Source organism: Drosophila mojavensis, unplaced genomic scaffold (genome assembly GCF_018153725.1).
Source record: "Drosophila mojavensis isolate 15081-1352.22 unplaced genomic scaffold, ASM1815372v1 contig_16, whole genome shotgun sequence".
NCBI lineage: Eukaryota > Metazoa > Arthropoda > Insecta > Diptera > Drosophilidae > Drosophila > Drosophila mojavensis.
Genome location: NW_025318693.1, coordinates 4,869,298 through 4,983,134, shown reverse-complemented (window position 1 = coordinate 4,983,134; position 113,837 = coordinate 4,869,298). Strand labels below are relative to the sequence as shown.

The 113,837-nt window shown below is 43.0% G+C and overlaps 9 protein-coding genes across 12 annotated transcripts; 7 read left to right on the top strand and 2 right to left on the bottom strand.

Annotated features, from left to right (window-relative positions):
• Positions 1 to 6,975: 6,975 nt before the first annotated feature.
• LOC6573396 (lachesin) lies at positions 6,976 to 55,834 on the top strand. Its single transcript, XM_015166908.3, has 11 exons — positions 6,976 to 7,762; positions 51,954 to 52,360; positions 52,456 to 52,574; positions 52,669 to 52,769; positions 53,940 to 54,046; positions 54,116 to 54,289; positions 54,351 to 54,479; positions 54,554 to 54,752; positions 54,826 to 54,974; positions 55,059 to 55,118; positions 55,207 to 55,834. Exons 2-11 carry the CDS (start codon positions 52,027 to 52,029, stop codon positions 55,317 to 55,319), a joined length of 1,485 nt encoding a protein of 494 aa, XP_015022394.1. The 5' UTR covers positions 6,976 to 7,762; positions 51,954 to 52,026; the 3' UTR covers positions 55,320 to 55,834.
• On the bottom strand, positions 55,809 to 59,908 carry LOC6573397 (prolyl 4-hydroxylase subunit alpha-2). The gene is made up of 8 exons (XM_001999442.4): positions 59,709 to 59,908; positions 59,490 to 59,641; positions 59,283 to 59,430; positions 59,020 to 59,213; positions 58,428 to 58,954; positions 57,355 to 57,408; positions 57,094 to 57,259; positions 55,809 to 55,964 (listed from the first exon to the last, which is right to left on the bottom strand). The coding sequence occupies exons 1-8, from the start codon at positions 59,870 to 59,872 to the stop codon at positions 55,894 to 55,896; spliced, it is 1,476 nt and encodes a 491-aa protein (XP_001999478.1). The 5' UTR covers positions 59,873 to 59,908; the 3' UTR covers positions 55,809 to 55,893.
• Positions 59,909 to 60,943: 1,035 nt separating this feature from the next.
• LOC6573398 (bromodomain-containing protein 4) lies at positions 60,944 to 62,443 on the top strand. The gene has a single exon (XM_001999443.4). The coding sequence runs from the start codon at positions 61,041 to 61,043 to the stop codon at positions 62,217 to 62,219; it is 1,179 nt and encodes a 392-aa protein (XP_001999479.1). The 5' UTR covers positions 60,944 to 61,040; the 3' UTR covers positions 62,220 to 62,443.
• A 271-nt stretch (positions 62,444 to 62,714) lies between these two features.
• LOC6573399 (histone-lysine N-methyltransferase trithorax) lies at positions 62,715 to 84,921 on the top strand. Of its 3 annotated transcripts, none has more exons than XM_032727941.2 (10): positions 62,715 to 63,347; positions 68,943 to 69,377; positions 70,488 to 71,601; positions 72,332 to 72,882; positions 73,038 to 73,615; positions 73,683 to 73,865; positions 73,926 to 82,605; positions 82,665 to 82,798; positions 82,863 to 83,038; positions 83,104 to 84,921. In XM_032727941.2, exons 3-10 carry the CDS (start codon positions 70,615 to 70,617, stop codon positions 83,275 to 83,277), a joined length of 11,463 nt encoding a protein of 3,820 aa, XP_032583832.1. In that variant the 5' UTR covers positions 62,715 to 63,347; positions 68,943 to 69,377; positions 70,488 to 70,614; the 3' UTR covers positions 83,278 to 84,921. The 3 variants fall into 3 exon arrangements, with proteins under 3 accessions (XP_032583832.1, XP_032583833.1, XP_032583834.1); XM_032727942.2 differs by having other exon boundaries at positions 70,485 to 71,601; XM_032727943.2 differs by lacking the exons at positions 68,943 to 69,377; positions 70,488 to 71,601.
• A 66-nt stretch (positions 84,922 to 84,987) lies between these two features.
• LOC6573400 lies at positions 84,988 to 85,915 on the bottom strand. Its single transcript, XM_001999445.4, has one exon. It carries the CDS (start codon positions 85,913 to 85,915, stop codon positions 85,106 to 85,108), a length of 810 nt encoding a protein of 269 aa, XP_001999481.1. The 3' UTR covers positions 84,988 to 85,105.
• A 91-nt stretch (positions 85,916 to 86,006) lies between these two features.
• LOC6573401 lies at positions 86,007 to 86,928 on the top strand. Its single transcript, XM_001999446.4, has 2 exons — positions 86,007 to 86,091; positions 86,143 to 86,928. Exons 1-2 carry the CDS (start codon positions 86,014 to 86,016, stop codon positions 86,875 to 86,877), a joined length of 813 nt encoding a protein of 270 aa, XP_001999482.1. The 5' UTR covers positions 86,007 to 86,013; the 3' UTR covers positions 86,878 to 86,928.
• A 350-nt stretch (positions 86,929 to 87,278) lies between these two features.
• On the top strand, positions 87,279 to 88,359 carry LOC6573402 (uncharacterized protein CG45076). The gene is made up of 2 exons (XM_001999447.4): positions 87,279 to 87,464; positions 87,517 to 88,359. Exons 1-2 carry the CDS (start codon positions 87,387 to 87,389, stop codon positions 88,237 to 88,239), a joined length of 801 nt encoding a protein of 266 aa, XP_001999483.1. The 5' UTR covers positions 87,279 to 87,386; the 3' UTR covers positions 88,240 to 88,359.
• A 164-nt stretch (positions 88,360 to 88,523) lies between these two features.
• Positions 88,524 to 89,550, top strand: LOC6573403 (tol-Pal system protein TolA). The gene has a single exon (XM_001999448.4). It carries the CDS (start codon positions 88,612 to 88,614, stop codon positions 89,410 to 89,412), a length of 801 nt encoding a protein of 266 aa, XP_001999484.1. The 5' UTR covers positions 88,524 to 88,611; the 3' UTR covers positions 89,413 to 89,550.
• A 171-nt stretch (positions 89,551 to 89,721) lies between these two features.
• Positions 89,722 to 99,196, top strand: LOC6573404 (methionine--tRNA ligase, mitochondrial). 2 transcript variants are annotated; one of them, XM_001999449.4, is made up of 6 exons: positions 89,722 to 89,917; positions 89,985 to 90,265; positions 90,324 to 90,746; positions 90,814 to 91,078; positions 98,260 to 98,457; positions 98,654 to 99,196. In XM_001999449.4, the coding sequence occupies exons 1-6, from the start codon at positions 89,824 to 89,826 to the stop codon at positions 99,130 to 99,132; spliced, it is 1,740 nt and encodes a 579-aa protein (XP_001999485.1). In that variant the 5' UTR covers positions 89,722 to 89,823; the 3' UTR covers positions 99,133 to 99,196. The 2 variants fall into 2 exon arrangements, with proteins under 2 accessions (XP_001999485.1, XP_015022396.1); XM_015166910.3 differs by having other exon boundaries at positions 89,825 to 89,917; positions 90,329 to 90,746.
• Positions 99,197 to 113,837: the final 14,641 nt, after the last annotated feature.

Here is a 113,837-nt window from a genome sequence, read left to right as displayed (position 1 = left end):
CAGGTCGATGTGGGATGTGACAGATTCCTGTCAGTTTAGAGATGGCTTATGCAGTTAAGCCACTGTTATATCAAGCTGAAGCAGTTGACTTCCACAAATTCTCACTCTCAGCGTATTACGTATACGCCGGAGACGCAAACAATGCAAATTAACTTCCAGTCATAATGACTCGAATCCATCACGTAATCAAGTTTCAAAATAAAAACATGGCCTACATTTTGGGGCAGGGCCGGGGCGGTGGCAACGGTAAAATAGTTAATCAATGCCAGCCGCCCCAGTTAGCCCCAGGCGTTAAATTTGTTACGCCGGCTTATCAAAATGCCAGAATCGTCATGTGCTAGACGAGGTCGACGCAGCGCCAACGCCAACGCCAACGCCAACGCCAATGCCAATGCCAATGCCAATGGCAATGGCATCCATTCCACATAAGCCATTCGATGCGAGCACTTTGGCTAGAGACAGGGGCCTTGACGTAACCATAGACCGAGCCTAATGGCTTCAGCCATTTCCGGCGCCCGAAAACGTTACCCGCAAATTAGTTTTGGGCCGCGCTGCCGTGCGAACAATTGAAAAGCCAAAATCGAATCTTTTCAAAGCCGGACGAACATCCTTCAACGGCGCCGTCGCCGTTGCCGTCGCCGTCGGCGTTAGCGTCTACTGCGCTGCTATCCTTGGCAGCGTTGTCGTTGGCAGCACTTTAGAATTCATTAAACGGCCGCCTCTTAATGGAAATGGCCGATAACGTTTGTGCCATGCTTCGATAAGCGTCGACGCCGACGTGAATGTTGCTGTTGTTGTTGTTGTTGTTGCTGGAATCCAAATGCATGGTGCGTAATGGCTGGCAGCGCATTGTTTGGCCGGCTCTGATTCTGGGGCCAATATCAAAAACGCTCCATAATTCAAAAACAAGAACAAAGCAGGCAAGACTGTAGTGGCTGTGTGAGCAACAAGAAGTCGACGCAGCCGACAATAACTTCAAAGACCGCAAGTAAATTAATGTTAATTTTATGCTAAAATCGACAACGGGGAAAATGTAACCAAGAAAATGGCAGCGCCGCCCAACCGCAGCGGCTACGGCGCTGCCCAATACCAATCAACATCAACATCAACATTAACATCAACGGGATCATCATCAGCACAGTCATCATTATCAACATCAGCATCAGGGGCTCGACGCTCGACGCTCGACGCTCGATTGGCATTTTGACACGACAGCGCCCTGGTCACTGCCTGACGATGCCTTGAGCCGGTCTGGATTAACAGCATCAGCAGCGGAAAATTTAAATTTATGCCGACTGCGGCACATAATTTAAAAATATCAATCAACTCGATAACGCAGATTGTGTGTAGGACGGCAGGACGGCAGGACGGCAGGGTGGGAGGGCGGTAGGGCGGGCAGAGTGCGGCCAGGCAGCCAAGCGCCGAATCACTCGGGTACCAGGCAGGCAAACAAACAAACAAACCCGAAAACCGTCCCGACTCCAAACCAGGCGAACTGAGGCATTGCGCCGCGTCTCTAGTCCAGGGCCGTAGCAAAGCAGCAAAGCGGCAAAGGCAAAGAAAGAACTTGGTAAACAACAGCAGCAGGCGAAAGCAGAGGCAACAAAAGTTGCTATGGCGTCAGCAGCAGCAGCAGCAGCAGCAGCAGCAGTGGCAGCAGCAGCAGAAACAGTGGCAGCAGCAGAAGCAGTAGAAGTCGATGCAGCTCACTTCAATCCGTATTTATCCTTTGCCTTCCAAAAGCCGCTCACTTGCGTCCATTGGCGCACACTGTGGTTGTGGCTGTAGCTGTGGCTGTGGCTCAAGCTTTGCCTGCTGTATGAGGATGCGGCTGAGAGCGCTTGGCCCCAACTAAGCCCAACTGCTAAGCTCGCCAGCTCGAAACTTTGCGGATGCCTGCCCTCAAGCGGAGTGAGCCCTAAGAAGTTTAAATGTATTACAGTTGCATTGTGAGCTCTGTGTGTGTGTGTGTGTGTGTGTGTGTGTGTATTGGATATTTGTATATGCTGTGTCGGTGTGCGTGTGTATGTGTGTGTGTGTGTGTGGGTACGCATTATGCCCATAATGCTGCAAATAGTCTAGGATATGCAGCAACAAAACAAAACAATAACACCAACTATGGCAAAAAGCAAAGCCAGAGGCGGCAGCAATAGAAACTGGTAAACAAGTTTTCATCTTTGCTTTTTACAGCATTTCACGGTACAGCGCAAATGAGCGTGACCAGCTCTGCAAACAGCAGCAACAACAGCAACAGCAACAGCAACAACTACAGCAAAAGCTACAGCAACTACAACAACAACAGCTACATGAACAATAAGGCGTTGTTAGTCGCAGTCAAAGCGATCGCTCAAAGGCTGCCGACATCGCCAGCAATGACGAGTGCAACTAGCGTAAACAACAAGCACAGGACAACAGAGCAGCGTCAACTGCGACGTCGGCAGCAGCAGCAGAGGCAGCGACTGCAGCGGGAAATAACATTTCTCTTCCATTTGCCACGCGAAGCTAGTTTTTATTGGAGTCACGGCAACACGCGGCAACTTGCAGCCTTCGCTTCAGATAACGCTCAGACCCGCGAAACGCTTTATGTAAAAGGCTGCAGCTGCAACATGTCTGGGTCTAAAGGGCACATCGTTTACAATTATGGCGACTGTCAATGCAGTGTCGCAGCAGCAGCAGCAGCAGCAGCTTTGCTCACCTCAATTTCTTAACTAGAAGTTGTCGAGTCGCGGCCAGAGCTCTGCGTAGCTTAACTACTAGGCAACCCTTGCATTGACGGCATTCGCTTATACACTGGAGCTCACCATGCACTGATCCCCTTAATGAGCGAGACTCGGAATCATTATGGCAGGCTTTAGCTGTAGTCACTTTTCTGCTATTTATTACAGAGAAAAAGAGCTAGGAGATAATGGATTCTATTATTTACATTCAATATTCTTTCAATTAAACACTGCAATGCTCGTCTGCTATAGCATAATAGGTTTTATTTTTCAGATACAGCTGAGAGAATATAATTTCGAATAAGTGATTATACATTATAAATATTTCAAAAAGATAATAATTAATTCCATTGCCAGTAAAGGCAAACTATAATATAGTCTAGGCTGAAAATTCACAATTAACAACAATATTTCTTAAAATATATCTATATTATGACTGGCTACTATTATAATTATTATTACTATTATAATTATTATTGATAATAATTTATTGATAGCCAATTTACTACTATCATTATTTTAGATTTATTTAGAAATTATTAAAGACATCATTTACCAAACTGATGAAGCATACAATTTTCTGAATTATTTTAAATTATTCATATTAAAATAAAATAGTAAGAAATATATTTACGTATTTATAAGTAAATATTTATCTTTATTTTTATATTTTTCTTATATATATATATGGTCTTAATTTTAATATATAATATATTATCTATATTAGCTTCATAGGATTTTCTAAACTATGTATATATTCTTTTTATCAGAACGGCAAGTCGAGTCGTATAAATAGTAAATACGCCATAACTCTTTACTTATTCATATAATCCATGTAGAACAATAATTTCTTTTCGCCTTTCAAGTATTAATTAAATAAATTTTCTGAAATGAATATGGAAATTTTTATAATCAATAATATATATGCATTTTAGCTTAGCCTACTAAAAAGATTTCAACAAAGTCCCGATTTCCTAATTATAATGGAATCAGGTTATAAAGATACAAAAAAAAAAAAAAAAAAAAAAAAAAATGGAAATTGTGCAAGAAATTCCAGCAGTACAACTATTAAATGAAATATGTAAATATAATAATATGCATGAATTGCATATGTGAAACTTAATCAAAAACATGCAAAACTTTATTCCGATGTTTTTTGCATGCAATGTAATCCGATGAAATTAACTTTGCAATCAAACTGCATAATTAGATTACACTCTCATAATCAGTTTACTTGTTTCAGCCGCGAGGCATAGCGTTGATTGGGCAGATTAATCGAATTACTCAGAAGCTTTGGGTTTGCGTACATTTGAAGCGAATATCATCTTATTGTTCTGGCTGCTGCTACTTTGAATGAATGAATTAAAGAAATTTGTGCCTCAAAATGTTTTATAGATTAACAGTTTCAATATCAATATACAATTCAAATAATATTGATAGGTTTGGCATAGCAGCAATTGGCTTCAAAAAGTATTTCATTTGAAAATTAGATAAATTTAGGGAGAATCCAAATACAATTTCCCAATTACTTAAATTGAGACAGCAAATATTGGCAGCAAACTTGAATTTATAGACAGATTTGCACACAGACTCCGTGGGCGAGTGGGCGAGTGGCAGGGGTGTGGCAGGCATACAACTTAATTACTTTATTGCATAGCTTATAACATATAACTAAGACTGAGAGCTGAGAGCTGAGCGCTGAGAGCTGAGAGTCGAAAGGAAGAGTCCTTAAATATTTTGTCAATGGAAATATCATGTGCGGCGAGCAATGCAGCATCCAACATAAATGTGTAAAAAGCAACACCTCAACTTGAGCAAAAGCAATCGCCCCAGACAACTAGACCAGGCGACCAGTCGACTAGTCGACCAGTCGACCCGTTGCCCAGCTGGCTCTGGGCAGACCATTGCCATTGAAACGGACAATTTTAAATCGAAAAATCAAAACCCAAAACAAATTCAATGTCCTGTTTGTGTGCGCTTGTGTTTGTGTATGTGGGGCTGTGGCTGTGGTTGTGGCGATGTTCGTGCTAGTCCTGGCTTGGGGCCACTCCGAGCGGAGCCAGCAGTGCACCATGGGCCAGAACTGCAATATGCGGCTGTAAAAAGCGGAAGTCTTCTCGATTGAAGAACTTTGATATTTGTGAATAAGAAAGCGGTCCGACAAAACCAGACCAGACCAGACCAGACCAGAGACCGGAAGGCGTTAAGTTTGCGAAAGCCTTTGAAATTTCCAAGTCGGAAGCTGATTATGAGCAGCGCGCGTGGGTCGAGGAAATGGAGTAGTGGGGCCAAGACTTTTATTAGAAAACCTAGAGTATCACTCAGCTGCACCGGGCTGACGGGTAATTAATAATGCCAGGTGAATCGTAGCCTAATTATGAGCTGCATGAGTGAAGCGAATGAAGTAGAGCCAGGACTTTTATTAGAAAGGCAGCGGCAATAATTAATAATGTCAGATGTAAAAATGAGTCTCAATTAAAAGTCATGCATAGCTCTTTATGGCATGAAAAGATAATCTCAGTGAAGTCAGTTGCATTAGCCAAATGCGCAGCCTCTATCCACGGTGAGATCATTTTGAGCTGTCACTAAAAGGAAATGACAACAACAACCAACAGCCAATTAATGACAGCGAACAACTACAATATCTGTCCACACGGCCAAAGGGCAGTCAATGAAAATCAACTAAGCAATTGCCAATCCCCCATTCCACTCCAGTTCAACCTGCTCACTCATCGCTCACACCCATTCTCGGAATGAGCTGCACACAAAAACACTGGCTATAGCAGCTGCAGCGTATGGCAAGTGTTTCTAATTAGTTGCTGGTGCCTGTATGTGTGTGTCCGTGTGTGTGTGTGTGTCTGTGTGTGGGCAAAGGACGACTGCAATTGCAGAAACTAACAAAAACAGACAACACAAAAACAACAACTGCTCAGAGAAGAGACGAACACGAGAGGAAGAAATGGGACAGCGAGCAGTGAGAACGGAAAACTAAAAACTGAAATATTGTGCGAGGCTGCAGCCAAAGGACTAACGAGCCAAACGCTCTACCTCTAGCAGGGTAAACAAGCAGGAGGCAGACGACAGACGGCAGACGGCAGACGGCAGGAGGCTGTGTTTGGCCAACATAAATGTAATGCCATTATTAGTTATCGATATAGAGAAACAGGCGCACCTGCATGTGTCTATGGGTGCAAGGATGTGCTGCCGTGTTTGGCTCTGTCGAAGACACCGTTAGTATCCGGCGCAAAAAAGATTTGCTCTGCATCCGGTTGAAAATTTGTTCTATATGTCCACGTTGTTGTTGTTGTTGTTGTTGTTGTTGTTGCTGTTGTAAAGATTGTTGGCAATGCGATTGCGGCAAATCAGAAAATACTCGCACAAGTGCGAATGTGAATATTGATGCCGCACGCCCAGACCAGCCACTCCAGCCCGCCCACTCTCTAACTACCACCCGACCCCATGCCCCCCTCTCTGCCATGGCCCATGCTTCTTCGCGTGCCCCGCAGCCGACGGCCACTCGACTAGAGGCAGCTACTTCGCGTTACTTCGCCTACTTTCTGATTGCACACCAGCAGCTTCAGCATCAGCTTCAGCTTCAGCTTCAGCTTCAACTTGAGCTACAGCATCATCTATAGCATCAGCCCACCCTCCCATGGCGCTCGTTCGTTCGCTCGCTTACTTGCTACTTCCGCTTCCGAATCCGTTTTGTGTGCTGTCGCCGCAGAAATTTAACGAAGTCGCACGTTAGTCACTGCCGTCGCCAACTGTGGAGAGCGCCAGCATCCCAACAGCTGCTTTCTGGCGCTCACGCTCGCTTGCCCTCTCTTTTGGTCGCTTTGTCACTCTCTTACGGCCAGCAGCAGCAGCAGCAGCAGCAGCAGCATCTACCAGCATCGTTTGGTTCGGCAATAGCATCGGGTTTTGTTGTCGTCGTCGGCCTCGCTTGGCGCTTTGTTCAGCATCCTTTGAGGCTTGCAGGACTCTGCTTGTGTTTCAGTTTCGAAGCGTTCGTCGTTGCAGTCGGTCGCATCAGCGGAACAACCAAGCCAACCTATAGGCAGCAGCCAGTTGACCGCAGCGACAACGTGTCTCGATTTCGCGCCTCTGTTTATATCAGACGTTTTTTTTATGCGAATTGCGTAAATTTGAAAGCCCTACGACTGACTCATTCGCTTTCAATATATATGTTTCGACTTGACTCTAATTCAGTTTATGTGAATTGCAGTGTCTGTGTGTGCCACTGTATTGGTGAGTGAGTGCTTGTGTCTGTGTGTGTGTGTGTGTGTGTGTGTGTGTGTGCCTATTTGCCGGCATCATTGTTGTTGCAGGCGCCCATTGTGGTGACAGTCGTGCTCGTCCTACTAGACGACCCGGTCGTGGCATTCAGAATACTTGACATTTGCGCCGCCAAATTGTGCGATTTCTTCAGGCTGTGGCTGTGACATTGCCATGAACGTGGCGCACTTTGCCGCTGCTGTCTCTGCAGGCCGTCCCTTTCCCCCCCTCAAGTAGACAAACTCTATCTGCTCCGCCGCCGATTGACTGGCAAACAAATTTTGCAATTCAATTTCCATTGTACATGTACCAAAAGAGTGTGTGTGTGTGTGTGTGTGTGTGTGTGTGTGTGTGCGCGCGTCGTTTGCTGTCAATTCAAAGTATTTGGCATAAAAATTGAAAATTGCATGCAAATTAAATAAATAGACAGACGCCACAGCAAATGCTCCACAGTTGCACAAGGACAATAACAACAGCGGCAACAACACGACAAGTAGATGAAATAACTCTCAGCCAGTGAAAATGACAGTTTGAAGTTCTGGTCGCAATCAAAGCAAATGTCATTAGCACACGACACAGCCAGCGTCAACGTCGCTGTTCTCGATTGATAGCACCACCAACACCGCCAACACCACCAGCACCACCAACAGCAACATCAGCAAATGCAACAACAAACAGCAGCAGCAGCAGCAGCAGCAGTGAATTGGTGGCAACTGAGGACATTTGCATAACTTGCTGCAAGTTGAACTAACGCTGGCTCCCACAGTCAGGTAAGGGCCAAAGCTCGATTTCCGTTTGCGGACGATCGCATGATGCGCCCGCATAGCCTCTTTAACTTCGCTTTGACTTCCTAACTCAGCTCCAGCTGGATATCTCGGCTATCATTCCTATTTTGCTTTTCTTTTTTTTTTTTCTGTCCGCCCCTTTTTACGCCGGTATCAAGCTTAGTGCTGCTCCATCATGCCACGTTAGCCCAACTTTTAGTTATGGCTTTCGCTTTTCGCATAATGTCAGTTTTATTTGGTTTTGGTTTTCACTGGCGGCACTCGGTCGCAGCTCTATTCCAGCATTGGCTTCGACATCGTACCGTGCTTGGTCCCGTGCCCGGACCCGGGCATTCGGCACCCTTGTAAGATTTATTGTGCCACACATAGCCACGTTGCTACATGCTCACACTCACACACACACACGTAGCGACTTACTGTAAACACCTACTGAAGCTCGCACGCTGCCCAAGCAGCGAATAGAAACTCATCCAACACCAGTACGGCGGCTGCCTTGCTCTTGTTCTTATTCATCTGCAGCAGCGGCAGCCCCATAATCTCTACTATTTGCATCGCAGACTTTGCCTCGGATTTGGGTATGGCAATGGATTTAGTTATGGTATTTCTTCTTCCGTTTCTGTTTTCTACATTTGCTGCCGTCTCGCACGCCAGCGCTGCGCTTTTTGCCACTCGAAGATGCACGTTTGTTTCATCTTGGCGCTCGCCTCGCACACTGAGCAAAAACAGCACCACATTTACATTCTGCACTCGATTATGGCAGAGCTGAGCGATTATGGCGTTGCCAAGGCTTCCATTTGATGTTGATTACAACTATGAGTCCACAATGTTGCAAATGAGCAGTCGTTATAATCCCATGCGGAAACTGACAAATAAGCTCTGCAGCAACTGAAGAAATAACTATGAATAATCATATATTTCTCCCTACATTTTTTGCTTCAATTTTAAATACTTTCAATCAATTTTACACACAATTTGTTTTCGATAAAATGAAAAGTTCATATAGACAGCATTTCTGAGTTTATTCCATTCAGGATTACTGAAAATAGTTCAAATAAATACTAGTATTATATATCATTTATATGGAATTATTCTCTTTGAAAAGCTGCTAATATGTCATATTTCAACTATACAAATCAATGCGATAAATTATAATAATATTTCAACTCATTATACACAATTAAACGAACTATGCCTGTTTATTTACTATAAGCATTCATTTATTTCATAAATCATTTTATGTAAATAGTTTTGCCAACATTAATTACAATTTATTATTTTTACAAAAATTATGCATTGCATTCAATTATTGAATAATTAAAATAGAAATTAAGTTAAATGCAAAATTTTAACGAAATGTTTAATTTAAAAATATATACATATATATATATATATATATATATATATATATATATATATATATATATATATATATATATATTATTTTGCCACTTTAATTTTTACTGATTTTATATAATTAAATTTCAGCAATAGAAAAAACGCTTAAAATTCCTATTGAAAAATATAAATAAAAGTAAATTTTAGATACCTCTCATAAATAACTCATTTATTTTAAATAAATAAATTTGATCGAGTTTATTATCCCGTTAATATAGACTTTGATAAGAAAAAGTAACTGTGTTTTCAAAAATTTTTTCAGAATATCATAATTATAAATGTTCATATTTACAAATTGTAAACAACAATAAAAGTAACGGTAATAGTTGTTTTTCCAATTTGGTATGCTTTGATATAGCTATAATCTGCTCTCTTTATCAACATCATCATCATCATCATCGTCACATCATCATCACCATCTGCTCTTGCTGTTGCTATTTTAAAAGTTTTTATTTAGCGGCATGCAGTCTAGGCTCCTCAATGGTGTCTATTGCGCCTAACCTGAACGGGCGGGCGAATCCATAAAAACTGGCCCCATCCATTTAACCATCCATCCGCATTCCAAAAGTGCCATAACGAAAAAAAGTTTTTCGACCGTACTCCTATTTCGGCACTGTGTAGCGAACCCATTGGCCAAGGCCGAGGGAAAGCGCACACCTTCGAGCTGAAGCCCCACACACACACACACACACACACACACACACATGTGAGCGAGTTGTGGGCGCAGGGGGCGACAGATATGCGAATATGCGGACACGGACTACTGAGAGAGGATTTCACATAAAACGGAAATGGCATTATCCTCGCACATATTGTTGTGCGGATTTTAGTTTTTATTACGGCCGGAACGCGGCTGATGCCCATAAGAAGCGAATCTTGCAGACAGCTCCACGCCCCCCATCCCACAGCATAAATACATTTGTGTCTGTTTGTGTGATACATCAAGGCGCCTGACACACCTACACCCCTACACACCTATCACACCTGTACACCCACACACCTGTAAACAGTGTGGCAGCATTGCTCACCTGGCGGTTGCAATTTATGTGCGTGCTCCTTAAAAATTCGCACACATCTTGCAAGCTGCTGGCGGATAGGGGTTCGGGACGAGGCCTCAAAGTCGAAGGCTCTTCACTAATAGTTTCGGGTGTTGCCGACAGACGACGACTCGTCCGGCATTGTCTTTAGCGCCATTTATTGGGGCAGCTGGGCGGAGCATCGCTCTGAGGTGGCATATCGCTAACTCTGGTGCGAGCCTTTGTTTGGCAAGACAAGATTTATGTAGCCAGTGGCCAAAAACAACAAGACAGCAAATGGTCATGGCGAATGCTCCACTACCACCTCAATGCGGTCCGACTTTTGGCAGCCTAAACAAACACTTGAGGTGTGTAAAGTTGGCCTTGTCCAGACATCGACTCGGCTGCGTTTTTCAGTTTGTTTTGGTTTCACATTTTGTGCTCTTCAAATTGTGGTTAGATTTCGGTTTAGGTTTAGGTTTCAGATTGGGTTTGGGTTTGGGATTGGGTTTTCGGTTTAGGTTAAGCAAAGACTTGTCTGTCTGTCCCTCTCATCCTCTCTCTCTTTCCCTTTTTCTGTCTGTCTGTCTGTCTGTCTGTTTGTGTGTCTATGTTTTCTTGGCTAGGTTTGATCAGGTCCATTGTGCTTAATCACAGCACGCACATTTACATATTGGTTACCAAAAACTTGAGCAATCCTTTAAGACGCAACCAGGCAGACGTTGCTCAACGGCAAACCCTTTTTTGTCCGTTCGCTGTTTTATCTGGCTGCCATTGTTGTGCGGTTTAAGCTTAAGGTGGTGCCAGGGGCGGGGCGAGACTTACGCTTAAGCAAGCACACACCAAGACACACAGATCAACACACCCTCGCACACACACACACACACAAACACACACACACACTGAAACACTTTTGGGCTCTCTGACGGTCGCTTCCCTGGGCAACCATTCACAGCCATTTGCGAGCTGGCTGTTTCGGCATTGTTTTCACTTTTTTCCCCAATCCGACTAGCTGATTGACTGACTGACTGCCTCACTGCCTGACTGACTGAGTGACTGAGTGAATGAGTGAGGAATTGAATGGCGTGGCCTCTTCTTCAGCTACTACATAAAACATACAGCAAAATCTGAAATTGATGATGGGCAGTGATTGTGAAAGTTGGCAGTCAGTTAAATTGAGTTCTGCTTAGGCGTCGCCCTTGGCCCACGCTGTTGCCCGCAGACCCTTGGCGGCGTCCTTGCCGCTGGCGTTGCTTCCTTGGGGCGCGTTAATTGCTTTGTGAATGGTGTCCGGCTCGGCCGGAAAGTTAACATTTAACTTTACTCTATTTTGGACTTTAATCTATTTATAATTGAGGAATGCATAAAGCATGTTAAATAGGAACTTACACAAATTCTGCTTTGTTATGCGCCCTAATCGGGCTGAGGATTGAGTTTTGAGTTTAGGGCCACATTCGGGTGGCGGATGGAAAGATGGGTAGATGGAAAGATGGACAGAGTCTTCATTGTTTTAAATACGGATTTCTAACAGACACCGTCAAAGTTGTTGTTGTTATTCTTGTTGTTGTTGCCGCCATTGTTGTTGTTGTAACTGGCGGTTGACTGCTGCCGCTGAGGTAAAGGCGACTCACATAATTTGCATAACTAATTTGTGGAAACTTTGAGCATAGGAAGTTGTTGAAAGTTCTGCTAAGGGCGACCTGCAGACCAGGAGCTGCAGCTGAAACTGGTTTTTGGAGCTGCGGTATTTTCTTAGCAGCTGCGCCCCACAAAAGTGCTTAATTCTTTCAAAATGAACGAGGACAGCCCCATTTGAAATCTGTCCTAATTGAATACATGAGAGCATAAGTTAGCAGTTTGGTACTTTGATATCAACTTTGATTACTTTATGGCTTTATGGCACTTGAGCGTACAATTTGGCTTAGTTAGCAGTTGGGCACTTCAACAGCGACCATTTTCATTCTCATTCTCATTCTCATTCCCCCTCCCCATCATCTTCTCCATCCCTTACACAATCGTCAGGTCGACTGCAGATGCTGCTGCTCCACTGGGCATCCAGCGGTCCCTTACCAGGTCTTTTGTAATTTAGCTAATTCACGGCCACAAATGATAATGTCAAAGCTGTTTAATAGGCTCTCAAATATGTTCAACTAAAGCACTGAGGCGAACAATAGTATAGATGTCATTTTAATCTGAAGTACTGCAATGTGATATTGTAGTAAATCCTATTAGTTGCATAGTTTACGCAAAACTTGCTACAATTGAAATCTGAGCTAATGAGGAGCTCTATTGAATTATCTATTGTTTCGTTTAGTCAACCACTGTTGATTTTTCGGGATTAAAAAGTTTGCAAACTTAGTTTTGATATTATGAATAGTTCATTGCCGCAAAGTTGATTGAAGGCTGTTTACGAAACTGTTTAATTGTTTGTAATACAGCTATACAGTTGATTGTCTGTGAGCTAATCAGTGAACCAAAATGCTAATGAAGTAATTCACCTCAACTGAATACAATAGCGAATACATCTATTGTACTCTTAGTAAACTCAATCTGAATGCTTAACTAAGAAACATTAATTGTAGTAGTATTAATAAATGATGTACGAATCGAATAATAAATAATGTAGAGTATGAGATTTAGAGAATACAAATTTGTTAATTAGCTAGAAGAGGTGATATGCTTTGAGGAGTACATTGAAGTTGGTTCGAGTCCAGATATGCTTATATCGAGCTTTCTTCTGTTCACCTTGATTTTCTTCAATTTATTTTAATTTAACTTATTATTTATTTTTAAATTTATTTTGAATTTATTTCTTTACCTGTTGTTTGATTGCTTAGGAACGACTCGAAAAGTATAAAATATTTGTAAAATAATCAATTCTGGAATATTGAATAATTATGAGAATCTCTTATTCTTTTTAAATTCTTTGTACAAATATTAAGGTGCTTTATATATTATATGTCCTATATACTATACTACCATGTTCGATATATTATATATCCTATATATACAGTGGAATCCGGTTATAATCGGATGACGCTATACCTATATAAGTTTACTCATATAAGTTTGTCTGGGGACCTGAATTTACGTGTCATTATCCGTACGGACGTTATAATCGGATTCTACTATACTTGTATAAATAACAACATTACATTAATCACCTGATTAGCCTATCACATTGCACATTGCACATCAATACAGACAGTCGATGTTCCCATTTTCAACTGGTTTGACGTGCACATTTGAATCTGTCTGTAGCTCCGAGTAACAAAAAGCCAATTAGAATTGAAGTAATAAAAAGGGAGCAAGAACAAACTAGTCAGTTATGAGATGTTCTGCACAAATCACTTTTCATAATTTGTGAGCGATTGAAAGCAGCAGCAGCAGCAGCTTGCTCGATATCCTGTCGGCCAATTAGGACTTGTTAAGGTTGGCTTTACTATTTGTAAATCTTGTGTACATTGGGCTACGCCAATTAACATGGATATTTCGGGTATAAATGTCATGCTCTATTGATGGGCTGTAAATGAAATTTACCGAGAGTGCAGGAGAGGCAATGGCATGGCTGGAGGTACTCTGTGGTACTGTGACTCGGCAGCAATTTCAATTCCAATTCCAATTCCAAGACCAAGACCAAGTCGATGCGATGCCATACCAAATGGCCAGCTAGTTTGACCCAAGGCTAGACTTGCCCATTTAATGGAGAGTGGGCACATTTTATGGGCGGAAGGGCCGCACCGCATGGCATTTGGGGCAGCATTTTAACAAAGTGTTAAACTGAGAATTTTATCTGCGATTCGGTAATTCAGGGCCAGCTCCAAGGAATACACTGACCAGGCAAAACAGAAAAAAAAAATAAAATAAAATAAAAAAGAGGGAAAAAATACACACACAAAAACCGAGTAGCTGGCAGAAAAAAAAGTGTTAATTTCAGCGTTGCGCTGTGCGCTTAGTTAGCATTATGTAGGAGTACGTTGCAAAGTACTCGCCGACTGCTGCTGCTCACTGACCTCAGCAATTACTCCACGCCTTTATTTTAATTACACGGCAACAAGAGCAATGAAAAGTAAAACCGGCAACGAGAAGACAGACAGACAGACAGCAAGACAGTCTGACAGTCTGACAGGCAAACAGGCAGGAAGCCAGGAGTAGGTATTATGCAGCGTGGAAGGGGCGTGCCATAAATGAAGAGCCAAACGCACAACGCCAAAAATTAGGCTATAGTCCCGGGGGCATAGTTTTAATTCCCAATACAAATATCACTACACGAATGTACAGCGCGCATAAATTTCAATGACGGTGCTGGTGGGTTTTCTCTTAGGCGATTGCCGTTTCCGGCTGCTGCCTCGACGCTTCTTGTACCATTACAATTACACGCACAGTCACACATACACCAACACACACACAGACACACACATATATATAAATACACTTAGCAGCACTCGAACAGAGCGAAGCGACAGTTGCATGGGGAGCGGCAGAGACTGATAACACGCTCATTTAGCTGTACGCTGCTCAGTCAGAGAGTGAGTTAGTCCGTCACAGCCAGCGACTCAGTCAATTGAAGTTGTTCACTGGCTGCTGGTTGGCTGGTTGGCTGGCTGCCCAACAACCGCAGACACAAATATGAAGTCAAATACAGACATTCGCGGGGCAGACACAGTGGCATCTCAGTGGCTGCTCATTTAAATAAATAAAGAAATCTCTAGTAACTTCTTGAAATTCCAACACATTCCATATCATTACTGAAGCAACCCACAAAAATTTACTCAATCCTTGAATACGACATGCCCATGCATCTACTACTACTACTCTTCCCTCATCTCTACTCCCTTCATTCCCCTCTCCGGCACACATACATACTTACGCATACTTAGGGCAGCCATAGAGCAACCACAAAGCATCTCAGTGGCTGCTGCTGCCGCCGCTGCCGCCGCCAAAAGCATCAACATCAACGTCAGCACCAGCGCCAGACAGAGTCGCAGTCGTAAAAAATTGTAACGGATGTTGCGGCCGTGTATGTGTGCTGTACTCAAGCACACACAAATACACACACATACACAAATACACACATACGCACGCCGACTGAAACAAGTGGAAACGAACAACTGAGCGCCGAGCGTTAAGCAAAGGCAAAGGCAAAGACGAAGGCAAAAACGAAAGAGAAACAGCAACGCCAGTATAAAAAGCTTTTTCTCTGTTGTGCTCTCTTGTAACGGGAAACTGCATTTAAGTCTGTTGCGTGTGTAGTGACTGTGCCTGGCTGGCGTATGCGAGTGCGAGTGCGAGTGGGAGTGAGTGAGAGCGCACGGAGCTGCTGTTTGGGTCTCGTGCTGTGCTGCAGGTTGGGTTTAATGCAGCATCATTGTCTGTTGCGCTAGCAGGAGTGTAGCCTTTGCCGCTGCTACCGCCTCTGCCGCTGTCGCCGCCGCTGCTGCTGCTGCTGCTGCTGCTGCTGTTGCGGTTTTGGTTGCTTATTCTGCCGCCAGCAACGACATTAGCTGCGGAAAGACTGAGTCGCAGGCAAATCGTCATCGTGGCCCTGGTTGTCCTGCCCACAATGGACCTTTCGGCGTCTTGTAGCGCTATGGCGGTCTAGGGCTATTTTATTAGAAAGTTTTAAAGTTAGTTTGAGAGTGTTGCACAACCAAAGTTGCGAACAAAATTCTGAAATGCTGCAAGCCTAATGATGCCGCTCTGTCTGACAACAGACAAGCGACAAGGGAAATAGCGCAAGTTATATTGCCAACGGAATGATTGATTGTTATAGATGGCTGTAAATTACAGTGTATATTACTCGATTCTGTTCGCAGCTTGCGATTTTCATTGAGTGTATAGTTTAATTGAATTTTCAAAGACCCTTAAGCCGGTCAGTAATATGGAATTGAAGGGTAAAAATAGTTTTCAGTATTCTTCTCTCACCCTTCTATCTTTTCCACTTTTTTCATATATTAAATGATTAGGATCTTTCGCTTGCTCTTTTATTTCTTCATTTCGATTTCTTTCTGTTCTTTTTCTAACCCTCTCTGTGACGTTTTTCCTCTATATCTCATCTTAACTCCCTATGGTCAGGATCTCTCTCTACTCACGTCTTTATAAGTACTCTTACTATTTTTCTTTCACTCTACCTATCTTCCTCTCTCTCCTCTTTCTCTTTACTATCCCTCTCTTTCTAATGTTTTCTCGCACTCTATCGTTGGCTTTCTAGCTCCCTTCTCTATCTCGTTTTCTCTCTCTTCATCTCGATCCTCTTTGTTTATTTCATTTTATTTTGAATTTTATCTGTCCTCTGTCTCCTTATATGTTTATCTCTATGTCTCCCGCTGTCTCCCTTTCTCTCTCTCTCATCATTCTTCCCTCCCTCGTTTAAACTTCTTCATCTCCTTCTCTCCTTCTCTATTCTCCCTCTCTTATCATCTCATTTTTTCTATCACATTTAACTTGTATTTAATTCATTTTCTTCTTCTTCATTTTCTTGTTTAGTCTCTCGTTTAACGAACGATACCTAAAATTGCTAACACATTAAATTCTATAATTTAAAACACATCTAGGCAATCGCCTATTATTATTATTATTATCACTTTACTATCAAGTAGAGGTGAAGTGCTAAACATACCTAAGGCACCAACGAGCTTAAAATGTCAAAATGATTATCTTGCCTAACTATTTATAGAGTAGCTTAAGGCAAATTCTAAATTTCAATATTTCAATATGATAAGCAGATAAGACGTCTTTCGAAAGCTTAGGTCGAGTCAATCCTCCCAGTCTAATCCTCCACCTGCCCATTTGGAATTACTTCCAAGTTGCTGACTTTGGAAATATTTCACCTCTTGGATTTGGCGCACTTTTAATAAAAATGATAATAATAATAATAATAATAATAGTAATAATACTAATAATAATATGAACGCTGCCGGAGGCAATTTTCCATATAGTCATAAAAATAAAAATCCAAAAAAAAAAAAATCCAGCTTATGCCTCTGGCAAATGCCTCGATTAGCCAAACTAGCCAATTTCGTGGGGACGTGTGTGGAGAGAGGGGTGTAGAGGGGCGCGGAGGGGGCCAGAGAGCAAACACATTCCTGTATGGAAATAAGCAGCTCCACATATTCACATATGCCCATATCCACATTCACATTCTCATACGCATTCACATCCACAGGCAGAGCCACAGCCGCAGTCAAATCCACATGCCTTGGCTCCCCAGCCTTGGATTGGCCATAAAGTGAGCAGGAGCCGCAAAAAACGCAAGAAAAATGAAATCAAAAACAATAACTTGTCTCCTGACAGCATTCCACAAGCGCCAGCACACACTACGCACGTTTTTGCCACGACTTGGCTGCCTTGTCCTGGCTCGTCCTGGCTCGGCCTGGCTCGGCCTGGCTTCGGCTTCGGCTTCAGCATCAGCTTTGGATTCGCTTGACGTCTGCGTCTTCATCTGTGTCGCCATCCTGGCAGGCGAGTGTAACGGTCTTCTTTTCTTTATTTTCCCTCGGTTTTTCTTTTTCTTTTGCTTTCTTTAGAAAAATGTTATTACGTGCCGCTTTCGCCGGCGCTGAGACTGTCGCTGTTGCTGGCGTTGGCAGTGCCAAGTTATGCAGTGCCGCTTATGCCCGGACACGCTTCCCGCTCCTGCACGTCCTGGCTATGGCGCGCGCCTCGCTTGATTGTGTTGTTATTCTGCTTTTGTGTCCTTGTCGCCGTTGCCGTTGCCGTTGCCTCTGCCGTTGCCTCAGCTTCTTTTTGTATGCCACTACACATTTTTTCGATACTTCGTCTTAATGTTATCGTCGTGCCCGATGCAGCTTCTCTGGCTGCTGCTCCTTCAACTGCCGCGCCTGCTGTCGCTGTCGATGTAGCTGTTGCTGTTGTTGTTGTTGTTGTTGTTTGAGCCTTTGTCGCAACAATTTTATTTGAAGCTGCCACTTTTTTTGCTGCTTCATTTTTATACACAATTCCAGTTTTTTATGGCCATGGACTTGGGCATGGGCATGGGCATGGGCAAGAGCGTGGGCAGGGGCATGGGCATGGGCATGTGTGTGCAGCAGCAGCTCCCGTCTTTGGCTACGTCTTGGTCCTAGTCTCAATGGCATTAGGGGCTAATATTTGTAGACTTTTTCAGAGTTGATTGAGTGGCACGCACTGCCACACATCACACACACACACACACATATATATATACACTAAGATCCATACATATATGATTGGGATAGGCAAGCGGGCGGAGGAGCTTGTTGGGCGGGTGAGGCGCGTGAGGCGTAACGCGGAGTGGCAAAGTGTCTGGGGAGTGGTAGGAGGGGGAGGAGGGGGGGTGGTAGTGGGTCTACGTGCGCATTGCTGACATGCTTGTGGCCATACGCTGCCATGTTTGTGGCCATGTGTTCAGCATCCTGGCAGCGCGAGCGAGCGAGCGAGCGAGCGAGCGACGACGTTGTTTTCACAGCATTTGCTGTTTTTAGTTTTGCTGGATTTTTGAATTGATTACGATATCAATTATGTTTGCTTTGGCCTTCGATGATGTTGGCACTGGACGCAGGACGCAGGACGCAGGACACAGAGCACAAAACGCACAGCGCAACGTTTGGCCCACTTGTTTGCTTTTGTGCGTATAATTTGGATTGCTAGCTCCCTCTGTAATTTGTGTGTGTAAATTGGAATGTGTGTGTGTGTGTGTGTGTGTGTGTGTGTGTTTGTGTATGCCCTAATAGAATAGCCGCAGTTCCGAGCTCGATATCCGGCGTGGGATGCTGGCTCAGTTGCTGGTGTTCTCGCTTGTTTCGTTGTTCCGCCTGTTATTTGCGCTCGAAAGTATGCTTTGTCTTACACGTACTGCGAGTTGTGACTCGCGAGAGTCCGCGCTTGAATGTGTGTGTATGTGTGTGTGTGACTCCGTCGATTTGAATTTAGATGCCACACCGCTGCAGTTCGTGCGCCGTATTGTTGAAACTACTACCGGAAAGCAATGCGTTGCGTACATGAGCCAAGCGGAAGGATTACGCCACTGTTCGCCGTTACTAAGGTTGCCAAGGGGGCGTGGCGGCAAAGGGACAATTACGCAGCACAGTCTGTTGATATTAAAGTTGTTGTTATTACTCACTCTCTAGTTGCTTTAATTGTTGTTGCCGCTGCAGTTGTTAGTGTCGTTGTTGTTGCCATGGTGGCTGCAAACACAGCCGCTGCACCAAAATTTCAACTTTATTTTGAGCTATCTGCTGTCTGCAGCTATGCAAATATGAGAAATTGCATTTGACGCAACCAAAACGCTCAAATGCAGGACAATGGAGGCGAAGCAACAAAGGCATAGTATATTGAAAGCTCCCGGTTGGCTGCTTCCTAGTGCAACTGGAACACCCGGTCCACGCCCCCCTTAATAACATAGGCGAAAAGTTTTCGCATTATTTGAAAATACAGCGCACAAATTTCGCAGCGAATTGTGCAAAACACTTTCATCGTGTTTGTGCATTGGCTCTGGCTCCGGCTCTGGCTCTGGCTCATTGCTGCCAGCGTTTGTCTCGATGCTTTTTATTCGTGCTGCACTCACTCCGCCATTCGGGCTATTCGCATTCGCATTCGCACTCGGATTCGTATCCGTTTGAGTGTGCTCGTTCGGCATTATATTGCAATGGCTGCTGCTGCTCCTGCTGCTGCTGCTGTTGCTGCTGCTGCTGGCCGAGCATTCGCACATATTTTTCACAGTTTAAAATAAACGAGAAGTAATTTAACTGCTGGTCACTATTGCCACCATTACAAGGACACTTTACAAATTCGAAAGTTCCACTTGCCACGGGCTGGCAATACTTCTCCTCGACTAAGCCTAGGCAAAATGTGTACAATCAGCAATTTGTCATTCCCTCGTCTATTGGGTTAATTGCTCAAAAATACCAGCAATGTGTGCAAAAGGGTACGAATGCTCTAAGCCCTGGTTGTATCATTCCAATCATTATAGCTATGTGAAATAAAAAAATTTAATAAATAAATATAAATATTTAAAATGTACCCACAAACTATTTTCTCTGAATTTTCTAGAATATACATAAAATTAATAGATAGATAGTCCATAAAAGAAAATGAAGTGCTTGAAATGTTTTCACAAAATCCTAAAACTGTTGAATTAATTTCGTTCACATGCGATACTCAAGAATTCAACACAATTTTCAAATATCAAAAAGGAAGAATTTAGAGTATTGTCTTCTAGAATAACTAAAATTTCGAACAGAAACGAAAACAAAACAAACAAATGCTAAACGTTTTCAATATAATTCTATTATAATGCAATTTTAATTGCATTGAAGAATATTTTTACAATTTGATTGACTGACTGAATTGAATTTCATTGCTTAAATTGGTTCATTATTACTGAAAAGCATTCGCCGATGTGTGCAGTCAATCTGACTTGCTTAACTTTACCTGAATAAATGAGCGAATGTCGGTAGAGTGCTGATTTTGCAATTCTGTAAGTATTATTTTGCACATTCGCTGCATTTGTTAGAAACTGACGCTGTTTCCAATCACAACACCGAAAATTAAGCGCAAAGTAACGAATGAGTTTATAGAACAGCGAATGCAGCATTTCGGTATTATCAAATTAGGCTTCAATTACAGTTTGGGCATAAAGCCCTTCATGCATGTCCAATAAATTCAATTGGCAGCATATCAAACTTTTACTCAAAGCCTGTGAAAATATTGTATTGTATTGAATTTACTTTCGACTTCTGTAATTAATTTATACACATTTATATATATATATATATATATATATATATATGTATATATATATATATATGCAGAATTTCTGTTGAAAATCTGTGCAAAAATATTCTTTGATAATCAAATCTCTTTACTTTGATGGCACAGCGTCATAAATGGGAATACATAATTAATTATACTCCGAATTATTATGTACGATATAAAAACAAAATAAAATTTCAAAATGACAAGCAGTTAAATACTAAAGAGCATGAAAAAAAAAAAAAAAAAAAAAAAAAGAAGAAGAAATTGCGTCAATTTGTTAAAGTAAAAAGCGATAAAGTAAATGACGTAGATTAATGCTTGTATTTTTAAACAATATATAAGAATCAAATCAATTCTGCGCAATAGCGGATATGCGATTTTAATGTAATTAGTTGACAGAACAACAATTTGTACTTAGAAAATTATAAATAAATGATGCCCTCATTTACATTGCTTTGGAACAGTAATTAAGTCTCGCGAGCCAGAAATGTTTTACGCACTCATTTTCAAATTATTTTCGATTCCATTGCAATTGTGCGCCATATATGCATATACAAATTAATGTTGTTAAGATATTAGCTATTGAAATAATAAATTTCAATTAACTTGGCCAAAGTAATCATCAGGCCTGCAGCTGTTGAGCATTGGGTATCATCTGCGCTAAAAGTAAATCATTTAATTTATATGTACACACATATACACTAACACATATATATGTATGGCATTATTGATTAGCAATGAAGGCATTGGAATGCTAAGCTATTTGGATTGCTCCAGTCTGTGCTTGCCACATTTCGATTATCATTCCTCTTAATCATCGAAAATACGGTTACAGCAGCGCCAACTTAATTTCTAATTACGCGTGCTATTTGTCAGCAATTTTTCTTCTTCTCTCTGGTCTCTGGTTTCTGGATTTTTTCTGTGCTGCTGCAGAAATGAGAAGCAGTTTTGGTCTCTTGTTGAGTGGCGGAAATATTTTGCGCATCAAATAGTCCGAGCATGCCTCATTTCCAATTAACAATAAATCCGTTGCAGTCTCGAGTGCAGGCGTTGCCGTTGCTGCTGCTGCTGCTGCTGCTGACCAACTGAGCGAATGAGTAATTTAATTTTGTTGCAGCTTGGCCTTTGGCGTTGCAGACACAGCACAGACGGCGAAAATCGTAGTGTACGGAATGACAGTAGAGAGAGCAGATAGAGAGGGAGAGTGAGAGTGAGAGAGATAGATAGAGAGAGAGAGCGAGCGCATAGCAGTTTGGGGCGTTGCGAAGTGTGCGAGGAGAATGCACACTTTACGCAATTAAAATTGTTGCCAGCGATTTTTTCGCTGTTGCTGCAGCTAAAAGGCATTTAAGTGTGTCTGTTACAGCGTTTTCGTGTCTTGCCTGCATCCACTTCCTTCGCCAGGACACGGATGCGGACGCGGACACGGATGGGGATGCGGATGGGGATGCGGCCGTGCTGTTGTCGACGTCGTCTCATTGCTGTCGTCTTGGCAGCCCTTTTACTTTTCATTCGCAGGTAACTTGCGCTATAATTAAAAAACAAGAAAGAACAAGAGCAAAAGAAGAAGATAGAGCAAAAAAAAAAAAATTGCAAAGCGCATTAGGCAACAAAAGCTGCCTGCGGCAGCCGTTCAAGTTTCCACTGTCTGGCCAACTGGCAGTGCATCGCCGTCGAGCCAATGGGCGTGCCCAAGTAAAAGGAGCCACATAAAATGCTTTGGCTAATAGCCATTTTTACTTACTTGAGCGAGAGCAAGTCTCACCTGAAACGGCGGGGCCAAAAAGCCAAGTAAGTGCCCTGGGCAAAAAGTTACGCTTGTCCACTTTTCGGCCAGAACGGGGCGCGGGGAGCGGGGCGCGTGGAGGAGACGCACATTATGGGCAGTCTGTGCTGATGTGCGGACGGGAGGCAGGGGCTCCGCATTGTGGGCAGTCTGGCGCGTTGGAATTGTGCCGTGCGTGCAATTAAATGCGCCGTTACATTAACTTTTACAGAGTGTCTACCTTAACGTCTATATGTGTTGCGTGTCTCTGTGTCTGTGTGTGTCTGTGTGTGTGTGCTGCTGATTGTTGACTTGATTTGTTTTGCTGCCTTTCGGCCCATCGGGCCACCCACACATCCCACTCAAAACAAATTGCCGCACTGGACGCACCAAACAGAAGGCAACAAAAGTGTGCAAAGTAGAAGTCAAGGTGGAAAGCAGCAGTAAAGAAAAAATATAAAAAAAGGAAAAAGTGCAAAAATAGAAGAAAAACAACAACAACAAAAAACAAACAGCAAATTGTTTTGCTTACTTTTTGTTGTGCGCCAAGTTGCTCATTTGCTGCCCGTTGCCGGAGCCCGTTCCTTTATGCGCCTGTGTTTGTTGGCCAAGTTTGGCCAATAAATGACTCGAGCTAGCCGTGCCAACTTTTGGCCACACCTACCTGCCTCTGCCCCTGCCCCTGCCCCTGCCCCTGCTCCTGCCCCTGCCGCCGCCACATACCGTTGGCTAATCTTAGTTTCAGGCGCGGCCGTCCAAGAACCACGTAAACAAATGTTAACTTTCTCGTTTGCTCCGTTTCATTTTGTGCTGTGTTTTTGGGAATTTTTTGATTTAGTGACTTTAATTTACGCTCTCCTCAGGTGCACCGACTGTTGCCCCCCACCCCCGATATATCGAAGCTGCCCAAGCAGCTGTGACCGCCTGGCAGCCGGCTCAATCCACGACTCATCCCTAGCGAAATTTTACTTACCCAACGCCACCCCCACCCCACTAGCACGCACACGCACACACACACAGACACACAAACACTTCAGTCGATAGGAAGCGTCAGCTTCAGCTTCAATTCGTTTTTCGTTTTCATTTTTAGTGGTGCGGAAAATTGATTTATTACTTGGAAAATAAAATGTGCTACGTGTCGCACACACAAACGCAAAAGCAAACATACACACACACACACACATGCGTATACACAAATACAAATACAATCACCGCATCATAGGCACATACCTAACGCACACTGACACAATGCGTAGGCTGCCTGAGCAGGTGCGGGCGGTACATAGAGGCAGAGGGGGGCGTGGCTGTGGCTGGGCAGCGCAGGGTAGGGTACGACAGGGCAGGGCGGGGCATGGCAGGGAATTGCGCGAATACATAAACGGCGACAGTCAGTCACAGGTCGCTACTTGTCTGTGGCCCGTTTGTCTGGCACTGCCCGCGGCATCGCCCTCAGCCCGCGTCTTGCTGCTGTCAGTTTGTCTGTCAAAACACAAAGGCGAGGCGTGCGTCGTGCCGCTAGAGGCACAGATACTCGCAGTGGAGTGCCGCAGGACTTGTGCTCCTCCTCCTCCCTACTCACGCGCCCTGAGCCGCACATTCGCACGCACAAAGCCAAATAAATATATGTATATGTGTATATATATACTTTTGATAGATCAATCAATCAATTCGATTTTTTTTTTTGCTACCCCCGTTGTGTATTTTTATTATTTTTTTTTTATAATCTTAATTTGTCTTTCACTCGCGCGACTGGCGCCGACTGAACCGCGATTGCCATTCATTTTGTTTTGTCGTTTTCATTTTCATTCTCGTTGTTGTTGTTGTTGCTGTTGTTACTCTCCCTGTTGTTGTTGTTGTTATTGTTATTGTTGTTGATTTTGTTTCTTGGCTGCTGTGATTTTTCTTGTGCTCTACCATGCACGCCAATTGGAATTTCCCAGTCAGCTGAGACATCTTCAGGTTATATCTCTTCTCTATCTGTCCGTCTGTCCAATAACCGACTGAACACCTGATAAATTGTTGCCCACTTTTGTGTGTTGTCAAACTGTAATGGATCCTTTTCGTTTCTTGCTGCTGTGCACATCTTCATCCCGTTTGTTTTTCTTGTGCAATTTTAACCCTACCCTGGATTTTGACACTCCTATTTCAATCTTATTATTAAGATTGAATACGCGGGCCGTCCCAGAAGTACGCGAGCTAACAAACAAAACACCACACATTTTGTCTTTATTTCTTGACATTATCTTGTGGTGTTGTAGGTTTATAGTATAAACTGTTTGGCTTCTTCGAGCCTTCTTTTAGCACTATAGCTTCAATACTCCGTTTATAGTATGAACCATCTGCATTCTTTTACTCTTTATGCTCTATTCTATAGCTTCAATACTCAGTTTATAATATGAGCTGTCTAGCTTCTTCTATTCTTTTTTTAGGTATAGAGATATTCTATAGCTTCAATGCTCAGTTTATAGTATAAACTGTCAGGCTCATTGACTCAGCCTTCTACTTCCGACTTTTTGTCTACCTCTTTATTCTTTGCAGTTGTCTTGCAAACAGTTTTTCATCTCAAATTTTTCAGTCAATATATGCTGCATAGCACTTTCTGCTTTTATTGCTTTCAATTTTACCTCTTCTTTACCCCACACACCTTCGAGCTTTAAAGTCTGTTAACAAATATTTTGTGCTTCTAAACGAAGCAACAGACGCTATCAGAATAGAATCAAGTTCGGCTTTAATATTCGTTTATTTACATTGGTGAACAGTGGTGATTGAGCTAAGATCTTAAACAATGTATAAAAATGGATAAATCAGTTAAAATAAGTAATTAAAATTTTTTAATAATTTGTCCACATTTATAAATTTTGTAATATCTTAACTCAATGCCCACTACTTACCAATTTAATTTTTGTCCATATATACGTTAGTTTGGGTAATTATGGAACCACCCTCGCACAATCCGTTGGCATTATGTGAAAGTAAAGTTCATGGACATGGCTTTGTAGGCTTATAAAAAATGAACGTGTTTTTAAGAATTCAATTTAAATATTACCATATCATTAAGCTGAGAACGCTGAAATTGTTTTTGATAACTTTCATACATATTCAATCAGTATGACAAACACGAAAACAGTTTTTGTTGTTGTTGTAGTTGTTGTTCTGCTGACGATGTCGATTTGCCTAGAACTGTGAAAGAGCCATCACATTTCAATTAACTACATTAAACTTGCAACGTTTTATGCACTCGACGAATCATTTTTGATAAATTGCATATGAATTTTTTCAAATTTTGTCAGCCGCCTGCGATCATTCGCATTAGTTTTGAGCTAACGCAAAATGAATAAAACTACAAATTTTTGGTTTTCATTCGAGAAATCCCCACAAAATCCCGTTGTAAAGTGTAAACAAAGCCGCCGCAACTGAATTGTGGCGCCAGAGCTGGCATTCAAAAAGCAACCACCGCACCACCGCCAGCCATATCAGGCCCAGGCTAGGCTGTTGTTATTGGAAGTGGCGTTGACTTTGGTTTGTTTTTATGCTATAATATATTTGATTTGTTGTTGGAATTTGTCGTTTTGTTTGTTTTCATATATTTTTTTTTTTGTTGCCTGCATATATGGGTGATTCAGATATACATATATATGTGTATATATATAAACATATATTTTTTGTTTGATTTATTTTGTTTTTTTTTCTGACGGCCTATTTATTTGGCTTGACTTTTTGTGGGCCATGTCGATCAGTGCCACGCATCACATCTATACTTTATTGTAATTGGCAACTGTTTTTGTTATTGCCTATTTTGTTTGTTTTTTGTGTTTCTTCATTTTGTTGTTGTTGTTGTTGTTGTATATATTTGGGCTGTTTTTGCCAATAGCATGCTTGTTGTTTGGCTTTGGCCTTATGTTTTGGCATTTTTGCAATTATTTCTCGCACAAAATGTGGTTTTAGCAGTTTAATTGCTTTTGGCAAGTGTATGTCTGTAGTTATTTTGGCAAATTTTCACAGCATCAGCATCGATTTATATGCAGCACACAAGCCGCCGTCGACCCCCGGCCCAGTGCGCCGCCACTTTGCCGCGTCCACGCTCCCACAACATATAACAAGCGGGAGTAGCAGCTGCTGCTGGTTGCCAACACGCACTAATTGTTGTGACTGTTGTTGTTGCTGTTGGTGTTGTTGTTGTTGTTGCTACTGTTGTTTGTGGCTCAGCAATAAAACCTGAGCTATGTTGCCCGCTTTTCCGCAATTCCTGTACCATTTCACTTGAGCGCAACAGCGTGGGAGACGGAGCGAGAGAATGCGTGCTATACGCGGCGTATGCGTGACATTAATTTAATTGCAATTTCACATCTCGTGTGCCTTACAGTTCTCTAGGCGTGTGTATGTGTGTGTATGTGTATGTGTTTGTACGTGTGCGTGTGTACTCGCGTTAAATGCGTATTTGTATGTGGCACAAGGAAAAGTTATAAAAACCCGATTTACAAAATGTTTACTTTGATTTCATTTCTTATTTACGAGTATGTGTGGCTTACGCTTGGTTAGCTCTCACCTTTTGCGACTATTAGCAGCTGTTGCTCAGCTGCCGCCGCCGTTGCCGTTGCCGTCGCCGTTGCTGTCACTGTAACCGCCGTTGTCGATATCGCCGTCATCTGAAGAGTAGGATTACATGTGCGCTTTGATGGTTTGCCTTCTGTTAGCGTTGCCACATCCTGCGGCTGACGTTTCAGTTTAATGAGTTAATTATAACCGAAAGGCGTCGGTTATGCTCAGTTATGCGAACACGAACTGTTGCCGCCATATCGCGTGCTTCACTTAACCTGAATCGCTAAAGGTGTCTGTGTGCATATCTTACTGTATGCATATATGTATAAAAGTGTGTGTGTGTGTGTGTGTGTGTGTATGCCTCGCTGGATGTCTGCATCGTCATCGATGTCGACTTTGGCTGTCACACTCCTTCGGCATCTTTGCGTCGCATTATGATAATGGCTTGTTTCGTTTGTGTATAGTCACAATCGCTGGCAATTGCCTCGCCTGGCGACAGGTGTGCCGGGCTTTAAGACCTCGGCGCGCAGTGCTCAGTTCACAGTTGCTTGACAGCCAGCACAAATGATGCCGTTTATTGAGTGCTTTAACTGTGCGGTTTCTCCTTGACTTCCTGCGTGCGTGTGGGCGTGCGTGAGTGATTGGAGGCTAGGGGCGTGGACTGGCTGTGCAGTTAGCAGTGGGTGTTTGCTTTCGATTATGTTGTAAATGCCAAGTGTTTGGCTCGGCCTGTTCCGTTTTTAATTGGCTATTCGATTTTCCTTCTGCTTGGCGTACGTGTCGTATGCATAATGTGCGGGCTTAGCGGCCGTTGATTAGGATTAGGACAATTGGGTGTGCGCATTGGTCTGTGCGCGCTGTCATTTGCGTTTGCGTTTGCGTTTGCGTTTGGGGCATGATTAATTGATGCTCATCAATGCGATTAAACTCCATTAAGCGCCAACACTCGCGCCTCGCCAGCTGCTCAAAACTTTTCCCACAGATCCCAACGACAAGCAACAGCATTAGCGATACTAACGCGTTGTCTTTATCGCTGTCAATGCGACAGACGATAGCGACGGCGATGTCGTTGCGAATGCCGATGCCGATGTTGATGCCGATGCCATAGTCGCTGCCGTCGAACGTAAATTGTGCAAATTTTAATTAATTTTGTATAATCCTTTTGTAATATTCACAAATGAATACAAATTGATATTAATTCTCAAGTGCCTGGCATTGACGGAAATCCGCTTCTGTCGCGCGTTTGCGGTGTGGGTAAGTGAAAAGGATTTGCATTCCACTCCTAGCTATATGTCCCGATACTTTATCACTAACACAAACACAAACACACTAATGGCATCCATGAATTATGCAAATAACATATTTGTCTCTGTGTGCGTGGATAATTATTTGCCATACCGCATAATGAGACGCAACCGACAAGGCATTCTGCTCACCTGCGCCACTCACATGGTTCATTTTTAAAATGATTGTTATTATTATTATTATTATTATTGTCGTATGCATAAATCAATGAATCATAAATTTTGATAAGTTCTGCAAAAACTAATAAATTATTGCGTTCTGCTTCCTTTGAATTGTTTTAGCTTCTGGTTCATTTGCATGGCAATGCACTCAAATTATTCCGCTCTTGATGCTCAAGCGAGAGCCTCACAGAATGATGATTTTTTACGATAGGCAGACTCATTCTATTTATTTATATTTATATAATTGGGCTTCGGTGTGGGCTGGAACGTGACATCTATTATTTTATCTATTTGTGTATTTGTAGCAATCAAATAGTTTTTAAATTGCTTAAGGCTAAGCCATAAAATTTAAAAGTCTTCAAATTAATGAGTAGCAAATAACTAAGGCGATATATTGCACTCTAAACACCCATATTAGCCAGATGTAAAGTTAAACGGTCAATTTCCAATTCTGTAGAAATCTTTACATCTGAGCTGATTATATTTTGCATAGCTATTTACGGCTGAAGGTTTTAGTAGCTAGTGCTTAATTTAATAGATAAATATTTATTTAAATATATAATACGTTGATTGGATTTGTTTTAAAATGTTTTTGAATAGGAATATTGGATAGGTATTTTTGATAGAAATATGGATAGTATAGAACAGTTTATTTGATTACAATTTTGATATTTTTCAGCTGTGAAACAAATTTAACTTTATAACGAAAAAAAATATATATATAACGAGAAAATGTATTACAATTGTATCTCCAACTGGTAGGAGTTACTTCAAACTCAATACACCTCCGAATGCCCGAATGCTTAGGGATATTATTTATCAGATTTAAGTGGGTTAACAGCAGCTTTAGTCGAATGAATTTTAAGCATGATACAATCAAAGCGTTTATAAAAATAAAGATTTAAAAGTAATTATAATAAATAAAAGTTTTGAATGTAAAGAAATGCTTGACAAGACACTGAAATATATCTTGCATTGAAATAAGTCAGACATTTCCTTAGCTTTCTGTTGATAAACAACTATATTCAGGCCAGAACTATATTCAGGCCAAGGTTGTTTGCTTGGCTCCTTAAGTCAATTTAATCAATTCCTAATTTGGATTGGCAACCGCAAATATAGGATGAGTATTAAAAAAAATTTTTTTTTATAATTTATTCATTCATTTTTGTATGCAACTCATTGTCCAAGAATTTACATATATGTATTAATTATATTATAAATTCCAAAGTAATTTATTTTTGAGCATATAAATAGAACACAAATTCTTGATCTTTATGTGTATATATTTGTAATCGCCAAATTAAAGAAATATTATTAATTTTATATAATTAAGTTTTTCAATGCTGAGCATCTTAGTTCATGAAAATCATTCAATGATGTCTTTATGAAAATAATTTGTTATTTAAAGAGCTGTAATTATAATGAAATCATATACAAAGGTAAGAGTAAATAAGCAAATTAAATAAATTAGGACAAATATAGTGCGAATTCCATATTTGTTTTTGGCCAACGTTTGTAAATACTTTGCAGCCAATGAAGATAGAAATTCTACGCCAATGGTATTTGAAGCGTGCGCAGGGCAATCGAATAATTTAATTTCATTTGATTTAGTACTGTCCACAGAGATGGAGAGATAGCTGCAATATTTTAAGTCACATGCGGTAATCAAGCAGACTATTTGGGCAATGAATGCTGCAAATTTGTAATGCGCATTAACCAAAATGAAATCAGCTAATAAAAGTCAACTGATATCTCTATATAAATTTAATTAACAGTCGTCCGTGCGTCCATTGCCTCTAATTCAATCTGCCGCTGTGGCTGGCTGCAGTCCAAAATATTTTCATATTAAATTCCAATTTGTATACGTCCATATGTGTGCCAATGTGTGTGAGTGTGCGTGCGTGTGTATGTAAATTGATAATTGTCAGTAATATTGTTAACATGCATTGCTATCTGCATTTACAGCCTGCTGCTGCTCCTGCTGCTACTCTTGCTGCTGCTCCTGCTGTTGGGGCATGATATAGTTCTCGTTGCATTGCAGGTTCATTGTGCAAATTTGATAGCTACAAAGATTTGGCAATGGCAATTGCGTTGATAAGGACTCTTGAAATGCATTACAGAATGCCGAGCCGAATGCATTGAATATGCAAATTTCTAAAACATTGCCAATTTAAAGTCGTCCAACTAACATGATGTCTATTGCTTCAATGAATTACTCAAATGGCTCTAAGCTCGTTTCAACTGAGTGCACACAAGCGGCACACCCACAAGCACACACCAAACAGACATGGATAATATTTGAACATTATCAATGACAAATTTGATGAAATAATAATGATTTATTTGCCAAATAGCTCAAGTGTGCGTATGTCAAAGAATGAATGCCACATTTATTAGCTGCATGTTGCTGCTGTCGTTGTAGTTGCTGTTGTTGTAGGTGTTGCTGTTGATGTTGCTGTTGTTGTTGCTGTTGTTACATGCTGTAATTGCTGGTTGACATGACATTAATATTTGAGCTGCGCTCCGACACTGGAGAGTTGTTGGCTCATTACTAAAACACAAAATGATTTATTAAAATTGCTAAATGTATGCAAGCATTTAGTGTTTTTCGTTGACGACCGACTGCAATTTGATTTCGTACATATATACATACATACATGTACGTACAGCTGCCACGTGGGCAAATTAAAAATGTATGGAAAACATTTTGCAACATGCTAACAAAATTACGTCGACTCAATGCGAAAGTTTTTCGTTTTTGATTCTTGTTAATGAAGTCATTAGAGTGTGCAAAAGTTCATTAAACAATTGCATTGGATAATGCACAAGCTGCCAGCTCTGTTTGTGTCCTCCACTTGCTGGGTGCTGTCGACTGCAGAGAGAAGGAGAGGGAGGGACTGTGTGTGTGTGTGTGTGTGTGTGTGTGTGTGTGTGTGTATGTAACAAGATTGGTCTATGGGCACCGAGGGGCTTAAGAACTTTAATTGGCTGCGGCACCCGCTGCGTATGCGCGATGTACGATAACTGCCATATGCAAAAAGGGCTCACACTTGCCGCACCCACTCAGACGTCCTGCCCCTGGCTGGCTCGCTCAATGACAAAGCCAACCAAAAGTGCCGCTAATGCGCTTAACTACTTGAAATATATGCCGTATGGGCATGGTTGAATGGTTGGATGGCTAACTGGGCTGACTGGGCTGGCTGCCATCGCATACAGTTGCCATTCAAATTAAATATTTTAACATTTTACTGGGGCCTGGCAGCAGCTGCTGTTGGGCGCCATTATACGGTGCGTATGAGTGACATTTATCTCTTTATTTGACTGCTAATAAATGCGATGCTTATTAATTTTGCCCTGGGCGTGCATATGTGTGTGCGTGCGTGTGCGCGTGTGAGCTCGTCGAGTGTCAAACTTTTGTCACACCGTTGAGCTCTCAGCTTTCGTTGGCACACATCGCGTATGCGCAACGAAGCCTGAAATAATAAACTCTTGTTGCCTATGTTTATTATCGCTAAAATGCACAATTAGTTGATGTTTCTGCGGTGCTAATGCCTTAATGCTAATGCCTACGCCCATTCACACATACACACACACACACCCACACACACACAACACACACATAAATTGGTGGTGCACACGTAGCGATAAGTGTCGGACTACAGATATAATATGCACATAATGTATGTGTATCTACTATATATGTGCCCCATACTCCATCCACCCATCCACCCATCCACCCGCCTACTGTCAATGTGTCTGCTCTGCCGCCTTCTCTGGCGAGTTCATTTTTATCGCTGCCGTGCTATGCGGTCAGCCAATGGGCGATAATTATGTAGTGTATTTATTATTTTAACCGCTAATTACATAAAATGCATATTAGCATGGAAATTATTTATAAATATGTTTTCCAAACGCCACTCCTGCCCATCCAATGCCACTTGCATTCTATCGCATTGCAGCCGCTTTGCGGAATTGCGACATTGTGTTGTTTGTGCTCTATAATAATTGTGTAATTTATTGCATGCTTTTCATTATCGATTTACACTCGGACTAAAATATTATTCAGATTTCTCCTAATGAATTTTGTTTCATCTGATTTAGATGTTGTTTTTGTTTTTTTTATGTTTTGTTTACAGGGTAACAGTGTTTGTTTATGGGCATGCATAATTTTTTGGGACTGTCTGTGAGGAATCGAAGTTGGGCTATATATCGATTAGATTTAATAGATGAAATAAAGGCTGTTTGCTGATTTATATATTCAATAAACTATTAAATTTATTAAATTAATTTAATAATTTAATTTATATTAGAAATTTATTCAGAATATTTGACAAATTCAAAGGCTTCTGCAGCTTAACAAAATAATCATTCAAATTAAATTCATTTGCACTACAGCAATAAACTACAAAGTTAAATTTGATCATTTTTATAATTAGGAATGTGATAACTTGTATTATAAAATACGATTTAATTGTTGCCTGAAGTACTTCATATATGTATGAAATCTTTTGTACTCAGTGTAAATACGATAGTTTTTAATTTACTGTCAATCCATTGATGTGGTGTAAGAGTAACTTAAATGCTATTTAATCTGAAAATAAATTTCTCTAACGCAAATAACAATTTATTAACATAATAATTTCTCTAAAGTAAATAAAATAAAATAAAAATTTATTACCTCAGGCTGCTTACCTATTGATTTTAGCAATTTTAGAGATTTAATAATATTCCCTTGCAGCACAAGTACGTGCAGAATATTTATTTGGAAAAAAAAAAATTCGAATATTTAACTCGTATATCTTAAAGCAAGGTTTAGTATATCTAGAGTCTGTCAATGTCGGGTTAGCTACCTGATGAACTTCCTTTGAATTCAAAACAAATTAATTTTTTAATGAAATACGATTGATATACATATACATATACATGTACGTATACATATGTATGTATATATATTTGTCAAATAAAATACATAGTAACACAGTCAAGGAACACAGTTAACCTAGTTAACGCCATGTACATATGTGGTTTATAGTTATAGTATGTAGGATATATGGAATTCACTGGAAAGAGGCTTCCAGGGTATTCCCTGTACGATTATAGCGACGATAGCACTCTTAATTGTTCTATTATTCGATTTATATGGAAATCGAAAATAGAATTGTTTCGTATCATTTGTGAATAATATGTGCATTCTGATTGCCTATTTGAAAAGCTGGACGAAGCGAGCAATAGCAATTCAAATGCAGTTTTAGGTTCAGTAGGTTTGTGGTCGCGCACTATAAATGGACAACTAAATTCAAAAGAGCGAAATCCTTTACGGTTTAATTATTGGTTTAGGGCAGTGCCAGCATTGGTTTTGTTGGCAGCTAAACTTTCTTTGTTCTTTTTTGGGGAGGCCAGATGGGCTGGCAAATATTTCGGCTGAGCTTCAAGAAAAGCGAAACGAACGACCAATGGAACCTTATAAAAACTCAAGAAAAATGAAATGGCGAACAACAATATAAGCAGCTCCTTTTTCGTTACAGTTTATTATAAGCTTAACTTTCCATTTGAAAATATAAATCCCCATGAAGCGAGATGCACGCAAAAGAAATGCCAAATGTTGTAGTCAGCCATTTGGTTGTAGTTTTTTTTTTTTTTTTTTTTTTTTAACGGCCAAGTGCAAAAAATGGCAAAAGAAGTAGCACCAGCCACAATAACAAAAACAATACGAAATGGGGCAAACGGGAAAATGTGCAAAGAAAAATGGCAAATGGCAAATGTGTATAAATTTCAACAAAATATCTTCAACTTAATAAAAGTTTTTGGGTTTTCTTTCTCCTTTTTACTTTTTCCATTTTTTGTTGTTTGTTTTTGGTTTTAGTTTGGCTGCAGCATTTCGAATACCTTTCAACTTTTAGCTAAATAATCTGAAACACATACACACACAGGAAAACAGAGCAACAGTAACGCACCCACATAGATGCTAGAGTGTATATGGTTATGCAAATATCAGCATCGTATCAGCACCTCCCCATATATGAACATGTGTACATTATCAATTCATGGCAAGAGAAAAACTTCATTTTTGCCAACCCTTGGCAGCAACCACAGCAACAGCAACAACAACAGTAACAGCAACAGCAACAACAAGCATAACAATGGCCAGGCGGGGGCAAGATGATGACGCCTCTGTTTCGGCAGCAAGTGGCAAATGGGCCACAGGACACTGGCAGGGCGACACAGGGCATGTCGGGGCCAAGCATAGCATAGCATAGCACGGAACGGAAGCGGAGCGACACTGACAACTCCCTAGATGGATGCTGATGCTGTTGCTGATGGTGCTGCTGACGCTGCTGCTGCTCTTTGCCGCCCGTCACCCATCTACCACCTCCCACCGTCAACCGTCCACCGCCTGCCGTCTGATGCTTGACATTCGAACCGAACTTGCGCTGATGCCTTCAAGTTAAAAGTTTATTTAAACTTTCTTGGCTTTGTTTGTGCTTTGCCAGACGCTCACACCAACACACGCCCACACACGCCCACAGACACACGAGCGCATAAGGATAATAAAAATTTGTTGCATTAAATATGCAGCATAACAGCAAATGAGCCTGGCAGGTAATGCGCTGATGCGGCGTTGCTCAAATAATCAACTGAACTCCATTCAACTGAGCTGATCAACACAAAGTTTGTTTACTCAAATTCAATTACAGCGCTGAGGCCCAAGGCATGAGCGAGCACACATGCAAACATCCACATCCAAACTCACAATGGCATGAATAACAATGTCGACAATAACTAGAAATAACGCAATTTATTTTTCATATGCAGCAGCATAGATACCCTAGCATGGGCGACACGGAATATCAGAAGTTATCAATGAAGAGTTCTCTTAAAATGAATTAATTTTTGATGAATCTTTACTGTATTATGCAAATATTTATTTAATTAAATGCAATAATTCGAGACTTCCTTTTAAAATGTTTTTTCTTAAAAAATTAAAAAAATTTTTTGTGTTGGTTTAAATTGTTTTTTTTTTTTTTTTTTTTTACAATTAAAAACAAACTGATTATTAATTAATATAATATTGGGATTATCCATATCATTTACATAGGGGGATTATCCATATCATTTACATAGAATAAAATTATGGTTATATATCAGCTGAAGACTTTCATTTTTAAATAATAATAAGCTGTTAGCTTCTTATGTCTGCTCTCATTTTGCTGAGGTTCCAGATAAAATTCTGGTAGCTTTTCTGCTTCCTCATTTCCTGATTCATTTAGTTTGATGAGCCTTTCAAATATTACACAAAAGAAAATTTAATAAATTTTAAAACTATAAAGTATCAACGATATTTTTTAAATTTTAATAATATTAAAGCTTAAATATATATTTAATGTATTTGATGTATTTCGTTTTCAACATTATTTGTATTAGTATTATTAGAAATTATAATTTATTATATATTAAAGTATTTGCTGCTAAAATACCTGCCGAAACATATTTATCTAACTGAATTGAAAAGTTATGAAAATCGGTTTAAATAAACACACTTTGATAGATACTTATTTATTTACTAACTGAAGGATATATGTTAAAATATAATTAATTTCGATAAAAAAAAACAACTTCTTGGACTAACTTTTGCCAGAGTCTGTTAAGAGATATGTCTGGCCTGCTACCATATATCATCCTTAGTTTAGTTTCGATTCACTTGCTATAGTATCCTGAATGCGAAAGAGTATAATCACAGCAGTCAAACGATTTGAATGAGTTTTTGTTGCTGGTTTAGTGGAATTTTTCGCATTGCCAATGGCTGGAAAATCGGCCATGACTTGAAATGGGAGCACAAATGCGCGTTTGATAATTAAAATTGCATTGCATTAATAACGGAAAATGTCTCGCGGCTTTGGCGTGTTCAATTAAAGCGGATTTAGGTTAAACAGAACAAACATCAATATTTGCAATTGGCCCATACGTGCCACAGCATGTGGCTTTGGCGGGCCGAACTTGTTAATTTAAGCAACAAAAGTCACAAGCTGGCAAAAAAAAAAAAGAAAAAAAGAAATGAAATCAACAAAAATAAAACTTAAAACGAAAATGAAAACGAAAATGGAAATGCAGAAAAAACAACAGAAGAAAAGGAAGAAAATCACACGAAATGTGATGACGTCCCCCAACTACACGTCCCACCCGCCGCGTCGTCTGGGCGAGCCATAAAAATATGAGCATTATTAAAAGCCATGCATGAGCCACGGACATCTGAGAGTGGCCCCAGCCTCCACCGCCCCCACTGCCCGAGGAGACGGCACGTAAATCGTAAAAAAAGGTTGCCAACAGAACAATACCCAGGCGAACGGCAGCAACGATAGGTGTAGGACGAAGCGCCAAGCGCCGGACGGCAGCTACGTGCCTCAGCTACTGCCATGCGGATCGTCGGCGCAGACATTGTCGGAAAATTGTTTTCGAGGAGAGACCTTGCTGGTCATTAACATCTTGGCACTAGTGTTTTCTAAATCAAATGCCATGTCCAAAGAGATCTTTCAAATTGACTGTCGTCAATTAATCAATGTGAGCTTCAATATCAAATATTATGCGAATACTACTCTTCTCTACTCTTCGCTTGACTCTGTCAATATTAGCAACGAGTCCAGCTCATCGAATCTGCAGGCAATTCATTCATTGATAATCATTTTCTGTTCCTTCATTGGCATATTTGCTAATAAAACAAGTCCGACATACACATAAAATGTTAATAAACAATATGCCGTTGTCTCTGAATTCATTAAGTTTCGATTTTCACACATAAATATTTTATATGTTTCAGTTCTTCAATTAAAGATGAGAAAGTAATTAAAACCGGCTCCCACAGCTCGTTCAAGTTCCGAATTGACAAAGCAATATGTTTTCACTGAACTAAAACCAAAGTCAGATGTCAAATCATTAAAAAGACATGAGTTTTGATTTTACGTTTGATTTCACAATTCTGCCACATTTCGAGTCGAGATTTAAAATGTTTCACAACCGATGCGTTGCCTGGCAACAGGTTTGCAACTTCTGTAAATACTAGTTGGGTCTTAAAGACAGCTTAAATCGAGCGAAAATATTCTCAGTTAACTTTGAATAAATGGTCGACATTTGTTATTGAAGCTCTGCTGTGGGCGCACCTTTATGACTTGCCTTGATTGATAGCAATCGGCTTTGCACGAATTTAAGTCATGATATTTACATTGCAGTAACTGCAGCTTAATGCAGAGAAACAAAAACAAAAAACAAAAAAACAGAAAAAGATGGCAACTCTATCATCAAAGCCACATCAAGTGGGACAACCGACTGTCTGACTGACTATCCGGCTGGCAATCCAGTCTGATACGGCATCTTGTTGGCGCTTATGGACCAGGAGCCCACTAACTTTTTAGGTTGATAGTTCAAGCTTTTTGGGCGACGGCTTATGCACATAAGTCGATTATGGTCACCCTTTGCCTAACCACTGTTTCTTATCTGAATGTGGGAGCGAGTGTGTTTGAGCGTGTGTGTGTGTACTTAGTTGTTTGCATCTTTTTTTTTGTTCATATGACCATAAATTTGTTATGCTGCTCTATTGCCAAGTTCATGTCTGTGTTCAGAGAACTTTCGCAAACAAAATGAAGAAAAAGTCGCAATAACTGTGACACTCATCAAAGAGTCGAGCTGCTTTGCGGGTGGCTGGGGGGTTAGCAAGAAAATCGGACTTGGCCAACCCAAGTAGCACACAAAAGTATCAAGTGTTGCTTTTGACGGCTGCATATTGACTTAACTGTAAAAATAACAACAGCGACAGCAACAGCAACAGCAACAGCACTAGCAATAGCACCATTATACAAAAACAACATACAAGAAAGAGATAGCAACAACATCTACAACTGGAGCTATGGCTATGACAGGCAGAGGCTGGCGGACAGAGAGATATCGCAGATACATGCTGCAGCTGACTAAGTGAGCGAGGGAGCGAGTGAGGGGAGGGGCAAAAAAGATGAGGCAATGCCCAGCAGCGGGAGCATGCTAACTGTCCTGCGAGTAAGTTTAGTTGAGTCCAACATAGTGCGGGAGTGGAGGCTGCGACGGAAGCGAAACGATGAAGAACAGAGAAACGAGAGGCGAGGTGTTCGGACCATGTCCATGAAGCGTGCTGCAAGTGTTTGGATTGAGTTGTTAGGAAACTGATTTGATTTACTGAATAATAAAAAACGAAAACATGTAGACAGGCACACGCAAACAGATAGACAGACAGACATATAGACAGACACTCACACACGTACAGACAGATAGCGTCACTGACGGACTGACGGACAGACTGACAAACTGACATACTGACTGACGGCCCATAAACAGTCATAGACACTTGGACATGGCCTTTTGCTACAGATTGGGTCACGAAGTAGGAAGTTTATCAGCTACAATAAGAAAATGTGAAAAGCGTAAATAAAAAATATAAAAAACACAACAAATAAACAAACAAACAAACAAACAAACAAAATAAAAAAACTTTTTGCAAGACAAATTTGTTGTCATTGCTGATTTTGTTGTTGTTCCTGTATTTATTATTGCCATTTTTGCCGCTGCTGCTGCTGCTGCAAGAGTACAAGCTGAATAAAAATTCAACTATATATATATATAAATGGACAACACAGAAATAAACTAAAAAATCAAGCTTCGAATATACGAAAACGAAATATAAGACCCATTCAACAAACAAAAATAAAAAATTGCATACTGAAAAGAAAAATTACATTGATTTTGTTATTTTATTTCATTTTTTTTGTTTTGTTGTAGTTGCTGTTGTTGCTATTGCTATTGTTGTTGTTATTATTGGTGTTGTTGTACTTTATACTGAAGCGAAAGTGCAAAATTGTATGCATGTGTAACGAGATTTACGAACCGGAGCAGAGTGGAGCGAAGCGAATATACCCTATAGAATTAAGAAGCACTGACTGTATGGATTGACAGATGCGATAGATACGTACAGCTGTCACTGTTTTTTGACAAATGTCTGACAGTGGAGCTAAGTAAATACACATATAAAATATTGTACGTGTGTGCGTGTGTGTGTACGTGTGCGGCTGCCTCGATAGATTGAATTTATTATATGGAATGGAAATATTGAAATTAAAAAGAGAAACAAAACAATTGAATTCTTGATTCATCTTCTTCTGCACAAGGATTTGTTAGTTCACGTTATGTCAAGGGCTTAATTAACTAATTTATTGGTTATTAAGAGATAATTATAAATAATTGTCAAAAGAGTTTGAATATCATTTCAATGACAGAAATTTGCGAGTGTGCTTTTTGTGCAACATATAAAATATGGTTTTATAGCATATAGCTTTTAATCCGTTTGCTTAAATTTGCGAGGATGGCGAAAGCCGAAATGCATTTCCAATGCCCGTGCATGAACGATATGGAATTTCTTGCAAAAGGCTGACACATTTAATTTATAAAGGAAAACTGAAAACACGCATAAATATAACGAAAAATATTTTACATTTGTGGTCCACCACTCTGATTGTAAGACCCAGATATATGTACAAGCACACACACACACACACACACATATATATATATATATATATATATATATATATATATATATATAGACATGCATTCGGTTGTTGCTGAAGCGAAGCGTGCAACTATAATGCATGTGTATATACATATATGAAAATATAAAATATGGGCAAACATGACGTATGCGTAACATAAACCAAAGACAAATGAACAATTGGATATAAATAAGCGACACTGTACGCCAGCGCACACACTAACGGAGCGAGCGTGACAGAGTGGGGCGGCGCGGTGCGGGATGGCGCAGACTGGGGCAGAGTCGGATGTAAAGTGAGACCAAAATGAAATGCGCTAGGCAACAAAATGGCAAAAATGCAACAGAAGCGTCCCAAAAATTAACAGCAATAGCAGCAGCGTCGGCAACAACAACAACAACAACAACAGCATCAACAAAAGCAGCAACTACAACGACAGCAACTCAAAGAACAACAAAAACAATAACAGAAATGGCGACATGCACGGAGAACAAAAAATGGGCCCAGCAGCTGAGGGGTGAGGGAGAGCGTCATGTAAAAAGGCTTTCAATGCATGCTGCATACTTTTAGGCGATGCGTACTGTGAGCGAGTGACTGAGTGTGTGTGTGTGTGTGTGTGTGTGTCTAGTTAAAGGGTATGGGGTAAGTGAATGTATGCGAGACGCATGGAAAGCGCGATAAAAGCAATGTATAAAAGAGAAAAGAAATGCAAAAAGCCAACACGTCCAAACGATGGGGGCACAAAAAGCAACGTCGCACACATGCAAATTTATTTGTGTGTGTGTGAGTGTGAATGTATGCATGCATATAGTGTTCAGCCGGGCCGTCGTCCATATGCTTGAATGCGCGTGTTCGCACTTGCACACAAAAAGCAACAACATCAACAACAGCAGCGAATGCGACTACACAAAATGCACAGCAGCCCATTCAAAAACCCCAAACACACTCACACACTCTCGCACACACACTCAATGTGTGGGTGTTCGTGAGTGGTAAAACGAGCGCAAGTGGGTAAAAATAAAACATTTTTGCAATTAATTGCGCTCAATTTAAAATGTTGCAAAATTAATTCAAGAGTCATGCCAAATATACAGGCGCAGTCATTTATGCAAAAAGGATGCAGAAGGCAGACGGACGGGCGGACGGGCGGGGGGACTGAGGTGAGCTATGGTAATATGGCAGCCGGGTGGTGCCAGCAGCACTGGCTGGCTGTGACCAATGCACAGTTGAATTGCTGCTCAAGCGAGCAGGCAAATGTGCAGCTGAAATGCTTGCGGATAGAGAGACACGGTAATGGACAAGGAGCAAGGACCAGGGACCAAGGACCAACGAGCAAGGACTGCAGTCAGAGGCGGGTGGCAAGTAAGAGGCAAGTAAATGTGGCGTTGATGAGCGTTGTATGTGAAGGCTAGGTGCAAGATGCAGTCGGACGAAGAGGCCCGCAGTTTCAAGACAACGATGGACATGAGACTGCAGAGAGGGGACCGGAGGAAGCAAGCTAGCCAGAACCACATACGAAGTTAAAGGCAAAGGCAATGCCCACCGAGAACTCAATGAGAGCAAGGCCCGCACACGGAGTCGACAGGAAGCCAACAATAACAAGTAGGACAGCCATTGCCGAGGTGCCCGACTATGAAACTCCCTGAAGCCCGTCAGATCAACGTTTTCAAATACACTCCGGCTTTTAGCATTGGCATTAAAATATTCAAGACTGTAGGAACTTGCACTTTCACAATCATGTTTCATATTTATTAAACAGAAATAAATAAAATAATATGAAGTAAATGAAACAAAACTGACAAAACCAAACATCTTCTATGTACTTGTCAAAGCGCTTTAGCTCTATTCACACCGCCTCTTCACGCTTATTAGAAGCGAAATCAAAAGGAAAATGAATAAGATATAGAGATGAAATAGGGCCGTATTACTGCTGGAGTGATTCCAAATCCGAATATCTTCAATCTAAACCAAAGTAGCGGCAGCAAATTCAAACACAATTCAATCGCAATTGCGATTCTTACACGCGTTTGAACGCGTGATTGAATGTGTGCGCACGTAGAGCTTGACACAGCACAGAGCTGCTTGCCACGTGCGCTAGCTACAGATTTGTTGAATGTATAATATATTTGTATTTGTATTTTCAATTTAATGAATTTTTCACATTTCCATCCAATGTTCGAAATATAAAACAAATCTATATTATATTCAATTCAAGGAAAAATATTGGAAACTCTAACCCTACAAATGTATGAGACATAAATTTATAGCTAAATGAAGATCAGGCTTTCAATCGATAAACAAAGCGGGTTTTCGATAGCCCTCCAGTCTCTAGCTCCAATAGGTTACGAGATCGATGCGTTCAAGTATACGAACAGGCAAACTAACCGAAAAAGCTCGCCCTGATCAAGAATATACATATGTACCTTATGGAGTCTGCCACGCCTCCTTCTGGCGGTAACATACATTTTACCAAAACCGTGATGCCCTGATTTCCCATGCTCGACGGATTCAGAGTATAAAAATGACAGAAGCAAGCGCAGTTGAAAGCAAGTTCATTTGCAGCCAAGGAGCCAGGGAACGGCTGCTGTCCAAGAAAGCCAACCAAATGAGCAAACCGCACAAGCACACACATACACATACAAACACATACACACACACGAGCACAAACATTTGCAGTCGTACACACATGTAACGTTCACAAGATTGTAAGTCAAATGGGTTTTCTTATTTTCGTCGTAGTCGCCGTCGCTGGCTTGTCAGAAGCTGCCTACAACAACGGGAGCTCGAGAAACCGACGAAGTCGAAGCAGAAGCAGCAGCAGCAGAAGCAGTAGAAGTTGCCGGTCCGGAAGTCGGCAGTTGAAATTAAGCCAACAGCAATTATGGTAACGAATGCAGCAAGCAGCGGCAATTACAATCCAGCAGTTGTTAAGAATTTTTCAACCATTAAAGCCACAAATAATCTGGCTCCTACACAAAGGAGCGCTGCTTTGGGCCCGAATCAGCAGCCAGCTGTGCTTCAATTCAAAGCCAGAGGCTGAGTTCATTGACAACTTGTCATAATTCCGTCGAGTATGTCAACTGCTGCTGTAGCCTCTAATGGAAACACTCCGATCTCAATCATCCTTTACGAGTGGCTTTCAATTATAATGATATTTGCGAATTGATTGAGCAATCACGACTATTAGATAACTCATGTCAAACAAATGTAGCCTTTTATCCAGCCATATGGGTTATCTTATCCAGCTCGCCTAGCTGTACAGATATAAAAATAAAAAATAAATAAAATGAAGAAGAAGACAGCACAAACACGCGTGCCCGGTTCAATGGGGCTATTGCTAAAAGCGTTCAGCACAATGCGTTTTACAAACTCCCTAAAGCTATTTCGAAACCAACTTTTTTCTCAGAAAAAAGAAAAAAAAAATGGGTTCAGGGTATAAAAAGAACGAAGCGAAACGACAAACGAAGTTTTTTGCTACGTCTAGTGGGAGCGGGGCGTAGTGGCGGCATCCTCATGTCCCGGTGTGGGCAAATAAATGCCAAGTGCTACGCAAAACCAAATAAAGTCGAGCACATGCACACAAACTTACACACACACACACTCACATACGCACACAGCTCTCTCAGATACTTACACGCACGCACATTTAACAGTAACAGACGTTGGCAATGAACACAAATGCACAGGCCATGCACAGTGGACCAACACATGAGAAACCGAAATGAATTTATTATTTTCGTATTTTTTTTACATTTTATTTATGACTTATAAAGTATGTATAATTTTTCTTTTCTTATTTTAATTAATTTTAAATTATATTAACATATTATGAGTTTGATTATATTTACTTTAAATGAAAATTAAAAATGAGCTGAAAATATCGTAAAATATAACTTATAATACTTTAGATTATTTTTCCGTGGGGCATGTAACATAAATAATATACAAAAGATGTAAAAACAAATGAATATCGGCGAGAATTTCTGGAATTATTGATATAACAAAATATATATTGCTATATACATATATATAAAGCTTTAGAATAAATTAGAAAAAATTTATATATATTTGTGTCTAAATATTTATTATTATTTATTTACTATTATAGGTATATTTTATTAAATATAGGTAATATGTAATATGGTAAGCGTGCACTTAAAATTTTTTCTTCGTAAAATAAAATCTTTTTTATTTTCCTAATTAATATTATTTTCATAATAATTTAAGCAGAATTGAAACCAGTGTTTAGTTATGGCAAGTAGGCAACCTGCAGAGTCTTTTGGTCCTTTAGTTGCTCAATTTCAGTTTCACACTTCCGTCGCCACAGACATACACACGTGCACACTTACACACACACACACACACACTTTCACACATATGCAGATGGGTGTCCTTGGCTGCAGGCGTAAAAACGTGAGGCGTACAATTTACGCCAGAAAAACAACAACATGGGCAACAACAAAAGTAACAGCTATGAGAACAGCGATGATGATGGGGGAATGCGCGAGAGAAAAGAAGGACAGGGATGGCAACGACGATGACGACGATGCCGTCGAGGAGTGCGCTAAAGGACATGCAACAACAATTAAAGTTTGAAAGAAGCAGCGCCGGCGTCGCCGCTCGACACGGAAAAAGTAAACCGAGCAAAAGTTGTTAACGGCGCATAAAAAATGAAAGAAAAACTGCACGAGACCAGGCAGGCGGCCATGTAGAGCTGACACTGGATGTGCAGGGCGTGTGCGGGGGAAGACAGCCGAGAGGGTCGAGAGGCGGCAAGCAACTGGCAAGTGGCAGTCGTGCAGTAAAAGGCACGCGCATGAAGCCGGAGGATAGCAAATGGTCGGACGACCGGCAGGGACAGACAGATGTGCAGGACGAGCCGAACAGACGGACGGGGCAAAGTTTTGGGCGAACAGACAGCGGCAAATTCGCATGCAAATTGTGCGCGAAAAAAGTTGAGAAAGCGCCAAAATGAAAGAAATTTCGAGGGAGAAAAGGCGACGAGCAGCAAGGAGCCGGAGAAACTTGTGCCGCATGCATAGACGAGGCGCACACATGATGCCAGGGCTTATGTACCCCGTCTCTCTGCATGTGCGTGCGTGTGTGTGTGCTGGTGTGTGTTAAAGCTAAAACATAAATGTAAACAATGAAATTATAAAATAAATAGCGGGGATGCAGCGAGGGGGCAACAGTTTATTTGCTATGCCTACGAGTGGCAGCCAAACAGACAGCGGAAGAGCTTTTGCTTGTCATCATTTCACGACCCGCTGCCGCTGGCAAAAGGTGTGAGACAACGGCAATTATCACAATTGTGCCGGCACACTGTGCGCCGTTTCCATTGTTATTTTTGCTGCTGCCTGGGGGCAAGGGGGCGGGACCCTCGACGCGACGCGCCGCCAGCAGCCGTGAAAACCAAACCTACAATCATAGCCATTGCTATTCATTCATTCAGTCGTGCAGTGAGCAGTCGCCGCCAGCTAACAGCCTAGAGCAGCACTAGCATCTTCCACACCCAGATCCACATCCACATCCGCATCACCAGCCACACCCACAGCCCTATTCGTACCCTTACCCGTGCCCATTCGCATTGCTATTCATTTGGCCCTACGCATTGTTCGTGCGCGGCTCCTTGCCGGCCTTTTGTTCCACGGCTCTGTTTACATTTACACTTTGAAAGCATCATTTCTATGCCACGTCTAATGCTCAAGGCTTTTGTGACAGCAGCGAGAGCGACGGCGACGGCGACGGCGACGGCAGCGTTGCCTACTTTGCGGCGCATTTAGTTAAATTGTTTATTTACATCATTCCCTGTCTCCCAGCCAGTCACTCATCAACGGCCACGTCGGCTTTACAGTTTGTTCACAATCAATTAAAACTGAGGCGCCAATGTTTAATTTAGCTAAAATGCAACGCTGCACTCTTTTGCGCCTCGCCTTGCAACTGAATTAAGCGACATTCTGTACTCTGACAGCGGTTTTAATTAGCAGCTCCCTTTCTGGCTGAATCGCAAATTGAGTTATTAGTAGCTAATTATTGAACTTTTTAATGCAGACAGTCAAATAGTTTGCAGCCGCTGACAGCGAATATAAATTGGCTTGCCAGCTGCCAGCCATCCAGATTGCCAGCCTCCAGTCTGCCCAGCTGCCGAGCTGCCCAGCTGCCAGCTGCCAGCCTGCGATGCTATAAGTCCACTCTGTCAGCCAGAACTCTAAGCTTCGAGCGTTCGGGCGTAAAAAGTCGCCAATAATTGGCTACTAATGGCGCCACATAAAAACTTTCGTCGACTGCAATAAAAAATCTCATTGAGCAATGCTGCACAACTTTTCTGCATAACAAAGAAAAAAGAAAAATCAGAAAAAAATAAAACAAAAGTTAAACAAAGAAAAGTGTTATAAATGGTACGACGAATTGATACCTTGTGATCTGGTTGATTGTTCATATCGAAGCTATGTTACTATGTTATGTTAAATTAACAATATGTTATTAGCAGATAACATTACATAGCATAACAATATGTTATTAACGTATAGAAAAAAACATTAGATATTTGTGTAAATATAATTTTTTTTAAATAAATAAATAAATAAATAATAATATTAAAAATAAAAAATATAAAGTATAAAAATATATATGCCTATATAAAATCTAAAAATTATATATATATATATATATAATATTTATAAAAGTAATACAAAAATAATAATAATAATAAAACATAAATAATAGTAAAAAAATATAAAATAGAAAATAATTTATATATTGAGAATTTATATTTATATACATATATATACGTATATACATATTTATTATTGTTTAATTTTACATTCATATGCAGATTCAAATTCAACTTTGTTCTCATAGTGCATACACCCCTTTTATGGCATTTCCCAGGGTATGAGGCGTAATCAAAGCAATAAGAAAAGTGAGCCAAACAATTAACATTTTCATTTTGTGATTTTCTGCTTAAACTTTGCATCGTTATTTATCGCACTTGTCAGTGCTGTTGTTGTCACTGTTGCTGTTGTTGTTGTTGCTGCTGCTACTCCAGTTGTTAGTGTTGTTGCGGTTGTTGCCATTGCCAGCGAAATTCATTATCCCCAATGGCCAGCGCAACTGTTGGGGGAATGCCAGGTGGGCTACCTGCAGCGAGCATTCGTTGTCATATCAATGCCGGCGCATGTGTTAATGGGCGCGGCTGGAGGCGAATGTGGGGGCGTTGGCTAATGGGCGGAGCATGCCGCCCACTTGCCACGCGCATTATTGCAAACAATTTGCCCTGTTTGTGTAGTGGACAAATGACAGTCAGGCGGGCGGACGGTCTGGTCGGGCTGGGCGGCTGACGGCCAAAAGACAAAGGACAATGCCAGAGCTGCGACTAAAGCCAGCGTTAGCAATCGGAAATGTTACCAAAGTTCTACAGCAGTCACACACACACACACACAGAGAGAGAGAGAGAGAGAGAGAGAGAGAGAGGGAGAGAGCCGCGCCTTGCAGGCATATGTAAAACTCACACACGCACACACACACTCACGCAGCTGTGGAGTCGAGCGCACAATGTGTGTAGTTGGATGCACTCAGTCGTGACTTTGTGGATTTGTGCGAGATCCCGCCCAGCAGCCCGTTTCGCAACTTGACTTTGGCTTTTTAGCCCCGCAGTGTTTGTTTTAATTTAAATAAATGAGCTTAAGCTTGATCCTTTAAGGCCCGGTCCGCTGCTTATTTGCTGGCATTGCTGTTGTCGCTGTGACAGCAGCTCCGCGAGGCTGACGCGCCCACGCTGCCTGCCTGCCTGACTGCCTGCCTGTTAGCCACTGGCGTCCGAGCAAGTGCTCAGCACTTTTAAGTCAAATCACTTTGCCGCTTAGCAGCGTCGGTCATTTACAGTTTACCGTTAGCCTTTAGCAACGCATCTGATCCGCCCTCCTCGGGCCGCCATCAACCATACGGCATAGGCATTTAAGACATTTTCCATTCGCTGGCCGTAGGACCTGGCTCAGCTGTCAGCGAGCAAGCTCCTGCTGACGCTTGTCGCTCAAGTGCATGCTCTCGCCATCCTGTACGCCTTCTTTGTTGTTGTTGCTGTTGTTGCCCAGTTTGCTGTTGTTGTTGTTGCCAGCTGTGCAACTTCAAAAGGTTTTGGCGCTGTGTTAGCTCGCCTTTGCTCTTTTTGTTACCGCCGGCTCAGCTGCCACTTTGCTACAACGCTTGCTCACTCAGATGCTGTCTCACCCACACTGCAGCTCCATCTCGCTCTCACTCACTCTCTCACTCTCTCTCACTCTTATTCTGTATGCCTGTGTCTTTCTCTGGGGCAGCTGTTGGCATACCTTGCAGCTGCAACTGCGCTGATTTGCAGTTTCTACTTTCTACTTTTCATTTGTTTGCCGCACTTTTTCCTTTTAGCCTTTCCTCCTTTTTTTTTTTTTTTTTTTGCCATATTTTCTGTTTACACGGCAAATTTATTTATGTTCGCGCTGTGGCACATTTTTCGGAGCCCATTCTTAAATATTCCCTTTCTTGAGTGCGGATGCAAATTTGTTTTTCCTGACAGCGACAAAAAGCGCCCAAATAGCTATAGAAGCAAACACAATTGTTCAAGTTGATGAGTTGAAATTTCACTTCAAGTTTGAATTCCGCTGGCATTTTCACAACAATTTAGCTCGCTCATAAATTGCATTGCCCCGGACTATGTGCCACAATTAAAAATTAAATGTTCACACACACACACACACATACACACACACAAAACTTTGTGGATGAGCTGCCGGCAACATTTTGTTTTGCTTTATTGCTCAAAAGTAGTTATATGCTTATCCACTTAACTGCTCTATAGACAGCAATGCGAAGCCTTCCCAGAATTAACTATAAATATTTACACGTATACATATAAACTATATATTTATCGAAGTAGCTGGAGCATATTTTTTATCTGTAAGCTTTTAAAAGAAAATCAACTCAATTGCAAAGGGCAATTGGCTTATATACACATACATATATTGCCATACATTGCAAAGAGTCAGGTGAATTTACATTTGCAAAACATGAAATCAGATATTGCAGATTAGATAGAGAGAGTTCAAGAGCTATCGAGTGCATGCTAATACAATAAATTCACAATTTTATTTTAAGGTAGGGTTTGATTGAACTGCAGCAAGAACTCATATTTTTACGTTATATGCAGAGGCGTAGCGAGTTTGTCGATAATGGGGGTGATTCCTATTCAATTGCCAATATGCTAGATTACAGAAATAAATTAATATTAATTATTATTAATTCAATAGATTTGCGACTTCAAAAAACTTGGGGTATTTCAAACCCCGATACCCCAAAGTAGAGGTGGGCACGGGCCGACTTTTTTGCACCCTGCGCGATCCTCCCACGGTCAAAAGTTCAAAATTTTATCCGTACCCGAAAGCAAAAAAAAATTTCATACCCGCACCCAACCCGCCCGAAACACTGACAAAAAATTTAATTCTCAAAAATTACAACAAATTTTTTGTTCTCAAACATAACAACAATTTAATTCTTAAAAATTACAATATTATTTACAGAAATATTACATGTTTTTATATAAAAACAAGTAAGAAGGCTCCAGTCGAGACTGCTCGACTAGGAGATACCCTGAACCCTCTTAGCTGATATTCTAATCATTCTGGACTTCTTTTATGCACACATACACACACATGCATTTATAAGGACGCGCTCTGCTAACTTCGGGTAAAACGGGTTGAGCGGCGTAACCCGCACCCGCCCATACCCACGGGTAACCGCGGGTGCCCAAGGGTACCCGATAAAAGCCCGGCCCGTACCCACCTCTACCCTAAAGTGCGTTACTGGCTTTAATCATTCCCCATGATGAACAAGTGTTATTGAGAGTTAGCTCTGGAATTGAGGGATTTAAATAATATCCTACAACAAATAAAACGAGGAACTGGAAATAAGTGCTCTAAGCTCAAAATTTTCTATTTTTCAAATATTCTAAATTAAAGCGGTTGCACTTAAAAGCTACAATCGGTCGAGTACAATAAATTGTAAGACTCTCCTTATTTTATATGCCTCAGCACAATCAACGATTCTTAATCTGTCGTCATTTACATATTTAATCTCAAAGAACTCCCGTTTAGAGCCCTTGAACTTACTCAAAGATCAAATACAACTTTTGTTCGGCAATAATTTTTCGCACTGGAACTGCTTACTCCACAGACCTTTGAATACACATTGATTCGAATATTGAATGGAATACCAAAGGTATTCAATGATTTGGTTATCCTAATGTGTATCAATAAGCCAAAAGAGTTGAAGGAGAGCTCTGACCTGGAGCCTTCTTAATACCTCGCTTATGTATATGCAAAATTCGATCGATAAATATCGATAAATCGAATTTTTTAGTCTGAACTGGCCTTTTGCAATGACGTCAGCTTGTGGTCAGCTCTTTAAAGGACGCATAGCAAAGCTATTTGTATTGAACGTAAAGCTCTCCAGTGCTTTGTTCAGAAATTCAATTATGCGAATAGGCGAACAATATTATTTAATCAATCGCGGTGTGCTCTGCTGTTACTGTTGCTGTTGCTGGTGCTACTCCTGCTATTCGTGCTACTCCTGCTGTTGCTGGTCGTGGCAGCTGCACTGTCGCAACTCTGTGCAGCCAAAAGGTAATTCAATAAGCAAATCGCATTTCCGTTGCTAGAAAGTTGCCTTCCTTGGCATCGCATCCACTGACGGCATTTCGCGCATTTTAGCCCCGTGGCATCGGCATTGACACCTCGTCAAAAGTTTGCACTTGGCCCGCCCCGCAGCCACCCCCCCGTTCCGTATTTGACTTGAATGCACTTTGGCTTCGGCCTGGCTTGCTAACTGGTTTACTGCAAATTCAGTATTAGCCCAGCGCTCAATTTCACACAGAAATTAAATTACAGATGCAGCAAAGTGCAGCAGCACGCTGGATGCTGGTGCCTGATGGTGTTTGGTAGTGCCTGGTGGTGCTTGGTGGTGCCTGGTGGTGCCGGCTGGTCCCTGGTGGAAGCTGGGCAAATGAGCGTACATCTCGTTAGTTTTTGCGTCTTGAAACTTTTTTAATATTTACATTCATATTTTTCACCTTTGGCTTTGGCTTTGGCTCGCAACGCTCGCAACTCGTGCTCTTATTTTGTTCCAGTTATATTTTATTTTGCAGCTCGTCGTCAGAGCGCACTTTTTCTTTTATTGCTGGGTGGATGGGCGTGCCATGGGCGTGGCACGATGGCCATGCCATAAATTTGTGTTTGTGTTGAAAATTGCATTTGCGTTCACTTTGAGCAGCGGCTAAAGAAGATAGCGGACCACGACTCTGTGCCGGACTGTGGGCCATATTGGCCGCGCCTAAAAGCAGCCAACGTAACATTGTTAAACTGTGCGCCGCACATAATCAAGTTAACAGCGCCACAGCCCCCAACGCGGCCCACTGAGCTCCACAAACAGGAAGCCAAGCAGCCCAGCACTTGATTGCTATTGTTGCAGCTTTGCTGTTGCTGTTGCAGCTTTGCTGTTGCTGTTGCTGTTGGTGTTGCTGCTGCTGCTGCAGAACTTAAACTAAACTCAATTGCAGTTGTTGTTGTTTGGTGAAATAAATTTTTGGTTAGAAATTTTTGATGTTTTGTTTTGGGTGTTTTATGCTGATGCCATTTTATATTGTTTTTGCTATTTTTTCCTATTTGCTTGCAGATGTCAACAGCACTTGGGAATGATGCAGATGCAGTGAAATCAAAGCCCCTTGCGCAATTTGCACAAACAACGCATGCGGCAAATAGCAATAGAAATAGAAATTCAAATGCAAATAGAATTTGTGGCGTTCGCTACAAAAAATACCCATAAAATAACAAAAGCAGCAACAACGGCAACAACGGCAACAACGGCAACAGTGAATCGAGCAACAGCTGCTGCAAATAACAAACGTCAGCTGCAGAGCGCAAAAACAAGCCGCAACAACAACAACAACGACGACGATAACAACAACAGCAGGAGGGACAACAACAACAATAACAAAATGAAGAGCCATTTAGGCCTGCTCTTTGTCATTTTGATAATGGCCGCCAAATGCGCCAATGGAAATCCACAGAATCAGCATCATGGTAAGTAGAGCGTCGAGCAGGGGCAAGCATTCAATTGCCCCCATTGGCCCCAACATCAAATTCTAATTCAATTTAATGCCACGTGCTGTGCACAGAGTTAAACTCACAGCTGGATCCCGATCCGGAGTTTATTGGCTTCATCAACAATGTCACGTATCCGGCTGGTCGTGAGGCCGTTCTGGCCTGCTCCGTGCGCAATCTGGGCAAGAATAAAGTAGGTCAACTATTCCATTCACCTGGCTGACTCAAGTTGCACACCATCTAATTCCTATTGATCGTATTTTCTGCCTTTCTGCTGCGCCCCTCAGGTCGGCTGGCTGCGTGCCTCCGATCAGACGGTCCTGGCCCTGCAAGGACGCGTCGTAACTCACAATGCGCGGATCAGTGTCATGCATCAGGATATGCACACGTAAGTGAAACATCTAAAGTGGGTTAATTGGCATACAAAATAAATTTTATTTTAGCTATTTTAATAATAATTCAGAAATTAATTAAGTTCAGTGTTTATTATTGAGTGAGTGGAAAGTCTTCGAATGGCCATTCCTATAGGCAACATTATTATTAATATTAGTATACATCTATTTTTTTTAATACATTCAAAAAATATAAATAATAAATAAATAAAAAAAAAATATTATATCAATATTAATACTCTTATTAAAATTATTTGTATTATTATTATAATTATTATTATTATTAATATTGCAACTACTTTTTACAATTGATGATGCAGCATAAACCCTTAAATGGAATTAATTCTATAAGCTGTTTAATTACTTTTATTTTAAAATACGTTTTTTATTTTATAGGGAAACCAAGATTCAAGAATTAAGTGCTACAGCAATTTTTCGCCATAAAGCGATAGAATGAACCTTACCAAGTGTGGGCAGAGGTTGAAAAGTTGGTCGATGTGCAGTTCTTGTCCACTGAATAGACTTGGGCCGCTTAAAAAACTTTTAGTTTTGAAGAACTTCGATATACAAGTTAACTATATAAAGACTTGAACTATTATATATTGATTTATATAGGTAGAACTTGAGAATTTAATAACAATATTCTTGCAAAATTTAACTGAAAGTGTGAGAGTAATTTAAACTTTTATTTCTAGAAGGAGAATTTTCATATCTCCATATATGAGTTGTACCCTTAAATAAGTAAGGGTTTTCTTTTCACACTCAAAAGAATATCTAATTTATAATATAAAAGTCAACATCTGTCACCTTAGGTGTTTCATAGATGAGAAAACAGATGGAGGCTGCGAAAGATTTAGTCAATGGGGTAGATAGTCCAACTCTGGAATCCTGAGCTAAATTAGAAACCTCCCATGTGCTTGAGCTTTATCCATTTTGAATAATTTTCCTAGTACTTTCAAGTCAATGAAGCTCTTTCATATTTGACTTTGCCTAAACCCTTCTCGTAGAATAAAGATTAATTATAATATTGAAAGATCAATGTTGATCTATACAAACGATTTATTGACTTACCATTTAATATTTATATATACAATATATTATATTAATTATAATACATATTCTCATATGTTTCTTTGTTATATTCCCATATTGTTATGGCCAATTAGCTGGAAATTGAAGATCAGTAAGCTGAGGGAGTCCGACCGTGGCTGCTACATGTGCCAAATCAACACGAGTCCTATGAAGAAGCAGGTGGGCTGCATCGATGTGCAAGGTATTTGAGAGTTGCTCAATTGAAGTAAATATTTGAATATATATGTAATGTCATGTTGGTTGCTCGCAGTGCCACCGGACATTAGCAACGAGGAGTCCTCGGCCGATCTGGCCGTGCAGGAGGGCGAGGACGCAACGCTCACATGCAAGGCCACGGGCAATCCGCAGCCGCGAGTCATCTGGCGGCGTGAGGACGGCGAAATGATACTAATACGTAAGCCGGGCAGCCGGGAGCTAATGAAAGGTGAGTGCCACAACGTCATGTAGCCCGACAGCTTAAGCTCCATTACAATCTTCACTCACAGTGGAAACCTACAATGGCTCCTCGCTGAGGTTGATTCGCCTGGAGCGCCGTCAGATGGGCGCTTACCTCTGCATCGCCTCCAACGATGTGCCGCCGGCGGTTAGCAAGCGCGTCTCCCTAAGCGTACAGTGTAGGTATCTGCCCCAGTGTCAGTGGGATCAGTGGGATTCATTGTTGCGTCTGTCTGTCATTCCCCAATTCCAGTTGCGCCCATGGTGCGTGCCCCCAGCCAGCTGCTGGGCACGCCGCTCGGCTCCGATGTGCAGCTCGAGTGCCAGGTGGAGGCATCCCCGTCGCCCGTCTCCTACTGGCTGAAGGGCGCGCGCACTTCGAACGGGTTCGCCAGCATCTCGACGTCCAGCCTGGAGTCCGGCTCGCCCGGGCCCGAAATGCTCTTGGATGGGTGAGTGGTTGAGCCGAGGGCCAATATTTTTAGCCCTGCACAAGTCAAACAATCTCATGAATTTGCTATGCAGGCCCAAATATGGCATCACGGAGAAGCGCGATGGCTATCGCGGCGTCATGCTGCTGGTGGTGCGTTCCTTCTCTGCCTCCGATGTGGGCACCTATCACTGCGTCAGCACAAACTCGCTGGGCCGTGCCGAGGGCACGTTACGGCTATACGGTGCGTATGCGTTATCGGCACACACAATTCCCATGCCCCATTCCCATGCGATTTGTCTAACCTTTGACCTTGCGATTGTTTCAGAAATCAAGCTACATCCGGGCGCCTCGGCCAGCAACGATGAGAGCCTCAATTTCATTGGCGGTAAGCTCCACACACTTTTTATCGTACGCTCCACAATTCTCAAGCCAATTACTGACGCCGATTTCCGATTTCTCATTTCCGCCGGCAGGTCTGGACGACGAGGCTCGCAATGTGGCCGCCGTCTTCAAGCAGACGGCGTGGCTGATGCTGCCCCTGCCGCTGCCCCTGCTGCTGCTGCTGCTATGCGCTTGGAGCGCGTGATATCAAAATTGAGCGAGAGCCGGCAATCAAGTATTCCTACAGGTGTTACCCAGCCCTTGAGCCGATATCTCCCATCCCTCCGCAAAGTGTTTCGCTTACGCTCCCGCTCAAGCCCCGCGACCCCGACAATTCCTTATCAGTGTCTGTGTTGTTTGTTGTTTTTGTTAGGGCTTTCAATTTGTTCCCTTTGTTTTGGTTCATTTTTACAATTTCTTTTTAACATTTTTATATACATACATATATATATATACATACATATATGCAACGTACTGCTAAACATATTACAAAAGCGCTGTGGGCCCCAAGCTCCCCCACCTCGCGAATATCATTTAAATACGTATCACGAGAATTGTTGTTCAAAGTCCTTTCCCCTCATAAATAACCGAAACGAAGAAGAAAAACCAAAAAAAAAGAGATGGCAAATGGAAAATAATGCCAAAAAAAAATAAAGTAAACAAATATGTCGCATTGCATATGAAGACACATGAATACTATAAAATAGTGCATAAATGTAATTAATGGAAAATTATTGAATAAATTATCGCAAAACTAAGCCAGATGCGTTCTTCCCTCTTTAATTCGGGGAGCTGCGCGTGCAGCGCTTTCTGCGCCACTGACCGTCTACGTCGACCCACTGGGTGGCCACTGCACAAAGAAGAAGACATACATATAAACTGGATGTGTGAGCAAAAAATAGGTGGACATTGATACACACAGAGACTTCCAAAGGCAACCGACCAGCCTAAGCTCTACGACACGTGGACTCAATGCATTCATGTCAAAGCCTTCATTGCAACGATTATCGAAGGTGACTCGACTCGTTGTAGTCGAGGTGAGTATGAGAGAAATAGCCTAGGGACGAGGGTAGTTTCGTGAGATATTGCATACTGCGCGTTGACGGAATGTTAAAATAATTTATAGAGCCCTCTATAGAGGAATTCAACTGCAATGGCTTTCTCTATATACATATAGTTTAATTTTTTTTCGGCTGTATTATATCATTTAATAATGAATCACCTACATAGTATATGATAAATAATATATATGGTATATATTCTATAATTATATCGTTCCCGTTATATCATTAGCTATTCTCGATCCGCTACGTCTGCCCCACATTCCTATTTGAGATTTGTGATTTATAAACGTATACATATACATATATTTATCATTCCCTGGATATAGTCAAAAATCACATTAAAAATGTTACGGTAAAAATTCCCAAAACTCTACAGCTTCAATATCGGTAAAATGATTTTCGTTCAATCAGACTGGCGGATATCCGGACGAGAAGATGGATGGACAAAAAGACGGAAGAGCAACCGAACGGACGGACGAACAATAAGACGAAATCAGAGCATGTCAAGCAATACAAATAATCAATATACTCTTTTTACTTTGCGAGCGAGTATAAAAGCCAAGCATTAATATATGAATAGATTCGCCATCAAATATTTGTTCATTTTGAAAGCCCTTGAAATATTTTATATTTTATCTATTTTATCTATATGTTTTGTATTAAAAAACTAACTCAATAAAATGGTTTTCCGAAAAAAAGTTCAGCCGTAAAGAACTGAAATCTATCGCAAATATCTATTTTGAGCTAGACAGTTCTCATTATAAACAGGAAATTGAAGTTATTGGAAATGGCTGGGAAAACTGTATCGAACAACAAGTTGGCCAATGAAAGTTTGCTCTGCCAGATGTCATGCGTTTGCTAGGTCGGTTAGCCTTAGAACGGCCCTCGTACAGTGCATTCAATTAATTAGCTTACCCCAGCGATTGCCCAGCAGAGTGGGACAGGCGGCGTGCAGGGTTCGGTAGTCGCACTCAATCTCATGGTTCATATTATGCCAGATCAGGGCCGAGCCCTTGATTGGCTGCACGCCCAGACCCAGAGCGGGAAAGGATGTAATGCCGCCCATCTGCACTTCGTTCAGCTACAAAGGATGAGCAGGACGCCGAAAAGAGGATAAGATAAAAAAGAGTGAGGAAGCAACTGGCGCGCAATATGCTATTTAAGTCCTCTACTTACGTACAGCAAAATGGTAGCAATGCGATTACTCCTGATGTAAGCCTCATAGGCTGCCTGCCAAAAAAGAGTATTTACATACATAAATCCGAGGCATTCAGCAGCGGCTGTCAGTGTGCCCAGCACTGGAGCTCCGACAAGTCGGGCTTGCCTAACAGATTTCTTGGCTAAAACTTGCATTAAAAACTTCAAAGATTTCTCTCAACAAAAAGTGAAAGTTAATCCCTTTGCAAAGCATAAAGGCATAAAAGAATGGGTAATCGCAAGTAAACTTAAACTACTGTAACTAATTGCAGTTAAATTGGAATTATGGTAGAATTTCAGAGTAAGCAATCAGTCATTCAGATATTCGGTTTATCAGTTGGTCAGTCAATTATTCAGTCAATCAATACTGATCAGTCTGAAAGCTGTCAACTACTAAGTTAGTCAATCAATCAGTCACTAAATCATTTGTCAGTCAGAGGGTTATTCAATCTGCGTCGATCAATCAGTTACTCCATTACTAAATTTAATCTATGTATATTGATCAGTTTGTCAATAGCTCAACTACTCAGCCAATCAATCAATTAGTCGGCCTATCAGCAATTAGTGTATCAGTCAAGTAATTTGCCAATGAGTTTGTCAATCAATCATTTAATCTGTCAGTCATAGGTCAGTCAATTACTCAATCACTGAGTCCATTAATATGCAATCATTCGTTCTGTCAATCTATTGATCAAGCTATCAATCAGTCAATCAATCAATTAGTAACTCAATATATGAGACAGTCAATCATGTCGATAATCAACCAGTCAATAAATATCTGGATTACTCACTGAGTTAGTTAGCCAGTCAGGGTGTCAATCAGTCAGTCAAGAAGTTGGAAGTTCTATGATTTGTTCAATCAGCCATTAAATCTATGACTCAATCATCCAGTTAGTTGCCCCATAGGAAAGTGAAGTCATCTGAACCAGGAGTTAAATGTTTAACAACGTATTCTTAGAGCTCAGTCAAGTTTCGTCGCTCAATCAGTCAGTCAGCTACCCAGGCATAACTCTACTACCATATAGAATTTTAGACCCATTCTTAGCACTCACGCTGTCACTGCTAAACCAGCAATCAAAGTGCATGGAGTAGTGACCTCCGATGCCATAGTTGAGCACTGCCAGCTGACCGCTGTTGCTTAGATCGAAGCCGGACATATCCTCCAGGCGCTGGCGCAGAGTTCGTCCGTGGGTGGAGGCATTTAGGTCGAATGCCGCATCCATAGTGACCCGCTTCTCATGCACGACGCCTTGATCAACAAGGGCACGCTTCAGATAGGGTCTGCTCTGCTCGATGATGTACTCCAGCTCATTGTCATGGATGGCATTATGACAGAGCGCCACATATGGATCGATGCTCAGCTGCTCGAGCTTGAGTGGAGCGAGTCGGAGAAAGGGCGAGCCCTCTGCACTATAGCGACAGCGCAGCGAGTCGCTTACGGGCAGCTGCCTCTGACCCCGACAGATCTCAAAGTTCGTGAGATGAAAGTCCACAGAGTGCAGCAAGTTCAAGATGCGCTGCTTGTCCTGAGCGAGCTCAAGCATCTGTAGAAGAACAGCCCGAACGCCCAGCCAATTCTCTGCAAGGAAATCACAAAAACCACCAGAAGTCGAGTTGGATTCATTGTTTATTCATGGCACTAACCCCTGGAAGCATGAATGTCGACAATGTCACGTAATATGGTTTCACTATCGATATTCAGCAGCTCATAGACGCGCTCCGGCGTCCTTTCATAGAGCTCCAGTGCCAGCTCTAACCAATTCTTGGCCTGCTCGTCCTCCCCCTTCTTGAGCAGGTGTTGCGCCAGGGTCAGACAGTCGGGCGTGCTCAGGCTGGCGCTGCAATGGATATAAGAGACGAAGATATCGAACTGAGTCTACTTGGCGATCTACAGACTAGAGACCCACTTGTATTGCTTCGGGCCTAGTAGACCCCGAGCCACATCGCGCTCACTCAGGCCCTGGAGCTGTTGTTGGCGGAGCAAGCCCTGCGTAGCCTTCGCCAGATCTGCCTCAGTGATGATGTCCAGACGATAGTCCGCAATATGTTGTAGATCTGTGGGAGGTATAAAGCCTGGTGTAACTGGCGAATAAGCTTTGGCCGAATTGGTTTACCTGCGCCCGCATCTTGCTTCAGGTAGTTCAATATCTTGCCCGCATCCATGTGCATGCGTCGCACCATGGAAAAAGCGACCAACGGACTCTCGACATAGGCCGTGGGATCAATCTGCGACGCCTCCAGCCTGGCCAGGGCATCCTCTAAGACTCTAGAGAAATATATAGATTTATATTGTATATAGAGCTTGCTAAGATCAACTTCAGTGATTCACTTACAGGCGAGTCGTCCGCGCCTTGCGCTCCAGAGCTGCCACATAGAGTCTCAGATCCTCGAACAGATCGTCCTCGCCCTGCAGCACCCGGACCATGTCGTGAGATGACGTGGCTCCTGCCAGCAGCTGCAGCAGCAGCGCCACTAAAACTAGCTTGAGAGTCAACATCTTGTGCAATCCAATCAAAAACTGAAATGAATAATACAAAGAAGCGAGGCTTTTCACTGCGGAATACCCCTAACAAATCGATTAGCGCCCTTAATTTGCGTAGCGGCAGGTCTGGAAATATGGATGACACTCCAGCTGAATTGGACTCAAAATTAAGTTCGTTTCGCCTTGAAGTGTGGAGAACCTGCCGTCAAGTGGATGTTAAATTTATTTACGTGATCTCAAGTTAAATTAAATACAAAAAGTATTTGAAAATCACTTTCAAATATTTTTTGTGAATTACTGTACTTTTTTTGCAGCTGTTACATTTATTTTATTTTAGTTACTAATATCAATTATTAATCTTATTTATCTTATATTTTTTAAATCATAAATTAATATTTGTTATTGAGATTTTATTAATATTTATTATTAATTTTAATTGTCTTATTTTTTTTTTTTTATTCATACATTTAAATTTATTATTGTGATTTCTAATATATATATTTAAAAATATATTTTTTAAATAATGTTCAAACAAATTGAGAACAAATAACAACAAAATAATAATAGTCGGGATTCGTTAATTCGAAATGGCAAGGTCATCAGTTTTTTTCGATTTACACTGAAGTGACAATTATCGATAATACAAATTTTTCAAGGGCATATAATTTGTTCTATTTATTGAGATATTTGAAATAGGGAACAAATTATCGAGACTCGACTTTAGCTTAAGATAACTTTAATTATAATTTGTGGCATTTACTTTGATTTAATATTTTCTGATCATTCAACAGATATGATATGATATATATAATATTATTTTCTTAGAGCTTGAATAAAAATAATAAATTTAATAATAAAAATGCATATACATTAAATAATATTCAAATTAATAAATAGTGGAAAATTTAGTTTGTGTTTTTCATTAAATCAAATCACTTACCAAACAGTGTACAATAGACAATATTTAATTTTTAATAGTGGAAAATGTAGTTGCATTTTTTCGTTAGCGTTTGCATTCAAATTCCAATCAAAATAATCGAAAATAAATTAAAAATGTTGCCAGCTTAGTTACCTTTGCATTTGATGCCAGTTGTCAAAGCAAATGCAAACGCTGAGCTGGCCTTCGGTTTGACATTTGATTTCACTGAGAGTTCTGAATCGGATTGTAAAGAATTTTTCGAGAATGTATAAGTTGGGCAAGGGCAAGATGAAGCCGAAGCAGGCTAAGCCATCCACTGAGGAGATACCGCCTCGTATCGAGCCGCGCGTTCTGCCGGTGAATGGGGTTGTTCAGCCGCCGGTGATACCGCCGCCAGAGAGGCCCGGCCGGCTGACCAACGTGCTGGAGAGCCTGAAGTCGGTACTGGAGTCTCTGTGGAGGAGCCGCTGGTCGAGTTACTTCAAAGAACCGGTGGATGCGACTAAGCTCTGCATTCCGAACTACCACACTGTGATCAAGAATCCCATGGACCTGAGCACCATACGCCAGCGCTTGAACAACAACTACTACTGGCGGGCGAACGAGGCGCTGGAAGACTTCGAGCTGATCTTCGCCAACTCCAGTTTGTTTTTTATGCCGGGGACACGGGTGCACGCCGCCGGCAAGCAACTGTACGCCATCTTCCGGACGTGTCTCTCCATGATCGACATGAGCAACGAGACGGAGCTGAGTACCAAATCGTTGCTCCGGAGACGCAAGGTCAGGCCACTGCAGCTGGAGCGTGCGTGCCCAGTTCCAAGCAAGTTACCTAGGCTGGACGATGGTGCATGCCAGACTCAGGAGGGGGACGATAGCGAGTCTGAGTCTGACGTTGACGATGAGCCTGACGGGGAGCCCGTTGAGTTCGATTCGACCCCGAACATACTGATCGATTGGCAGATCTATCTTGTGGAGAAGAACCACTCGTTGCGGATGCTCCAGTGCCTGACCAAGCGCAAGCGGGACTACATCAACTGGCCCTTTCGCTCCGGTGATTTGTGGCGCCAGTACAGTCAGAATATACGCTACAACCACGATGTCGAGGACAAGCTGGACTGGGAAACATTGCGTTTCATGCTGGACAACGACGAAATCGAAAACTTTGAGCATTTCATCGAGAAGCTGAGGACGATGTTCCAGAACGCCTTGGCCTGTTTTCCGATGGATGAAAACGTAATCGAGGCGACGACTGCGTTAAATGCTGTTCTCGAATCACGTTTGGGTGCATTCCGCAGCTCTTTGACCGAGGCGAAGAAGCGAATTCAGTATCTGGCGAGCAAAAAGCTTCGAGATTATAATATTATTCTCTCACAGCAGGATAGTTATCTCAGTTCCGAAGAGAGATTCTCCTATGGAGCAGGGAGCTACCATCAATATCGTTAGCTTATATTGCTTGATGAGAACCATAAATGAAATCAATCGTAAAATTTATTGCTTTAATGTGAATCGACTCCAATTTCCAATTTAACCGATTCATATCAGTACTTGTGGTTTCGCTAGGTGTCGCTAATGCATACATTGGGACTTTAAGTAACATTACCATTAGAGCTAAAAAATATGTTAAATAAATCATTCTATTTAAATTGCCGCCAATTCAAAATTTAACCGATTCAAATGTTTCCTTATAAGCCCACCAGGTGCCGCTAGTGTTTACATTGCGACTGCTTTATAACATTACTATATGAGTTTAGCATCAATTTAGCTAGCACTTAGTCGTAATAAAAATGTTTACATTTACTTTACAAAAATATTCTAGTTATTCTAGTTTTACATTATAAAAACAACTTATAGACATTAATTTCTTCACGTAAATTCGATAATGTTCCGATTAAAGTAGTCGTAATACCGATAGTATTTTAGCTGTGCAGGGTGGAAATTTTAATATCGATACGCGATGATATCTGGCAACAGCCAGCGTTCAGAAGCTGCTCGAGAAATTTCGTTAAAAACGGTCGAAATGTCGCAATAAATTGATAATTTATTGAAAAAAGTTTTTATAAGTGCTTTATAAAGTGAATTGTAATCTAATTTTCTTTAGAAAATGCTCAAAAATGTGAAATAAGAAGGCTGCAAACCTGATTTGTGAAGAGGCAGGCTTTTTTCATAGTCGTAAAATACATACAGACATTCTCACGCACACACACGCAGCTGTAAATATGTATAAATAACGCGCGGGCGCGAGAGAGAAAGAAAGAGCGTGAGTAGAGTTGAATGTGTAATTGTATGCGTGAGTGTGTTGCGCTGTTTTGTGTGCTCGTGTCAGTGAGAGAGAGCGAGAGCAGCGCGCCAACCAGGCGAATGCGAGAGCAAAGCAAAAACCAACAAATAAGTGAACGAAAATAAAAACGAAAAATACCGAATATCGAACAAGTCGTGTGCGCTAAATGTTGTATTGCTGAATGTTAAGTATTGTTTGAGCGTTTGTGTATTTCTGCAAGGTGAATTATGTTTTGACACAGACATAAAAAGTTGGATACGTCGTAATATCATTGTGGGAAGAAGAAAAATAAGGTAAATACAAAATAATGCTACATCCAGGCGTTGTCGGCGGATTTGTTTTGGTCGATGAGTCAGACGCTCGAGTTTTGTTTATTTTTTTGTTTCATATTTAATTTTTATTTATTTTTTCACTTAATGTAGTCATCAAATCGTATCGTTTCTAACAAATGCATTTTGACACTTAAACTAACAACTCATTTACATACATACATATATATACTTAGCTAGATAATTGTCATGTGTAGTTGTAGCTAGTTTACATTGAACCGAAGGCACGACGCGACGCCCAATAACAAAACTCTACAAATTATACAGTTATTTGTATCTAAATACAATATTTTTGTATCTACGTCGTTTAGTTATTTACAAATATACTCGCATTATTAAATACTATAGAAAGCAAGTTAGAAAACACCACACACACATGCACACAAAAGCTGAGAGCATGTGTGTGTGAGCGCGCGAGAGAGCAAGAGAGTTAGACAGGGAGAGCGCGCGGCAGTTAGGAGCAACAAACAAAGCAATAAAACAGCATCAATAAATAACAGTTTGATGTGTCTAGTGAGTACCTACAGTTAATTGTTTTTGTTAAAAGCTCTCATTTAAAATCAAATGCTCGTGCTATCTCGCTCTCATACTCTCGTTGTCTACCAAATTTTGCATCTCGCAGGCACCAATGCGGCCAAGTGCTTGTATTTATAACTAAAATTGCGCTGATCACTTGCGTTGGTGTTAAAACTTTTTAATAAATTATGTACACACTCATACACATGCATATGTATGTGTGTGTGTGTGTGTGTATAATAAAATGAATAGCTGGCAAATCGATTGGGCCGAGTTGCTGTGCTTACGACAATACGACTTGTATTTGTTGTTCTTGCTCTCTCAGTTTTATTATTGTTATTGTCGTTCTTGTCGTTGTTGTTGATTTTGTTGCTGTGTCGTGGCCGGTCGAGTTGATAGTTGCGGCTGCTGTGGCCGTCGATGTTAATTTTTTGATAAATAATTACGAAATATTTTTTATGTGTTTTTGTTTTATTTATTTGCATAGGCCATGTGTGTGTGTATATATATATGCTTGTTTGTTGTGTGTGTGTGTGTGTGTGTCCCTACCTCTCTCAATCTCTCACGCGCGCTCTCTTTTGACACCATATTTGCTTAGGCATTTTCGTCGATCAAAAATAAAAATAAAACGGCAAATTCCGAATATTAAGTGTGTGAGCGCGTCCGAAATGAGTAATTGCTCATATTGTGTATTTGCATTTGAATGTGCAAGTGTGTGAGTTGCTGTGTGAATGTTGAGTGTATGCAATATAATGCCTTTCAAAAGCTAACAGCAGCCACAGCCAGTGGGCCATGGGTTAATGCCTGAATTATTGAAACGTCACAAATTTGCTTTTCACGCTCTGTTAAGCGGACGCAACGCCGCGATGTCGGCAGCGGCAACTGCAACTACCGAAAACTTTACAAACTCATCTCGCACAATTTACATCGCTTGGCGAAATATTAGTTTTCAATTCTATTGGTTTTTGCGCAGCAGCTGCTGCCACTTGAAAAGAACCCACCACCGACACCACCAACAATTACCAACGTCAACAATAATAAAGCCTACCGCAGTTGCACGAGTGTCGTGACACGAGCATACACGAGCTGCTTCCACTTGTGCATGACTCCACTTAATATTCGAATCCAATTTAACGTGCATAAATTTTAATTTAAATGAAAAAAAAGAAGCAAATCACTGACTAATTAATCCGGTTTGAGATGTGTTTTCGATTTGAGGTGTGTTTTCATCTCGTGCCAACAAAATATCTAACACCCATCTATGGCTCAAATAACAGCAGTAGCAACAGAGCAACAGCTAAAATTGGGTGCTGCTGCAGCTGTAGATGTTGATGTTGTTGTGTTCGCATTCGTGGCACCAAACATCATTTTCGCGCTCAGTGTTAAATGCTCATTCATGCAGTCACAAGCACACACACATATGCATATGTATAGTGCTGGGCTCCCACATACTTATGTATTGGCGCGCACATTTTCTTTCACCTTTACTGCGTGTTTTGATTTCAACGTCTTTTTTGGCTGCTCAATCGCTTATGCCGCATTCGCTCACTCACACACACATATATATTCAGTCTGCATCTCTCTCTCTCTCTCTGTCCCTATTTGACTCTCACACCCCCGCAAATTTGCTCTCACGCTCACTAATTGGCCCCCACCTTCGTTTCGTTTTGGCTTCGGCTCTCGCCCTCTCCCTCTCTTTCGCCATCCCGCTCTTTTGGTCTTAGACGCTCTCTTTTTATCTTTAGACGGAACACATTTGTTGCTTGTTGTCTTTGGCTGCTTAATTCAACATCTTCAGCTGCTCCGCTTGGCCTGTTGGGCTTTCTCTTGCTCGGCTCCATTGCGCTCTTTATTTACACACTGGTCTTTGGTCTCCTTCAAGTTTTTTTTTGTGCTGCTCTCGCCTGCACATACGTACACATAATTTGGGCATTTTTGCATAATTTCATGCAAATTAGCATATGTGTGTGTTGGTGTAAGCGTGCATATTTTGTCGCGCTCTGTGTGCATACATTTGAAGGTATGTATGCATATATGTGTGTGTATCTATTTTATAGTTCGTTGTTGTGATTGTCGTGCTCACGTTTTTAATCGTTCGTCAGTCGATTCGGTTTTCAATCGACATCTCGCTGGCATCGTTGTTTTTGTTAGCTACCTGCCTGCTTGCCTGACTGTCTGGTCTGCTCCCTCCTCTGTTTCTGTCGTTGCCGCTGTTGCTGTTGCTGTCGCTGCTTGACTTTAATCTGCTCAATTACTTGCAATTTGCAAGTTGTGTGTGCGACTGTTTGAATAAGTCACTGTCTCTGTCTATCTCATTGCTTACCTGGTTGAGCGTGTGCGTGTGCTTGTGGCTGTGCGTGGCTGTGTCTGTGTGACAGTCTGTCTTCGTGTTTCGTTTCGTTTTGTTTCTCGTTCGCCTTATTCATGTTGCTGTACGTTTTGAGCTTGTTTTGATTTCTTAATCTTTTTACCATAATTGATGGCAATTAAATTAAAGGTGTGTGTGCGGCCTCGCGCCTTGACGTTGTTGTCGTCGTTTTTGCTCGGCTCCTTTTGTTCGTATCACTTCGGTTTCGGTCGTCTTTAATTCGCTTGCACAAATTGGCTCGCTCGTACATCGCCGAATGTATATTATTGTGGATACGTATGTATGTACAGAAACATGTATGTACGCATTTGTGGATTGTTGTCAGCCACATTCGGCCAGAGCACCACGTTCGTGCTCCACCATAAGCCACGCACCTCGCGTGACTTATTTGTTTGTAGTATTCAAATTATTTCCATCAATTGCTTATTTTATACACTCTTAAAGAAGGTTATTCGCATTTGTTAACGATGTTGCCTGTCGCGACTCATCCGTATTTAATATGATGATATACATACATATGTATGTACATATGCAATACACATAAAATGAAACTGCTTAATACACAGGGAATCTTTTAGTCGGTTCTCTGTCTGTCCCTGTTTACATTTTAACTTGCTTTCGTCTGCTGCTTTGTGGGTATATTTGAATGCCATTCGATTGTATTTTGTCATCTATGGAGATTTTATTGATTAGTTCAACATTAAGCGCTCAATTGTGGCTCCCAGTGTCGGGCAGCACACACACATGCATACCTATGTCTGTTTACATGTGTGTATAATTGTTGCGATTTACTTAATTGATGTCAACGCCGCGTTGTTATTAATTCTAGTTTGAAAATTTTTAAGTCACTTAGTATTCCATTTACAATTTAAAGCGCAGTTTGTGTGGTGTGCGAACGGCTCGAAGAGTAGCAAATTGTTGACAATTGTTTTCAGCTTGAGCAAATTAACCTTTAGTTTGTTATGTCATCTGTCATGTTATGTGAATATGTGCATCAATATTCAAATTGATTGAAATAGCTAGTACTTAATTGCCATTGATTCTGTCTCACAATTAAAATAATTTGCATGCACTCATCGTGACATCAGCAGACTTATTAATCGGAATGCAGTCCTGAGGTAATATTTAGTTGCATTTCACGATGTTTCAGTTCAGGTCAATGCAGAATGTGCTGCTAATCCAGTGAATTGAATATTGATCAAATTAAAAACTACTAGGAAATGTAGAGCACTAAGTAATTGCACCTGAAAATAAATCACTATATGAATTGAATTTATTTAGCATGCAAAATCCAGATATACTTGTTTATCGCACTCTATATATCGGTTAAAATATAATTCATATTATCTCGATGCAATTCGTTTGATCGCAAGGCACATTGTATACACAGGGAATATATTTATATATGTATATGCGTTTAAGCGTTAGTCGATCGTTTTGAACTTAATTCTTACATCATGCCGCAGATCAAAGGAAAATCGACAACGAGCAATTCAAGCTTGAAATGAAATTACAATCTCCAATCTCAGATAGAGTGGCTTATAGACGTCATGTACATGCATACATATATGCATATATATATGTGTGCATGGGAAAATAAATAATTGACTGTCCAGAAATATATAAAAAAAAATTTTTTTAAATACAAAACTAAGAATGATCGACGAAAAAGTACCCTGTAGTCTGTATTGTAAATCAGATCAACGTACTGCCGTTGAATGGCATTGCTTGGTGTTCATCTGAATTTTTCAAATAGAATAATATGAAATATTTTTTTATGAATAAAGTATTTTGAATGAAGTTGTCTTATGGTTTGCTGTACGTGCATACCCTGCTGAAGCAATTTGATACATAAAGGGTACTGGAGGAAAACAAACTATAAAGCAAAACTGCACTTGGAGTACAGTTGACATGATCGACTAGCTGCATAATTAACTAGCTAACAGCTAACCAGCTTTGGCCGGGCCGACAAGTCAGTGGTGCCACAAACAGCAGTAACTGTTGTGGTAATTGGTGCCGCTACCGGGTCGCCTGGTGTCGTGCCGTGTCGTGTGTCTCTAGGCAAATACAAACACCTCTTGCACAAAAACAATCAGCCTAGCACGAACTGACGAAGCGACCAACTGACGAACTGACTCATGCTCGAACAAACTCAATTGCAGCAGTAGCTTGTTAAAAGCAACAGAAACAGCAAATAAAATATATGTAAAGAGAGAGAGGGAGTGAAAAAGAAAAAACTGCAATAACAAGTCGTCAACAGAATGGGATGAGTATAGCAGTGGCGGTGAGGGTGGGACATAGTGTGGAGTGAAGTGGAGTGGAGAGGCGCACACGCAGTTCAACGTTTTTCACCTCATTCTTATTCCACCGGCCATTAAGTAGTTCAGCAGCAAACCTGGTTAACCGTCACATGTAGCTCCTGCAAATAGCAGCAGCAGCAGCAGCAGCAGCAATAGCAAAAACAACAAGAACAGCAACAACAGTAGCACATCAAATACATTCACCCGTGCACTCACATACATTCATTCATTCACTGTCTCACTCACACGCACATACACACACTCATACAGTCATCGCACACCCACACAGTAAAAATCTGAACTTGTTTGCCAACTGCGACGAAGCGAACTAATAAATTTCTACTTTGTTTTCCCCCTTTTCAATCATTTTTCCAGATTCAAGAAATCGCGCTAAGACAAAAATTCGCGTAGATACACACATACACAGGCACGCATATAAATGCGCAAAAAGTGTGCTAGTATATGTGTGAGTGTGTTGCTAGTATCTAATGATGTAGATGATTGCAATGATAATGAAAGCGATCATAATGATAATCATGATGAAGATGTTGTTGATTTTAATGTGGCAGCCGCGGCCGCACTGCTAACATAGTTGAGCAACGTTTCGCGAAAGTACAGCAATGTGGAAAATTGTAAATACGACCAAAAACTCAAAACGCAGAAAAACTAAACGCGCAAAAAGAAGAATTTTCATGCTCGCGTCACCATAAGACACCCATAAAGGAAAGAAAAACTGTCGTAAAAAGGCAGTCATAAAGGAAAACCCACCACTTAACAGGGTAGTGGGCTTCAAAAGCAACAACAACAACAGTAAGAATTTCAATTTCTAGCAAAAAAAAATAAAGTAAAGAAAACAAAAGCAACAACAACAGAGAATAACAAGAAAATCCTGCGAAGTAGAAAAAAGTTCAAGTCCGAAGTAGAAAAACCACTTAAAACATCGATGAAACGCTGACGGGGTCGGACGAGCGATGCGATTAACGCGTCAGAAGAGCGAGCGTAGGCTAGAGCTAGAGCGCGAGCGAGAGAGAGCGTAAAAAGGTGTTAGACAAGGGCGGGAGGGAGGTAGGGCGGGACAGGAATCTGCGAGCGACAAAGACGAACGCGTGCTAAGGAGCTAAGAAGCAGCCGTTGTTGTTATTGCGACGACGTTTTTTTTTTAGATATATATTTTTGTAAACTATATATTTAGTGGTAGTAGAGTGAAAAGGTGGTGTGTGTGTGCTGGTGGTCACGCAAGACGTGGCAATCGTCTGCAGGAGCCGAACCAATAATAACAGCGAGACAAAGGCAGCTGCAATTGCACCTTTAGCAGCGGCAGCGGCAGCAGCAACGATAGCGACAGGAGCGCCAAAGAGCGACAGCCGAGAGAGCGGCTTCTGTGTACATGTTTCGTGTGTGCCGAGAGGCAGAGAGCGCAAACGAGAGCCGAAGCGAACGAACAACGAACGAAGTAAACGAAGCGGCTGCCGCGCGTCGCGACGTCACCTTCGGCCATTCGGCTTTAGTAGTTGTAATTTGCAAAGCAAGGAGCGAGGAACGCGCGCGAAAACGAGCTAAGCAAAACGAGAAAAGGAACGAGCTAACGAAACGAGTAAAGCGTTTTTGAAGAGGGGAGTAGAGGGCGTAGTAGAGTGGAATCGGTAACCACAGCAACAACAGCCCACTAGTGTCTGTCCCTGTGTGAGTGTGTGTGTGTGTGAGAGTGCTTGTGAGTGCTCAAGGGGGAAATTGACGCATTCCAAACGCGGTTCGGTTACAGGCATAGGCTGACGCTGACTCTGACGTTGTTTCTCTTGTTGCTGTTGCCGCTGCTTTTGTTGATATTGCAGTCCCGCGTTGCTAATACCGGTCTTTTCGACTCACGTGAACGTTGTTATTTTTTTTTTTTTTATCGTATTTTTGCATTGTTCCCAGCAGCCGCTGCAAAGAAAGTTTGTGCCGCCAACAACGCGTTGCAAATACAGAGCCGGGTCAACATAAAAGATTTGCCAATGCAAATGCAAAGACAAATGCAAAAAATCAAAGATCAGCAAGTGCGTATATTATGGGCCGCTCTAAGTTCCCCGGGAAACCATCCAAGTCGATCAATCGTAAACGGATAAGTGTCCTGCAATTGGAGGATGATGCAGCGGCGGCGGCGGCTAGCGCTGCGGCTAGCACTGCGGCAACAGAGCAGCATCAGCAGGGCGAACAAAGCGCCGGCTCAGCGTCGCGGGAGAAGGGCAACAATTGTGATAACGATGACGATGATAATGCGCCAAGTGGTGCGACGACCAGCGGAAACAGTAGTACATCCGGAGGAGTTGCGGGTGCCACAGCCACCGAAGGTGGCAGCAGCGCGGACAACGGGTCCAGCGGGGGTAACACAACAAATGGTGGCAATGTAAATGGAGGCAGTCACCACAAGAACGCCACAGCTGCAGCCCCACTGTCGGCAGAGGTCAAGGAATGCAAAAATCAAGGCAACAATATCGAGCCCAACAACTGCATTGGCGCTGGGCCCGATGAGGCCGAGGACACAAACAACGATGACGAGGATGACAGTGGCAATGACAGGAAGGCAACAGCCGGCGTTGTCTCTTTTGGGCCCGGACTCGGTGCGTTGCAGCGTGCACGCAAAGGAGGCAATAAAAAATTCAAAAACTTGAATCTGGCCAGAGCGGAGGTGATGTTACCCTCAACGTCGAAACTCAAGCAGCAGCAACAACAACAACAACAGCAATTGCAACTTAATTGCCCTTCATCGTCTTCATCGTCATCCGCTCCTACGACTACAAAGGCGACGGCTTTAGCGATTGCTGCGCTGGCGTCGACGACGGCAACGACGTCAACGTCAACGTCGTCGTCGGCGTCAAGCATGCCTGGGACGTCACTGGCAGCAGCTGCTGGGGGCGGGGGAGGCACTGCTGCTGGCCTTCTGGCGAACCCCTTTGCCAACGTCGAGACAAACGTGGCAGAGGCACCAGCCGCTGCATCGGCAGCCGCATCAACAGCAACAGCAGCAGCAGGCGCTGGCGAAGATGTTGCAATGGTAAGTGGATTTCTTTAGATCATGTTGTACTGTACACACACGATACGCGCCCGCTTAATAAATGCGCACCTACAGCAACATGCAACACATATATGTACATATGTGTATATATACAAAAATAAGTTAAGAGCGATTTAACTCAGTGATTTTTGTTGTATTTTTGTTTGGTGTCTCCTCTTATGTGTATTGCGTGTTATTTGCTTATTCTGCCCCATTTCAGGCAATGTAAATAAGAATCCCGTCAAGTCGGGCGCTAAATTATGCGCCCCTCGGATTGCTAACTAACTAGTGGTTACCCTATCGCCTGCTTGTCTGACTATTGCCTGTGAGCTGCTCGCTTACCTGCTTAATTGGCTCTTATGACGTTTTCGCGCTTCGCCCCGCCTGTCTGCTTACTTACTTAGCTACCTACCTACCTGCCTGTCTGTACCTGCAAATAACTCGTTTTTCCCCCAAAACTTGCACTTGCTTACTGCTCTCCCCACCCTGCACCCTGGCCTCTGCATCCCCATACTCCTATTCGCATATCCCTTGCCCTGCTTTGTTTTGCTTTGCTTTGCTTTGCATGCTCTTCCGCCTGCTTTAGTTTTTTCTTTTTTTTTTGGTTTTGTTTGCTTTTTTTTTTACGAGCATGCATGTTATTTACTCGCTTTACTTGCATGCATTATTGATTGGCCAAAAGACATGGAGTGGAACCTTTATGACTAACCTGTCGTTTGCGTTTTTCCAGCTAAAGGCTTCAAACGAAATGGGCACTGAGGCCGGCCCAGAAGCCGCTGTCGCCGCAGGCAAATCGAATGGGTGCAGTCCCAGCGCCAATGCGGTGGCCGGCACGAGTGCCGCCCCAGGGGCCCCCACGGCGACCAAGCAGAAGAAAACGGTCACCTTCAAGAATATACTCGAGACCAGTGATGACAAGTCGGTGGTGAAGCGTTTCTACAATCCGGACAATCGGGTGCCGCTCGTTTCGATCATGAAGAAGGACAGCATGAACCGACCGCTCACCTATTGCCGGGGCAGCGAGTTCATTGTGCGTCCCTCCATACTGTCCAAGATACTCAACAAGAACTCCAACATCGACAAGCTCAACTCGCTGAAATTTCGCTCAGTGCATGCCTCGGCATCCACCGCACAGGAATCGAGCTCCGCGAATCTTTTTGGCTCTGGTCTGAGTCGAGCCTTTGGCGCCCCCATGGACGACGAGGACGCCGTTTCGGGTGGTGTCACATTTCACAAGGAGGAGCCGCAGTCCAGAGCAACGGAAGACAACGACGATGATGGGTAAGTGTATTAGTTAATTAATAATTGAGTGAATTAGCGCATTCATGGTTTAACTAATTCCTATTTATAAATTTCGCGAAACATTCAGGGAACTAGTTTAATATACAAAATATTTGGAAATGATAACTAAACCAACTTTTTATTATAATTTATAGCTCCGAAAGTAGCGATGACATTGAGGACGATGAGGGCATTGATGATGAAGAAGTGGAGGACAAGGAAGAGGCGAAGCCCGAGAAGAGTGCTGAAACAACAGCTAATATGGATGAAAAGGATGGTGACGACAGGCAACTGGTCGTGGATAAGCATTTCGTGTTGCCCAAACGCAGCACACGCTCATCTCGCATCATAAAGCCCAATAAGCGTCTCCTTGATATGGGCGGGATAAGCAGTAAGAAGAGCACCAGCGATGCCGTTAGCAAGCCTAAGCCGAAGAACTATTTTGGGCTGACGGACTTTGCCAGCGAAATGGCCGCTTCGACGTCGTCAGCATCATCATCATCGTCCGTTGCTTTGAGCCAGAAGCTGTTGAAGGAAACGTTTCCTAGCTTTGGCTCAACGAAGCTCAACAGCAGTTTTGTGATGCGCCAGCCGCGCCTGCAGTTCCAAACGGACAAGGGTGGGTCGTTTGTGGGCGCCAAGCTGCCCACAGCGTCGCCATCGCCTGCGTTATCCAGTGCCATTTCGTTAGCAAATGCTGTATCCTTTGGCTCTCTCAATAATGCCAATTCAGGTATGGGAATCGTGGAGTTTAAGCACCTCTAGAGCATCGTTTTTAATTGACTTTTTGGTAATTTCAGCTGTGAGTACGTCATGCGCCATTTGCTCAGCGCCAGTGAACAACAAGAATGCGACGCTGGAGCGAAAATATGGCGCAATTGCCTGTGATGTTTGTCGGAAGTTCAACTCAAGAATGACAAAGGTATCCAAGCTATCGACGCCAACACAGTCGGCTCAGCAACTGCAGTGCAAGGGCGCAAACGGTATGCATTTATCAAAATAGTTGCTAATAAATACATGAATAACATTTCGCCAATCTACAGGCGGCAACTGCAGCATACAATCGGCCAAGAGCCAGCTGAAGAACTTCAAGAAGCTCTACAAGGAGCGCTGCACGGCTTGTTGGCTTAAGAAATGCATAACGGTATTCCAGCTGCCCTCGGGGCATAGAAGCCGCTTGAGTGCCATGCTGCCCGCCAATATGCGCGAAGAGAGCGCACCCAAGGACGACAAAAGCTCGGAGCTGCTTTCGCCCACGGCTAACATGCGCTTCACAGCGCCGACAAACTCCGCCACGTCTGCGAGCTCCGGCACGACCATCATGTGGAAGTCCAGTGCGGAGTCTGCAGTGAACATCATCAAGTCGAATCCTCTGGCAGAGAATAATGTTACCTTTGGCAGCACTCCATTGCTCCGACCTGCAATACTCGAAAAGCCGTTGTTCTTAAAGATAGCCAGCGATAACAAAAAGCCGAAAGAATTAAAAGTCGCGTCCACGGAGGCGGTTGCTCTAAGTCCCGTGCCCAGCACCAGTGAACCATCAGTGGCTGCGCCAAATAAAGCCACGCGCAAGGCCAAGCAGGACAAAGAGAAAGCAAAGGAACAGGAAGGCGATAAGCAGCTTAGTCCCAGTACAAGAAAAGTGACTGACGTCAACACATCGGAGATTCAAAAGGATGATCAACAACATCCACCAGCAGCAGCGATTGGAGCGTCCATCGCCAACTCTTCTGCAGCCCAAACGAACTCCACTTCCGCCACCCACAGTGCAATGGAGACGGCTGAGGCAGCCTCCACGCCGACATCGGCAGCGCCGGATAACTTGAAGCGGCAGCGCATTGACCTGAAGGGGCCGCGTGTGAAACACGTGTGCCGCAGTGCATCCATAGTTCTTGGTCAGCCGCTAGCCACCTTTGGCGACGAGGAAGACGAGCTGGCAGCGGCAGAAACAGCACCGCCAGCAACTGTGCCGGAGGCCAACGCCAAGAAGCCCAAGTCGCCACAGACCGTGCAAATGATCATCGATGAGAACGACAACTGTGCCACCTGCAAGCCAACGACTAATGAAACCACAGCGGAAGCCCAGCCAGTTGCTAAGGCTGCGCTGGAACCGAAGAGCGGTAAATCAAGTGCGCAAACAGAGGCTAAAAAGGCAACAACTACATCGGCATCCTCCAAGGGCAAAGTTACTACGCGAAATGCGACTGCAACTGTGACATCAGCGGCCAGCGGTCTGATGCCCAGCAAGAAGCAGCGGAATCACGAGGGGAGCAGCACGGCTGGAAATCAGGCGGCTGCTCCGCAGAGTCGTCGTGCCCTGGCTAAGGAAGTGAACCGGCTGAAGGCGTTGATTTCAATCGATTTCTGGGAGAACTACGATCCGGCCGAAGTGTGTCAAACGGGATTTGGATTGATTGTCACAGAGCCAGTGGCGCAGCGTGCTTTATGCTTTCTGTGCGGCTCGACGGGCCTGGATCCGCTCATCTTTTGCGCCTGCTGCTGTGAGCCCTACCATCAGTATTGTGTGCTGGACGAGTACAATCTGAAGCACAGCTCCTTTGAGGATACGCTGATGAACAGCCTGTTAGACACGTCCAGCAATGCCTGCGCCATTTCAGCGGCAACGAATACGGCGCTGAATCAGCTGACGCAGCGACTCAACTGGCTATGTCCGCGCTGCACCGTTTGCTATACGTGCAACATGTCGTCCGGGTCGAAGGTGAAGTGTCAGAAGTGCCAGAAGAACTACCACAGCACGTGCCTGGGCACCAGCAAGCGATTGCTGGGTGCGGATCGGCCCCTAATCTGCGTCAACTGTTTGAAGTGTAAGTCCTGCGCCACCACCAAGGTGTCCAAGTTCGTGGGCAATCTGCCCATGTGCACCGCCTGCTTCAAGCTGCGCAAGAAGGGCAACTTCTGCCCCATCTGCCAAAAGTGCTATGACGACAACGACTTCGACCTGAAGATGATGGAGTGCGGCGACTGCAACCAGTGGGTGCACTCCAAGTGCGAGGGCCTCAGCGACGAGCAGTACAATCTACTGAGCACGCTGCCGGAATCCATTGAGTTCATATGCAAGAAGTGCGCCAGGCGCTGCGATGTCTCCCGCCAAAAAGCGGACGAGTGGCGTCAGGCTGTCATGGAGGAGTTCAAGTCGAGCCTGTACAGCGTGCTCAAGTTGCTCAGCAAGTCGCGGCAAGCGTGCGCCTTGCTCAAGCTGAGTCCGCGCAAGAAACTCCGTTGCAGCTGTGCCGCAGGAGGAGGCAAGGCTCAGGCTCAAGGCAAGCTGCAGCCCAAGGCGCTGCAGTTCACCTACAACGGGCTGGGCAGCGATGGCGAGAGCCAGAACAGCGACGATGTGTACGAGTTCAAGGAGCAGCTGAGCTCGTCCAATCCGAAGCCGTCGACTCCGGTGCCATGTACCTGCCTGCAGCCATCGACCCAATCGCAGTCGTTCAGCCTCGTCGACATTAAGCAGAAGATCGCGAACAATGCCTATGTTTCGCTGGCGGAGTTCAATTACGACATGAGCCAGGTGATACAGCAGAGCAACTGTGATGAGCTGGACATAGCCTACAAGGAGCTGCTGAGCGAGCAGTTTCCCTGGTTTCAGAACGAGACCAAGGCCTGCACGGATGCGCTCGAGGAGGATATGTTTGAGTCGTGCGGCTATGAGGAACTGGAGGAGTCTCCGTCCGCATATGCCGAGCACAATACAGCAACGCAGCCACCGAGTGCCGGCCTCCTGGACATACCGTTGGCCGATGTGGACGATCTGGGTGGATGTGCGGTGAAGACACGTCTCGACACGCGCGTCTGCCTCTTTTGCCGCAAAAGCGGTGAGGGCTTATCCGGGGAGGAAGCGCGTCTACTTTACTGTGGTCACGACTGTTGGGTGCACACGAACTGCGCCATGTGGTCCGCCGAGGTGTTCGAGGAGATCGACGGCTCGCTGCAGAATGTGCACAGCGCAGTGGCCCGCGGTCGGATGATCAAGTGCACCGTCTGCGGCAATCGAGGCGCCACAGTTGGCTGCAATGTCAAGTCGTGCGGCGAGCACTATCATTATCCCTGTGCGCGAAGCATCGACTGTGCCTTCCTCACCGACAAGTCCATGTACTGTCCGGTTCATGCTCGCAATGCGCTCAAGGCGAATGGATCCCCGGGCGTTACCTACGAAACGAACTTTGAGGTCTCGCGTCCCGTTTACGTGGAGCTGGATCGCAAGCGTAAAAAGCTGATTGAGCCCGCCAAGGTGCAATTCCACATTGGATCGCTCGAGGTGCGACAGCTGGGCTCCATTGTGCCGCGCTTCTCCGACTCCTTCGAAGCCCTAGTACCGATCAATTTCCTGTGCAGCCGGCTGTATTGGTCCTCCAAGGAGCCATGGAAGATCGTTGAGTACACGGTACGCACCACCATACAGAACAGCTACTCGTCCACGCTGACACTCGACGCCGGGCGAAACTTCACTGTGGATCACACCAATCCGAATTATTCGCTGGTGCAGTTGGGTCTGGCGCAGATAGCGCGATGGCACAGCAGTCTGGCGCGCAGCGATCTGCTGGAGACGGACTGGGCCGAGTTTCCGAATTCGTATGTGCCACCCGATGAGAACACCGAGGAGGAACCGCAACAGAATGCGGATCTATTACCGCCAGAGATAAAGGATGCCATATTCGAGGACTTGCCGCATGAACTGCTCGATGGCATCTCCATGCTGGACATATTCATGTACGAAGATCTGGGCGACAAGACCGAACTGTTCGCCATGAGCGACCAGTCCAAGGACGGCACAACGGCCACATCACAGGCGACAGGCGGATCGGTGAGCATCTGCGACGATGACACGCGCAACTCAAATAGCCTCAGCAAGCAGCTGGAGCTCAGCAATTGCTGGCCAGCCAGCAATCCCGTTGAAGATGCCATGCTGTCCGCCACACGCAGCTCCAACCAGGCGAAGCAGCGAAACAGCGAGGTGCTCAAGAAAACGGCCACGGCTCAAACGCGCTCCTGGCCCAAGATGGATGGCAGCAGCGTTGCGGTTTTCAAGCGGCGCAAGCTCTCCAAGAACCTGCCCGAGGGCGTGCTCCTCAGTCTCAATCAACGCAACAAAAAGGAAATGGCCACCGTGGCCGGCATCACGAGGCGCCAGTCGATCTGCGGCAGCAGCGAGCTGCTCGCCGAGGGAAACGCAGCCATGCGCACCAAGAGCTTTACGTGGAGTGCAGCGAAGCGATATTTCGAAAAGAGCGAGTCTCGCGACGAGGCTGCCAAATTGAAGATTATGCAAATGGATGGCGTGGACGACTCCATAACCGAGTATCGGATTATTGGCAGCGATGGCAACCTGTCGACGGCCCAGTTCACGGGGCAGGTGAAGTGTGAGCGCTGCCAGTGCACATATCGCAACTACGACTCCTTCCAGCGACACTTGGCCAGCTGTGAGCCCATGTCCACCAGCGAATCGGAGTCGGAGACCACGACGGGGCCCTCTCAGCTCAGCGCCGAGAGCCTCAACGAGCTGCAGAAACAGGCAATCGCCGCAGCCACGCTGGGCAACACGGGCGGACTCAACTATTTGCAGACCTCCTTTCCGCAGGTGCAGAACCTGGCCACCTTGGGCCAGTTCGGAGTGCAGGGTCTGCAGGGCTTGCAGGCGCTACAGCTGCAGGCGCAGTCTCTGGGCAATGGCTTCTTTCTGTCCCAGCCAAATGCCACACAGGCGACGTCCAATGGCAACGATGATCTGCAGCTCTATGCGAACTCACTGCAGAATCTGGCGGCCAACCTGGGCGGCGGCTTTGCCCTGACACAGCCAACGGTTAACGCGCAGGCGCAACCCCAGCTGATAGCGCTCTCCACGAACCCGGATGGAACGCAGCAGTTCATACAGATACCACAGGCCAATGGAGCTGCGCCACAGCTGCTGCAGACGACTGCGCCAACAGCCATGCCAACGACCACATACCAAACGCTGCAGGCGACCAACAGCGATAAGAAGATCGTCCTGCCGCTGCGTGGCACCGCCAAGCCGCTCAAGACGGTGGCCACGAAAGCGGCGCAGCAGGCAACAGCAGCGGCTAAGCAGAAGCAGCTGAAGTCAGCGCAAGGCGTCAAGCCCATTCAGGCGAAGCTGCAGCCCCAGCAGCAGCAGCAGCAGCAGCAGCAACAACAACAACAACAACAGCAGCAGCAGCATCAACAACAACAGCCCATCACGGTCACCGCTGGCACCACCCAGCTGCTTGGTCAGAATTTGCTGCAGCCCCAGCTGCTGTTTCAGAGCAACTCGCAGCCGCAAACGTCGCAGCTGCTGCTGCCGCAAACCCAGGCGCAGAACATCATTTCGTTTGTGACCGGGGACGGCAGTCAGAACCAGCCGCTGCAGTACATCTCGATACCGACGGCCAATGACTATAAGTCACAGCAGACGACGGCCACGCCCACGTTCCTGACTGCGCCGGGCGGTGGTGCGACATTTCTGCAAACCGATGCAAGTGGGAATCTGGTGCTAACCACCGCTCCGACCAACTCGGGCCTGCAGATGCTCACCGGATCGCTGCAGGCGCAGCCCCAGGTCATCGGCACGCTCATCCAGCCGCAGACGCTACAGCTAACCACGGGGGGAGATGGAACGCAGGGTGCGACAACACAGCAGCCACTCATACTGGGTGGAGCAACTGGCGGTGGTGCCACTGGGCTGGAATTTGCCACTACGACGCCTCAGGTCATACTGGCCACGCAGCCCATGTACTACGGCTTGGAGACAATAGTCCAGAACACGGTGATGTCTTCGCAGCAGTTTGTGTCCACGGCCATGCCGGGTGTGCTTAGCCAGAATGCAAGTTTCTCGGCCACGACGACCCAGGTGTTCCAGGCCAGCAAGATCGAGCCAATTGTCGATCTCCCCGCTGGCTATGTGGTGCTCAACAATGCAGTGGATGCGGGCAGCAGCACCGGCTGGAATACTGCCAGCGTGCTGCAGCAGAGCCAGTCCCAGACGACGGAGGACGCCACCACACAGTTGCTGCAGAATGCTGGCTTTCAGTTCCAGACCGCCACGCCCACAACGTCCGCACAGCAGACCATGTCGGACTATGTGGCCCCAATGGTGGTTACGGCCAAGGTGCCGCCGGTGGCACAAGTGAAGCGCAATGCAAACGCGACAAAGGCAAACATCTCGATGCTCAGCAAGGTGCAGCCGCAGCCACAGCAGCCCCAAGTGGTCAACAAAGTGCTGCCCACCAATGTCGTTACACAGCAGCAGCAACAGCAGCAACAGCAACAACAACAGCAACAGTATCAGCAGCAGTCACAGCAACAACAACAACAACAGCAGCAGCATCATCCGCAGCCAAAGCAGCAGCAAACGAGTCACCTGAATGTGAAACATACGTCACAATTTCAGCGGCAGCAGCTGTCAAATGAGCTGAAGAGCAAGCAGGCAGCGGTGCAGCAGCAGACGGGCACCACGTGCGGCGCACCACCCAGCATAGCCTCGAAGCCACTGCAGAAGAAAACCAACTTGATCAGGCCCATTCACAAGGTTGAGGTGAAGCCAAAGCTTATGAAGCCGGCACCCAAGCTACCCACTTCGGCAGCTGCAATTCAACAACAGCAGCAGCAGCAGCCGTCAGCGGTGGCTAATCAGATGCCTAAGGTGGCGCTGTTACAACAGCGCCTGCCCGCGCCACTCCAGCAACAGCAATTACAGCAGCAGCAGCAGCAACTACAGCCGCAGCAGCAACAGCAGCAGCAGCTATCCGTGCCTCAACTGCTGCCCACACAGCAGCCGATCATCAGCATAGTGAACACATCAGAGCCCCAGGCAACCACCCAGTTTGTAATTACGCCGACGGTGCAGGCACAGCCCATACAGCTGCTGGAGCAGCAGCCATCCCAACAACCACACCAGTTGCAGCAGCAGACGCAGCAGCAGCAGCCGGATCTTCTCATCAATGGCAATCCTACGAGGCTGCAGCACTATACCAGCAATTCGTTACCCACGAATGTGGTCAATCCTCTGCAGCTGCAGCAGCCGATAGCTGTTAGCACCACCAACAACAGCACCACTGCGGCGCCGCAGAACAGCATTACGATAAATAGCCGGCCCACGAATCGGGTGCTGCCCATGCAACAGCGGCAGGAGCCGGCGCCACTGAACTGCGACGCCGTGGTCCAGTCGCCGACGCCACCCAAGCCCATAGATGAGCCAGTGATTGCGGCCGCATCCACGCAGAAGGCAGTGCTCAAATGCTACGCGCAGCAGGAGCAGAAATCTCCTGGCTACGAGGCGGAATTGAAGACGAGCACCACATTGGATAGTCTGGTGCAGACGAATTCCATAACGACGCTGCAGTTGCAGCAGCAGCAACAGGAGCCGCTCTATAGTGAACACATCTTCGAGAAACAGTCGGAGGCACAGCCACAGCTGGAGAAACCGAAAGCCAACGATCTCATGCTCATTGACTCCACCTCATGCCAACAGCAACAGCAGCAGCAACAAGAACAACAACAACAGCAACAGCATATGGATATAGTTAGTAATGGCTTTCAGCTAACATCTAACGAGAGCTGCCTGCTGGAGAAGAATGGTTTCCATGTGGAGGCTGTGCCCATGGAGACGGACGATCATTATGACAGGCTGAAGAACGGCAACGGAACTGAGGGGCTGAGTCAAGTGGATGATGCCGATGAGGAGGAGGAAGACGACGATGACTTTAGCTTGAAGATGGCAACGTCGGCATGCAATGATCACGAAATGTCCGATAGCGAGGAGCCGGCGGTAAAGGAGAAGATCAGCAAGATTCTGGACAACCTGACAAACGATGATTGTGCCGATTCTATAGCCACGGCAACCACAGTCGAAGCGAGCGCTGGCTATCAGCAAATGGTCGAGGATGTGCTGGCCACGACTGGCGCCGGTTCAGTGGCTACGGATGACGAAGCTTTCACGGCCACAGCTGAGGAGACGGCTGCAGTGGAAGCAGCGGCCAGCTACATCAACGAAATGGCCGAGGCCCACGAGCTGCAGCTGAAGCTACAAGCGGGCGTTGAGCTGGAGCTGAAGAAACCCAAACTCGACCTGCCACAGCAGCCAGATGCCGTGCAGCCTAATGAGATGCCCACAGCCGCTGCCCCACAGCAGCCGCCGCCAGTGCGCGACCCCAAGAAGATTAGTGGACCCCATCTGCTGTACGAGATACAAAGCGAAGACGGCTTCACCTACAAGTCGAGCTCGATTGCCGAGATATGGGAGAAGGTGTTCGAAGCTGTGCAGGTGGCACGACGAGCTCACGGTCTGACGCCTCTGCCAGAAGGACCACTGGCCGACATGAGCGGAGTGCAAATGATCGGGCTTAAGACGAACGCCCTCAAGTATCTGATCGAGCAACTGCCGGGCGTCGAGAAGTGCGTCAAGTACACGCCCAAGTATCACAAGCGTAACGGGAACGTGTCCACATCTGCCGGAGCTGGGCATGCGGTCAGCGGGGCGTCTGGCAACAGTGCAGCACTTCTTGGCACTGGAACGGATGGCCAGCCGATTATAGACTACGGCTCTGATCAGGAGGAGCTGCAGGAGAACGCATACGAGTGTGCACGCTGTGAGCCCTATAGCAGTCGCTCAGAATACGACATGTTTAGCTGGCTGGCGTCCAGGCATCGCAAGCAGCCCATCCAGGTGTTTGTGCAGCCTTCCGATAACGAACTGGTGCCCAGGTAGGTCACATCGCTTTGAGTGATATGCGAACTGAACTAATTCATGATTTACTTTGTAGACGCGGAACTGGAAGCAATCTTCCCATGGCCATGAAGTACCGTACGCTGAAGGAGACCTACAAGGATTACGTGGGCGTCTTCCGCTCTCACATCCATGGACGTGGTCTCTACTGCACTAAAGATATCGAAGCGGGTGCGTAATGTCCTTGAACTTTCTGTGAATTTAAGCTAATTGTTGAGCAACTAATTTTCCACAGGTGAAATGGTTATCGAGTACGCTGGAGAACTGATACGCTCTACGCTGACGGACAAGCGGGAGCGATATTATGACAGCCGCGGAATTGGCTGCTACATGTTCAAGATTGACGACAATCTCGTTGTGGATGCCACAATGCGTGGCAATGCGGCACGTTTTATCAATCACTCTTGTGAGGTGAGTGGTACTGGTTTAGGTTGAATGAATAGATAACATAATTGGAATGATTTTGTCTTTCACAGCCGAATTGCTACTCGAAAGTCGTCGATATACTTGGACACAAGCACATCATCATCTTCGCCCTGCGTCGCATCGTGCAGGGCGAGGAGCTGACCTATGACTACAAATTTCCATTCGAGGATGAGAAAATTCCCTGTTCATGCGGCTCAAAGCGTTGCCGCAAGTACTTAAACTAGGCCAGATCCAAAATGCATATAGAAACATATATAGAATACAAATAATGGACGGCGCAGCGCGCTCGTCCAGGACATACTCAATGAAGAATACGACAAACAAGCAACATGTGTAGTTAACGGTTATTTCGATCTTATTTTTGGTCAATCGTGATACATTTCATTTGATAGCATATATTTTAAGTAGACGTAGATAAAACAGTTGTACACGTAAGAGTTAAACGTTGATATTATATAAAATATATATCCCATACATATTCGTATATAAACAACTAATATTCTAATAATATAACGCGACTTGTGCTCATATCTATATGGCAAACCCATTGATATAATCTGTACGAAATATATATTTTATCATGTATCTAAAGTGTGTAGATTTACACTGTAACACACTCTCACACACACACACATAATAATATGGAAAAACTCGATGATTTCAGTATTCTGCGAAGATGGTTTAACTGTATATGAACTATGTTTAAAATATATGCATTATATATACATATGTATTAGCTACCAGATATGAAATTCAGTATATTAAGGCTTGACAGATTCTATATATATTAAAATAATTAACCTAGGCATAATAATGTTGCAAATCACGCGATCAAGATCAATATATATGTATACCTGTTTGGTCAGATTATCAATCCATGAATGGCCAAATCGGTGGACAACCATTTAATGATTATTTACAGGGGCTTGTGTTAGATTGTATATAAAGAAACAAAAATGAACATTGAATTAAATATAAAGTGTTAGGTAATTAAATATTTATGCATAAGAAGCAACAAATCTCTAATTATAAAAGAAGCAGATTCAACTATTTTATGTAGATATATGCGCACTTGCAAATTGAGTATTTATGTTTGTTGCAATTGAACTTACTAACTAACTAACTATTACAAATAATAATAATCCAATGGCCTAATCTAATATATATATATACATATATACTTAAACATGCATACACACCACAAACACACATACACATATGTATGTTAGTATTGGCTACGCGAGAAGTAACTAAGCATCACCTTTGAAATTATTTTGTGAACAGAAAACACCAATGTAATTGTTAAGAAGTGACAGACAAACGCATAATTATACTATAGTTTTCAAATGAGCACGTATTCGTGCGATTTATTTATGTATTTCTTATCGATTTTTAAATTCTATGTAAATTCGTGTAATTCGTTTGTCGTCGCTTAAAAACAAAAGATTGTGTTCTAAATTTATAACTAGTTTAAATATGTAAAATTGTTCTTTTATTTTGTATGCGTCACATCAGCCTCTTATTGCCGGCTTTTACAAGTAATCCTTATTTATTAAGCAGCTCCCTTGTATTCTACTAGTTGTAATATGTATTGATTCGGTTAAGCCTACTTTTAGCTCGTTTTATATTTGTATTTTTGTCAAAAGTCGGTTTGATTAATTCAACCACATTATCTATAGTATAACTTACATAGTTCGGTTCGGAATCATACGAAAGCTAGCAAGCATACGAATGTACAGGCAAAGTTCCACAGCATTTTTGGCAGCCATTCAGACGCGGGCACTTTTTGCCCGACGTCAAGGAATTTTATATTTTTATTCCCTAAAGAAAAAAGTTTAATAAACTACAGAATAAATTATTTTAAACAATGTTTGTTGCTTTTTCTTGGCAAATGGTGAACCATATGCAAACATTGAGGAACTCAAATGAGGATCTACGGATTATGTGGGTTTGCTCTTATTCTACGGATTGATCAATACAAAATATATATATACACAAGTATGCTTAAGGAAATTATACCAACTCCTTGAGAGACAAATTTCTTCGATTAGCTCAGGGTTTGACGTGATTAATTCGCTGCCTCGCCTCGTTGGCCGCGCAGAGTGCATTGCGTGCGGCCTTCTGGGTTTTGGCATAGTCGTTGCGGGCTTCACTCAGTTGGCGCAGCAGAACGGAGACGCGCTTCTGGGCTGCCTCCAGGAGGCTGGTCTTGTCCGCCATGGACTGCTGGCAGGCGGCCGAGACCTGCTCTGCGCTATCGCAATTCTCTCTGGCCAGCTTCTGGCCGGTGATAAGCAGCTTCAGCTCCTCCTGGGCTTGTCGATGTGCTTTGAGCGCCAACTGGCTGTTCGACTCGGCTGAGCTGAGCTCCGAAGATTCCTCCTGCACAATTATCTCAGCCTCCCGCACCTCCATCTCCAGCTGCTCGAGCACCTGAAGTTTTCCCGACAGCACAGCTTCCGCCGCCCTGGCAGCTGCGGCCGCCTTCTCCGAAAACTCGAGCTTAATCCGATCGGACGCCTCCTTCACCGCACTCTCCATATCATCGTTGGCCTGTTTAGCCTCTATCGCTGCTTTCATCGCTATGCCCGTCCCATGGGATTTCGAGTTCAACTTTCTGGGTCTGGGTTGGGGCGACGGCTTGTCGCCATCATTGTCACAGCCCGAGTGATCCCTCTCCCCAGTGCCCTGGAAACTGCCTCTGTCGTCGACGAATTTGCTATTGTGGTTCAATAGCCGCTTAAACCGAGCCTGATGCGCTGCTCTATGCAGATCCCGGCGGGATGAGTAGCCCGAAGCGAATTCTATTTGTGTAACAGACGACAATATAATGAACCACATGATTTGAAAGTTTAGTCGCATTTTCCGTACTAACAAACATTTTTCACTTTCTCAGTTTCAAAACATGGGGCCACTTGACAGCTGTGTTTCATAATAATGAATATGGAAAGGGCGGCACAATGCTCTATATTTCCGTATTTGTGGTCCTAAACATCGGCTGTATATCCCAGAGCTCTGTCATCAGGCCGTCCGAGAAGGTCAGTAGTGCGATATTCCCTTTCCAGTTTGAATCAAACCCAAACTGACAGATCTACAACAAACGTAGCCTTGAGATATTTCCAAATATTGCGCGGCTGGCCGAGGAATGTAATAATAAAAAGGATGGAGGCGGAGAGGACACCAAGGACTGCAAAATTTCGATTGGCAAATCAGATGCCAAGTCCAAGGCCTCCAGCATTGCCCAGAAAGCGGCTCAAGAGGCAAAGGCGGCAAATGATGCACAAATGACAGCGGCGGATGCTGCCGCGACTCAGGTGAAGCTGGAGCTCGCCGAGAAGGCCTTTCAGTCCGCACGCGCTGCCGAGGCCGCTCTGGCCGGCAAGCAGCAGATCTTCGAGCAACTGCAGCTGGAGAACCGCGAAGCCGAATCTGTGGTGCAGGAGGTTGGCAGCTCGCTGCACAATACGCAGGCGAATGCTATCGCTGCCAGCGACGCCATCGTCGAGGCAAGGAGCCAACTGGAAACCCTCAAGAAACTTGTGCGAGCTTTCACCAAGAATCTCGAAAGCATGGAGAACATATCGACTGGGGCACAACAGGAGCTGGCCGAGAAGACCCAGCTGCTGGAGGCGGCCAAGAATCGCCAGCAAACCCTGGTCAGCCAGCTGCTGAAGGCCAAGAACGACTACGAGGACACCAAGAAGGCCGCCTACAAGGCAACCTGTGCCGCAGTCGATGCCAAGCAGAAGGCGCAAAGGAGTCGGCGTCAGAATAATTGCAATCGAACTGTGAATGATTTTAAGCAATCGAATAATGTTGATTAAGCTTTATAGCATCAAAGATGCAAAAATAAATTTTCTTGTATATCTGTTATAGATTGTAGAAGACTGAAACATTCTTGCACATTATAAAGGTCAAACCTGCCTCGGAAAGACGGTGTTGAGATGAATCATTCTTGAACAAGTATAATGTACAGCCCGATTAAGAACAGTGAAATATATATTGAAATAATGTCACCAATTTCATGGGGTTACTCTATTGGCAAGACCTGCCAGCTATGTCCCAATCCACAGATCCACAGATCAGTGATATTATGGAACCTGTACTCGCAGAGACAGCGACCAGGTCGTCATCTATATCCATCTATAATAAGGCTACCGTGCTTTTGCCTGCGTGCGCATATGTGTGTGTGTAGCTCAGAATGATAGGATAGGATAGGGTTCCTCTAGTCGAGCAGTGTTGACTAGAACACTTCTACATGTTTTATTTTCTCTATAAAAGTTTTAGTCGTCAAACTTGAAATCGAAACAATGAACTTAAAAGGGCTAGCACAATGCACTATATATACGTATTACTGGTCCTTAACTTCGGCTGTTTATCCCAGAGCTATAAGATCGGAGCGCGCGACAAGGTCAGTAGAATGTGATTGGGCTAATTAGCTAGAATTTAACGTGGGCTGCCAGGCCTCCAGCAAACGTAGCCTCGATATATATCCGGACACGGTGAAGCTGGAGGATTCGGGTGCTCCGAAAGACGCTGGCGCTGGTCAGGATTGTGAAACCAAGACTTGCTCTGGCGCTCTTTCCATTGGGATGACCGACCCGAAAACAAAAGCCACAAATATTGCGCAGAAGGCGGCGCAGGAGGCGAAGGCGGCGAATGATGCACAGGTGGCCGCCGCAGAGGCAGCTGCGTCGCAGGTGAAAATCCAGCTGGCCGAGAAGGCGCTACAATCGGCCCGCGCGGCCGAGGCAGCTCTGGCGGGCAAGCAACAAATCATGGAGCAACTGGAGGCGGAGCATCGCGAGGCCGAGGCGGTCGTTCAAGACGTAAGTAACTCCCTACAGAATACACAGGCGAATGCCGCAGCGGCCAACGATGCGGCCAACGAGGCAAAGAACCAACTCGGAAAGCTAAAGCAGCTGGTGCAGGCATCCATTGCGAATCTGGCCAACATCGAGAGCGTCTCGGGCGGCGCACAGCAGGAGTTGGCCGAGAAGACGCAGCTGCTGGAGGCGGCCAAGAATCGAGTGGACAGCCTATTGCGTCAGCTGAACTTGGCCAAGCAGGACTACGATAAGACCAAGAAGGCGGCCTACAAAGCAGCCTGCTCGGCGGTCGAGGCCAAGCAGAAGGCGCAGAGGACTCGACGTAAAGCCGCAGATCCAAAATCGCCTTCTCCTTGACCATTTATCTCATATTGTATATTTTTTATCAGCAGACACTGCACAATGTCTGCGACTTTATGCCTGATGACAAGATTAGGGAAATATTGATTTCAATAAAATTCGATTTTATAAACTAAATGATTTCTAAAAGAATCTGCTGTGATAAGATTTATGTGGGGGCATCAATGGCGTCACTTCCTGCGGAAATTTGAGAATATCGTAAACTGCGATGCGATATAAAATACGATATCAAACATGGAGCAATGGACGTTAATATCGATTCTGCTTTGATTCATAGGCTTATAGATATTTGGAGTATTTGGATTTCCCGTGTTGTGAAAACTTAGTCAATGTGAAAACTGGCAACAAAACTGTGAAGTCGCTGAGAATATGTTTTATAGAACCGTGTTGCTGTTGCTGCTTCTATTGCTGCAAGCGATACCGCGGCTGAGCAGCTACAGCTATGACGAGCCTGCTAAGAGGGAAGAGCGAGCTCTTGGCGAACAGGATACGAGCGGGTGCTCGGATGACGGCTGCAACAAAAAGACCGCCAATATGTTGGACAAAAGTGATCCCAAGACAAAGGCGTCGAATATTGCCCAGAAGGCGGCCCAGGAGGCGAGGGCCGCCAGCGATGCGCAAATGGCCGCCGCAGAGGCAGCTGCCACACAGGTCAAGCAGCAGTTGGCCGAGCGGGCGGCGCAGTCGGCACGTGCCGCCGAGGCAGCGCTGGCCGGCAAGCAACAGATTGTGGAGCAACTGGAGCAGGAAATGACCGAAGCGGATGCCGTGGTGGCGGACATCACCACATCACTGCAGACCACACAGGCGAATGCCAACACCGCCTCACAAGTTGTCGCCGAGTCGCAAGCCCAGCTCAATCAGTTGAAGCGCTTGGTAGCCGCCTTCACGGCAAATCTGGCCAATATTGAGAATGTGGCAAACGGTGCGCAGCAGGAGCTGGCTGAGAAAACACAACTCCTGGAGGCGGCCAAGAATCGCGTGGAGGGCCTCAATCGCCAGCTCAGCGAGGCGAAGCAGGACTTTGAGAAGACGAAGAAGGCTGCATATAAAGCAGCCTGTGCAGCAGTCGAGGCCAAACAAAAAGCTGCCAGAAATCGTCGCATGGTTACTCGTTGGCATCAAGCAAAAGATTCAATGAAATCTGGTTCTGCCACCAAGAAGTTGTGATTGCATTTAATCTCTTTATAAGCTACAAACTTTTGTTAGCTTCAGTTGATATTTATAGTCCACCTATTATGTTTTTGTTGGTTTTGTTTGAATTCCTATGAGCCGTTACATAATTAAAATTTGGTGTTGCATTTCTCATTAGGGATTTTTGTTCAAAAATAAATTTCCCTAGCGCTGAATTATTGGCAGCACTGCCAAAAGTCCCAATAGCTTATTAACAGTTCTGATTGCAGAGTATATTAAATTACATTTGTCAAGCTGTTATTAACAGCTGATGCTCGCTGTTATGGCAATTCATCTGTTATTGAACCGATGGGCAGCACTGGCAACAGCTGGACCCAGCTAAAGAAGCCGGCAAATTGTTATTTTAGTTTATTTATAAAGTGCAAAAAGTAATGCGCTTGTTTTAAAATGGTATTTAGTAAAATAAGGCACATCCAACAACTTGGAGTCCGTTGCAGAAGCTCCCACTACGTTACAACGCCAATATTCTACGTTAATGCAGGTACGCGTAAGGCGCGTGCATATTGAATAACAGTTTGAGTGTAATCAGCCTGAATTCCCTTGAGCAGCTCCACACATTGGACATCTCTACTCAGCGGTCATAGCTGATGCACATTGCCGGTACCACCGACTGCGTTATCCGGACACTGAAGTGCGCCTCTGCACCGGTACTGATGAGCACGGCACAAAGATTCAACAGGCGGCAGCGGCACACGAGGTGCCTGTGGGGCAATACTGCGATGAGATTTCCGCGCGCTATCGTGAAGTGTTTAAGGCGGCGCGGATCGAATACGATGATTTCATTCGCACCACCGAGCAGCGACATAAATTGGCCGTATCTGATTTTTGGGTGAGTTAGTCCAGTTGCTGATTGCTAATGCCCATTAACTATCTTGTATCTTCCACAGCACAGATTGCAATCGCGTGGCTATATCTACTCGGCGGCATACAGCGGCTGGTACTGCGTTTCTGATGAGACCTTTCTGACTGACTCGCAGCTGCGACTGGATGAAGCAAGTGGAGCCCGTTATTCCTTAGAGTCTGGCCATCCCGTGGAGTGGACTGAGGAGACGAACTACATGTTTCGCTTGTCCCAGTTTCAGGATGACGTGCGTCACTGGGTACAGCAGGAAGCGCGCATTCGCCCCGCTAAATTTGAAAAGATTTTGCTTGATACGCTAAGCGAACCATTGCCCGACGTGTCCATCTCCCGGCCAGCGAATCGTGTGCATTGGGCCATTCCCGTACCGAATGACGAGACGCAAACGGTATACGTCTGGTTGGATGCTCTGATTAACTATCTCAGCTCCCTGGGCTATCCCAATGAACAGGTGAGCGCAACTATATCAGAGAATTTTGGACTTATTGCTGACTAGAGCTTATCTTTCGCCTTTGTAGTATCTGGCTCATTGGCCGCCGGCGCAGCAGGTCATTGGAAAGGACATACTGAAGTTCCACGGCATCTATTGGCCCGCCTTTCTGTTGGCCGCCGGCCTGGAGCCGCCGCGCCAGCTGCATGTGCACTCTCACTGGACTGTGGATGGTCAGAAGATGTCCAAGAGCAAGCACAATGTCGTGGATCCCGTCGAGGCAGCCAAGCAGTATACGATGGAGGGCTTGCGCTACTTTCTGCTGCGCGAGGGCGTGGCGCACAGCGATGGCAGTAAGTATTTCCAGCCAACTTCCGACCCTTGTGGCTGCTGCAGTCACTGCAATCTATCAAGCCAAAATGACCAAAAGCCACCCGCGGTTATTTCAAGAGTTTGCTTTCCCCTATCAGCGGAGCCCCTACACATCTGCGCATGCAAATATGTCTGCCTCGTCAGTTTGCTGATTTCGTTAGTTTTGCTTGTACCTTAGTTGAATTTGCATTTCAATTTTATAGCAAGAAGTGGAAAAAACTTTTCGTCTGCTGCTTCTGTTGCTGTTGCTGCTGCTGCCAAACCGACTTTTGTTTATTTGCTGGCAAAGTTTTTGTATCTTGAACCTTGGCTCAGGATTTGCTGATTTGCATAAGAGCACCGCTGGCTAATTCCTAAGGCTGCCTCCCGCTCGAGCTTGCGGCTGGCTGTCGAAAGTTGAGGGCAAGTTTTTGTTGGATATGATTAGTTTGTCATTTGTCTCCACCACCCACTGCTCCGCCTCCGTGTCCACCTCCGCCGCACTTTAATATTTTCTCTTCACTCAACCGTAAAATTCATTCCCGGCACAATGGATGGCGAAATGATTTAATGCTGGGCCGAGCATCTTCAATCTATTGTACTATCAGCAGGTGAGCAGCTCATGCATGCAGCTCATGCATGCCCATCATGCAGCACCAGTTTCACATAGGGATAAACTAATTTCAATTGTTTTGCTACCAACAAGAGGCTGTTGGACACGACTCAGCCGTCAGAGACACGCACAAATTTTGCTAAAGCAATTAACACGGCTCGACACACAGCCAGAAGTCATCAAAATCACTTTGAGTGCTGCCGTCGTTGTTGTTGCTGTTGTTGCTGCTGCGTGTTTCTGCTGTTGTTTGTCACGCCCACTTTTGATGCGATTTGATTGATTCCATAACCTTTTCGGTATTCAATTTGCATAAATGGCCGCTGCCGAGTCTGAAGCTTAATGGCTTTTCGGCTGCTTTGTTTGCCAGGAATTTAAATTTAATTTCAATTTTCAATTATTGCCAACTTTGCCTTTCCGTTATGCTCGGCTTGGCCACGCCCACACCTGCCTTTATTCAATTTGCCTCTACAGTTTTTGGCTGATGAATTTCTCTGTTGGCTGTCGGGCAGCTCGACTCTGTTTGGCTCTCGGCTATATTTATTTTTCTTTTTTTTTTTTTTTTTGTTTGGCCTGTTGCCTTGCAGCTAATTTAATTGCATTTTTATTGCATTTTGAGCGCTTCGCGGTAATATTGCGCTCATTCAGAAGAAAAGCAGCAAATTTGCAGCGCTCTGCATGTTGAATTCAATTAGGCCGCTTTCTGGCGTGTTTCTCCTTTATTACCTGTTCCATATTGGTTCTGCGATTTGAAATCAGATTTGCTGCAGGTCGAGCCCACAGTCGCCAAGGATTGCATAATGCGGCGTATACTCAATACGCACCCAGTGTCATTCCGGGGCCGTGGGGCGAACATTTCCGCCCCCCATCCATTTCAATGTGCATTTGAATAAGTTTTTGGATTGCGTTCGTTTATTCCCGGTGGCGCTGATTGGCGACATCCGCCTCCATCAGCTAACAGCATTTGAGCGTAGTTTTTATGGCGAGCACAAGCGTCAACAGCGGCGCAATCATCGTTCGCATTGGAGGCCACATCATTAAGTGCGCAACTTTTCATTACCAACAATTTAATTTTGAAATTCTGCCACTGCGGTCGCTGCATCGGTGCCGCCGGCCCACTTCCGCCTCAGCCTTGAGAAAGCTGTCCGCCTCCTGCTGCGACACTGGAACTGCATTTGGCGAAAGTGTCCGGGCGACTGCTAACGGAATGCCTCAGAGCATCGCCCCCGTCAAGTTTTATGGACATGAGAAAACACGCGCAAATAAATATAAAAAACGAATAGGAAAAAAAAAGAAAAGAAAACTCAACTGACAGAGCACCCCAACGGCGTCATTCGGTTTAAATATCAAGCACTTGCTCAACCATCTACGGACTGAAGCACTTGTCTGCATTAAATTACACCCAACTCCATGGGAATTGCCCCGCAATGGCTTATAAATAAATATTATGTGTGCCCAATGTCAGTTATCACGTTGTGCTGCTGTCTCGCAACTAACATTCCGATCACAACTTTATCAAGTATTTTCCAGGATGGCAATGCAATATCTTTGATTGTTATTTTTAATGTGATTGAGTAATTTTATTTATTTTTATGTAGTTATGAATTTATTCATTTGTTTATCTATTTATTTATTCATTTGTTTTTATTTTTATACCCTGAACCCATTTTAAATGGGAAATCAGGGTATAATGGTTTTGTTGAAATGTATGTAACATGCAGAAGGAGGCGACGATCAGGGCGACGAGATGAGATGAGATGAGTTGATTTAGCCCTGTCCGTCTGTCCGTCTGTCGTCGATTTCAGAAGATATAACCCCTAGAGACTTGAAATATTTTTTCCTGGGTTCAGGGTATAAATATGGTAGATTTTCTCTGTGCCAGTTAAAGGGAAAGGTATGATTCTTATCTATGATAGATAGAGTTTCGAGTTTTTTGTTTTTAGATAATGTAATTAATTTTCAGAGATATGGAAGTGTATTTACTTTGAGGATATATTTAATACGTCAAGAGTCAATTGATCAAAATATTTTGATTTTTTAACTCATATTATTGTTCATTGTTGAATATTGCTACACAATGATTTATCAGAGCACTTTTATTGCCGTGGTACATGCACCTGCTTTAAGTAAAGTAGACTCCGATGCCATTCAGAATTATGGAAATATTGATAAACATTGATCCACTCCCATGCGACTGAGCCCACAGGCAGCGTGAGACTGAGTCGCTTTAGGTGTTTTTAAATTTGGCAATGGGCGTTATAAAAACGCTCAAAAAGTTGACGTTGACGCTCATCAAGCTGACATGTCTGCCCCGGGGCCACCCGAAATTCCAGACTTGCAGCGATGTAATTTGCAAAAAAAGGCTCACATATACGCAGAGAGCGGTATTACGGCTGCGATAGTGAGTTGCCCGAAGGAGTAGCACCGAAAAAAGGGCTAAAAGCTTTGTAAGTGACAGGAAAAAACATGCGACAAGTCATTTAAGCAATTTCCAGTGCCTGAAGTCGGTCAAAAATACAAAAACAAAAAATCTGAATGGTATGGAAGTATTTTTTTGTATTTTATTTTTTTTTTTATTTTTATTTTTATTGTTATGGGCAACAAATGGCACAACATTCGTCTATGGGCCACCGACCCCCAACTAGTACGACAGTCACGTGCCCCTTTGTGCAACATGTGCAAAACTTTGGCGAAATTACGGATGTTATGGCGGCGACTGCTGCTGCTGCACCTGGCATTGCATGTGCCCCTTGGGCTGTAACGCGCCTCATGTCGCCGGAGTCGGCGCTGTTGTTGTTGCTCGCGCCGGCTTTGCAATTCGCAGCTGCACACGTAAGCAGTTAAAAGCAACATGGCCCGGCCGGCAGACAGAGTTGGTTGGATTGCGATTACGATTGTGATTGCGATTGCGAGTGCGAGGGCGATGCGATTGCATCTGCGATTGGGATGGCTGAACATTGCTGTTAGGCCACGTGTTGCGGGTCTCTGGGCTCGCCCCCGTGCATCAAAAACTAACCCGCGTCGGCATAATTGCTACCCAAATGGCTGTGAAGTGGGCCAGCCTATGTTTGAGTACATTTCGCAATTTCTCTTTCCAATTGCGATGGGGATTGCGATTCAATCAAGCAGAACGTAACTTGCAGCCATGGCCCTCACAATGCAATGCATAGAAAATCAAATGCTGCTCAACGGAAAACTCAATTCAATTCAATTCAACACTCGTTTAAGCAAATTGAATGAATTTTCAATACTCATCAATCACATGGGTATACCAGACTACATTATATAGTGCTGCAATACTACATGTGTGTCTATGGGTGCCTGAGAATTGAATATGTAGCAAAATAGACCATTCTTACTTCAACTAAAGCTAAGCTGGAAAGAACTGTTGGAAACATTGGGAAGTCGAGGAAAGGCTTTTCCTATCAGTCATAAGAGTGAGAGAGAAAAAAGAAAAATACACAAGTTAAGGAGGGAATCGACAAGCAATCAGAAAAAGGTAATGAGAGAGAACGAGAGAGAGAGAGAGAGAGAGAGAGAGAGAGAGAGAGAGAGAGAGAGAGAGAGAGAGAAAGACCAGAAGAAAAACTGCGGGGAACAATAGAAATAAGAAGAGGCAAACAGAAAGAGGAGGAGACATATACAGATATATAGAAAGAGAGGGAGAGAAAGAGAAATCTGGAGTTTAAGAAACGATATATCCCTAGAAAGAGATAGAGAAATATAATTATAATAAGAAAAAAAAAGCTCATCTAAACCTGTTGGCATAAAAACGAGAAAATTGCATCTAGAAAATATAAAAAATTATACTTATAGCTCAATGAATCAGCCTTGGGCACATAGAATTTGAAAAATCTAATCCACACAGGGTGTTGCGAGAGTCATGCGATTGACTGGCCGAAATATTCATTTGTTCGTCAAGCAGAGCCATGTTGCATGTAAGTATTGTATTTATACATGTGATTGCACGCCCGTGTGCTTTGGCATTCAAATTCGGCTGGTTGCCAACTTGACTTTGGAGCAGAGTTCGGCAGCAGAAAAAAGTTGAGCAGGCAGCGGCAATACAATTGCATTAATGATGTGGGGCGCCCAGAAGCAGGCAACACTTTTGGACGATGCAGCTGCGTGGCCAAAAAAAAGAGGGGAAAGAAAGAAATCCTGGTCGCTGTCAAACCTCAGTTTACAGGGAGCGAAATATCCCCAGCAACAGCCCCACTCTCTCTCACCCACACACACACTTTTACAGTCTCGTTAGTGTAGGTGTAATGCGCATGCATATGCATTTGTTGTTTTTGTTTTTGGAACACACGACAGCTGCTCAACTACCGGAGCTGGGCTCAAGTTCTCGACATGGAAATGCAATTCCCTGCACTGTAAAACCACAGCGAGTTTTATGCATACTTGAATAACAAGTAGCATTGTGAATGTAGTTGTGCGGGAGCTTAGAATTTGCATTTGAATTTGAATGTGAATGTGAATGCGAATGTGAATTCGAGTGCGCTGCACGCAGCTACCGGGCTGCAATGACTCAATGATTTCCTATGGCTACAACTAATTAGCACCGAAATCTGTTTTTATTAGAAAAGCCAGCGTCAATCAATTGTCGCAATAGCTGGCCGTATGCCACCTGCAATTTATGCATCAGCCAGGGCCAATGCGGCAAACTTTTAATTACCTATAACAACAGTCGCAACTGGCAGCAACATGGACTGGCAACAGCAATGTATTGTTGGCCAAAATTATGCAATGGCCAACTTTGATTGGCGGCCATTGTTCGGGCCGTGCTGCGACCTGCGGATGCGCCTGTCGCATGGAAATCAAATTTCATGTATTTTAATTAACGTTGCATGCGAAATTCTGAAATTCGCTTGGGCGAATCTGATGCTTTTGCCCAGATAATGATGTCGGTTATTATTAGCGACGCTAATTTGGAATGAAATGTAACTAATATTGTCGCGTTCAGTAAACAGTTAGACAGGTAAATAAATTCACCTCACTGCTAATTGTTATCCATTTACTTATTTAGTGTCTGGTAGTTGAGCGGGTTCAGTATTCGTGGACTGTGGGCCTTTGTTAATCTTTTGAATAACGCAATGAATCAGAATTACACACAGCATTGTCCATTATGTTAAGTAAACAAACGTAAGCGACTCCATTATCTGGGATATTTTCCGTCAGTAAAATAATTGAACTTTTTCTGGCTTTCATTCATTAGGTGTGAAATATCGCATATGGCAATGCTTCAAAGCTGCGGCTCAATTTTGGTTGCCTCGGTTCAATATATGGATTATTATTATTCCGGCAACAGCGTATCGAATGTTGGCAACGAATCAACTTTTTTTGTGTCTTGATTAATACAGGTTGCTATGGTTGCCCCATTTTCAATACTTTTTGCCAATCTGCGCCTGGATGTGGGCTTAAATATTGAATTGAGCCACAACTCAGTTGACTTTTCTGTAATATTTTTAAAATTTTGTGTAAAATTTAAAGAGCAGCTGAAAGAAAGTTAGAGCAAATGGCATCCGTCTTGTTTAACTAAGCGGAATTAATTTAAATAAATAGTAAAATAATTATAGCCCTAAAACGGAGTCATTTCTGCTCAACTCTAAGGACAATACTTAATTAGTAAATACTTAATTTTTATTATTATTATTATTTTTTTTATATTTATAGTATTGTATTTTAGCTCCACATGTATTAAAGCATAAGAAAAGAAATCTCTTGGTATATGAATACATTTGCATATCTAAATATATGTATATATTAATCTATATAGGGTAGATATTGTTCTTTTAGCTTGCATACAAATCATTTTAGGGTCGTCGCTTTATATCTATCTCTATAGGGTATATATTTTTTTAACTTGTGATATATATTGGATCTATCTAGTGTATGTGTGGATTTTTAAGTAGTAGTCATCTTTACTATATAGAGTAAACTTTTAACTTAAGGGTCATCATCTATACTATATATTGAATCTACATTCAGCATATTAAGTAAATTTAAGTTGCATACAAATCACTTCAGGGTCGTCATTTGTCCTTGCCTCACTTATAAATTGGCCCAGCATCGTTTAGCATCGAGCAGCAGGGCAAAATTGATGTACAATTTGTAGAGAATCCTTTGCTTCGCTGAGCAACTTAAACATTTGTTGCAGATTTGAAAAATGTGACTTTTCGAGCTGAACTGGATTGGATTTGTGGCAGCAGTTTATTTTGGCATTTGCATGCTGCAGCTGTGTGTGCGGCGTTTGCTTCGCTTAGTGATTCGCATGCATATTTATTTGCCTTGCTTTAACATCAGTTTATCTGCCGAACAGCCTTTTGGGCGTGGCCCAGCTGCACATTATTCAGTTTTGGCATTTGTTGTTGCTATAATCGCCTTAATGGACAACGAGTTTAAGAGAATAGGCCATGCTGCAGGCAGTTAAAAGCTAAATGGTTGGCCTCTGGAGCTTGGCTGGCTGGCTGACGATAAGGGAACATCAATCAGGCGCCCAGCTTAATTTCGCTTGGGAGGGGCATTTTAGGTGAATATTTTGCTGACGCTGCTAAATTGTTTAAACCTTTGCAGATTTCAGTCACGTGAAGGCGCTGCGCATTTTAAACTCGGAGCTGGCCGACACTTTGGGCAATCTGTTGTCGCGTGCCTGTGCCAAGTCGCTAAACCCGCATCAAATGTATCCGGAGCCGCATGTGGAGCACTTGTCACAGCTGCTGCAGCACTTGGATGCTGGCAAACGGCTGCAGGAGGCGCTGTTCCATCTGGCTGGTAAGTCAGCGTGGTTGTCATTTTAATATTTAAGCAGCCGCTCCGAAGTGGCTGAGTGAAGTTAAGTTTGTTGCCTGGATGTCGCTGGCAAGCGCATTTCCGGCAAAATAACTGTGGGCGAAGTGCACTTGAGAGTGCGGCCAGCCAGAAAGCAGCCAAGTAATGCCTCCACTTTCATTCCCATTTGCATTTACAGGGCGCTGCGAGCAGCACTACGAAGGCAATCACTTCCACTTGGTGGCGGACACGGCCATCGCAGCACTGCATGCGGCTAACAATTTCTTTGAGTGCGCCAAACCCTGGGAGCTGAAGGCGGGCGGCAGCTCACCCAATGCACAACGCCTCCAGACAATCATCGCTATGACAATGGACGCGTTGCGGCTTTGCGGCATTGTGCTGCAGCCAATGATGCCGCAGCTGACCAGCCGCCTGCTCGATAAGCTGAACGTGCCCATAGCGCAGCGCAGCTGGCGGCATTTGGGCGAGAGCTTCGCCGCGGCCACTCCTGGCAACGGGCCCGAGAGCCATCAGCTGGACGAGCACAGCAGTGCACTTTTATTCCAGCGCATTGTCGAGCAGCAGGATAAACCGATAGAGCAGCGAGCGCAGTCTCCGGCGCAATCCAAGCGAAGTAAATCCAAAAGAGAACGAAAGACATCAGCAACCATGTCCTGAGTTAGCCCGGCACGTAGCTGTAATAAACTGTAGCCCAGCTCGAGTAGTTCAACTCAACTCTTAACTCTCCACTGAATGTATTCATTTGGCTTCGTCGTGACATTTATGAATTGGGGCTCGTGGCGCGCTGCGTATTCTTAATCTAAATAGCCAGCCCAAGTGGCCACAAATCAAAGGCCGAGCAGCGCACAACTGGGCCCATTATTATTTGACTCTGAGCCGGGGACGGTCGAGGCTTCTACTCGGGCCGACGCTCATTAAAATCCACTTAATTATGCGCCAAGAGCGGAGCAGCGGCCTCCGATACTAGAATCTATCTTGTAGTCACATTCCGGTCGCATATCAGCGGCATATTTTGTTATTTATTGCACATAATGGGGATTCGTTCAGGTGCTCGTGCTTTATTAATGGCCGGCGGGGCCAAAGCAGTGCTAAAGCAGCTGCGTCTCCGCCTTTAAAGTACTTAATGATAAAAGCTAGCTAGAGAGATGCTGTGCGAGCAATTTGCCTCGTCAATGGCGCTTGTTAACTTGTTTTCATTTGCCAATGCTTAGAGTGAAACTTAAGACAAGTAATAAAAAGGTTTGAGCCAGCTGAGAAATACCGCCCACGCAGCGCAGTCAAAGGGCATCTTAACAGAGAAGAAGAAGGCACTTCAGTTGATCTCCTGCAGCGACTGCAATAACGAGGCAACAGGGCAACGGGCCAATGCTGATTAGGCTGAACAGGCAATAATCAAACGTTGCGTATACGCCGAGTGTAACACATCTGCAGCCTTGAAGTGCTGGCCTGTTGCAACAAAGTGTTGGCAAACAAACAGGCCAGTTGCTGTTGCCTTTTAATATGCCGCGTTGCCAAGCTGCCCATAAGCGGCGTCTGCCAATTAATAAAACTAACGCGACGCACAGGCTACCGGATCCTGTGACGGCTGTCGGCCTCCGTCCGTGTGCAGCAGCTGAAGGGCTCTTGCAACTTTCAGATTTGTTTGCAGCCGGGCGCTGGCAACAACTTGCCGCACATTCGTGTCAACGCACATGAAGTGAGTCTAATTAGTGAAATAGATACAGGCTGTTTAACAACGTGTAAGCCCTAACGCCCACAAACATGCAGATGAACACATATTTTTTGCTTGCTTTAAGTTCTTGCGTTACTTCTAGAGGGTTTCCATAACTGATTTCTTACGGCTGCATTTAACAGAGTGAAAGGGCTTTAGACTTTCGTGTGCGCTGTTCACGACAATTTGGAGCAAGATTATAATTGTGGCTTGAAAGTTTTTTGGCAATATATGAAATGTTTCTATAGAAAATGTCGTAGGTTTGAGATTTTTCTTGGGAAATCCAAATGAAACAAATTTGGCTATATACGAAAATTTATCAGCTGTGACGAAGAAACGTTTTAGTTCTATAAATATTCATTTAATATAGTTTTTATATATTTTTGTCAAGAAACACGCAATTTTTTTAAATTTAGGATGTCCTTCTCTATCATTATCAATTATACGTCTGGTGGATTACTGATATATTTTTTATTATATTGTATTCACTAGTATATATTTGTCACTATTTCCCTATATTAGTTTGATTGGGATTTCATCAAAATAATGTAAAAATATGATTCGCCTTTCATACCGAATTATATACATATATCACAGACCTCAAATTGAACTTCATGGTAGATTAATAATCAGACTTTCAACCTTAACTTTAAAGTCCGAGTGGGCTAGTCTGCCTATTTTTAAGTGCTTCTGCTTTTCAATAAATTTAAATGTGTGCGCGGCCAAGAGGTGGTATATGGGTTAGCAGGAGGCGCTGCGCCTATAAAAGTAATGCGGAATGTCCAGCCATATATGTCACCATGTGCCAGGCAAAACTGCTTTGCATGGCATGTGCAATGCCCGGCATCTGGACTATTTTCCATTAGTTGAGTCTTTCTGCCGCTGGGTACTGTATGTACGTGGGCGTTGTGCTAACGCTCGAGCTGAGTAAAATGATAATATTCCAGTTATTTTTGATGCACACCTCGTTGGCGAGAGGCGTCAGTGCGGTCAGAAAATGCCAAAGGCAGATGATAGGATCCGGATGCGCGACTAGTTTCAAGTGATTGCGACCGCTGCGAGAGCAGCAACAACATGCTTGACTTGCTGGTTTTGCATAATAAATTTAATTATAGCAACAGCCGGCAGCCTGGAAGCTTCCAGCTGCGGTCGTGGATGAAGTGGCGGCAGCAGCAGTGGGGCAGAGAGCCGCAGGACACCGTGCGGTGGTGGTCTCCTGCAGTAGGTAATGCGTTTAGCGACTGCTCCGACTTAATGCTGCTTAAACTTGAGCAGAAGCGTTAAAGGTTCATTAGTGCTATTGCACTTTGATTAATTGGATATGCATACGCGGATCTTACCGGATTGCTATCGCTTCCATTACCTTTGAGCGCGATGCATAATTTAATTACGTCTTGGTCTTACGTGGCGTATGTGCGATACTCCAAATTAAGCTCATTGGCCAGGCTAAATGTGCTTCGGGCTGGAGTATTACAACAATCGCAGATTGAGTTCAGCTGGAATCAGACATCAAAGCGCTAAATTGATTTCGTTTCCTTTTACTCTTTAAGGCTGCTGCCAAATGGCAACGGTATCCTTGAGCTTTTGTGTGCTGCATCCGCTTGCGAATGCCGAAAAAAAAGAACAAAAATGCACGTGCATCACTTGAATGAAGTACGCGCAGAAATCTGACAGAGTAGCTGCGGAACGAGCTGCTGATGCAAAATCAGAACTGGCAGCAGCAGCAGGAGTAGATGCGAGACGCCGCTTGACTTCTATAACGTTGATTGCTTTGAGTTAAGTTGTCCGTTCGTTGCCTCCTTTAATATTCAAAAGTACATTTGTGCGCTCTGATTAAAAATCGTCCAGCTTCTCGAGCACTTTAATTTCTGCGCCACTGTCAGCGATTAAAGCCACATTGTTGTTGCTCTTGTTTAGTTGCTGCTGCAGTTGCAGTCTGAGTTGATGTGCCGTGGTATTCGTGGTGCTTCTGGTGCTTCTGGTGCTTCTGGTGCTCCTGGTGCTTTGCTTAGTCAGCACTATTCGGGGGCATGCTCCGGCTACTGTCGTTGCAGTTGAGTGAGTGATGCGGCAAGTTGAGCTGCTGCATATGCTGCATGTGGCAAGTCATGACTGAGCCGTTATGAACTGAGCTGAATTTCATGAATGACTCCATATAGAAGCAGGCTACGAATCTTTGGCTTTATGAAAAATCCAAAACAAAAAGCCAGCAGAGCATGTTTTTTTAAATAATCCTAACAGACAGACATCTTTGAAACGAGCATGGAAACTATAGAAAATAAACCGAGCTTAATGTGCAGCAAGATTTTATTTCACATTTTCATTGGAATACTAATATGCAGAGTTTCCATTATTTTTGGTCAAAGTTAGAATTTATATTACCAGACTATAACTGTATTTATTCACTTTAAAATTTAGATTTGAAAATGCATTTCTTTATTGAAATATTAGTATTAACTATATACATATGTATTATATGCACATTAAACAAAAGTCATACAGATCAAATGTGGAACCAATACTAATTTATTTCATTTCTATAAAAATCTTTAATCGGCGGTTTGATACACAAAGCAAATGTTAGTGTAATATAATATTTGAAAAGGCAATTCAAATTTAAAAACTGGAGTGTGAAAATATAGAATCTAAATAAAAATATACATATTTTTCACCACCTCGACTTAAAAGAAACAAAATCCTTCATATTTACTGTTTAAAGCTAACAGAAATTTAATGCGCTTAAATTGCAATAAAATGGTAAAGGGTCATCGAGTCAATCTCATGTAATTTAATAAAGAAGCCAATTAAATATGTAAATAGAGTAAAGCAAATTTGACTTTTAATTAGAAAAACTCGTTAATTAGTGCAGAATTTTCATATTTTTGTCACTGACGCTCGAGTGGGACTGGCGCAACAATAAATTCCGCAACATGGAAGGCTTCAAGTATGCGAAAATGTCGGTATAAGCCGCTTTTTGTTTGTGAACTATGTTAGCCAGTTAGAGAGCCAGCTGAATGGCACTTAACCACGTGGTTGGCCTACTTAAAGCCGAATCGTCCACTGTCTAACTGTTTTGCCGCTTCACATAATTTGTAATTAAATTTCGCTCAAAAATGCTACCAAAATCCTTAATCCGTTACATACACACATACAACGAGCGCTGCAAACTATGTGAGTCATTATCCCTTTTAATGAATTTTTTCTGCTTGCCCGGCTTTTGGTTTTCATTTTATAGTGGGCAACAGTGGCAGCCGCACTTTGCCTTTGCCATTGGCTTTGCCGTTCCCTTTGCCTGTGCCCTTCCCTTGCCGTTGCTGTTGCTGTTGCCGTCGCTGCTGCTGCTGCTATGGCCCGATCCCTTCCCGGCTGTGGGCCACTTGTCGTTGCAGCCGCTGCCAAAGTAAATATTTTACTATGCCACTATTTGAAGCATACTTTCAGGCTGTCGGCGCAGCTGGAGAGTCGACAGCAGCAAAAACAACAACATGGCCAGCACTGCGGAAGCAACAGACTGGTAGCCATTTTATTTTATATACATATATACATATACATAGATTTTTTGTAGGTCACAATGTCGTAGAACCTTTATTAACCTCACGCTGAAAGGGTGTCTGTTTGCGTGTGTTGCTCGAGTATTGGTGTGTGGTCTGGTTGGCCCAAACACTAAACAAGGCTAAGTGTTGGCTCTCGCCCGGTGTGGTATCAGGCAGGTAATAGCTGTTATTGCTTGCTTATACAATTCGTTTAATCTCGTACGTCTTTAAAGATCTCAATATGTATTACCAGTAGATGCAAGCTTTAATTTTAGTTTTAATTTTATTTTGGTAAAGACCATACATATTTTCGCTGATGAAGTGAGGTGAATCAATTTACAGCATAATGTGTAGTATGAGTTTTTTTTTCTGTTTGATTGCTTGCCAACTGGCATAGATAACTGTGCCATAAATATGAGCTGCTAAAGCAGCAAGCAGCCAGCGAAGGGAGCAGCTAGAAGGCTATGCAAAATCGTAATATAAAGCGTGGGCAAACAACAGCTTGAGCTCAAGACGAGCGGGGCGACAAAGACAAAGACGCCGACAGTCGACAAATGAGCGCAAGAAAATTAATTTCGACTGCAATATTCTTACCCCAGCTATGCCTTTGTGTGTGTGTGTGCGTGTAGGTGTGCAGTTGCTGTGTGCTTGTGTAATGTCAAGGTTTGTCTTCTGCAATTACATTCAGTACACAACAAATATATGCACCGCAGCTAAGTTCTCATAGATATAATATAAAACATATATTTACATATGCTTGTAATCAAATTGTTTAGATTGACTAATTAAGTAATGGACAGGTAAGTTGTGGAATTTGTTCTCATTTTTGTATGATACTGATCTTCATAATGATCACTATTAACTATCATCAAAGTACTTGTTATTATTAGAGTAACTAATAAAATCTAAAGAGCGACATTGGAAAATAAAAATATATAAAAAATGCATGCTATACTTAAATATGTGATATTTTGTCAGCCTATCAACAGATTTCGAAAAAGAAACAAATCCATATGAAAATTTTATTTACATCTTTGTATTTTCTTCTTTATAAATACAAAAATATTGAATTTGTTTTTAAAGAGTTGTAAAATAAAATTTTTAAAATATATATAAAAAACAAATAGCTAAACTGAAACGTATTAGGGGGCTCAGCTATACATCTGTAAGGAATGTGTGAATTGCTATTGGCTTTGATGTTGAAAAGGAGCTGTGAGCTCTGTGAGTTATGACAACTTGAGTTGGTACTCCTGTAGACGACGCATCGTAGTCAGAGAATGAATAATGTAGGTGTTCTGTCAAAGGCTGCAGGCATGCATGCATTGGTCGACACGGTAAACTATAGTACATATAGGCAACTGTGAGAGCATCCCTTGTCTTCTACCCGCTCAGCCTGCCTGCATCTATATATATGGCTGTGTGGGAGCACCTGGAGTCGGCGTATTAAGAGGTATTTGAGCAAAGATATCTTACATCGAGTCCTGTAGCCATGGCATTTGACATGAGTGAGGTTTGTGTGAAATGCGAAACGTCAAAGTCGTCGACCCATAGGTGCGTTGCTGCAGTTACTAATTAATGGCGATCCACCTGGTGCCGGACTGTTTTCATATCAAAGAGCACAATGAAGCCAATTAAAAATGACAATGACATAAAGACAAAGCCTTAATACGTCTTTTGACAATAAATCCACTTGATTTCCTTTGGTACGGCGCAACAGGCAGACTTGACTTGATGCGTAGGGCAACCGGAATAAAGGACTTGCCCTTCAACAGTTGGCGCTGAGCCGCTTTAAATGTCTTTTTATTTATTTTGCTTTGTTTTGGGATCCGACAAATAAAAGTTACACGAAAAACAACAACAGAAATTCCTGCAACAGGCTTGAATTTGTAGCTACATTTCGAGGCACCACTACATACAAATATAAGTAAAAATAAAAATAAAAATAAATTGCAAATCTGAGTGGGCGTAGTGAGCATAAATCTCATCAATCAAATGGAATTGGGCGCATAAAGTTATCGGCTCAGCTTGAGGCAGATAACTCAACTAAACACCCAGCTGCAAGTGCTTCGACTTCGGCGCTCAGGTTTCGACCCTTTTTGTTTCGGGACTATTTCGCTTTATTGTTGCAATCAGTTTAAGCGGCCCCTCCCCTCTCCAGCCGGGCTACAACCGGAATCGTATTGTAAAACAAGCTTTGGGCTTATATCTAAATTTTACATTTAACTTGTGTATTTTTATGCTATGCGAGCATTGGGGGAGCTTTGCGGCTGTTTTGTTTTATTCTCTTGTTTTTCTCACTTCCATTAAATTTTCAGAGTCCATTCAGTGCAAATTGTATTCATAAAAACAAATGGTTTTAAATTTTTGTTATGCTTTCTGAAGTCCCCTGTGGCCCTGAAACTACTAGCTGTAACAATATGCACTCCATAATTAATTATCGATTGAAATATTTATGCAATCTTATTTTTTGTTTTATTTTAAATGCACTTGATTTGAGTTTCTATTGTGTGCTGGTAATGCATTTACACTGTGTTCTTTTTTAATAGGACTAAATTTATTTAACGTTTTAATACTTGCATAGTAAAAAGGAAATCAAATTTATTACAATTTTACTAAATGTTTTGGGTTAAAAATAAATATTATAATTGAAAACATACATCGAATAAGATATGAATATATTCATGTTATCAAAATATATTTGTAGAAGCAGATTAGTAATAGTTGCTGATGTTTTCTTAAATCAGACTCTTTGTATATAAATATACGTGTGCATAAAAATATATGTGCGTAAAAAATGAAATAAATGTGATTTAAAGAGCACTGAATTGGTTGTCCATAGCCAAATGAATTTTGGATTTGGCAAAACTCATTCATCAATCAAATCTTATATAGTCTACAATTTAGTTGGCATCAATGTATATTTAGGATGTCAAACTAATATTAGCTACTTAATTTATCAATGCTCAGAATGATAATGTCAAATGTTTAAAATTTAATCTCAAAATAAGTAAAAAGCAACAACAAACATAATTTGGCCTCGCGTCTTTTGCGTTCAATTAAGTAAGTGAATTATTTATGAACACTCAGTTGGCTTTAAGAGTATTTAGCGACGCGAGTACCGAGTAGCTGTTGGCTTACTTAGCTTAGTCGATTTGTGTCAATATTGTGTTGAGTGGGGCTGAGCTGAGCTGACGTTAATAGATTTTGATTATGGCCTAACAGGCTGCTGCTTGACATTTGTGTGTTGGGAAATTTCAAAAATGTTTACCCAACGTCAATTGCAGTTTAGGGCATGCCGAGTCGCTAATAATGGCTAGATTGTCGCCTGCCATCCGCCCATAGAGCATTGGCAATAAAACGGCTAATGCCGTTTGGCAACCTTGCATAAGAAAACTTTTGGGGCTGTCGATATTTTGAAAAGTTGATACTAATTTAACTAAAGCACTTGAGGAACTGAAATTTCGAGTAATTAACGGCAACGTTTGTTGACGGCCTTTTTGATGGCTCTGTACTTTTATAGACTTGAGCATTGAAATGTGCAGAAAGTTCAAAATTCATTTGAATTATGCAGAAAGTTTATGCAAAGTTTTTACTAATCGATAAACGAGGTTAGGCGGGCCACGAACAATATGCTATATCAAGTATACGAAATGCTGGCTAAATGCCCCAAAGGATGTGTATGCTCGAATGTGTGTGTGTGTGTGTGGTTGTGTGTGGTTGTGTGTGCGACTGTCTGTGAAACAAAGCATGATTAATGATAACTGTGGCCAGCAATGTATATATCATTTCGGTTAGCAAATAACAAACATCAGAGCGAGCCATAGCCCGACGAACGACCCAGAGCAACAGCCACAGCCGGAGTTGTAGCCAAAGCTAGAGAAATCAAGATAAATAACGTTTGAAATGTTGCTGTAGCAAAATTTGTTACACACTCGAGTGAAGCGCGCAGAGCGTAGACATGGTAGGATATGTTCTTATCCGCTTCCTCATACCCCTGGCCACTATATAAATAAAATGGTACAGCACGCTCACCAGCCAGCAACAGCTACAGCAGCAACAGCAACAGCAGCAACAACAACAACAACAGCAATAAGCAACCACAGCGACAACGAGCACATTTGCAACATTTATTGAGTCGTTGAACGAGTTGAATGAGTTTGGATTTTATTTTTAAACGTTCACTGGCTGAAGCAACGAAGGCAAGGACTAAACGAGTATACGCTGTTTAAATATTGATTTCCGAGCAGCGACAAACACGCACTCATACACACACGCACACACGCACGAGCAGACACACACACACACAAACACGCAATCACACATTGACACACGTACACACACGAATATTCAAATGCAGAAGCATTGAGGGCGACCACACAAATTGACAACAAGCACTGCAAAGAAAAGGCAAAAAAAAAAAAAAAAAAAAAAACAAATATATATACAAAAAATGGCAATTGAAATTTGTTTTTAGCATACCCTGTATTGATGAGCTATGAACTATAAAGAGTATCAGTGTGTATACCTTCCAATACTCAAGTTCTTTTAGTACAGTATAATTGTGAAAGGAATTATAAGCTGGCTATGGCTTAGAAGGAGCAGTAAAGCAATGATGGTGAAGTCTGCTGATAATAGGACTGTCTAAGAATAGCACATTCCACGTACATACATATATGTACATATATATAGTATTACTTCAGAGTAACTTTCTATTGCAAATCAGTAAGACAAACTCAAATGTGCCTCTGCCGTTGAAGTTCTCTTCTTTCAAAGAGACGACAGATATACGCATTGCTGGGTATCGACCAGCTGAGCATGCTCTCTTGCTAAACAATTCAAAGGCGTGAATATTTGTTGAAATTTCCAGTTCTATGGATAGTAGTTTAAAAAAATGAATAACATATGCATGCATGCAATCAATCGAGCTAAGTGCATTTAAATTGCAAAAAAAGAAATAATCTAATTTCAGCTGTGAAGCATAATTATAAGCGTTTATAATTCGTTTAACGAAACCACGAGTGCTCGCAGTGCTGTGGGCTACGCTGCTCTCGATAGAGTCGAACTCGACACGACCAGAAAATGTTTGTGCACTCTGTGGGGTCCTTGGGCTGGTTGCTGGTTTATGGCTGATGGTTGGCGTTGGCAAACTTGGAGTTGGTCAAAGCTAAGCACAAACACAACATAATGAAGCTCATTGAGCAAAGATGCCTGTGGCAATTAATACTCGCCAGTTGATGTGCACTTAACGTGAGCATGTGGCCAATGCTGCTGGCCAGCTGGCCTTAAAGCCGATTGACTTAAAAGCGAAAAGCAATCGCAATGAAACTTTTAAGCACAAGGGGCAAAGCTGATTGCATCCTTGCGCTGCCAACGTAAATACTTGTGGTCATTATCTGTGCAACGAGAGAAGCAATTTACCAGCTGATAAAATATTTGCAACTTTAAACGCTACTGAGGGCAGCTTTTCCGAAAACTGATTGCCAGTTGCAAGGTGCAAAATCGATAAAGTGTAAGCCGCAGTAGTTTGCAAGTATGAAGGAGAGCTTCAATTTGTGCATAGCATGAGTCAGTCAGCCAGATAAAATAGAGACGAAATTGTTTTCACGTGGCTGATAAAATATTGCCGCCAGGCGAGTCGTGGCCGACTTGCCCTCAAGTGCTTATTGCACTTTCCCCAAGTTAAATACACGATTCGCGTCTGTTCACTTCACTGATCAAAGCCATCTATTCGACACGGAGTCAAGCCTCAAATTGATGGCTAGTTTTCCGATCTGCCGACTATATGCTGCTGTCTTATTTGGGAAATGCGGCAAGAGCTTGCCTTGAGGTTGAGCAGTTTATCTGTGCAGCACTAGGACAGTCTATTTCAGTAAGAACTCTCTTACATCCTCGAGTTGAATGCATTTAATGCTGCAAAAGCTGAGTTATTTTTATGCACCAACGAGCAAACATCAAATATTTACTCAGAAATATTGCAAGAATTTTGTAGCCACTTAACCTTGCAAAATCAATTTGCATATCTACTAACACACACGATGGCAGCTAAGGAAAACTACGCTTAAATTTTGTTCTCTTAAATTGTGTAAACGATTATCTGGATAACAGGTTCAAATGGCAGCAATGGACATGCAATCACTCAAATGGCATGCAAATATTTCCCATATTAATATTATTTACTTAAAATATGTAAAATATGAATATCTTGCGGACAAAATTTAAATCTCTCTAAGATCTAATCAAAAACAAAAGTGTTGGCAATTACTTAGCTGAAATTTAAGCTCCGAGTGACATGTATTTATTGACTTATTTTTTGTTTGAGTGTGAAATCATATTTATTATGTTTTTGACAATAATCCGCTTAAAAATGTAAGCCTTTTGCGTGTCTTGATTTAAAACTCGTAGTATTTTTATAAAGAATACAAAAAAGACCTAAAAGAACTCTGTAGAGCTTAATATACCGTATGTTTAATATAGAAATAAAATATTAAAATATTTAAAAAAAAAAAAAACCAAATTAGTTAAGTTTAAACAATATACTTAATTAAGACTTAGGGGACTTCTAATTTTTGTTTTTTTTTTTTTTTTTTTTTGTTTGTTTTTTTTTTTTTTTGTTAACAGAAAGAGACTGAAAGCTAGACTGAGAGGAAGTTTATGTATGGCAATTTAGGATAAAAGAAAATAAATTAATTTTTTAAATTTTGTTTTATTTTTATATTTTTTGTTTCATGTGTCAGTTATATAAAGTTGTATTATTGACTGTGCCATACAAATACATTTGAGCTGTCCAAAAATACTCAAAATATAAATACTAAGAAACTCTTCTATTGAGCATTATTTTGAATGTCGAGCAGACAGATGACTCTTCTGTCTTTAAGCATTGTTGTCGAAAACCATAATATATGAAGGACTATATGTGCAGCTGCAACGTCAGCTCTCTCGACTAACGCATTGATTCTGATTTATCTACTCGCCACAGAGCACTACACTTAAGTTGAACGATGATTGATGTTTGGCGTCGGGCACATTATTCATGGAGTCTTGCGCTTCAGTGATAATTGATTGATTTGCCGTGGCCCACACATTTGGGCAGCTTTAAGTTTACACTCCAAGGCTACGCGTACGCGTTGTCCATGCATTGCTAATAGCTTCCTGAATCTAACTTGCAAAGCGTGTCTCTTGATTCTGTATGCAGCGGCACTCGGTTGGCCATGAGACACACGGCGAAGGACTTGCGATAGTTCAAAGTGCATAAGGCCGTGGCTGTCTGCGACCGAAATGTTGCTTCCAGCGGATGTGGTGCTTGCTGCTGGTGTCAGTGCTGGTGGTTTTGTGCTCAAGCAGAAAAATGCATTCACTTTGTCCACAACACACTTTCAGCCAGCCAGAAGCTGTGCTACACAGCTCTCCACAGTGGCTCCAAATTGGACGTGTACTTGGTATTTTCCTCACTGGCAAGACCTTTTGATGTTTTTATTTTTATACCCTGAACCCATTGAAAATGGGAAATCAGGGTATAATGGTTTTGTTAAAAGTATGTAACAGGCAGAAGGAGGCGTGGCAGACCCTACAAAGTATATATATTCTTGATCAGGGTGACGAGCTGAGTCGATTTGGCCCTGTCCGTCTGTCTGTCCGTCCGTCCGTCCGTCCGTCCGTCCGTCCGTCCGTCCGTCCGTATGTATGAACGCGTCGATTTCAGAAGATATAAGAGCTAGAGACTTGAAATTTTTTGCCTAGGTCCGTGTATATCACGCGCATATCAAGTTTTTCTTTATATATCGATAACTACTCTCGATATTTTATTATCGATTAAAAACCTTATCGAAAGCTAGTTATTTAATTATATCTCCTACACCTTTAGAGCTAGAGCTTCCAAATTTTAAATGTAGACTTATATGTATTTTATATAATTTCGATTTTTGTTGTAATTTACCCCCCACCCCTATATCCACCCCCTCACCATCACCTTTGTAAAAAGCGTATTTCAAGTACTAGAGACGTGTGCTTTAGAATGTACACACATTTTCACCATATGATTACGCCCTAAAAGTTTCATTAAGATTGTACGTCTAGAAATTAAATTATTCAACAAATAAAATCTTATAATGTTGCCCACACTACAGCGCAGCCCAGGCGCAGTCGCTGCTTACTGCGCAGTTAGCAGAGGGCGTTCTACTACGTGCGTGTGTATGTATGTGTGTCGAAAAGAAGTGCAGACTGATTAGAATATCAGATTAGAGGGTTCAGGGTATCTCCTAGTCGAGCAGTCTCGACTAGAGTCTTCTTACTTGTTTTCTTTTTTTTCTGCCTGGTGCGGACTCGTAGACTCTGCTTAAAGCTATTTTAAAATGATTGCCTTTTATGTCAATATGGATCTTACTTCTCTCTTGTTGCGGTGCTTTCGCCGTTTGTTTTCCTTGTGTTTTTCATTCGCATGAGTATCTCTTATATTTTCCATTTTTTTACTGCCGTGTATCCTCTTACAGCTCGAGTTTTGAGTGCTTCAATAAAACACAATAAATATACAAATAATTCTCGTTCGTTTTAGCTGCCGTTTCGCCTGCGGATGAATGTCGCGGAATTCTTGTCGCATTTTAATAGCGCCCAAACATGTTGGCCCAATCCAATTGGAATGGGAATGTTTTTCTACTTAAATGGGGAAACTTTGCCGCAACTTTTAGTTCAGTCTGTCCGAGTGGGAGGCTAAGAGCATGCTGGTGTTCAGCTATTTCATTGAAACTCGGCATAAATATTAAAAATACATTTCGAGACCCGCCCTTGCCATTGCGCCCGCCCCTCTCTATCCCTCCACAAGGTACGAGAGCAGCCGGCGTTGGTAAAACGGTATGCCATAAATCTTCACTCGCACATGTAGAAGGCAATAAGAATCCAAACAGAATTAAATTAAAACGGCAGCTTCTGCTTCAGAGCACAAATCAAATTTTCGCACCGTGACGCAAAAAAAAAAAAAAAACTGAAAAAAATGAAAGCGAAAACGAATGAATAACAGAATTTGGAAACGAAATCACATTTGCCGTAAGTTGTCGAAAGCTGAAGCGTAAAATAAGCATTCGTCACTAAATTTTATTCTTTACATTTGGCAGCCGCAACGAACTTGAAATAATTGTGTGCATATAAATTTGATACCAGAGAATGGGACAAGAATGATCGGCTGGAATATACCCTACAGCACACCTAATGCTTTAAGTATAATCAGAATTGATCTGAATTGATTCTCAATGTAGTCTCTTCTCTTCTCTTTTCCTCTCCTTTCCACTCTTGTGATCTCCCATTATCAGTACACTACAGGGTATTCAAAAATGTACGACAACAAGGTATAAGGATTTGATGTTGATTTCAATTTGGCTGGTGGGCATAAGGTGGGCGGACAATGGGCGTGTCAGTTAGTCAGTGGGGCGCGTTGAAAGTAGCACGCGCAATTGATTTATGAAAATTTATTGCCCACATGTGGCGTATACTCAATCTCTGTGGCATGGCACAGTGGGTACGCACACCTCACCACAGAGCGCCCAAACACACTATAATTAACGGCAGCCGCGATTCGAAAGAGTTTTAAAGGTAAGCATATCTGGAGGTCAATTTGTTTGACGAAGCAATTTAAAGTTTTTGGTATATTTTGGTAAAAAATAAGTGGAAAAGGGTTTCAAGCCTATAATTAGATAGTATATATGTATGTATGTATATGTGTAAGGAATCGATACCTCGTTTTCCTTTTGCTGGCTTGCTTATTTGTTTTCTATTTAACTGTTGTATTGATGCCCATTGTGAAGATCAAGAATTGGTTTACCCATGTCTGTCACCCGTCTGCTATCTGTTGTTGTTTTGTTTTGTAATGACAAAGGCTGTTTGATGCATCGCATCAAATGGCATGTCTGAAATGTCGCTGTGCGTGCGTGGCAATAAAATCCAAGACATTAAAGCTAATGAGCCCGAAACAAAAACAAACACAAATTCGTGGGTGTTATTAGAGGAGCCATGCCCATCGCAGCTCCCATCACATAATGAAAATCGTGGGCATATTGCAGTGCATACATTGCTTCATAAAATCAGGACAGCTCCGGCAGAGGCGAGCTCATAAAATGACGACGGCGATCGGC

Bases quoted from the DNA above. Each gene is read 5' to 3' on its own strand.
- LOC6573396 (XM_015166908.3), top strand. From the start codon at position 52,027: ATGCGGCAAATAGCAATAGAAATAGAAATTCAAATGCAAATAGAATTT. The intron at 52,361-52,455 runs GTAAGTAGAGCG...TGCTGTGCACAG, and splicing joins TCCACAGAATCAGCATCATG to AGTTAAACTCACAGCTGGAT. The intron at 54,975-55,058 runs GTGCGTATGCGT...CGATTGTTTCAG, and splicing joins GGGCACGTTACGGCTATACG to AAATCAAGCTACATCCGGGC.
- LOC6573397 (XM_001999442.4), bottom strand. From the start codon at position 59,872: ATGTTGACTCTCAAGCTAGTTTTAGTGGCGCTGCTGCTGCAGCTGCTG. The intron at 59,642-59,708 runs GTAAGTGAATCA...ATATTTCTCTAG, and splicing joins AAGGCGCGGACGACTCGCCT to AGTCTTAGAGGATGCCCTGG. The intron at 57,260-57,354 runs GTAAGTAGAGGA...CATCCTTTGTAG, and splicing joins TTGCTACCATTTTGCTGTAC to CTGAACGAAGTGCAGATGGG.
- LOC6573398 (XM_001999443.4), top strand. From the start codon at position 61,041: ATGTATAAGTTGGGCAAGGGCAAGATGAAGCCGAAGCAGGCTAAGCCA.
- LOC6573399 (XM_032727941.2), top strand. From the start codon at position 70,615: ATGGGCCGCTCTAAGTTCCCCGGGAAACCATCCAAGTCGATCAATCGT. The intron at 73,616-73,682 runs GTATGGGAATCG...TGGTAATTTCAG, and splicing joins TCTCAATAATGCCAATTCAG to CTGTGAGTACGTCATGCGCC. The intron at 73,866-73,925 runs GTATGCATTTAT...GCCAATCTACAG, and splicing joins GCAGTGCAAGGGCGCAAACG to GCGGCAACTGCAGCATACAA.
- LOC6573400 (XM_001999445.4), bottom strand. From the start codon at position 85,915: ATGCGACTAAACTTTCAAATCATGTGGTTCATTATATTGTCGTCTGTT.
- LOC6573401 (XM_001999446.4), top strand. From the start codon at position 86,014: ATGCTCTATATTTCCGTATTTGTGGTCCTAAACATCGGCTGTATATCC. The intron at 86,092-86,142 runs GTCAGTAGTGCG...CCAAACTGACAG, and splicing joins TCATCAGGCCGTCCGAGAAG to ATCTACAACAAACGTAGCCT.
- LOC6573402 (XM_001999447.4), top strand. From the start codon at position 87,387: ATGCACTATATATACGTATTACTGGTCCTTAACTTCGGCTGTTTATCC. The intron at 87,465-87,516 runs GTCAGTAGAATG...GTGGGCTGCCAG, and splicing joins AGATCGGAGCGCGCGACAAG to GCCTCCAGCAAACGTAGCCT.
- LOC6573403 (XM_001999448.4), top strand. From the start codon at position 88,612: ATGTTTTATAGAACCGTGTTGCTGTTGCTGCTTCTATTGCTGCAAGCG.
- LOC6573404 (XM_001999449.4), top strand. From the start codon at position 89,824: ATGGTATTTAGTAAAATAAGGCACATCCAACAACTTGGAGTCCGTTGC. The intron at 90,266-90,323 runs GTGAGTTAGTCC...TATCTTCCACAG, and splicing joins TGGCCGTATCTGATTTTTGG to CACAGATTGCAATCGCGTGG. The intron at 90,747-90,813 runs GTGAGCGCAACT...TCGCCTTTGTAG, and splicing joins TGGGCTATCCCAATGAACAG to TATCTGGCTCATTGGCCGCC.